The sequence below is a fragment of the Sus scrofa genome, chromosome 13 (assembly GCF_000003025.6).
Source record: "Sus scrofa isolate TJ Tabasco breed Duroc chromosome 13, Sscrofa11.1, whole genome shotgun sequence".
Lineage (NCBI taxonomy): Eukaryota > Metazoa > Chordata > Mammalia > Artiodactyla > Suidae > Sus > Sus scrofa.
Window position 1 is genome coordinate 131,160,237 of NC_010455.5, and position 144,179 is coordinate 131,304,415.

General features: G+C 47.5%; 1 long non-coding RNA gene across 3 annotated transcripts; it reads right to left on the reverse strand.

Moving 5' to 3' along the window:
* On the reverse strand, positions 11,598-105,508 carry LOC110256390. 3 transcript variants are annotated; one of them, XR_002337829.1, is made up of 4 exons: positions 44,982-45,100; positions 40,684-40,723; positions 36,734-36,943; positions 11,598-12,950 (listed from the first exon to the last, which is right to left on the reverse strand). It is a non-coding gene; the product is annotated as an uncharacterized LOC110256390 (long non-coding RNA). The 3 variants fall into 3 exon arrangements; XR_002337828.1 differs by lacking the exons at positions 11,598-12,950; positions 44,982-45,100 and adding exons at positions 15,644-18,480; positions 104,957-105,508; XR_002337827.1 differs by lacking the exon at positions 11,598-12,950 and adding an exon at positions 15,644-18,480.

Consider the following 144,179-nt stretch of genomic DNA (forward strand, 5'->3'; position numbering starts at 1 on the left):
CCCTCCCCGTAACTCTGAGACTCCCCCCACTCCCACGTCTGTCTCTACACCAGGGCCCCTATGTTGGAAAGCGTTACTTGGGAGGATCATTTAATCTATCATCCAAACTGCTTCAGTTTGGGGAGTGAAAGGGGTCACTATGAATAACTGGACCAGGGCAAGGAGCAAGAACTTGGACTATTCTGGGCAAACCAGGCTGTCGGGTCGCTCTAGCTAAGGTCTTAGGCTGCCAGTGGAGGGTTGTATAGAGGTAAACGGTGCAATCAGATTTGTGTTATTAGAATTGAGTTACTCTCTCCCTTTCATTTCTTTACAGAACAAAGGGAGAAAGAAGATAAGGATGGTTCACATGGTCTTGGAGGCCCTTTCCAGCGTGGCATTCTTCATAGATTTATATCTGGTAGGCAATTGAATGGTGAGAAGGGGTAGATAAAACCTAACCTCAAGGAAGTTTGGGAGGCGGACTGCAAGTCAACCTAAACCATGAAGATCCATACCAATATCCTGTGTTTTTAGTTGAAACCCAATGAAAGCGCCCAAGAAAAACACTCCCAAGGAAACTCCACTCATCCACCCCTCCAGGAAGGGAAAGGCGATGCCCATGAAAACATTCCATTGAAATTAAAGCCCTGCTGCCAATCACCCTCTCCCCCAAGTCCTAGCCCTCCCTTCTCTTCCTGACTCCGGTAGCAAGCAGGTGAGATGTGGGTGGATCTGTGAAAGCTGTGAGAATTAAGTGCTCACATTAGTGCTCTTGGTTCATCTGCCAAAATAATCCTTTTTTTTTTTTTTTCCTTTTTTGGCTGCCCTGCGGCACACGGAGTTCTCTCAGCCCAAGTCTGAGCTGCAGTCAAGGCCTCAGCTGCAGCTGCAGCAACTCCAGATCCTTAACCCACTGTACCAGGCTGGGGGTTGAACCTTTGTCCCAGCACTTCCAAGAAGCCTCCAATCCCATTGCACCACAGCAGAACTCTGGTCCTCTCCCTCTTTGTGTGTGTGTATGTTTATTGTGGGTCTTTTTAGGGCTGCCCCCCCCCCCCCCCGGCATATGGAAGTTCCCAAGCTAGGGATCAAATCGGAGCTGCCGGACTACACCATAGCCACAGCAATGCAGGATCCGAGCCGCATCTGCGATCTACAGCACAGCTCACGGCAATGCCAGATCCTTAACCCACTGAGTGAGGCCAGGGATCAAACCTGCAACCTCATGGTTCCTAGTCGGATTCATTAACCACTGAGCCACAATGGGAACTCCTGATCTTCTCCCTCTTAAAACCCTCTCAGAAAAAAATCGTCATGGTTCCTCCTTGCCTAGAGAATTAAGCACAACCTCTTCAACTTCCAAGGCCCTCTGCAACATCAACACAAGCTATTTTCTTTTTTGTCTTTTTAGGGCCACACCTGCCGCATATGGAGGTCGCCAGGCTAGGGGTCTAATTGGAGCTGTTGCTGCCAGCCTACACCACAGCCACAGCAATGCCAGATCCCAGCTGCGTCTGTGGCCTACACCACAGCTCACAGGTGGCGTAGGATCCTTAACCCACTGAGTGAGGCCAGGGATTGAACCCGCAACCTCATGGTTCCTAGTTGGATTCGTTTCCACTGCGCCACGACGGAAACTCCCAAGCCATTCTCTTCATGCACCTTTTCTTACAAGCTAATTGGAATTTGTGCTGAACAGACTTCCTCTTCTCTAGGTGCTGAAAACTTCTGCTTTATCTACACCCTACTTAGAACTTTACCGATAAATGTCATCTCTTCCAGGAAGCTTGTCTTTCCTACTCCCTTGTCTTAGTCTTCTCTCTGCTGACTGAGAAACTATATAAGCATGATGGGCTTATATTTCTCTTCCTTTCTCTCAAGTTACTTAAACACTTATCTTTCAAGATACTTATATACTATACTTCTAAAAAAAAGGTATAATTACTGACTGTGGTATCTATCTCTGAATCCTCTTTCCTAAGGAACTGATAACGAGTGTGGCTTGGGTTTTTGTTTTTGTTTGTTTTTTTCTTTTTGGGGCCACATCTGTGGCATATGGAAGTTCCCAGGCCAGGAGTTGAACTGGAGTTCCAGCCTCGGCCTACACCACAGCCACAGCAACACTGGATCCAAGCCACATCTGTGACTTACGCTGTGGCTTGCAGCAATGCTGGGTCCTTAACCTGCTTAGTGAGGCCAGGGATCAAACCGGTACCCTCACAGAGACTACATCTAGTCCTTAACCTGCTGAATCACAACAGGAACTCCTATAGTCAATTGATTTTTGACAAACATGCAAAAACAATTTAATGCGGAAAGGTTGATCTATTCAACAAATCGTCCTGTACCAACTGGACAAGCAATGCCAGAAAAAAAAATGATCTATACCTCACATCATATTGAAGAAATAACACCAAATAGATCTTAGTCTAAATATAAAATATAAAACTTCTAGAAGAACTATAGGAGAAAATACTGTGACCCAGCGTTAGGCAAAGATTTCTAAGAAAGATTTCCAAGATACAACACCACAAGCGTAGCACATTACAAAAAATTCATAAATTAAACTTCACCATAATTAAGAATTTCCCTTCAAACGACACTGTTTTGAGAAATTTTTTTTAAAAAAAGACCACTTTGAAGAAAAGGAGAAAAAAGAATTAGAAGAAAATATTTGCAGATCACAGATCTGATAAGAGAACTGTATCCAGATCATACGACGAACTTTCAGAACTCAATGAGAGGGAAACAAACCAAATACAAAATGGGCAAAAGAGTTAGACAATTCATCCAAGAAGAATATGGATGGCAAACAAGCATGTGAAAGATGTATGTTCTTAGTCATTAGGGGAGTAAAAATTAAGATCACAATGAGCGATACCCCCACCACACACCCATTAAAACAAGGCAACAACTAAAAAGACTAACTATAGCAAGTGTTGGAAAAGATGCGGCGTAGCCAAGACTCTCGCACACCACTAGGGAGAACATAAAATGTTACAACCACTTTGAAAAATGGGTTTTTAAAAATTTAAACATGTGCCTAGGGAGTTCCCTTCGTGGCTCATCAGTTACCAAACCCTACTAGGATCCATGTGGATGCCGGTTCGATCCCCGGCTTCACTCAGTGGGTTAAGGATCCGGCGTTGCCGTGAGCTGTGGTGTGGGTCACAGACGTGGCTTGGATCTGGCGTTACTGTGGCTGCGGCGCAGGCCAGTGGCTGCAGCTCTGATTCGACCCCTTGCCTGGGAACTTCCACATGCCGCAGGTGCTGCCCTAAAAAGAGAAAAAAAAATTTAAACATGTGCCTAACATATGATCCAGCCATTCCACTTCTAAGTATTTACCGAGATATAGGAAAGCATATGTCCTTACAGAGACTTAACCATGAATATTCAAGGCAGCTTCATTTGTAATAAGCAAAAACTGGAAACAACACAAATGTCTATCAATAAGTAAATGGATAAACAGACTGTAGTATATCCATACATTAGTTGACTACTCAGCAACGAAATGGAATCAATTGTTGATCTATGCAACATGGATGAATCTCAAAATAATTATGCTGAGTGAAAGAAGTGAGAAGGAGAAGAGTGTCTTTTATGATAGCATTTATACAAAATTCTACGAAATGCAAACTAATCTATAGTGACAGAGGCAAATCATTGGCTACCTTGAGACGGGGGCTGGGGGGGTGGGGGGAAGGGGGCAGAGAGGATGCTGGAGAGGACCAAGAGAGATCCAAAAAGGGAGAAGGGGAAACTTTTAAGGCTGATGGATATATTCACCATCTTGATTGTGGCGATGGTTTTCTGGGTGTACACCTGTGTCAGAGCTTGCCGAATCACACATCATTTCGTACATTTTTAATATATTTTTATTTAAAAATTGTATTGGAGTATAGTTGACTTACAATGTTGTAATCACACATTTTTTAATTGAAGTAGAGTTACATGTCGAGTTAGTTTTCAGTATACAGCGAAATGATGTCATTACACACACACACACACACACACACACACACACACTTATATTTTTTCATAGTATTTTCCATTACAGGTTATTACAAGATATGGAGTATAGGTCCCTGTGCTGTATAGCAGGTCCTTATTGTCTATCTATTTTATATACCGTAGTGTGTCTCTATTAATCCCGAATCCCTAATTTATCCCTCTGTCCCACCTCATTTCCCCTTTGGTAACTGTAAGTTTTATTTCAAAACTGTGCCTCTGTTTCTGGTTTGTAAATAAGTTCGTTTGTAGCATTTTAAAAATGAGATTCCATCTAATATACAGCACAAGAAAATCATAGACTTGGAGAATAGACTTGTGGCTGCTCAGGGGTGGGGGGTGGGGTGGGGGGAGTGGGAGGGATCAGAAGCTTGGGGTTAACGGATGCAGACTATTGCTCTTGGAATAGATTTACATGAGATCCTGCTGTGTAGCATTGAGAACTATGTCTAGATACTTACATTGCAACACAGCAATGGGAGGAAAAAGTATGTATACATGTATGTGTAACTTGGTCCCCATGCTGTACAGTGAAAAAAATAAATTAAAAAAATAAATAAAAATGAGATTCCACACAGAATTGATGTCATATGGTATTTTTCTTTGTCTGCCTGATATACTTCACTTAGTATGATACTCTCTAGGTCCATCCATGTTGCTGCAAATAGCATTACTCTGTTCTTTTTTTTTTTTTTTTTGGTCTTTTTGCCATTTCTAGGGCTGCTCCTGCGGCATATGGAGGTTCACAGACTAGGGGTCTAATCAGAGCTGTAGCTGCCAGCCTACACCAGAGCCACAGCAATGCGGGACCCGAGCTGCGTCTCCAACCTACCCCACAGCTCACGACAATGCTGGATCCTTAACCCACTGAGCAAGGCCAGGGATCGAACCCACAACCTCATGGTTCCTAGTCGGATTCGTTAACCACTGAGCCACAATGGGAACTGCTGAGCCACGATGGGAACTCCAACTCTGTTCTTTTTAAGGTGAGTAATAATCCACTGTATACATGCACCACATCTTTATTCATTCCTCTGCTGATGGACATTTAGATTCCTTCCATGTCTTGGCTATTGTAAACAGTGCTGCTATGAACCAAACTGTACACTTTCAGTATGATGAGTATTAAGTATCAATGAATATTATTTCAAGAACCCCTCAATTAAGTTTAGTTTTCAAAAACAGACTTTTTTTTTTTTTATCTTTTATCTTTTTTAGGGCCACACCCATGGCATATGGAGGTTATCAGGCTATGGGTCAAATCAGAACTACACCACAGCCACAGCCACACCAGATCTGAGCCACATCTGTGACCTACACCACTGCTCATGGCAACGCTGGATCCTTAACCCACTGAGTGAGGCCAGGGATTGAACCTACACCCTCATAGATACTAGTCAGGTTCGTTACCACTGAGTCACAATGGGAACTCCCCAAAACAGACATATTTTTAAAATTTAGGAGTCATGGTCTCACTGAAGAGACAGCACTCGAAGAGAAAGATCTTCATTTGTCCATTTGTTTCAACTTCGCTAAGTCTAGCATTTGCCACGATCTGGCCCAACAAACTCACAATGGTACTGCTGTTACCACTCAGCATCCACACCAGCTGCTGGACGAGGGGTAAAGAGCTAAGTCTGATTTCCTAGGACTTGCACCAATTGCTTCTGAGCCACAAGTGGTGCCTTGAGATAGGACCAAGGAACTGGTCCCTGAGGCCTTAGAACCAAAAGGGGCCTGTGAGGGCTTCTGGTCCCACCTCCGTCCTGCGTGGGAATCCTCTCCACTTTGGAATAACTGTCATCTCCCCTCTGACAATATCTCCCCAGATGGAAATGCCCACTGTTGATGAATATAATGCAACTAGCTGCATTCCAACAGGAAGAAACCAGAGGGGGACAAGAGGCGGTGGCGAGGTCCCTCAAATCCACTAGGATCCCACACTTTCTTTGCAATGTGGTTCCTTAGGGCTCTTAAATTTGGGAGGAAACCAATATTCTTTCAATAGACAAACACATTTCCATTGGCCTGTGATGGGGGAAGAGATGGCAAGAAGAGGAGATAGATGGATTTGAAAAATGAGACTTGGAGTTCCCGCTGGCTCAGTGGAAATGAGCCCGACTAGTATCCGTGAGGATGCAGGTTCAATCCCTGGCCTTGATCAGTGGATTAAGGAGCTGTGGTACAGGTAGCAGCTGCAGCTTGGGTTCCAAACTGCTGTGACTGTGGCGGCAGCTGCAGGTCTGATTCGACCCCTATCCTGGGAACTTCCTATGCCACGGGTGCGGCCCTAAAAATAAAAATTAAAATTAAATCACTAAAAATAAATAAATAAATGAAAAATGAGAATTAAGTTGCCAATAAATTGTTCTTCTTCGTCTTTTTCTTCGACCACACCTGAGACATGGGGAAGTTCCCAGGCCAGGGATCCAACCTGCACCACAGCTGTAACCAGAGCCATAGGAGGGACAATGCCAGATCCTTAACCTGCTGAGCTACCAGGGAACTCCAACACATTCTTCATAGAAAAAAACCACTTTGCATTTCTGCTCCAATGGGCTATTTCTGTTTATTTGGAGCAGCTTCTATGTTAACTCCGAAGAACTTTGAGAATGTCTCGGAATGTTTCACTGTCTTGGCTTTTCCAATTCTGTGCATTTAGAATCAAGAGCCTGGGCCGGGCTTTCTCCTCCTCAGAAAGGCTCCAAGAACGCTGGGTCTGGGAAGAGAAAAAAAGCTCTGTACAGAAAGACCAGTGCTGTGTCATTTCTATTTCTCCTTGACACCTTTCCAAGCTTGGTGATTTCGGCTACTTCTCTGAAGGGAATAATCCTTTAAGCTCTCCATCCAATCTGTTCTCAGACAGGAGCTTAAACTCTCTCCCTTTCGAAGTTTATCAGACAGATCTACAGAGACTTTCCGGGAGGATGTTTACAAAGGACTTTTCGTGTTGCCAAGAGAAGAGAGAACGGAGGATTTCTGAAGGGCAGTTTGGGAGGCGGTGAGGGTAAAACATAAAAGGACCTTTCTTTCTCGTACTAACAGGTTGTCCTCAGGCCAGTGGGGGGCAAAACCGTTTGTGACAGGGGCAGAGGGTCTCCTCGTTGGAAAAGTTCCTCATAATCACTTGAGCCAGAAGAGTTGGCCTCTTAGGAGAGCCTTGTTCTCTCTTGCTGCAGAGCCGGAATCATTCCAGAGATTAAAGCTCATAGTTCTCGCCTCCCCACCCCACTCCTCTGCTTCTTCTGGAATCACTTTATTTCTCTAGGGGAATCTTCTTAAAAGGCCATCTCATGCTTGGTAACAGTAGCATACCTACATGATTGTGCAGCAGTAACCATGTAAGAATAAATGTATCCCCAACAGTAACCATGTAAGAATAAATGTATCCCCTTTGGGGAAGGGGAATTCTAGAACATTCTAACCACCATGTCGAATAACGCATGTGGTTCAGGCACAGCGCGGTTGGAGTATGGCTCAGTACTATCAGAATTATTTAGAATTGTGTATCTATGCAGGTATTCACAGCCCTGAAGGACTCCAACTGTAGAAATCTAAATGCATTAAGTTTGGTTTATTAAGTTTGGATTCAGGGAGCTCCCGTCATGGCTCACTGGTTAACGAACCCAACTAGTATCCGTGAGGACATGGGTTCAATCCCTGGCCTTGCTCAGCAGGTTAAGGATCCAGAACTGCCATGAGCTGTGGTGTAGTCGCATTCTCGGCTTGGATCCTGTGTTGCTATGGCTGTGGTGTAGGCTGGCAGCTGCAGCTTCGATTCAACCCCTAGGCTGGGAACCTCCATATGCTGTGGGTGCAGCCCTAAAAAGACAAAAAGTTTGGATTCATTATGTGGGAAATTTCCCCCCATATTCAAACATTTAATAATACAAAGTTAAGTTTGGAGAATACCTTCATTTAATATATTACTTTAGGTGCTTAAAAAAAAAAAATTTTGTAAAAACAAATACTTCTGTTAGCCAGTCTTTAAAAAGCAGTTTTTCTCTCTGATCAGGATGACTTCATTTTATCCCAGTAGAAGAGAAGTTTTCATCATCATAATCAAGCAGGAGAGAAATGATCCCCAGCGAGCTACACGGCAAGTTGTGTAATTGTCGTTCATTTTAATTAACAAGCTCTGTCCTTAGATGGGTAATCTCCATTTCTCTCATTTGAGTCCAGACTAAAACGAAATAGGTTCCTCCCTCCCCATTCAATGAACTATTCAAGTGTCTCCTGAAAAGAAAATGAATTTATCCCATTTGTCATAAAGCTGAGGTCTTTGATTATACGAAGAAAGATCTTGTTATGCACAGCACATCCTTGTGAGATGAAAGAGAAAGCCTAAAAGGCCTTCTATTTTTAAAAATTTTTTGTCTTTCTGTCTTTCTAGGGCTGCTCCCGCAGCATATGGAGGTCCCCAGGCTAGGGGTCGAATCAGAGCTGTAGCCGCCAGCCTGCACCAGAGCCACAGCAAAGTGGGATCTGAGCCGCGTCTGCAACCTACACCACAGCTCACGGCAACGCCGGATCCTTAACCCACTGAACAAGGCCAGGGATCGAACCTGCATCCTCATGGTTTCTAGTCAGATTCGTTTCCGCTGCGTCACGACAGGAACTCCCTAAAAGATCTTCTGAAGAGCATCCCCTGCAAAGCGAGTGGGTGGGAGGGCTGTGTGTTGGGAGAGAGGGGAGGAGGGTTGGCATTCAACAGGAAGTTTCCACATGGGCTCAATGGGCAAAGAAATCATAATACTAGGTACAGAGCTCTAGCCCTCAAATCATGTCACAGTAACTTGAAGAAAAGTTGGGAACCAAGTTTTATGTTTCATGGCACTGTTTTCTACAACAGCCTATGTGCGTGCGCGCGTGCACACACACACAAACACACACACACACTTTTTATTAGTCTTTATTTCTTGGGGCAGTTTTAAGTTCAGAGTACTTTTTTAAAAGAAGAAAAACCACGGGTCTCCACATTTTGCCAAGAAAGACCTCTAAGCACAAACACTGAGAATTAAGCCCCAAATCCAAGAACAAGCTTCATTTATCTAAGTTACTTCTACCCACCACTGGGTGGTAGTATGATTGAAACCTTCATTCCCAGGTAAACTGTCCTCAAATTTGCCCCACTCTCCTCAGGTCACTGATGTCACCCACTGGGAAGAATGCGTATGTGTGTATGTGTGTGTGTGTGTGTGTGTTTCTTTTGAATCAACAGAATGCTGTCCTGTCTGAATGGGATCTGCAGCCTTCATGACAGAGGGTTTTGTTCTGCCCTTTTCAATCAACCGTTTTCCATCCAGAGGACACAGAGGTGGCTTAGAAAGAGGTCATCACGGGGCATGTGGCCTACACTATGGTCCTGACACCAGAAGATATGCACAGTCAGCCCAAGGGAGCGCAACGAAAGTCTCTCCATTCAGTTTCAATCATGCACATGTGTCCATTCCACCGCACTGTTGAAAAATGAAAAAACCTTCCAGTCGCCTGGTGTCAAGGATCTTGAGCTTTCGTCAACGAGAACCCTTCTGAGCTACAGGTTTTGAAAGATGTTTGCCTATCCATGTGCTACTTTCATTAAAAATACAACTCAATTTCGTCCATTAAAGCGACTACCAACCATAGCTGCCTTTAATCCAGCACTTACTGGGGCCCAACCCCAGCAGCTCTCCGAGGGGGGTATGATTATGTCCTTGTTTTATAGGCGGGGACACTGAGGTTCGGAGAGATGGAGGTGCCCCATCACCATCATCTGGTTAGGAGGCGGATGAGCACAGCTTGACCCCAGCCCTGTTTGCTGTCCAAGCCTCAGTGATTCATCACAACTCTGTTTGGCCCAGAAGAGCCTCAGATTTGCATGAGGTCGTCTCCAGTGTAACCACACAGCCCAGAGCAAGGGAAGGGGGCATCTTTTTGAGGCCACCATCTGTATCCAGGCTAATGAGGAATTCCCGTCAAGCTCTTTGAGATATTTGAAAATGAGAGTTCCTGTCATGGCTTAGCAGTTAACAAACCTGACTGGCATCCATGAGGGTGCAGGTTCGATCCCTGGCCTCGTTCAGTGGGTTAATGATCCGGCGTTGCGGTGAGCTGTGGTGTAGGTCGAAGACTCCGCTTGGATCCCGCATTGCTGTGGCTGTGGCATAATCTAGTGGCTGCAGCTCCGATTTGATCCCTAGCCTGGAAATCTTCATATGCCACGGGTGCAGCCCTAAAAAGAGAGAAAGACAAAAATAAATTAAAAAGAAATATTTAAAAATTGCTCACAGGCCTCCTCCCATCTTCCCCGCCATGACCACCCTTCACTATGCTCGAAGTCTATGGGCTCAGAGGTAAGAGCATCACTTGCTAAGTCCCATCCCCTCACCCAAGAGACAGTTGGACTGTGGAGTGGAAATCGGTGCCCAGACATGGAAAGTGTGCCTCCTCACCCCCCTCCACTGTTGGAGACCCCTGAGAAAGGAGAAAGGGTATGTGGGCTTAGGCAAGACCTTACTCTTGATTTTCCTTATCTTTTTTCCTCTGTAAAATTACTTCCCCCGAGAAGCTATTCCTCACTGCCCAAGAAGCAAAGTCTTCAGCCTTGACTAACAAGTATCAGCGAATGCCATTGTTTTGTTTTGTTTAGAATTCCATCAGTGGTAGGATGTTACAAGCGTGTGATCTGGTGTCTCTAAGTTTTCGGAGATCCCACATGCTGACTGTGGCTGGCCATTTTGAAACAATCTGGGCCCTAAACCGACAGGCCAAGACATACAAAGAGAGAGCCGGGCCATCAATCATTCGCAGACATCCCAAAGCTGCTTTCTCACACAGCAGCGGTGGGGTGGGGGTGGGGCAGAAGAATGGGAGCATTTAAATAGACCTTACTGGGACTTAAAAAAATGAATTAGTATCATTAGATCTTTGAGCCAAGCCAAGTCGACATTGAAAGTGATATTTGTGGAAGACCGCGAACCCAGCTTCTCTGACGTGAAACGCCCCTGGGGCTCCCATTTCTGTTGACTGTTGGCCTGGCGGGGGCAGGGGGGTAGGGGGTGGGGGGCCTGGCCTGAGCCTATTCATCTTCTTGTTCCCACAGGGCCTCATCTACAACTGGACACACTGGAGCACTAGGAAATGTGGGCTGTATGACTAAAAAGAGAGCCCGGAACCTCCTGAGTTGGCACTGGAAGGAGACTGGCTAGGGGGCAGAGTGGGGGTCTGGGGAAGGCAGTGCCAAGGAACTTCATTCCATATCCAGGGCTCGCCCTCTCCTTGGAGTGGCCTTAAGCCTACCAATCCCACCTCCATGATGGTCTCAGGGAAGGGCTGAACTTCCTTTAACCTGTAGCCCCAATCGTCTTTCCAGGTGAGGTCTGGAGCCTGCTGAGGGGTCGTGGGAGCATTAAAAAAAACCAAAAAAAAAAAAAAAAAAAAACCCAAAAAACACCTCACCAAGCAAATAGAAAACCACAAGAGGAGTTCCTGCTGTGGCTCAGAAGGTTAGGAAGCAGACTAGTATCCATGAGGATACAGGTTCAATCCAGGGCCTTGCTCAATGGGTTAAGCATCTGGTGTTGCCCTGAGCTGTGCTGTGGGTCACAGACGCAGCTCCGATTTGAGCCCTAACCTGGGAACTTCCATGTGCAGCAGGTGTGGCCCTAAGAAAGAAAGAATCAGAAAACCACAGGAGGGAGGTGACTGAGAATCTGGCTTTAAAACATGGCTTTACATATCAACACCTTGTGGGGCCCTGTGAGCCCTCTCCCCTGCCTCTGTGTGGCAGGGAACGTATTTCAGACATATATCCCATCAGGGCTACCCTAAGCCTCCAAAATTCTCCATGTCTGCTGCCCAAAGACATTCCATGTAAGTGATTCAGAAATTCCAGAAGCGTTACCGTCAAATCCGTATTTTTATAATATACCTAGAAATATTTTTTTAAATGCAAACAAGAAATCACATGCACTTTCCATGGAATTATACTATGTTAACGCATCAGAGACCACTAACAGAAATCTGTAACTCTTTTAGGACCCACCTTAGAATAAAAGTTTCTACCTCTACGTACTTGAGAAATGTCACTTGACGGCAACGCCACTCTCCGAGAAAAGTTCCTTTTTGCAACCCAGAAATGATATAACAAAATAAATTACAGAGATTTATCTGATGCAGAGGCTGATGAGACAGCCACTAGCACCCTTATTCTCCGGTTTCAAAATTATATGTTTGTCAAGACGGACAGCCTCTTGTCGAGTTGATAACTAACGTCATACACTGGAACATGGAAAATAAGTTTATGCCTGCTAAACACCACTTTTATTAGTTTTATAAACTAGGTTCCACTTTAGATTTTTTTTTTTAATTTATTTCTGTGTTTCAACAAGTTTGAGAGCCTCTTTCGAGAGCATTAAAGGAGGTTAAGCCTTCTCACCTGTTCTCGGGGATCCTGAGAGCCACCTACCCCCAGACTTGTCCCAATGCTTGGAGGAACAAACAGCCAATCTCAGATCTCAAGCAAACTGCCAGATCTCAAGGCAAGTTAACCAGGAGCACTTGGGAGGGGGAGAGGGCTGTGGCTCATAAACAAAGCCCTTTGTGATTCCCTGCTTCTCTCCCTTATGGGGTTTTTCTTGGGTCTGAGGAACCACTTTCCTCTGACCCCTAGGGACTGGCTCACCATAGCAAACTGAGGGAACAGCATCAGAAAGGCTTTAAGGGATGATTTTCTTACATACAACAGCCCAGCGAATGCTAAGATTATGACAAGCTCCGTGTACCTCCCTGCCAGAGGGTCCCTGGGAGTGACCGGGACCAACCTGTCATTTGTCCTTTAGGGATGAGGAAACAGAGGGCCAGGGAGGGACGCGACTTACCCAGGGTCACACCACGCAGGCTCCCTCTTCCCACGATGCCGTGTGTCCTTCCTTGCTGTGATGATCAGCTCCGAGGGGAAAGGGTTAACCTTCATTCTGAAAGATGTTAGTCGTGATTTATACTTTTAAATGTGGCTAATGGTGGAAATAAAATGATAATGAGAAAGCAACACGGGCTTTCAAAGTAACTGTTCACCAAAGCGAACATTAAGCCTGATTTGATGACCCCCATTAGAGATTTCAGCTGAACATTACAGGGATGTTTCTTGGGAATTTGTCTGATGGAGATGGCAGGGTCAGCTGCTAGGGATAAAGAACGGTCACTGAACTATCCAACTAGACACATTTTTATCAATTACAGATACCGGAGAATTGGAAATGCTACACGTAAATCAAACGATTTCTACAATGAAGCAGCCATTTTTTAAAATTCTTTTTTATAACGCAAGCCTTTGTACCTTTATTGGCCTGTTGCATAAGGAAAAAGATGTTTGGGGAAGGTAGGTTTTACTTATTAGCTGTGTCAGATGTTGGGTTTTATAAAATGAGAGACGCCAATATGAAGTGCTTGAGGTCTGGAAGGTGACTTCGAGATCATCTGGTCCAGCTCCTTCATTTTCCGAAGGAGGTGGCTAGGGTCCAGAGAGGGGAAGGCACTCTCCCAAGGTCACACAGTGATCAACATCAGAGCCAGAGCTACCAAAAAACGCCTCCAGATCCAGGCCAAGGTGTTATTTGATGAACAGCCAGCAGAGCTCCCAGTACTGTGAATTGGAGAAACAAGATAACAGTACTGCATCTACAAAGGAACAGAGGCTACTTTCTTTATAAATCACTTTTTCCCTTTTAAAAATTAAATACTTTTGCTTACACAATGTTTAAAAAATTAAAAATAGTATAGAGTAAGACACTTGTAATCAAACAAGGAAGGAAGGGGGTGGGGAGGGGAGGAAAGGAGAGAAGGAGGGAGGAAAGAAAAAGGAAGAAAAGAAAGAACGCAGAAATAAGTATGTGCATATGCACTTGGAATACATATTTTGCGGGAAATCAGACCTCAAATAAGATGGTCACTAAAACTGATTTAGATCTGAGTTTCCTGGTAATAAAGTTTTCACTTGCTTCCTTATTTCCCAAAAGAAGCTTCGGTAGAGGTGGAACTAGAAATGCTCCCTTTCTCTCCTCTAGTCCCATCACATCCCCCTGCACACCAGCCTGAGAGCCACGGAGCAGAACTGCAGCACCTTGGAGCTGCAGGTTCCTTAGACACCACCAAGGCCATCCCTCCAGCTGCCAGAGGGACAAGTGGAAGCCCAGGGAGACAGGGAGTTTGCCACAGTGACACTGGAGTCCAAGAAAAATCATGTCTGAGTTTTAGGGTCAATGATTTTTTTTTTTTTTTTGGACATTTTAAACTTGTTTTTACAAATATCCCCAGGCGCATCCCAGATCCCCTTTAGCCATCTCCCCAAGAACTTAAGTTTGACGGTCACGGAAATTTTTACTATGGTGTTTTAGTTATAATATCCTTTCATGCGGTTCCATGGAACCACAGCTGATTTCTGTAAGACAAGAGGACAGAGAGGAAACTGGGCCATGAAGAGTCAGACTCTGGCCAAGTCACACAGTCAGGCAGTGCTGGTGGCGGATCAGCTCCTGGCTGCAACCCAGGTTCCTGAAGACAAGTCCACACTTCCCTCTTCACACTGTGGCCTCTGTGAAAAACCAGCAGACGGTGACAGAGGAACCAATGCATTCCATGGCTCTTAGACAGAGCCTCAGTTCGGACACTGTGACAGCTAACTGGGGTACCATCCCTACGGTCCAAGTACCATCTCTTATAGGAACATTAAACATCTAATACAAGAGGATTTAAGTGAAATGGTTGTTTTAAAGGGGGGAGTTCCCGTCGTGGCTCAGTGGTTAACGAATCTGACCAGGAACCATGAGGTTGCAGGTTCGATCCCTGGCCTCGCTCGGTGGGTTAAGGATCCGGCATTGCCGTGAGCTGTGGTGTAGGTCGCAGACGCGGCTCGGATCTGGCGTGGCTGTGGCTGTGATGTAGGCCGGCGGCTACTGCTCCGATTAGACCCCTAGCCTGGGAACCTCCATATGCCGCAGGAGCAGCCCTAGAAAAGGCAAAAAGACAAAAAAATTAAAAAAATTTTTTAAAAGGGATATGGTATTTTTTCAAGGTAAAGCATTCAAGGGCTTTGTTTCAATTTTGAAGTTTTGCAGTACTCTCTGTGTACCTCAACAGATGATTGCAAACCTCATGGTCACCCAGGGGCTTCTGGGCATTGGGTTAATACTGTTGTGGGTTTTTTGTTCATTTGCTTGTTTGCTTTTTTAGGGCCGCACCCACAGCATATGGAAGTTCCCAGACTAGGGGTCGAACTGGAGCTGCAGCTGCCAGTCTATACCACAGTCACAGTAACGTGGGATCCGAGCTTCATCTGCGAGCTATACCACAGCTCACAGCAATGCTGGATCACCCAACCCACTGAGTGAGCGAGGTTAGGGATCGAACCCACATCCTTATGGATACTAGTCGGGTTTCCACTGCACCACAACAGGAACTCCAGGTTAACACTGTTCCTGATTCAAGGGAATTGAGAGCAACTTCAAAATAAGATTCACAGGGTCTTAATGAGGCAAGAACAAAGGAAGGCAAAGCAATTGTCAAGCATGGGGAAAAAAAAAAAACCCAAAGATGGAGTTCCCACTGTGGTGCGATGGGTTAAGGATCTGGCGTTGCTGCAGCTGCGGCTTGGATTCAATCCTGGCCTAAGAACTTTCATAACTTTCATATGCCATGGATGTGGCAGGAAAAAAAACAACAACAAAGATTACCTCTATCATCAGGATCTGACCTCTGGACCTGAGCCTTAAGGTTTAAATAATAGTAATAATAGTAGTAGGAATAAGATCTTGACATCTTGATTCAATTGAAGTTTGAAAAGCCAGTGTTCAGACTCACTGTCACAGACCCAAGGACAGTGGAGGCAGAGAAGGCCCAGCTGGGGCGTCGCCCCCTCCCCCGAAACCCCTGTTTGAATTTGCAATGCCGGCGGTTAGAAGAAGTGTCTCCATCTTGTAAACACAGCAAATTTGATCTGGAAGTCATTGAGAAAACATAAACACGGAGCCTCATGCGGTCATGTTTACACTGTTCCAGCCCTGGTGAAAGATGAGCCCTGTTATGGAAGCATTGGTTTTTTTCAAAAGCTCGTTTCTTTTTAAAAGGAAAATCCTGAGTACACATCACCATGAAGCCCAAAGACCTGACAGGGCGACCACAAGGGCGCGAACAATGTGGCTTAAGCAGATAACAGACGTGATGTCACATGTATGTGTGTCTCTCAAAATGGTAGAAATGGCAGACTCTGGTTTTCTGAAAAGTTATTTATTTTTGAAGTGGAAATTGACAGTCCCGGAGCAGCTTCTAAACGACATCTTGAGTTAAGAAGATAGTTTCATGACTATTTCATCTTTCCCCAGTCCATTCTAAATTTGCAGCAATGTGGACCAGGACTTTAGCCCAGTTCCCTTCAATTTAACCAATAAATAAAACAGAAGCACAGATGGAGAAAGTGACTTAAGGTTACAGAGCTTGTTGGTGCCAGAAGCAAAAATAGGACAGCGATTTCCTGATGTCTACAGGTTCTTTCAGGATATGTCTCTTTCAAGTGTTGCTATTTACGTAACATTTCGGTCCAAGGGCATTTATTAGATATTGTGTTCTCCATGGAGCTGGTAATGGGTTTTATTCCACAAACATGGGCATGAGAGAAATGTCACATGATCTTTCCAAAAACAAATGAATTTGGATTAGGAGTATCTAGGCTACTAGGTTGGTGGAGAAATTTACCCCATCAGTCATGAGCCAATAGGGCCCATCCTGGAAATGGCTATGGGACACCCACCTGGGGGCCATGGAAGGGCCCAAGGTTTGGAAGTGGAGCCGCTGTAAGGGTCTCTGGCTATGGATGTCTTCACAGTGCAAGGTCCCAATAGGCCAGCTGCTCACCTGCTCCTGGGCTGTGGCCTATGCAGAAGATGTGGGTCCCTGGGCCCATCAAGGCTTTGCCTCTACCCTGGAACCGTGGGACAGAAGGGAACAAGAGCCTGGAAGCCCAAACTGCTTCTCTTTTAGGTCTGGGAGAACCTCTTCAGTCCGCTCTCCCCTTCCCTCCCCTTCTGCTCCCCAGCCTCCCCCATTGCCTCCCTCTCCTATTAGCACAAGCTTCTCTAAAGCCAGGCCAGAAGGGGAGAGAGAAGGAGCTTGAAGAACTCCTGCTTTGAATCCCACAGTCCAAAGACCCCTGAAAAAAGGACACCCAAAGGCCTAATTATCTTACCTGTAATGAGAGAGGGAAAAATACAGTAAGAACAAATTCCAAAGAGATATCTCAGGAAATTATCCTGCCATTAGTATATGTTATCTTCACCGCACAGAATTCCAACCCTTTTGTGATGAAAGCAGTAATGCATTTGTAAGACACCTGATGGTCTACAAGGCACTTCCCACTCACCAGTTTGTTACATCCTCAAACACTGCAAGGTGGGTCTTTGTCACCCCATTTTCCAGATGAGGAGACCAAGGTTCAATGAAATGATGAGATATTTGTGGTTCTTTTATCCTGGTCCTAGAAGAGGGTGGCAAGCCATGTATGTCAAATGTCCTTTGAACCTGGCCAAATTCTCAGTAAACCCACACTGGTCAATACCACTCCATGATATATTTCCTCCTTCATTCCCCAATAGCCGATACACTTGGGTGAAACACCAAATGTGACTCTCCACATTCTTCTGGGGTGAGCTCCATTGTTTTTGTTCACTCAGCTTCAAGGTTAAAAAAAAAAAGGACCAAAGATCATAAACAATCTCTCTATTTTTTTTTCCTCCTTGGCATGTGAAGGTTTTGAAAAGAAATCCAGTGACTGATGAAAATAATTGTTTAAATTCCCTAGGGCTATTTGGTTGAGGTCTCTGTGCCCTGGTACCAAGACTCCTGAGACTGTGTCCTAATCCTTGTTTCCACAAGCCCAGCGTGATTTGCACCTTTCAATGGGGCAGTGACACTGGCAGGTTTTCTTCCTGGAGAGATAGCCTGCAAATCTATTAGAGCTTCTTCAGTCACTGATATGTTCTGAATGTTTGTGTTTCCCAAAGTTCAAGTTGAATCCTTAACCCTCAAGGTGAAGGTATGAGGAGGTGGGGTCTGTGGGAGGTGATTAGGTCATGAGGGTGCAGCCCCTGTGAGTGGGATTAGTGCCCTGACAAACTGGACCTGGGCGAGGTTCCTCACCCCTTCCTCCACGTGAGGACACAGACAGAAGACAGCCATCTGTGATCCAGGTAGCAAGCCCTTACCAGACACCAAATCTGCTGTTGCCTTGACCCAGAACTTCCAGCCTCCAGAACTTTGAGAAATAAACTGCTGTTGTTTATAAGCTTTCCAGTCTGTAGTATTCTGTTATAGCAGCCAGACCAAACTGAGGCAGTCATTCATAGCATCCAGTCCTCCAGCAAACATTTACCTGCCAGTCTTGATGTGCCAGGCATTGTAAGCATGCAGTCAGAGCCACAAACGAAACCAAGTTCCTACCCGCATGGAGCTCCTGTTCTGGAGGAAGGAGGGCATGGCAGACAGTCAATAGAAATAAATACATAAACTACCATATGATCCAGGAATCCCACTCCTGGGCATCTATCCAGAGAAAACCATAATTCAAAAAGATACATGCACCCCAATGTTCACTGCAGCACTATTTACAATTGCCCAGACGTGGAAGCAACCTAAATGCCCACTGACAGAGGAATGGACAAAGAAGTTGTGGTACATGTATACAAAGGAATACTACTCGGCCATGAAACGAATGAAACAATGCCATGGGCAGCAACATGGATGGACCTAGAAATGATCATACTAAATGAAGTTAGACAGTAAAAGACCAAATCATACGGTATCACTCATACGTGGAATCTGAAAAAAAAGGACACAGACGAAGTTAGCTGCAGAACTGAAACAGACTCCCAGACTTCAAAACAAAATTCTGGTTGCCAAAGGGGACAGGTGGTGGGAGAAGGGATGGACTGGGTCTTGGGATCGGCACATGTACACCATAGTATATAGAATGATTGGCCAGTGGGGACCACTGTACAGCACAGAACTCTACCCAGTATTCTGTGATCATCTATGTGTGAAAAGAATGTGTATATATGCATAACTGAATCACTTTTTTGCATAGCAGAATTATCACGACCTTGTAAATCAACTGTATTTCAGTAAAAAAGGAAAATAAATAAATAAATAAATACCCAGGTGACAACAGAGGCATGAAGATAATTCTGCAGTAAGGTTAGGGGGATCTTTTTCTGGAGAATAATGTCTCTGGAGGGGCCTGGGGACACTTCCTGCAGGGTGTCAGACCTTATCTCCAATTGCTGGGCCTATGAGCAGGCAAGGAGTGTGAAATATTGGCACAGACATGTCCTGGGAGCCGTAGAGGGCCGTTCCCACCCACAAAACTGCCTGGATATGGAGGCCATCCATTCCGGGTGTGGGGGTGCAGCTTCAGGTTGAAGGTCACAGCCGTTTCCCCATCCGCCATATGCCCTCAGCGGGGCCTTCACCACCTTGCTTTACTTCTCCAGACCCAAGGGTCCTCATTTTTAAAATGGGACAAGGAGTTCCTGTCGTGGCTGAGTGGTTAACGAATCCAACTAGCATCCATGAGGACGTGGGTTCGATCCCTGGCCTCTCTCGGTGGGTTAAGGATCCAGCGTTGCTGTGAGCTATGGTGTAGTCGCAGACGCAGCTTGGATCTGGTGTTGCTGTGGCTCTTGCATAGGCCAGCAGTTGTAGCTCTAATTGGACCCCTAGCCTGGGAGCCTCCATATGCCGCGGGTGTGGCCCTAAAAAGACAAAAGACAAAAAAATAAATAAATAAAAATAAAATAAATTGGGATTAGCAGGTTGAAAGGCCTCTCTTCCATTCATCATTTTTCACTAACACTGCATTCTCTGAGATTTTTATTCCACTTTCTGCCATTTTATTTCTGTCATTCATTTAGTTCTAACTAGTTAATTCCAAAAATGACCCAATGAATGGCCAGTAGGCCCGGTCCAAGATCTGCCTCAGGAAAGGATGGGATATTACTTCTCCAGCAGAGGACGAAACTGGCCATCTAGAAATCAGAGCCTTTTGCACAGACTTTATCTGGGAGGGACAGTGTAAGAAAACAGCCAAGAGGAAGTTCCCGTCGTGGCAAAGTGGTAACGAATCCAACTAGGAATCATGAGGTCCGGGGGCTCGATCCCTGCCCTCACTCAGTGGGTTAGGGATCCGGCGTTGCCATGAGCTGTGGTGTAGGTCAACGATGTGGCTCAGATCTGGTTTGGCTGTGGCTCTGGCGTAGGACAGCAGCTATAGCTCCAATTAGACCCCTAGCCTGGGAACCTCTATATGCCACAGGTGCGGCCCTAAAAAAAAAAAAAAAAAAAAAAAAAAAAAAATAGCCAAGAGAATTTTGAAAAAGAGCAATAGAGAGAAGTTTATCTCACCAAACATCACAGCATCCTTAGGACATTTTCAACCATCTTCCCGTATTGGTCCAGGAATGGGTAGAGACCCATGTGGTCAAGTATGGCCATGACAGTGGGCACACGGCTAATGACCGAGTCCCTCAGTGTGCCCTGCCCACCCAGCTACCCTGTCCCCTCACTTGGGACCCCCAGGACTCTATGTCAGTACTGCAGGCTGATGGTTAGCATCTGCATTGATTGGCAGATAGTATTTAATATCTCTCCCCACCCCAGCACGCCCAAACTCTACTGGTGATGGTTTGTCCTTTGGAAAGTATAATTTGGCATTTTCTGTCAAAACAAACATATGAGGACCCTTCAGCCCAGCAATTCCACTTTCAGTTACTATTTCTACAGTATAGCTCACATTATGAAACACTACAGAGATGTTTATTGCAGCCCTACTTAGAATAACAAACAGCAAATAAAACCACTACAGAAATCATCCCAAAGCCCAACATGAGAAGCCTGGTTAAGTAGTAGTCCATCCAGGGAATAGTGGGCAGCTGTTTCAGTGAGGACCCCCACAAATAGCCCTAAACTGTGCAGCAGTCTGTTGGCTTATTTAGTGGAAAAGTCCACACATGGGGAGGGTTTCAGATTGTTTTTCTGTTATTCTCTTAGCTCCCTCTCCTCCGTGTGTCACCTTCATCATCAGCTGGCTTCTCTCAGAGCCAAAGAAACCTGATAACCTTCTTGGACTTGACATCTGCACACAGCACAGCTCGGCGAGCAGGACAGAGGGGTCGGCTCTTCCTGTAGCCATCCAGAAACATGGGAGTGAGCCTGAGCTCTCTGCTAAGATGAACACCCACTAGGGCTCCCCCCTAGAACTAGGGATGAGGCCAACCCCACCCAAATGCCAAAGTTGCTCCCCAACAGGGAAGAGGCAGAGTGGATGGGAGAGGGACAACCACAGTACCTAACATGGCAGCCACGACAAAGATACACCTCTGTTTGTACTGACACTGGAAGCTCTTAATAATACACCACTAGGTGAGAAGATCAAGGTGAAAGCTTGCAGGGTATGATCTCACTTAAGTAAAAATATTACTAATCCATAATATTAACAAATGTACTGATATATGCATGTAAAGTCTGGAAGGATATTACCAAACCATTGACAGAGTTGTCATCCGGGAGTGGAGTGAGGAAGGTAAGACTGTGGTTAGTGTAGAGGAGAGGGAAGGGTGGGGCTTTGGGGTTTAACTTTATATTTTGATCAAACTTCCAAAATTTTAAAAATAATCATATATTGTATAGCTTTGAAATTAAACGAAAAGCAGTATTACTTGGGGAGGCCATGGCTGTCTTTTCCTTCAAGTTTCAACTCTAGCGTCCCTCTAGGATGTGACCTAGCCCGACTCTCTAACGTTTGCTCCAGGACTGCCATGTGCGGGCATGCAGGTTGTGCACTGCACAACTCCAGGGGGAAGCATCCACACAGTGAAGGGGGTGCTCACCCTCTCCAGAAACTCTTCTCCACCACCGACTTCATGCCCTCACATGCTCGATGTTCACCGTTTCTGAGCTATGTAATGTCCTCTGGTCCCCTTTACATATACTGGTCCTTCTCTTAGGAAAGTATCTCCTCAGCTTCTCCATCCACAAACTCTTACTCTTTCAAGACCCAATTCAAATATCTCTCTTCTTCAAAGGTCTGCCTGACATCCCAGCAGAATTTATTTTGTCCCCACCACTATGACTTTTCCTACTGTAATGGATTGTAAATGTTCCCACTGAACTTGGGAAACAAAAACTTAATGTTATATTCATTTGGTTTCCTCAGAATTTGTTGCATGTTACATGAACAATGGGCTGAGGGAAGAAACACCAGCGGCAACCCTAGAACCTTGGTTTTGGGGTTGATTGTCCAACGGGCTTTCACGATTAAATTGATGTTTCTCAAACTGCTCGGCACAACTATCTTAAAGGTTAATCTGAGAATCTTGCATTACAATTAAGAGTTTCTTTCCCTAGTCTCCTTGGAGGTTTTAAGATGCTAATAATCATTTTGAATTACCCAGAAGGGGAAACAGGAAACCAGTGCCAAACTAACCTGATCACTGACCTACTTCTTCACAAAGACCTATTCTCTCACCATCTATTGTTATACTTTCTCTCTACCTGGGTTCCCGCTCCCTAAACAAACAAGAGGGAAGCAATGGTTTCATACATTAGGAAAATTAAAGAAGGAAGGAAGGTGGAGACAAAACATCAGAGGACTTGCGATGTCCAGCAAAGGATGGGTTCTGTTGGGTTGGCAGTAGGGATGTCAGGGAACTTTGACCGAAACCACCCACGGTGGCAAGGCACCCAAGCCCTGCGTGAGCAGTCTCACAATAGGAGGCCCGGATCAGGAACATCGTGCTGCCCAGAAAACTAACCCGGAGAGGGTGGGAGGGACCCAAAAAAGAGGAGGAGACGACCAACCTCCCAGAATCCTTGGTGCCGGAATTCGTCTTGGCTGAGAGATGTGAGCGCCACCAGGAAGTGAGGCAGAATATTAACTCAGGTAGTCAGTATAGGAGCATGGGCTTCGTTAGATGCATTACTTGATAGGGCCCTTGATTGACATTTGTGGCTAAAGGGCTCCAGGAAGTAACATCTCTGGAGGACTTGTTTACTATAGAGAGTGTACCTACGCCCAGATGGACAGGAATCACTAACCCCCTGTGACTCAGTTGACGGGAAAGAAATGGACAAAGAAACTATGAGACTTAAGGGACATTCCAACCCCTAAAACCCTATTGGACAAGGACTGATATGGACAATTGAACAAGGCCAATGGGAGAAAACCACATTTTTCTGGACCCCACGTTGCTACTCCCACCCCAAATTTAAGGAATAAAAACCCCTATAGGACAATAGAGAAGGGGGCTCTTCTTCCCCCCTACCAGCAACCCTGGGAGCAATTTGCTTGCCTTTAATAAAAACTTTGCTTGCTTGCTGCCTGTGTGTTCACGGAGTTCATTCTTCGACTGCTGTGAACAAGAACCCAGATTCCGGTGTCATCTTTGTGGCATCATCTTGACCCTGGGTAAAGCCAAATATGGGCCAAACCAGATGACAGGCCAGGCACAACCCAGAAACAAACTCCATTATCATAAAACCTGAGGCTATGAGCCATGTGGTAGATGGGTTCTCTTGGTTCCCTTACCCTACTGCTCACTGCCCTGGGCACCTCTGCCCAGTAAAGTCTTCTGCTCAAACAATTCGTTTCCAAGTGTTAGACGAGCCCACTCTCAGGTCCCCTTCCTGCAACAGAGAGACACTGGAAGATGTCAAGTTGAGGCTTTGTGTTTTAGAATGTCACCCTGACATCACTGGAGAAAAAAAAAGATTGCTAAGGAGCAAGGGTGGATGAAGCAGGAAGACAACTTAGGAGGCACTGCTGTGTCCTAGCAAGAAACAATGGTGGCCCCCTATGGGGTGGTGACAACAGAATTGAGAGAGAGACAGAGAGACAGAGACAGACAGACCTTCAGAGAAAGCTGTAAGGAGGAATTAGCTGGATTTAGGACTTGGTCACCAACTGAACTGCACTGGAGAGTTGAGAGGAGTTTGGGTGAAACTGAGATCAATGTGCAAAATTGAAGGAGTCAAAAAAAAAAAAAACCCCTCAGTAATCAAGATAAATCCTAATTGCATGTCATATTTTTAAAATAAAAATTAATACAAAACATTCATGATGTATAAAATGTGAACATTTTCATTAAAAACAGGGTATATTACTGAGTTTTGCCTTTTTTCTTAGTGTGCACCGCACTGAAGGTGAGAGGACTCCCAGGTTACAAAATTGCGCTGCTTAAGGAAAAAAAAAAAAAGGAGAGAAGGAACTGGTTTGGGTTAGAAATTGGTGGATGTTATTTTGGCTGTTACAGGAGGTATATTCAGGCTTCTCAAGCTGCAGCTCAGATCCCTCCTGTGTAGGAACAAAAAGCAGTCTCTGAGATTGTGCAGCAGGAGAAGGAGAAGAGAACTGGGGCTCAGTATGGAGACCATCAAAATCACTCTCTTCTCAAAATGAACTGTAACCTTTACTTTGCTTCCCACATCACACAGCATGTGGCTGCACAGGATGGCGTTGCCTGGCAGAGACCATGCTCAGCAGTTCAAACTGGGCAACACTCCATCCCAGACCTCTACGCAGGTGCCCCAACCAGGGCTGTGAGCATCACAATGACACCCTTGTATTTGTTCATTCACCAATTTCTGCTTTTCCTTTTCTTCCCCCTCCTTCCCTCCCCTGCCCCTCCTCCTTCCGTGAGCCAGCTCTAGAGTAGGAGGTGAGGGAGTTCTCTTGTGGCACAGCGGGTTAAGGATCTGGCGTCGTCACTGCAGCTGCTTGGGTTGCCGCTCTGGCACAAGTTCCATTCCTGGCCCAGGAACGTACACATGCAGCAGGCATGGCCAAAAAAAGAAAAAAATTAAGGTAGGAGGTGAAGAAGAGGAGGAGGAATGCAGAAAGGAAGATGACAACAGTGGAGAATGAAGGGAAGAAACAGACTGGCTGAGAGGAAGAAAGGAGAGAAAAGGAAAAGAAGGAGGAAACCAAGAGAAAGCGAGGAAGTAAAGGAAAGATGCTAAGTAAGCTCACTGGTTTGCTAAATTATAAATAAACTATTTCCAGGAGTTCCCACTGTGGCTCAGTGGAAACGAATCCGATTAGTATCCATGAAGACATGAGTTCAATCCCTGGCCTCACTCAGTGGGTTAAAGATCCAGCGTTACCATGCGTTGTGGTGCAGGTGGCAGACGCAGCTCAAGACCTGGCGTTGCTGTGGCTGTGGCGTAGGCTGGCAGCTGCAGCTCTGATTAGACCCCTAGCCTGGGAACCTCCATATGCCGCAGGTGCAGCCCTAAAAAGCAAAATAAATAAATAAATAAATAATTTCCTGTGCATGTTACAGTTGAAAACTGCACCCCCACCCCTACAGACAGCAGAGACAAACTGAAGAGTGATGACAGATTAATTAAAACTTTTTTTTTCTTTTTTAGTAACAAAAGAAGGCACAAATCCAGGGCACATACCTGCCCTCAAGTGGTGCTTCCAACAAGCATCCTAACTAGAGGGGACAGGGAGGAGGCGGCTCCTGGGCACAGAATTAGTGCCTGTGTGTACTCAGCCTCCCAACTCCACAGCTCAGCTATGTAGATGCTCACAAAGTTCCAGTGAATACAACTCTTCTGAGAGAAATACCTGCTTTCTCTTCAGTGAAAGAGAGAGGGAGAGGAGTTCCCTGGTAACCTAGTGGTAAAGGATTTGGCGGTGTCACCACTGGGGCTCGGGTTGATCCCTGACCAGGGAACTTTTTGGCATGGCCAAAAAAAAAAGAGAGAGAGAGAGGGAGAGAGGAAGAAAGGAAGAGAGGGAGGGAGGGAGGAAGAAGGAAAGAAAGAGTTCACCAGTAATGATATCATTGCTACTGTGAATCACAAAGATAGCTCTAATGACCAGTCTTGGACAAACATTCCAGACAAGAGAAGTGACTAGAGGATGCTGAGCCAGATGGAGTGAGTTGGGCAAGGAGCTCAGTGCTTCCACGTGAGGTTTTGGTGACATGAATGTGGTTGCCAGAAGAGGCCACTTCCCTGTAAACCAAGCATGCGGGCACTCCCTGTCCCCTGGGGCCACTCCTCAGCCCTGGAGTCAGAATCGCACACACATACAACTGCTGGCGAAATGTCCCAGTCTTTGTGGACCAACAAAGAGAACGTTTCAGGGGATTCTCTGACCTTGGAAATGGTCTTGGACTCAGTCAGGAGACCCCTGCCATGAACTTATCAGATGACCTTGGACAGATCACGACCTCTTTCTGGAATTCAGTTTTCACATCTATACATTGAGGATGACGGGGTGGGAGCAGGTTTATACCTCCTGTGGGTCCCAGATGTATAGCCTCCAAGAAGCTGTATCAGATTCTCCAAGGGTAGGACGAGGGGCAGGGGCATTTCAACACAGCTTCCGGGTCAACCCCCCCAAGTCTGGTTCCATGGGGCCCAGAAGCCTCCAAGCTGGTGCTGACAACCAGCCATGGTGGGGAATGGCTGGACTTAAACGACCTCTGAGTCCTTGTTGGTCCAGAGGCAACCACTCAAAAAGGTTACTATAAATTACATCAAAGTCAACTGGGGATGGAACTTCCTCTTCAAGGACATGGACAAAGAGCACAGGACAGCTCACAGATTTAGGAAGATTTCAAACAATAACACTCATGATGGGAAATCCGATCCTCATAAATAAACCGAATGGAAAAGGCAACTTTGAAAAAAAACATTTCCCCTCAACTTCAATTTCTTAAATCTAATCTACAGGCGGTGTAGGAGGGCCGAAGAGGGAGGCACATCTCTCTCCGGAAAGTGATTTATGGTGGAGGTCACGGCAGCCCCTGTTTGGGCCTGTTACAGTTCGCTAAGCTCCACTAAGCTTAGGTATTAAGGGAGCCTTCATTGGAACATTTGTGCAGAAGGAGGGAGGAGGGAGGGAGGGGACTCTTTTTTTTTTGAAAGCTCTGGAGCTGCCTGAGGCCTCAGCTCAATCTTGGGACCCAACTCTGTTTGTCTTCCTTTTCTAGCCACGTTGTTGCCTATGGCTCAGGCCTTCTCTGCCCCATTGCTCCGTGTTTGTTTATGGCAGCGAAGTAGAAAATTGTCATGTCTGTCATTGTTATTGGTTTACTGATTGTGTGACCACCTGGTTTGCTGGATCCAGGACAAAGGCAGTGAGTCCCCCCACCCCCCTTCAAGCCAGAGCGGTGCGCTTCAGGAGGAAGAAGAGGGGAAGGGGATGTTTGGATGTCTTTTGTTTGTGTCTGTGTGTTGTTTTGCAAAGGATCGTTCAAAGCTGAAATTATTTTAATTGAAACAATAAACCTCCCTTAGCGCACGCTTCGCGGCACAAGTTTGTACTAGAAGGCCTTCTTTTTTTGAAGGAAAGGCCCTGAAACTGAGGAATTCCTCCATAAACAACTTGATCCTTGATTGGCCACGTTGGAGTTAGATGTGCCGTTTCCAGATGTTTTCCAAAGGGCCCGGTGCCCTCGGGTCCCCTCACTGCTTTGAGACATCCCTCTGGTCGGCAGAGACCCCACAGCTGTTTGAGCAGAAAATTATTTTCTTTTCATTTCATCGAATGCCACATTCAACATGCACCTTTCATCCAGAGAGGCCGCTGGGATGTTCAAAGGATTCAGAATTACCCACCCACCCCCTAGCCTCTGGAGTCATACACACCAAATATTTAACATCTGTCCTGCTGTACCACCCGAAAGTTTTAAATTGAAGGAAGATGTGTTTCTTGCACTAAATTACTGAAGGAATTTTCAGAGCAGAGCTCCGTTACCTAGGCTGGCCAGGAGATCGCTACAGGAAAACGCTTCTACGTTGCCAACCGCTGGAAGATGGTGAATGGTCAGCCAGACAGCCCATCCCTCTGCATCTTGCCTAAAGACGGCACCGCAGGCGATACCTCGTTGCTGGCATTGAACCGGCTCCTCTGGTAATAATAATGATAATTGGTTTCCCTGGGCGCTTCCTACACACCAGGCCTTGAGTCCAACGCTTAATGTACATGATTTCATTCAACCCTCAGAGCAACAGTATTAGGAGGTATAGTAACCGTACTTATTTTATAGAAGACAAAAATATGTGAGGCTTTGAGGGTTTGGGTGTCTAGTCAAAGATCACAAAGCTGGTGAGGCAGAGTTTGAATCCGGCTTTGTCTGACTTGATGCTCATGGTCTCAACCGCCATGCTCTGCTTGTCCTGGTGCTACAGGGCACAGAGGTGTATAGAAGAGCACCAGCTGCCTTGCCGCTCAGATGCGGTACATCTTACCAAGAACACACTGCGTGCGGAGCAGTAGGGCGGGTTTGGAAGTGAGGAAGAGAGACGAAGAGCCCAAGCCCAGCCCTTGCTAAACTGACCAAGAGTGGCCAGCAGTCTCCCTGTTTGCCTGGGACTGTCCTAGTTTCAGCACTAAGATCTTTCATTCCCGATGTGATAGGCAGAATTCTAGGAGGACTCCCCCAATTCTACACCCTGCTAATGCACACGGCCTCACCTAGTTATTCAAACATTAAATTTAGGAGTTCCCTGGTGGCCTAGTTGTTAAGGATCTGGTGTTGTGATTGCTGTGGCACGGGTCACTGCTGTGGCTTAGATTCAATCCCTGGCCCTTCTACATGCTAAGAGCATGGCAAAAAAAAAAAAAAAAAGTTATTGCTGTGAAGTGATTTTGCCAGTGTAAATAAGTTGATTGTAAAGTAAGGAGATTAGTTGGGTGGGCCTGACCTTATCAAAGGAAGGTCTGGAATCCGAGATGGAAAAGTTGATTTAAAGTATAAGAGGAACCAAGAAGGACTTAGTGTATAGTGCAGGGAACTAGACTCAATATTTTGTAATAGCCAATAAAGGAAGGGAGTCTGAAGGATGCACACACACACACACACACACACACACGAAACGTAGTGGCTGTACTGTATACCTGAAACTAAACAGTAAAGCAACTATACATCAATTTTTTTAAAAAGGAAAATTAAAAAAAAAAAACCACCAAAAAATGAGGATCCAATGAGGCTTTGAAGATGGAGGGGGTTCCCATGGCAACAAATGTGGGTGGCCCCTAGGACCGGAGTGGCCTCCAGCTGACAACTGGCAAGGAAAAGGGGGATCTCAGTCCTGCCTTGCAGGAAACTGACTCCTGCCAACAGTCTGAATGAGCTTGAAAATGCGTGTTTACCCAGAGCTTCCAGATGAGAACTCAGCCTGGTCGGCACTTGGACTCAGACTTTGAGAGTCTGAGCAGAGGCCCCAGCCATGTCACGCCTGGACGTCTACCTGCGGAGCTGCAAGCTAATATGGGTGTTGTACTAAGCTGCTAAACGTGCGAGGATTTGTTATGCAGCAAGAGAAATGCAATCCACCAGGAAGTGCTTCAGTCCCCAGGGAAACTGGGATAACTGGTCACCCGAGATGAGTGTAGGCCCACGTGATGTGAGTTGCTGGGGGATCTGTTCGGTTTTTATGGAGGAAGTGACCTGTCCTTGGGTAGGATTTAGGCAAGGGGGAAGGGACTGAAGGGGACTTCAGAAGGAGGATACAGCCCGAGCATAGAGAGAGAGGTGGAAATATGCAGAGGGTCTCAACTGAAATGCCACCAAAGTACCAACTAAATCCTTGAGGGAGTTAAGTGGGGACAGAGACTTTGTAACTTCAGCATTTGAAAGGTTCTGCTCCAGGAGCATGAAAATGGCAGGGAGATGAGCAGCCTGTAGTTGTGTGTTTCTGTTTCCGGTGCTGCTACAGGTCCACTCCACTTCCTTGAAGGCAGGGCTGTGGCTCATTCTGCGTGTTACCCCAGCGCCTAGTGCAAGGTCTAGCACATCATTGTGTGCCCAGTAAATACTAAATAAAGACATAATAGATGGTTTAACGGGGACAAAGCAACACCACTTTCAGCCAAATATGTAGCCATGTCATCCCTGGAAATACTAAGAGGTTGGCCAGGCTGACCCATCACACTGTCTCCCATCCTCCCCCAGGACCTGACTCTTTTGCTACATATGGGAGCCTCCCATGTCCTCCTCTGGATCTGGGGCTCTGGTGTCTGACAGCCCATTTCAGTGCTGCTCCACCCCAGCTGTTTGACACTGGGCAGGGAACTTAACTTTTCCGTGCCTCAGCTTCCTCCTGTGTAAGAAGGGCACACTAGGACCTGCCTCACCAGGTGATCTTAAGGATTAGATGAGTCAATACAACATGCAAAGCCCTTAGCGCAGAGCTCAGCAAAGGCTAAGCTTCAGTAAGTTTAGTTGCTACTATGATTAATTTTATTTTCAATAGTATGACCAAATTCAGGTGGAGACCCTTTCTGCACCCCGGCCCAGCCCCAGGGCATTTTCATTTTACTAGAAGATTTCTTGAAATCAAAAATACCTTTGAACCCCAATGGAAGGACTGCCCAACGGAGGTGAGTCAGATGGGGCCCTCCTACAGGGAGGAAGCCATGCCCACTACAAGGCAGCTTCTTAAAGCCTAGTCCGTGGACCAGCGGGGTCCCAGCCCTCCTCTAGTTGACCTGAGTTGGACTCCGCATTTTCACAAGATCCCTGAGAGAGGCACTGGTTCAGATGAGCTCCTATCAGCCCTACTGGCAACACTGCATCTCTCCGCCCTTTCCTTATGATTTGCTTTTAAACGTTAAGGTCTGTCCTAAGTTAAGCACAGAGGCGGTCCAGACCACAAGACTCTCAGCTGGCAAGAGAGAACCTCATTTCTAGGGACAGTTGGCTCTCTACATGTTTCAACAAACTGGCATTATTCACGAGCTCTAATGGTCTGAAGTCAGTCTTAAATCTCAGCAAAAATAAACTTTCCAGGAAATTTCTGGCACTCCTACTTTTTTTTTCAAGCCCATCATCTCAGGAATGTTATCCAAGCAATGGCCTCTTTCCCCACACGTAACTCCATTTCCCAGTTTAAGACCATTCTTGTTCTGGCCTTGAACTGACAAAATACACACACACACAAAGAAGAGACAACAGGGAGGCCACCCTTAATGTGGGGCTTTAGATAAGTCTTTGGGAAAGTCCATGATCTCATTTTGGCACAATTAGTGCTCTACCTCTTAGTGTAAATATTATTTTTAAGGAATATCTTAAATCTGAGGGACATCTGCTCCTGGTCACTGGGGTTCAAAGAGGCTTTTTTTTTTTTTTTTTTTTTTTTGTAAGTAAAAGAAGCAGAACCCACAGTCTGCCTTTAAGAGGTCAACAATGCAATGGTCTCCATTTCTTATTTCCCAAGTGAGCAGAACACGCAAATCTGCCTTTGAGGACCAAAACGCAAATCAGCCACATCCTTTGGAGCCATTCACAAATATTTATGAATGGACTGTTGTGTGATAGCTGCTCTAGGGAAGATGATAAGCCATGGATCCCTTCACCCTCAGGAAACTCGCAGCTCAAAAGGGAGAGCTGTTTATGTGACATATCCTTCGGGGTCTGCCCTAGTCATCGATTGCTGCTTAACAATTCACTCCCATTTTAGCAGCTTGAAACAGCAATCACTTTAGCATCTTTCACAGTATCTATGAGACAGAAATTCAGGAAGGGCTTAGCTGTGCAATTCTGGCACAGGGCTCTCTTGCAGTCATACCCAGATAGGGGCTGCTGAAGCAGCTTTGGGCTGGCCAGGCATCTTGCCTCACATTCTCTTGGTGGGTGGGCCGGCTTGGGCTTCCTCACAGCATGGCAGCCTGAGGCTAAACTGTTTACATGACGACTCAGGGCTCCAAAGGTAAGTGTCCCAGGAGACTGGGGCAGAAGCTGTATCATCTTTTATGATCAGTTCAGAAGTTACAGTGTCACTTCCTCTCAAAGGAGATTTCTCAAAGTCACATTATAAGATAAGAAGAGCAGGTGAGACAGGAAATGTCATTTTAACCATCTTTGGAAAATATAATCAGCAAGAGTGTTCCAGCAGAAAACAGAGTCACAACCAAATTAGGATAATTCAAAGAGGCTTAACTAAGGCACTAGTGGAGTTCCCGTCGTGGCTCAGTGGTTAACGAATCCGACTAGGAACCACGAGGTTGCAGCTTCAATCCCTGGCCTTGCTCAGTGGGTTAAGGATCCGGTGTTGCCGTGAGCTGTGGGGTAGGTTGCAAACGTGGCTCCGATCCCGTGTTGCTGTGGCTGTGGCATAGGCCGGTGGCTATAGCTCCAATTGGACCCCTAGCTTAGGAACCTCCATATGCTGTGGGAGCAGCCCAAGAAATGGCAAAAAAGACAAAAAAAAAAAAAAAAAAGAAGAAGCTTAACCAAGGTACTAGTTATGAAGATATAGGCAGGGCATAGGGAAACAGAGACTAATGTGTGACAAAGAAACTACTACACCCCTATAAGGAAGGAACAAGAAGAATAAGAGGTTACAGGACCTCAGGAGAGAAGAGTTCAGGAAGTGTTCCCTTGAGAGCACAAATCCCACCCTCCCAGCCAGGGCTTTCCATTGGCTGAACCCAACAGGACGTCCAAAGGCCCAGAGCCTACACTGAGCTGCCTCTGGGGAAGAGAGCAGAGTGAGGAAGAGCAGAGAGTACATCTGGAGAGGCAAGCAGAAGATACCCAGGTAAGGAAGATTCATAAACGCAAGAGAGATTATCATGTGATGTCAATATGTTACAGCAGTATATCTCTTTCTGCAAGAGAGAACTCCGAGCTGCTTCCATGTAATGCCACAGAAGTATCGATACGGTGAAGGGAAGTTCACCAGCCATCCTCTGGAGGTCCAGGATGCCACCCTTTATCCTGGGGCTTCAGAGAGTCCCAGGCAGTGGGAAAGAGAGTGGTCCACAGGTGCAAGCCAGACAGGGACTATACACAGCCCCTGGGCACGGACAGGAATGGCTCCTGATGGATGGTCCACAGGAAGTGGTGGTCCAACCGGAAGGACAGCTGATGAGGCTCCTCAGCACCACGATGCCCTACTATGCAACCGGCTGGGATGGAGACTGAGTGGTCTGCACCTGTGCCCACCAGAGCAGGGCCTGCCTGACCCCTGGAGACTGGGTCCTCTTCTGTTTGAGTGCTCTCTCCAAGCCTGGTCTCATCCCAAACCCCATAAACCTCTCTCCCTCATCAACTTCCCTCTAACTTTCCCTCCCCTCAATCTGGGGAATCTTCATCTAATCTGGGGGTAAGGAAGCCTGGCGCTTAACCTAATCTTCCAACTCTAGTACATATCCTATAAAAGGCAAACTCAAAAGTCCAGGTTTATGGAGTCCCACTGTGGCACAGTAGGTTAAGAATGCAACTGCATCGGCTCAGGTCGCTGCAGAGACACAGGTTCAATCCCTGGCCTGGCGCAGTGGATTAGGATGCAGCATTTCCATAGCTGTGGCGAAGGTAGTAGCTGTGGCTCAGATTCCATCCCTGGCCTGGGAACTTCTATATGCTGTGGGTGCGGCCATAAAAAACAAAACAAAATAAATAAGTTCGGGTTCTTACAACTCCACATCCTCAACTTTTGAAATTCAAATACAAAATCTGACCTACTTTCTCTCGGCATTCCTTGAGCCACACAGTGTGGGAGTTCCGGGGGCGGGGTGGGTCACAAGGTATGTGACGGAGTATCACAGAGCAGAAGTATTAGTACCATTGAAACTAAGAGGTCTAGGAACCCAACAGATCATGCATCAGGGGGATCAGGAAATATTTCATTTGATCCTCGGAAGAATAGATATCATTTCAGCAGGAAGAGTTGGAAGAGCATTCTAAGTAGACAGAGGAGAATGAGCATGAGAATTAAAACAGTTGAGAAAGGATGGTTGAATACGTAAGAAACATAGGGATATGTGCATGTAGAGGAAATAATTCTAGAAGAGCAAGGTGAGGCCAGGTCCTAAAGGACCTGGAAAGAAATCTTTGCGTCTGCGTTAAAAAAAGCCACCGCAGCTTGTGTACATCAGTGGGGTAACTGGGTCCAAGATGTGCTTTAAAAAGATTAAGACAGTGACAGTGCCTGGGGTGCAGATCCAGCAGTTAGGGCATTAGACATTCCTTTAGGCATAGACTCACTGGCGCCTCACGCCCCTGGCTTCCATCACCATCTGGTTTGCAAGGTGGCATGTTTCGAGGTAGGTTTTCCTGATCTCAGACCTGCGTTCAGAACTCCCCTTAGGGCTTGTCCACCTGCATGTCCCGCAAGCTCCTTAAACGCACCAGAGCTGAACCTGTCATTCCCTCTGCGCCTCCTTCCCTCCCATCACCACATCCCTTCCCTTCTCTCTGCCCCACACCCTCCCCTAGAAACACTGTATCCCCCAGACCAGAATTCTCATTTCCCCTCCCTCACTTCCAACTCCTAACCTCCACTCTCAATACTTAGCATAGCCAGAGCCTTCCAATCCTCCCGTCTGTGTTTTCCCCTGTTGAACCCGGCTCCTTCTTATCCTTATTGGAACTGCCCAAGATCAAGCCATCAGCACCTCTCCTTCTGACAATCACAACAGGTTGATGATTGGCCTCTCTGCGGCTCAACTCCGTCTGTTACTCCTCTCCCGCACGGTCTGTCCTAAACACTAAATCTGATCATGGTGTTTCCCCTTTAAAGACGTCCTCTGGCCACCCCTAGGCCTGTGGGATGGAGAAAACACTCATTTAGCATGTAAAGCCTTCATACCCTGACCCTGGTTACTCTTCTAGCTCTGTTCACGGCCATTCCCCGGTGACAGGTAGGAATTGATGCTTGGCTCTTTGCATTTGTCGGTGACACCCTTCCTGGAAGCAGCAAGTGATGGGATTAGATCCCAGCTGTTTGGACCAGAGAGGAAGGGCCTGGGGCAGAAGGAAATCGCAGCTGTGTATGCGTCTGCTGGAAAGGGAGGGGGAGGGGAATGAGACTATAGTAATCAATGCTTCAAAAATACTATCTGCCACGTAGTCCAGGAAAGAGGCATAGACTACCTAAGAAATGTTTGCATTACCTTATGTTTAAAGACTGGGAGGGAAAAGGGCTTTGAAAGAAAAGCAGATTTGGGTAAGATCCTAGTCTCCGAAGGGCTACTCTGGTGAGACCTCAGATAGGTATTTTTACAGGTTCCCCTCATGCAACAAAGCAGATTAGTTTCTTCCTCTTGCAAGACGCAAAGCTTCAGAGAGAATTGGAGGCCAGTTGAACCCTCATAAGCACTCTTCAGAGAAAAAAAAAGGGGAGGGGTGGGGAAGAAGGAATCGGAGGCCTGCAGAAATGGTGAATCATAGCTAATTAAATTGCTTTGTCTTCCTTGATGCTCTGGCTTTATTAAATAAACACAAGTAATCTTAATAAAATAAGTTTTGGATGACTTTAGGGTGTCCTGTTACCAGCACTGGAGCCAGGAGACCTGGGTTCCAATTTCAGACACATCCCTAACTAGCTGTGTGATCTTGGGCAGCCCTGGCCCTTCTCTGAGCCCCGGCTTCCCTGTTTATATAACCAGAGGACTGAACTACTTGGCACGAGTCCCTATATACTCAAGCCTATATTGCTTCAGTTTTAAACCAGTAAAATAGTTCCCCTCTTTCTATTTATCTGCCCCTGGATTTGACTTTTTGAATTACTCCCATCCTCAGCTTCTCTTTATTTATTTTTTCTTCTCATTCTATCTGCCCAGCCAAGCAAGGCATAGTCCTTGTCCGGCTGTTTTCCAGGCTCTTGACTTGGGTTTACAGAGTACGTTCTGCCCACTGAATCTGTTCAGGATTGGAACTTCCTTGGCGAAGACCCCAGAGCCAACAGATCTTGGACCCGTGCCACTTAGGATCCTTCCCAGGCCTGAAGGAGATGAGGCAGAAGGACCTTGATGCATGAGATACTGTGCTAATGTATCTCAATAACCCAACTGTAGCATCCTCCTGCAATGTTTCCCATTTGAACGATCCTATTTACTAAATTAATTTTTCCCAAGGGAAAATAAATCCAAGAGTAATGTAAGCTGCCTACAAAAAAAAAAAAAAAAAAAAAATACAGTGACCAAGTTAAGACCATGGTAGTTGTTCTGATGGGAAGGAAATCCTTCAGCCGGTCCCGCAGCTTAGCAGCATTTGCACAGTCTCAACATTTTGTCTATTCTTGGACCCTTTCAAGATAACGAACGCCATGATAAAGACCTTGATATATAAATGTTACCAAAGGATATCTGCTCCGTGAAGATAAAACATCTGGATGAATGACTGAGTTTTCCACTTAAGAAATGCTATCTTGGAGTTCCCTAGCAGCCTAATGGTTAAGGACCCAGCAGGGTCCCTTCGAATGTGGCACAAGTTCAATCCCTGACCCCCTGGCCCAGGGACTTCCACGTGCCAGGTTGCGGACAAAAAAAAGAAGGAAAAAATGACGTCTTGACATCACTTTAGCTCAGATGGAATGATGAATCATCCAACCACAACACCCCAGGCACTCCTAAAACAATGGCGAGAAGTACATGGCAGGCTCTTCTCCAGCAACCTACGAAGATGCTTGTGATGTTAAAATGCTGTCAGAGATCATCAATGGCCAGACAGACACCAGCTAAATTTAGAAGGAGTCAGAAAACAAAACACAAACTGAAAATACCATGTCCAATGGAGACGTGATACCATTTTAGCTTTACCTTATCACCAGCCTCAGATGACACCTGAAAGGACCCCCACCCCCACCCCCGCAGAAGGTTTTCAGACAAGCTGTTTGAAATCTTTTCCTCCCAGTAAAAGTCCTCCTCACGTATATGAGTGTTCGGTTCCATTTGTCAGCCCAGCTGTCCACATACCTGAAGACAGAGCTGTTGTCAGCACCTGGGACCTCTTCACTGGACAATATTCACTGAGCCTCTGTTATGTGCCAGGCGCTGAGTCAGGATGGCACCAACCTGGACAAGACACTGTCCTGACCCGGGAGGGTTTCTTGGTCTCGTGAGGGAAAACCATGCTTAACCAAAGATTGGCAAATAATGAGAGACACATGGAAAGTGAACTCAGCCCTGCAAGAAAGCAAAGACAATGGCTCAGTTTTCTCGAATAAACCAGAGACTATCAGTGCCAGGAGGGACTTTACAGAGCATCTGTTCCATGATCCTTAACAATGAAGAGACAGAGAGGGAAGTGGTCACAGTTTTAAAGCCAGGGCCGATAAATAAATTCTTTCTCCTTTTCTGGCTGATAACTTATTGTATGTTTCTCAAATAGTCTTTGGAAGGAGATGGAATGAAATCACGCCTATACTACTGAAAGAAATCATTTCTGTTTCCAACTAAAAATATGCAAGATATATCTCATCAGTATTTGTTAAGCAAGAAGAGAATTACTCTCCCAAGATTACTGAACTCATTTACCTTGGCTGTGTATTTTAAAATAATTCCTGGAGTTCCCATTGTGGCACAGTGGTTAATGAATCTGACTAGGAACCATGAGGTTATGGGTTCGATCCCTGGCCTTGTTCAGTGGGTTAAGGATCCAGCGTTGCAGTGAGCTGTGGTGTAGGTTGCAGTCATGACTCGGATCCTGTGTTGCTGTGGCTCTGGCGTAGGCCGGCGGCTCCAGCTCCAGTTCGACCCCTAGCCTGGGAACCTCCACATGCCGCAGGAAGTGGCCCAAGAAATAGCAAAAAGAGACAGAATAAAGTAAAGTAAAGTAAAATAAAATAAAATAAAATAAAATAAAATAAAATAAAATAAAATAAAATAAAATAAAATAAATACATAAAGTCATTCCTTACCTCCACCTTCCTACCATTATGGTCTTCTGTAGAAAACTCATTATTATCTTATTTGTGTTCTCTACATTTGCACAGCATTTTGGAGTTTAAAACATATTTTAAAGCCCACTGTCTCCATTTGGAAATCAAGCTGTAGGCTTGATAGCTTTAGAGGGACAAAGTAAGGGGAGATGGTTCAGAATGGAGCTAAGCTTGTGATGCGGGTCAGGGAACAAGACCTACAAACCCAGGTGGCAGGAGCCAGGATGCTGAGACCACTCCTGTGAGCCAGACAAGCAGAGGAGGGCTGAGGAATGGATTCAGGGTCATGAAGTCTGGTGAACTGGAAAGAAGCAAGTCAATAACCACTTAGTGAATAACTCCTGTGTGCCGGGCGCCATGTTAAGTGGCTCCAAAGATGAATGAGCAAGGCACCCCCTTTGAAGAGTGTTTGCATTGTCGCACAATCTCTTTAAGCCACAGGGTGTAGGAGGCATGAGTGAGCAGAAGCCATAGGGCCAAGAGGAGAAGTAGAGGAACTGAATTCCTGGGGGGTGGCCTCACCTTCTCTGTGGGTTTGGATCCATCCCAGCTAGTGGCACTGGGAAGGAAGAAAGGTGCCATGGATGTGACCACTGGACACATTTGGGCAGAGATGGAGGTTAATCTGCCACAGGAATGATAAACTTGGGACCTTCCCATGAACACCTTATACAAGGACCTCTCGAACAGTACTTCATTTTAAAGCCAGGAAGTGGATTCTACTCATTTTGTACGCAACGGGATTTTAATAATGTTTACATAGGCTGAGAGAGGCCAAAAGGGCCATCTGTATGATAGTTAAAACGTGGCGTGTGGGGGCGTGGGAGGGCTCCATGGCTGAGGGCTACTGGGGGTGCAGAGGAGCAGCTAGAGAGATTGAGAGGATGATCAGAGATAGAACAGGGAGGCTCCCAGGCAGTTGCTAGGGAGCGAATCTGTAAAGGGTGCTAGGACACGCCCATGGAAGGCAAATCCGAATGAGAAGGTAACGGGGTAGGGGGTGAGTAGGAACTGGAGCAGAGACTTGTTAGAAACCAGCAGTGAAGACAGAAACATCAGAAAGGAGGGATATGTTTGGAACTTGTTTAACAGAGACAGAAAGCTATTAGTTGGAGCTTCAGCCCTCCCAAGCTTGCCTTCATCCATCCAGACTGCAGGTTCTCCTGGCTCATTTAAGCTAGCCCCTGGCGGGAGTTCCTGTGTGGCTCAGTGACTTGAGGATCCAGTGTTGTCTTACAGTGGCTCAAGTCACTGCTGTGGCATGGGTTCACTCTCTGGACGGGGATATTCTGGAGAGTTTCCACATGCCGAGAGTATGCCCAGAAATAAATGAATAAATAACAAACAAAGAAACTAGCCCCTGGCAATGCTTCCCAAATTGCCTGCATCCTCTTGGCAGATAGCTGGACCCTCCATGTGCTGGTCCCGTCTCATGTGCAGCCTCCCTTTCCTTGGTGGGTACCTGCCCCCACCCTCTGCCCTGCTTCTTTCCTCCACAGCTTCTATGTGGATCCCTCCCCCAGAGATTCCCCCATCCTTCAAGACATAGCTCCTACGGGATGCATTTCTGGATCCATCCCCCTTAGCACATCACCCTTCTTGATGTCACTTCCATTTCATCCTGCATTATAGCAACCTGTGTGCTAGTCTGAGGGCCCACCTCCACCCTTTCTTAGAGAACTTCAAGGGCAGATACCCGAGGGCTTTCCTCTGTATACTCAAGCACCAGGAGGAGGAACTAGTACGCCATAGACCCTGAATTACAGCCAATGTACACCTAGGACAATGCTCCTGTGGTCCTTTAGTGGTTGTGAGGTGGGTTCTGGAGCCAGACAGCTCAGGCTCACTTGTTCCATCACCAGGTAGGTGACCTGGGGCAACCTACTTCATCTTGTCTGTGCCTCAGTTTTCTCTTCTGTAAAATGAGCATAATAGAACTTTAAAGGGAGTCTGTAATAGCTCTGTAAAGCCCCTGGCATGCTGTCTAGACACCGAGTGCTCAGTAAATGTAGGGAATGATTAGGAACACAGAATAATAGGGGTGCAATCTCCTTTTGATCTCCAAGAAGGCTCTGACTCATTTGTGCTGTATTTCCTGTCTTTGTCCTATTCAAAGTTTATGTCTGCACATGGCAGCTCTCTGTCAAGTCTATGCTGGCTCATATGCACAGGAATATTAGCAGGCAATTTGTTAACAAAGATTCAAAACAACCAGGTCAAAGAAATTTTGCTTAAAGCAATCTACCAATTCATCCAGCCATCAAACATATGCCACTGTGAGCTGGAAAGTCCTACAAAAAGGAAAATGAAATGAACTAGACGAAATCCCCACTCTCATGCTGTGATGAGACTCTGGGGCAAATGTTGTCCAAGTCCAGACAGGGCTACAAAGAAGAGCAGTGAGGTGTTCCTGCTGAGACACAATGGGATCTTGGAAGCACTGGGACACAGGTTCGAACCCTGGCCCAGCACAGTGAGTTAAGGATCTGGCATTGCCATGACCTGTGGTGTAGGTCGCAGACACAGCTCAGATCTCGCATGGCTGTGCCTGCAGTGTAGACTGGCAGCTGTAGCTCTGAGTCGACCCCTAGCCTGGGAACGTCCCTATGCCATGGGTATAGCCCTAAAAAGCAACACAACAACAACAGCAATAACCACAACAGAAAGATTTCTACCAAATTAGTTAGGCATCCTGGAGAGACCATCTGATTGCTGAAATAAATGATCATTCTTTATTTCTTGAATGGTTTGATGATTTGATGGTTATTTTTCTGAAGTCTATTTCTGATTTCTGTTAGAAAAGCAAGAGCCTTCAGAAAGTCCATCTGACTGACCTTATTCACAAAACAGACATGGACTCATAGACACAGAAAACAAACGTATGGCTACCAATGGAGGAGTGGAGGGGAGGATACACTGGGAGTTTGGGATTGACAGATCCACACTACTGGTGTGTAAGATAGATAAACAAAAAGATATACTTACTTCATGGCACAGAACTGCACAGTCAATATCTTGTAATAACCTATAACGGAAAAAAATACGAATAAGAATAGATACAGATGTATAACTGAATCACTTTGCTATATACCTGAATCAAGTACACTTCTACTTAAAAATAAATAATTTTTGGAGTTCCCATCATGGTTCAGCGATAACAAACCAGACTAGTATCCATGGGGATGCACGTTCACTCCCTGGCCTCGATCAGTGGGCGTTGCCATGAGCTGTGGTGTAGGTTGCAGATGCGGCTCGGATCCTGCGTAGCTGTGGCTGTGGTGTAGGCCGGTGGCTGCACCTCCAATTCGACCCCTAGCCTGGAAACTCTCACATGCCACAGGTTCGGCCCTAAAAAAGCAAAAATAAGAATAAATAATTTAATTTAAAAATTTTTGGTCACTTTGCTGTACAGCAGAAATTGAAGGAACATTGTAAATCAACTATACTTTAAAAATTTTTTTTAAGTTTTTTTTTTTTTAAAAAAAAACAAAGTCCACTGGGACCCAGGAGAGAAAACTCAAAAGCAGCCCAGGGTCAGAACTACTTAGTGAGCTGATCCGAGAAGCAACCTCTTCACATTCTCTGAATGACTCCACCAAATGGAGTGACCATAGCTCTTTACAGCCAGCAAGGAAATAACTTAGGGCTTCTAACCTCAAGATGGGCAAACTCAGAACTCATTGTACCCTGTTTCACTTGTGCCCCCAGGTATCCTCTGAGGACTGTGGAGAGAGGATGCAGCCAGAGGCTGCTTTGCTAAGAGCCCACGTGGAGGAGGAGATTTTGCTCATGGCTTCCTGGGAGGCTGTGGACCAAAGGCAGTGACCCTGATCAGAAAACACTACTTTTTCTCTCCAGTGCAGAAAGGAGAGAAGACAAAAATTTGGACCCAGAAAGAAGAATCTCCCTCTCTCTCTCTCTCTCCATGTCAAATTAAAAGTAACTTCCACTTCTTGTGGTGGGAACTGTAATCCTACTGAAATTACAGCAGCAAAGCTGGGGGGCCTATTACACTGTGCTCTGTCAGGGACGTGTGGTCCCTAGGAAACTAGCTATTTAAGCAGCCTTCGCTTGTCCAGAGTTGATGATCTGAGCAGTTTTTTGTTTTGTTTTGTTTTTTTCTTCGAGAGCACCCTGTTGGGATGAGAACTGTTATTTATTTGATGGTTTTCCTTTTGGTCTCAGGGACCAGATGGGGCTAGAGACCTGGAGCTCTGGCTGAGGTGGGGAGAGGGGACAGGGGTAACCCTGAGGGCTCTGAGCCCTGGTTCCAGTCGTCCTGCTGGTCAGCCACTCCTATGGTTACTTGTTCAAGCCAATCCCTTCTCTCGGAGACTTTTTTTTGTTCTTTTTAGGGTCATACCTGCAACATGTGGAAGTTCCCAGGCAAGGGGTCGAATCAGAGCTGCAGCTGGGGCCTACGCCATGGCCACACAACACCGGATCCAAGCCACATCTGTGAACTACACCTCAGCTTGTGGCAATGCCGGGCCCTTAACCCTCTGAGGCACAATGGGAACTGAGATGTTAGATGTGTCCAGCCTATAGACTACTCTAGTCACTAGACTAACTCACTAAGATTGTGACCAGGGCACACCGTCATCTTAGGGTCTCGGTTTATTTGTGGGTGAAATGAATGTGGTGGACAGACTGGAAGGAGGCCCCCGTGGTTCACGCCTTCTGTATCCACACCTTTGCGTAATCCCCTCCCATCGAGTGTGGGCGGGGCCTCCTGACCCACAGACTATGGCAAAGATGACAGGGGGTCACTCCTATGATGACACTACATAAGACTGTGATGCTCATCTTACTAGCAGACTCTGTACTGACTGTCTCCCTTGCTGGCTCTGAGGGAGTAAGCTGCCATAGAGAGAAGGACACTGGAGGGTGGCCTCTGTCCAAAGGCCCTCAAGGAGCCAAGGACCTCAGTCCAACAACCCTCAAGGAATTGAATCCTGTGCACAACCAAGTGACTTTGGAGGGGGATCCTTCCCCAGTCAAGCTGCAGATGAGAACCCAACCCTGGTCGACTCCTGGATTCAAGATTCGTGAGCGACTCTGAGACAGGGAGCCCAGCCAAGCTGCTCTTAGACTCCTGACCCACAGAAACTGTGGAATAACAAACGGACGTTGCTTTATGCCACAAAGTGTGTGGTAATTTGCTATGCGGCAATTGATAACAAATGCAATGAAGCAGCTGGAACCGTCCTTACTGCCACCCTGTGAGAATGATAATTATATTCTTTTGCTATCAGCATCACTCCTCCATCATGACATAGACAAACACACTGTAAGATGCTGTCCCTGTGCTGGGGTGAGAATAATTTATCTTCCTAGAACTCCTAGGGTACTTATTCTATATTTAGATTCTCATGTAATCAGGCCTCATTTCCAGGCTTCACGCTGCTGATTGCAAACACCACACTCACATGCACGGGCCCACATTCTCACACACACAGACACACACAGACACACAGACACACAGACACACAGACACACACACGGGTCCTGCATTCCACACGGGCCCACATTCACACACACACACACCCACACACACACACGGGTCCCGCATTCCACTGAACCCAGTTAGGGGTTAACCTGGAAGAAACTGGCTCCAGCAGGAGACAGGACTCCTCTGAGATAGAGCGGAAGGGCTTGCAACAGGAAGGTCTGCTAGTCTTATTTGGTGGTGTTGGTTCCAAGAGAAAGAGTCAAGGAGACAAGTCTGCCGAAAGGAATTAAGCCTCAGGAAGAAATTATCTAGCAGGGGCCCCCATTTCAGCAATTTTTAAAAATGACCCCTGGTATTTTAATAGCAGTTAAAGACATCAGGCTTCTTTTTAGGTACAGATTTGCTCAGAAAGAGTGTGAAAAGAAGAGCCTCGGTAAGCCTATGTTATTTAACCCATTTTGTTCCTGTCTGAGCCTGCTCTTCTGGAATCTGACATCCTCCACAAATAAAGTCAACTTTACGGACAGCCTCATTTTGGAGGTAAATGAAAGGAGACCAACGTTTGGCTAGTGTCTGAGGTCGTGGAAGCTGGAATGGTCCAGAGTGGTGCTGAGAAAATCCGGCTCCCACACATCTTTGAGGCAAAGAGAATCTGTGCTTTTACCAGCAGGGCTTTTGGGGCTGTGGGGGAGCCAGACACTCTGTTTCAGGAGAGTTTGGGGGTTACTGCCACTGGAGCTGACTTAGGAGTAGGATGTGACAGGAGCCAGGTGGGGTGAAAAGGTTCTGAGATCAGAGCCAGGTAGAGCCAGTGAGAAGTGCTGGGGAAATGTTTCTGAATAAATGAATAAATAAAGCATTAATTCCTGCCCCTAGATGCCCTGCAGCTACGTTTGTGCAGGGTTTCCCCTAACAAGGAAGGATAAGATCCACCACTGCCTTTCAAGAAACTTACAGACTGGACAGGCTTACAGTCAAGATTCAGGAAACGGCCAATTAGAACCCAATAAATAGAAACAAGGGAGGGCCCAGTCCACTGAGCCAGGAGGAATCTGGAGAAATTTCAGGAAATTTCTAGTGATCCCTCCCAGGCTGTAGCAGAAGGCTGAATTTGGCAACAGGTGTGTGGACATTTCTTGATGAACTGATAGAAGCTTTAAAAGCACCGCCCCCGCTCCCGATGCTTCTGGCCCCAGCAGAAAGCCCTTGGAGTTCCAGGGTGAAAACTGCTGGTGTGTGGGGACTCAGCCCCGCGTAACCAGGCCAACGGCGGGGCAGCATCGGGTGGTCCAGGGGCTCCGCGGAGGCCTGTCTGCGCCCCGTGCTGCTCCCAGCCGATGGGCCCCCGTCACAGGCAGCAGCGCAGAACCCCGAAGCCGGCCTTTGTGCCGCCGGCGGCCGCCTTTGTGCGGCTTGGGCCCGGGCACCCCGCCGGGCCGCCTCGGCACGGATCACCCCCGCCGCGCGCTGTACCTGGCCTTTTGTCACCAGCTGCTAAAGAATTCAGAAAATCAAATTTATTTCCCCATTACCGCCGGGACGCCCCTTTGTGTTGCGAGGTCTCTTTAACCATTGCGATCCCAGCCGACTTTGTGAGGGCCTTTAAGAAAAGCCGCCGCCTTCCAGCCCCCTGACTCTCGGCCCCCGTGGGAAATCGCGGGCACCGTCGTCTTCTCGCACTAAAGACGCTAAGGAGCCCCGAGGCATGGGGTTCTCAAGTGTCCTGCCTGTTAACGGGGATGAATCAATAGGCATCTCGAGTTCAGATGATGTGCGACCTTTAACCCCCTCCTCAGGACTGAGCGGATGGGTATTAAACTCCACGTCTTACCAGCCCAGCACTGTCCTCAGCCCGCTGGCACGTCCAGTTTCACCCTCCGAGGGTTCAATGCTACCGGCTCCTCCCCATTGCCATCTGCCGGAAGCCACAGGCTAACCCGAAAGGGCTTCTCTCAGGCGGGTTTCTCAAGTGTCTTGGGCACTTTAAGATAAAAGGGGGTACCATTATTTCCTTGATTAGGTCGATATTTCCTGAAATGAATACAAAATATTGCCTTGACTTGCCAGGTTTTTTGGGGAGTGGGGGAGGCACAGGGGGGCTGTTTATTTTTTGTTTTTTGGTGATTGTGTGACGAAATAATTTTTTTTTCCCTAAAGAAAACCAGTTTGGGAGTTCCCATCATGGGTCAGCGGTAACAAACCCAGCTAGTATCCATGAGGACTCAGGGTCCATCTGTGGCCTCACTCAGTGGGTTAAGGATCGGTCATTGCCCTGAACTGTGGTGTCCACCCACAGCTACAGCTCCAGTTACAACCCTAGCTTGGGAATTTCCATATGTTCCTGTGCAGCCCTAAAAAGACAACAAACAAACAACAACAACAAAAACTGTTTTAAAAGGGTAAGGAAGAGCAGGTGCAGGTGCATGCTTATAGCACAGGTCACCCACACTATTTTGTCCGCTCATAAATTAACAGAAGAGATGGATACGAACAAATCCACCAACACAACGACACCAACCCAAGAAAACCTTTGAGTGAAAAGTTACAAAATTACAGTACCATAATTCATATTTTCATTACAAAATAATATATAGTGCTGTAATTTGAATTATATAGTCATGAAGCAGAGAAAAATCATAATAAGAGAGTCTGGCCCATTGATTGTAAATTATGCATGTTTTAAAGCTTTTGCAAACAGTAAAAAAAAAAATAGTCATGATATATAGCACTTAGCAGGAGTCTTTTTTTTCCTCTCTTTTTTTTATTGTGAGAATTTGGAGATGCCACTCAGTTCCACTATGATTAAAGGACATGAATATAAATCAATGCCACATTTGCTAACAAACAGCATTCCTCTCTTTATACACATCTGTGTGTCTACATACACACACACACACACACACACACCCACAAACGACTGGCCCACTCAGCTGCCCCATGATTTCACAAAAGAGTGCCTCTAATGTTTTCTGCTTCATAGGGAGCCAGTGGGCACGGGGCTGAACTGGATACCTACACCAGAGAAGGCCTGAGAGGCGTAATCAAATAAGGGAGCCACTTGAACTGAACTCCCAGCAGGAGCAGGAGGGAGGCCTGGAAAGGTTACAGGTACTTTTCAGCCAGCCTCGCAGGAGAGCACCAACTTCCTGCTGCTAGAAATTTGTCTGCAAATTTCTTCCTCATTCAGACAGAGAGCTGGGGTCCAGGAGACACGGGGTTGATATGATAACTTGATTAAGGCTGGGACGGATGACATGGGAGCACCAAGTCGGCTCAAAGGAATCTGTGCTCTCCTCTTTAACCTCTCCTTGGGAGCCTACAAATTATATCTATTAATGTATCAGCCCCCTGGCACCACACAAATTCATTACCCGCTCACATGTATGTCAATCATTCAAGGCGCTGTTATGGAATCCCCAGCACATTTTCATTTCTCTTCTTCTTTAAAAAAAAAAAAAAAAATGTGTAACCTGTTGGGTAGTGCAGACAAAGACACACAGCCTGCATCCTCCTGCTGCAGTCACTTGGGAGGTAGAAGGAGCGCTGTCAGTCCAGGCTTTCAGAGAATCATTTAAATGGGCCCTGGGCAGCTGGACCAGATCCAGGGGAGGGACAGACCGAGGAGGAAGGATTTGGAAACCATGTTCAGTGAAGCATGAATGGGAAACGTGAGGATTAGCCTGGAGAAGAGGAAACGCAGAAAGAACTTGAGATCTGAAGACGTGCTAAACGGAAGGAGGACGAGCATCTTCAACTGGGGGGGGGGAAAGAGCCCCATTCGGGGGAGGAGTCACTCAGGGAGGCAGCGGGTGGTGGAGACAGGCCTTCCAAAGAGCCAGCAAAGTGCCTGGATGAGAAATGGGCTACGTGCTGTGGCCACCCCAGATGGATGTGAAGAAAGCTGCAGTGTGGCCACAGCTACAGGAATCACAGCTTCCCCTCCCAGGGTCTGAGCCAGGAGCCAGGCAGCCACTGAAAGGCTGAAAAACCACATCTCCAAATACTGGAAGGAGAGGAAGCTAACTGAGGGTAAGCCTAGCAAACAAGGCAGGTTCTTCAGTGTACAGTTCAATGAGTTTTGACAAACAGAACCTACATAACCACCAGCCCAGTCATGATAGAGACCATAAACCACCACCCCAGGAACAAGGTTCCCTTTGCCTCCTTTCCAGCAAACTGCCCCAGCCCCACCCCCAGGCAATCGCTTTTCTGATGTCTCTCCCTCAAGTCAGTTTTAGAACTGCATTTAAATGGAGTTAAATTTAGTATGGACCCTTTTGGGTCTGGCTTCTTTCACTTTACGTGCTTTTAAGATCCATCCATGTGGTTTGCTCCTTTTTAATGCTGAGTAGCATTTCCTAGTCAGGATACAACACATTTTGTTTGCTCATTCTCTTGCTGATGGACATCAGGGCGGTTCTGGTTTGAGATTTTATAAATGCAGTTGCTACTAACGGCCTCAGACGATTTTTCATTGCTGAGTCAGAGGGTATATTCCAAATGCCATTTCAAGCAGGAGGGCAAAGCAAGGAAAAGCCTGAAGCCATAAGGTGTGGACTTAAGACCAGGAAGAGTTTCTGGGACTTGACAGTTGCTGGTTTGCACAACTTTCCCAGAAAGCACAAGCTGTACCCCTCTTCCTCCCACTGGTGGGCGGGAGGCATCCACCAGGACTGATCTGGGCAGCCCAGGGTCCTCCCTGAGTAGGAATATCTGTCTCAGCAAAGTGGGTGTTGGCCATCATTTGAAGGCTACTTGAAATGTCGGAATTCACATCTACTGAGCTCCTTTTGGGTGCACTAGGGGCTGTGGGAAGAGAGAGGAATTTGATGACCCTGTCTTTAAAGAGCTTAAAAGGAGAATAAAATGATGTATGAACTAGGAAACCATGACTCTGAGTTCAACAAACACTCACGGGTCAGTTGCTGTGCTGGTGTGGACTGAGAACAGGTATTGAGAGTCCGGATCTGCTGTGTCACTTTGGGACATGGAACCTGTCCATGCCAGGTGTCCCCATGGCTATGCACCTCCTCTTTCAGATGGCCCTGAAGGGAATGTTGGCAATGAGGCTTTGAAGTTCACATTAAAGCCATCAAAACACAGAATGGTTTTGGTGATGGATAGCACTTTAGAGTTCATGGTCCACTCTATCCCAAGGACAGATGGGAAAGCGATGTCAATGCTAAGAGAAGGTCTTTCCCCAAGGTCACAGGCAGAAATGTTTTCCTGCCCAGTACAACCATTATCCCATTGTATCAGTTGGCCATTTATGATAAAGTCCTCTTTATATGGCAGAGAACTATTTATCATGCTGGTATTGATGGATATGATTAGCACATCTGTTGTGGTCTCAGTGGACTGATCAATCAGACTTGGCCTCTGAGCAGCTGTTACATTTGAAAAAAAACATATTTGAATCCAGAAGTTATCCAAACTGTGTGAGAAAAACCGTAGGCCATGTTATGCTAGGACCCTTTGTGATTAGGGCTCATTCATCCTCTGTACCAAGTTGTTTATTTATCTAGTTGTTGGGCTTTTGGTTTATTTCCTTGTCATTTTTCTATGCACAGGTTTGACAGCTGTGTAATCACAGAATACTGTATAAGCTACTTTATATTTCGCTTTTTTGCTTTATTTTCTATAGAGTAAAACTTTCTTACTTTGGCTAAACCACACAAGCCTTTAAAAACATTCATGTATATTACATTACGACAAAGGAAGAAAAAAGCTGTGAATATATTGAAGTTCCATATTCTTTTCCAAACATTTATTAACAGATGTGTGTAAAAGAAATGAATTTGGATTTATGCAAACTTGGCAGGAACTCATTAAAAATTAATTTGCAAATCAGAGGGAACAAAGACTGCAGTGTTCATGATTCCTGCTTTGTGGTTTTTAAGTAATACTAAAAATTATAAAGTACTTTATACAGGCACAATCCTTTACATTTTTCAAACTACCTTTATATCCATTCTCGATCTCATTTTTTTTTTTTTTTTTTACTTTTTAGGGCCACACCTGTGGCATATGGAAGTTCCCGGGCCAGGGATCAAATTAGAGCTGCAGCTGCAGGCCACAGCCACAGTCACAGCAACTCGGGATCCCAGACACATCTATGACCTATACCACAGCTTGAGGCAACACCAGCGCCTTAACCCGCTGGGCAAGGCCAGGGATCTAACCTGCAACTTCATGGACTAGTGGGGTTCTTAACCCACTGAGCCACAACGGGAACTCCCATATCCATTCTTTCACTGGAACCCCTAACCAATGGGCAAGGCATGTGTTATTGCCATTTTGCAGATTAAGAAAACAGCCTCAATATCTCATGATAACCTAAAATGGAAAAGGATTTGAAAAAGAGTGTATATATATATATATATATATATAAAACTGAATCACTTTGCTATACACTTGAAGCTAATGAAACATTATAAATTAACTGTGCCTCCATAAAAATGGTTAGTTAAAAAAGAAAACAATGGCCTGGGATAAGACACTTAGCCAAGTTCACGTACAGAGCACATCCATGTGGCCTCTACCACACCACCCTCTGCCCACAGAGCACTGCAGCGCAGGCCCAGCCCCCCACGGCACCCCAAAAACCCCATGAGCCTCCGCCCCATTAACAGAGCAGTTCTTTTGAGCGATCACAAGATCTGTGATCCCAGAACTTTTTTTTTAAACACTGAATATTCACTTCTTCTCTATCTTCTGTCAGAAACAGAACTGGCTACATAATCTGCAGGACCCAGTGCAAACTGAAAGTCTCGAGCCCCTTGTTAAAAAAACAGGAAGAAAGATGCCAGTAAAGATCCTAAAATATAAGCTTTTTCCTTTCTTCTGTGGTCTCACTCTCAATTTGTCACGGTGGTTTTGATTTGCTATTTACTGCCGTTCTAAGTAAAGTGAAATTCAATTTTCAGGTACCCAGCATGAGTTTTACTGTTCATCTTTCGATTTTACAATGCCAGTTTTAAAAGCAAATAGAAGAGCCTTTAACTCTTACGCAGAATCACCGAAATTACAGAATTTCGATTTCATATCCCATACATACATGTACTTTTTTGCTTTTACCACGGTGGAAGTGCTGATCAAAACTAACTCAGCTGTGTTTATTTCACTTCATCATACACATAATCCCCTGGGGTGCTCTGCCATCGGCTTCCTGAGGGGGCTGCTGCGTAGACAGGTGACTGCATCCTCCTCTTCCTCTCCTTCTGTCATCATGTTCAGTGACTGGCCAATGGGGGAAGTCTCATGAGTAAAAAAGGCTATGGTGGGGGCCTCTGGTAAATCGTGTTTCTTGGAATGCCACTGTCACCTTTCTGCATTCTTCCATTCCACTTTGAACACAGATGATGACTCTTGGGGCCACCAGCACCCCGCGTACTCAGTTGCAGACACAGCACGTTTGCCTTGTTCTGAGAGTCACTGAACCCCCTTGACTGTGGTTCTGAGGGGATTCTGTCCTCCTGAGCCATAGAGGGTGTTCTGTGTGAATGGCAGGCAAGGGATCGCAGTGGACAAGCGTGTTGTCTGCCTCTCCCTTGCTCCACCGTCTCATGGACTTCACTTTGCAAAACGGAAGTTCAAAGACGAAATTGTCAAGCACATCAACACAACGCCAGCCAAGCATGAAACCAAGCCCAGGGTACTTTTGAGCATGGAGTCCTGCTCCGCTGCATGGGTCACATGCCTGTGAAGCTGATCCTGGTCAGAAGTCAAAGTCAACTTTGATCATTACTAGTGTAGAGGCTTTGAGGGTGTAGATAAGTCTCCAGGGCTTGAACTATAGCTGAACTTCTGGATGAGTTCCAGGGTGGACTCCCTTCCTTACAACACCCCCCACTGATGGGGCTCGAAGAAGTGCCATCCCCTGGGGAAGAGGGGACACCCAGTACTGTTCCACTGGACAGCCCTGTGCCTGTAACTGGGTGAGGAAGGAAAGAGGACTACAGATCAGCTGGGCCCAACTAAGGTACAGTGAAAGGAGAAGTCCTGTCCAGGAAATGCTATTGTAACCAGAAATTAAGGGGGAAATCCAAAATGTCACCATAATCTACTGGCACCCTTCTTTCTCCAAAAAAAGGAAAAAAAAAAGTTTTTAAGCGACTCATCGCTGAAGATGCATCTCTGGCGCATCTACATGATCCCCAGTTCCAGGAACATCTGCGGGGGGATGGAAAAAGCCAGGGAGATCCAAGGTCTGGTCATAGCTCTGGGGTTCTTTCTTGATGCATGGCTGTGCTCGGGCCACCTAACTTCTCTGCACTTCAGATCTCTTAGCTGTCAAACGAGAGCAATGACTCCTCATCCAGCCGTAGGTAGGTTGCTTGGGAGAATTAAACTAGAGGATGGCCGTAGAGTGGGCCATAAGCTGGACATCACCGCGTGCACGCGAAGGCACGTTGGCATCCTGTGCATAAATGGTGTATATGGCACACAGACCCCATCAGGAAATTTCACTCTGGGGCAGAGTGATTTACAAAGCCTGCTCAGAAGTGGAGTCAATTAAGGTCAGCTTTCTATGTTGCTAAACAACAGGGGATTCTGGGTTCAGTAACGTTGAAAGGCAGGCCCAACACACCCCTTGAAACTGGGCTTTTGAGAGGGTTCAAAGGAACGCGAAACAAAAGCCTCTCTTTGTGATGTTTTCACTCTTCCTTCATTGTCCCCTTTTACCCTCCAAGGGCCTTCATGTAAAGAAAGGGGCTGCTAATGTGGCGAGTGGGAGTTTAAAATCGTCCTGGGCCAACAATGTTGGCACATTCTGCCCAGCCTCATTACAGAATCATCTGAAATGCTTGAGAAGTGTTTCCCACTCATTAGCATAAATAGCAGAAAAACTCTTTCACAAACAAAGCAGGTTCCATCTGCCCCCAGTATGTCCTCACCTTGACTTCAAATGGCCAGTCCCTCCCCCAGCACAATACCGGGGGCGCCGGCCTCCGAGGCCCCAAGCACCCCACTTCAGAACGGCATTCAGTGAAATATCAACACGGTAACCTGCATGTTTATTCATTGGCCGGCCCCCTCCTTTTAATGGAGTCCCTTCCCCATTGTGGCCACTTGATGCTTTCACAGACCCAAAGGGAGAGGCTTCCTTTCCAGGCTGTTGGGATCCTTAGCAACCCACACCTTGGGAGTGGGTCGACCAGGCTAATTAGGTTTGTTCTGCCTTTTTGGCCCGAGCGTATTTTGTCAGGTATTCTGGCTGTGGGATTAAAGAGTCATTAATCACCTCCGCCTGACTCTGACAAGGTGGCTTTTACAACGAAGTCCACTTCCCTGGTGCTGGCTGGAGCCAAGGCCAGATCTGTTTTGCATTTCCCTGGAGAAGAATGTACCGGTGTCTCCCCAGTCAACCTTCTTGCCGAAAATTCGGCCTCTGCCTACCAGTGCCGAATTGAAACGCAGAGACAGGGTTTGGAGAAAGGAGAAAAAGACAGCTTTTATTGCTTTGCCAGGCAAAGGAGGCCACACATGCTAATGCCTTAAAGACTGTGCCCTCCCTTGGAAAGGACTGTGAGAAGTTTTTTTGCTTTTTTTTTTTTTTGTCTTTTTGCTGTTTCTTGGGCTGCTCCTGCGGCATATGGAGGTTCCCAGGCTAGGGGTCGAATCAGAGCTGTAGTTGCCAGCCTACACCAGAGCCACAGCAACGCGGGATCTGAGCCGCATCTGCAACCTACACCACAGCTCACAGCAACGCCGGATCATTAACCCACTGAGCGAGGCCAGGGACCGAACCCGAAACCTCATGGTTCCTAGTCGGATTCGTTAACCACTGCGCCATGTCAGGAACTCCAGGACTGTGAGAAGTTTTATAGTAAAAAGGAGAACAACAGGTTTTCAGATAGAAATCAGGATTGGGACAAACAAGCACTCTTCTTTCTTTGGGGGAATCTCAGTCAACAAAGCGCGAGTCAGAGATCATGATCCTGATGGTGGTTTGTCCGGGTCATTGCCCAGAATAACAGTATTTATGAAAAGGGCATATTGATCAGTGATTAGAACAAACTAGGAACGTTCCTGAAAAGCATCGTGTGCTAATCATCGTTAACCCACAGGTAATTGTGCTCAGGGTGCCTCATCTTTAGCTTATGGGTGATTGTGTTCAGGGCACGATTAAGCCAGAGAGAAGGACAAGGAAGGACTCTAAGCGGTTCACTTTGAAAGCATTCATTTCTAAAAGAAGCATAAGCAATATAACTTTTCTCTTAGGTGTATAAGGTGCCTACATCATTATGTATATCTCGTGAGAGGGGACTAGGATCCTGCCCCAAGGCTGTACCATTGTTCCTTGACTGGTCCTCCCATGCCTCTGCATCCCCTTCCTTCCCTGATCAGCCGCTGTCTGAACCTGCCCCTTGGAACTCAGGGAAGGTCATGGAGGCTGAGTGAGGCCCATTTCCTAAGAACAAGAAATGGGGGACACAGAAAGGCTTTTGTGTCCAGGAGCCCCACAGGGCCCTGCTTGGTTACAACCTCAAGACACTTACACAGCCCCAGTCCTATAAGCGGCTGGTGCCAGAGTCCAGAGATAGCATCTATCCGGAGGCCAACTGTGCTCACGGCAGCTGGGCGGAGTCGGTTCTGGGAAGGACACTGCGCAGGGCAAGGCTACAGCATGATGGATGCGGGGCGGGGGTGGGGAACCTGAGTCACCATCCATGCAGCCCCACTTTCCTGAAGAAAGCACTGGGCTCAGAGAAGAGGAGGGACTTGCCTAAGGGCACAGGGCAAGTCACACTGAGAGCCAAGATTAGAAGGGCATCCCACCATCCACTTCCAAATACAGATCTGAGCTTTTTATAACCCTTTTCAACCCAACTGACACTGCTGGGTTGGGCAATTGCGAGGGCCCTGAGCTCTTAGGAGGAAAAAGAAGGGAAGCCCTTTTCATTCACCAAGTGCTACAAAAAGCTAGGTGCTGAGCTAGGTATTCTGCATACAAAGAGTTCAATTTAATTTAATGTAAATGCCATTTTAATGGAATGACTGGTGAAAGTGCTCAGCAACAGTTAGTTGTCACTCAACACAACAGTCTTCCTAGCAAAGTATTATCATCTCTATTTTTTATGAATGAAAACACAGAGACCCAAAAAGCTGGGTAATTCATCTGCAGCCTATATTCTTTCTCCTGTGCCAGATGCCTTTTGAAAAGATGAGAAGAGTTCCCTAAATCCAGGTGTTCTTGTGAATTTTCATATTACCTATGAAAACCATAAATTAAAAGTTCAGGTCAGTCATTTAAACATCAGATGATCAGGATTTGTTGTTTCCCTTTTATCTCTTAGATGTGTGGTAACTTTTTCTCTGCTGATGTCTTCCTGTCTTCCTTTCTTCTTCTATCTTTTCATCAATTTAACAAACATTTATTGAGCATCTATGATGCCAAGTGCTGGGGGTGCTAAGGTTAAAAATGCATGGCTACAGGCCCCCTTTCTCATAAAGTTATTAGAAAATTAGCTCCTCACAAATTCAAGAGTAAACAAAGAAAGAAGATGTGAAAGAGGGAAGCAGATTTGGGGGGGACCACCAGGTGTGGAGGCCCCGCCCCCACCACAGCAGGTCAGAACTCTGGGGAGGCTTTGCACTAAGATGAGTTGATAGAAGACCTGATCATTCAAATTACTGTGGAGGGGATTTAGATCCTTGGTGAAGAGTTTGAACTTTATTGCTTAATACAAAGGAAATAAAGCAAACGAAAAAAGAAGACAGTTACAAACTCTAGGGAAGGAAAAGCAACCACCGTATCAAAGTGCTGCATTAGAAATATAATTTATATTTGTTTTGTTTTGTTTTGTTTTTGTTGTCTTTTTGCTATTTCTTGGGCCGCCCTCGCGGCATATGGAGGTTCCCATGCTAGGGGTTGAATCGGAGCTGTAGCCACCGGCCTACGCCAGAGCCACAGCAACGCTGGATCCGAGCCGCGTCTGCAACCTACACCCCAGCTCACGGCAACGCCGGATTGTTAACCCACTGAGCAAGGCCAGGGATTGAACCCGCAACCTCATGGTTCCTAGTCGGATTCATTAACCACTGCGCCACGACGGGAACTCCTTATATTTGTTAAAAACAAGACAACAGGCCCAAAATGGAGTCGCTTATGCTAAATCCCATGTCACCAGAGACTTTTTTTTTTAATGGCTGCATATTTCATTATTTCGTATCTTCTTTTATCCTTTTTTTTTTTTTTTTTTTTTTGGCATTTTTAGGGACACACCCAAGGTATATGGAGGTTCCCAGGCTAGGGGTCCCATCAGAGCTATAGCTGCTAGTCTATGCCACAGCTACAGCAATGCTGGATCTGGGCCAAGTCTGTGACCTATACCACAGTTCAAGGCAACACCAGATCCCCAACCCGCTGAGTGAGGCAAGGGATAGAACCCACATCCTCATGTATTCAAGTGGGATTCGTTTCTGCTGGGCCACAAAGGGAACTCCCTGAGTCTTAATTACAGTTTCAGTTCTCCCAGAAATGGAATCGTAAACCAGTCCATCAAGAACTGTCTGAGTGGACTAATAGGCAATCTGCCTGGTAGACCCCTGCCAGCCCTGAAAGTAGCCTTCCTGGTATAACTTCCTGTTTCCTCTCCTTTCTGCCTCTAAAAGTCTTCTCTTTTTTTAGCGCTGCACCCATGGCATAGGGAAGTTCCCAGGCTAGAGGTCAAATCGGAGCTACAGCTGCTGGCCTATACCACAGCCACAGCAATGCCAGACCCAAGCTTTGTCTGTGACCTACACCACAGCTCATGGCAACGCCAGATCCTCAACCCACTGAGCAGGCCAGGGATCAAACCCGCAACCTCATGGTTCCTAGTCACATTCGTTTCCGCTGAGCCACAAGAGGAACTCCTATATTTTATACAACCTCTCAGAGTTTCTTTCTAGCTGCTAGACTGGATGCTGATTCATGAATCCTTGAATAAAACCAGCAAGAGCTTTAACGTTTACTGCATCGAATTTTTTTTTTTTTTTTTAATAATGTAAACATAGGAGTTCTCATCGTGGTGCAGTGGAAACAAATCCGACTAGGAACCACGAGGTTGTGGGTTCGATCCCTGGCCTCGCTCAGTGGGTTAAGGATCCGTCGTTACTGTGAGCTGTGCTGTAGGCCACAAACTCGGCTCAGATCCCGCGTTGCTGTGGCTCTGGCGTAGGCTGGCAGCTACAGCTCCAACTGGACCCCTAGCCTGGGAACCTCCATATGCCATGGGTGTGGCCCTAAAAAAGACAAAAGACAAAAAAAAAATGTAAACACAGAATTTTGACTAAAGTACATTAGCATTTAAGCCTCTTGAATGTGGAATGGAAAAGGAGTGTGCATGGCAGAGGAGAGGGTTCCTGGCTAGGTCAGAGGATTAGAGAGCAAAACTCATCCTTCTTCGTGGGAATTCTAGAGTCACTGCTTAAAACTCAAAAATCAGAAAAGAAACAGGCATGTTAAAGGCCATCCTCAGAGAACTATTTGACTCTCTAAATTATGTGCCTGTGAAACCTTGATTGACATGAAAACTAAAGTCATTGACTAATTTAGTTTGAAAAATAGACGTTGTGTTGTTGTCAAGGGGTTAACAATGTCATTCGGAGGCTGTCAGGTGAAGAAATATTCGTTGTACACCTGGGATGGGCTGGCCCCCCTGGGCTGCTGAGAGGGGGAGGGGGAGGGGAAGGGAGTTCTCAGCAGAAGGGAGGCCCAAAGCCTCGAGGGGCTGCAGCTGGAAAAAGGGAGGAGTCCTGAGGGATGGGTTCCATGTGAGAGTTTGGAAGTGTGAGAAGGAGGCTGAGGTGGTTTAGACTGTACAGTTAGCTTAAGCCAGGCCCAGTTTGAATTTCATCTTCAGCTTCTGTACTTACTGGTCACATGATTTTTGACAAACTGCTTAACCTCTCTGAGACTCAGTTTCTACAGCTATAGCAAAGAAAAATTGCACCCCCCACCAAAAACACCTTGCTGTTGGTCTAAGACCCTCCAGTGGGTTTTATGATTTCAGTTAAACAACAGGCCAGAACAGAAGTGTCACATTCATGTTCATTCCAAAAACATTTTTAAAAATACCGCCTTGGGGTTCCCATCATAGCTCAGTGGTAACGAACCTAACTAGTACCCATGAGGATGTGGGTTCGATCCCTGGCCTCGCTCAGTGGGTTAAGGAGCCAGAGTTGCCATGAGCTGCAGTATAGGTGGGGGCCGAGTTGCTATGGTTGTGGTTGTGGCTGTGGCCATGGCCGGCCGCTGCAGCTCTGATTCGACCCCTAGCCTGGGAACTTCCATATGCCACAGGTGCAGCCCTAAAAACAAAAAATAAAAATAAAAATACTGCCTATGTTCTAGCTAATACACTATATTGCTAGAGTTGATTTTGTTTTCCTTAGCTGTAGTTTTTTTTTTTTTTTAATTATTCCTATTAAATGTCCCTTGACCATATACTGCAGGTGCGGCCCTAGAAAGCAAAATAAAAGAGAGAGAAACCAGCCTTATTATGTGTCTAATTCCTGAGTGAAATTTCCTAGGTCTGGCTTTCAATTGGGAAAGATGTGATCAGCTCATCCATTAAGGCCATTTCCCTTACACAGCATTCTTCTCACGTTAAATGTGTTCTTAGCGTGAATAGCTGGAAAATGGCAGAGGCAATCTGGCTTTGTTTTATTTTTCCCAGGTCTTCATCCTCCGGACCTCTGTCTCTCTCTGTCCCTATCTCCCCTCAGACCTCCTCTTCTTCCCTCCTTTCCTTCCCTCTGAGGCTTGCCCCCTCTGCCCACGCTCATGAACAGAAGCCTTGCTTTCTTCCCGGCTCCTTCCTTCTGTCATCAGTGTGTGCACACAGCCTGTGTCAGTGTTTGTCCCAGAGACTTGAGGCTGCTTTTCAAAAAGATGTAAATATTTCCTCAACAAACAAAAATTTGACTTAGCCTTAGGAAAAATTATAATTGGAGGCTGGCTTCCACAACTTTCGGGGGGGTGGAAATGGGCTCCCCAGAGGGTAGGTTGAAAAAAAAAATCAATATAAATGATATTTACCTGCAGTGTTTTGGACGGGGAGAGTGAGTAGAGAGAAAAAAATATCTGTCTGAACAAGAAAGATATAATTCAGATGCTGCCACACAGTAAGCAGGAACCTCCGAGGACAGATCATCATTTTTTATGATTTGACAAGAAGGTTGATGGGAAAAGTCATGACCAGACTTGCACCTCCTCTTTGAGGAGCATGAAAAACACAGCCAGCCTCACCGAGCCCTGTTCATGTCCAGGGAAGGTGGGAAGGGCTTAGCAGCACCGGAAAGAGCACCTTCCACAAAACCTCTATATATGTAATCACCAAGCTAGGGGATCATAATTAACAGTATTATTTTATAACCATAACTAACATCATATATCATTAAGACCAGGAGTTCCCTTTGTGGCACAGCAGAAATGAACCTGAGACTAGGAACCATGAGGTTGCAGGTTTGATCCCGGCCTTGCCCAGTGGGTTAAGGATCTGGCATTGCCGTGAGCTGTGGTGTAGATTGCAGACTCGGCTCAGATCTTGCGTTGCTGTGGCTGTGGTGTAGGCTGGCAGCTGTAGCTCCGATTAGACCCCTAGCCTGGGAATCTCTCTATGCCTAGGGTGCGACCCTAAAAAGACAAAATATATATGTATATATATATATATGTGTGTGTGTGTATATATACACACATATATATATATTATTACAACCATAGCTAATATTTACTGAGCACTTGCCATGTGCCAGACACTGCACTAGGTATTGTACATGCAGCGCATTCATTTAGTTCTCATAACAATTCCATGGGGGGGGTTCTAGTATGATTTTCCCTAATATACAGATCACGAATGAGGCTTAAAGAAGTGGTGATTTGTCCAGGTGAAGTCAGGGCTCTGGTGGATGCAGATTTTCCCTGATGGCAGAGCTCCAGTTTCACAGCAAGACAATTTTTAAAGTACTCATTTGTATGCATTTTCCCTGAATGTCCACAAGCTCTCCAAGCAGGACAGTCCTGATTCAGGGTTTCTGCAGGACAGTAAGCAACAAAGCCTGAAAACTGAGTCTCTTGCTGTCCTCTGTATATGTCAGAGCACAGAGAGATGCCAGCCTGGAAAGGGACCTTTGAATGCTGCAGCCTAAGAAAGAAGACAGGCAAAAACTTTCTCCAGCCTTGGAGTCCTGTGCAGTCCCAGCCCTTTAGGGAGGTGGCCGAGCCTCCTGCAGGATGGCTGGATAGTGCCCCTGGAAGGCCAAGCCTGGGAGGGCTCGGGGATCTCAGCCTCCCCTGGGGCCACTTGGAAAGAGAGGAGGATGTTGTGGTCTCCGCACTCGGGCGAAAAAAGAATTTTCCGGATTTAAACCAAAGTGCAGAAAAGACAAGTCTACTGAGGCAAGCGACACTGTTAACACAGTGGGCCAACTTCCTGAAAATCAGGGCGAGCCGACTCTGGGCGCATGGCTGTGTCTGTTTTTATATAGCTCACAGACAAAAGAGTGTGAGGAGTGGTCTTGCCATACATCTGTTGACCTGCTGATTGGTTGGGGAAGAATGGGGTCCTCTGATACACTTGCTGGTTTGCTGGGGAAGGATGGGGTCTTTGGATACACTTGCTGGTTGGTTGGGGGCATATGTTGCCCCTTATAAGGGTGGGGTAAGGACTGGGCTACATACTTTTTCTAGTGGGGGCCTGGAAGGAGTAGGCCAAGTTTCTGGGATGGGGAGGTCCTTAGGAACATTGTAACAATTGCAGTGAGACAGGTGGGATGATAAGGGTCTGGCAATTCTTATCTCGGTCAGAGGCTTTTTGAGTTTTATGTTCTTAGAGAAGCCTTGAAGACCCACAGAGGAGAGAGTACAGCAATGACAGGGATTGAGTTCCCCTACCTGAAAGGATGGGAGCCTATAGAAGGATTTAAGATCATTTTATAAACAAATAAAAGGGTATTTCTTGCACAAATAAACTGCCACACTAAGATTCATACCCATTGCAAAAGCACACACTGAGTAGAGGAGGAATGGACAGTCCCCCACCTCCAACTTCTCTTTGCTGCCCATGGGGATTTGGCCAGGGGGGTGTCAGGGGACGGTGAAATGCTTTGTCTCACCCTCATCTGCTGCATGGAGGAAAACCAGTCTTAACACTGCAGAGAACCTGTCCCGCCCCCCACCCGCCCCGCCACCATCCACCTTCAGCCCAGGGAGGACCCACGAGGTGAAGCCTCCTGGTTCCAGAAGGATCCTGCCTGCCCCATACCAGGAACCGGGGGACCCATGACAGCAATGGAGAAGGCATCTGCCCAAGCGCACAGCCCACTGTCAAGGTCGGCCAGAAAATTTCCCCAGAGCCACTCAGCCCTTCTCCCAAATCTTGAATATTTTTAAAATTACGAAAATACCACTTTTGGAGTTCTCATCATGGCTCAGCAGAAACGAATCTCACTAGTATCCATCAGGATGCAAATTCCATTCCTGGCCTCGCTCAGTGGGTTAAGGATCTGGCGTTGCTGTGAGCTGTGGTGCTGGTCGCAGATGAGGTTCAGTTCCTGCGTTGCTATGGCTATGGCAAAGGCCGGCAGCTGCACCTCCAACTTGACCCCTAGCCTGGGAACCTCCATATGTTGTGGGTGCGGCCCTAAAAAACAAAAACAAAAGAAAAGAGAAATACCACTCTGGGGGAGGTAGGTCTACCTGACCTTACAATCCTCACAAGGTGCTCATTTATAAAGTCTCAATGTACCTTTTACTTCTCCTTCCCCAAACAATTGGTATGACATGTTTGTGGAACTATTTGATCAATCTCTCTTCTATGTTAGAAGTTCCACGAGGACAGGAAGTATGCCTTGTCCTTGGCTGTATTCCTAGCATGTCACACAGGTTTTAGAACATGATAGGTGCTCAGCTATTACTTCTGAATGAACAGGGAGCAATCACAGTTGGCCAAAACCGTAGTTATCATCCAGCCCAATGCTCTGGGAGGCTAAGTCTCAGACAGGCTGAACCGCTTGCCTGAGATTTCAAACTTAGATGCAAAAAATCCAAGGACTCCAAGGAGACCTTTGAGTGACTCTTCCTTTTTGATTCTAGCATCTTCAGTCTCTAAATTTATTATGGAAGGAGTTCCCATTGTGGCTCAGCGGGGTTATGTTGTGAGCCACACGGGAAGTCCAAGCTCAGCAGGCTATGAACCAGACTAGTATCCAAACTAGTATCCATGAGGACGTGGGTTCCATCCCTGCGCCTCGCCCAGTGGATTAAGGATCCAGTGTTGCTGCAAGATGTGCTCGGATTTGGCATTGCTGTGGCTGTGGCGTTGTCCTGCAGCTGCAGCTCTGATTGCACCCCTAATCCGGGGAACTTCCATATGCTGCAGGTGTGGCCCTAAAAAGAAAAAAAAAATTTAAAGAAATTAAAAAAAATAAACTCATTATGGAACAACCAAGACCAGATCCTGGACCCCTGTCCATGCATCCATCCTTGTCTTTCTTTCATGCTCTTACACTCACTCATTACAATATTGTCTTAGGCCTCTCCTATCTATATTTTTTGTGCCCTCTGTCCCCTACAGTGTCCCAGTCTTCCCCAGACCTAAAATAAGGTTCACCTTTCTTCTTGCAAAGAGTTTTGGCTTTTATTATGAGACTGAAACATTATTCAACAGATATTCACCAAGTACCAATAAATACAGATACTTTTCTAGAATAAGGGGTACAGCAATAAGCAATATAAGCCTTCATGGAGCATATATTCCACTGTGACGATGTATAATATAGGTCAACCAATGAATAAAATAATTTTAAATAGTGACAAGTACTATGAAGCAATTAAACATGGTAAGGAGTTAGAGACTGGAGGTGCGGGCTATTTTTGCTCAGGAGGTAGAGAAGACTTCTGTCAAAAGGACATACATGGGAGTTCCTGTCGTGGCTCCGTGGAAATGAATCTGACTAGCATCCATGAGGATGCGGGTTTGATCCCTGGCCTTGCTCAGTGGGTTGGGGATCCAGCGTTGCCGTGAGCTGTGGTGTAGGTTGCAGATGCGGCTCGAATCTGGTGTTGCTGTGGCTGTGGTGTAGGCCGGCGGCTACAGCTCCAATTCGACCCCTAGCCTGGGAACCTCCATATGCTGCAGGTACGGCCCTAGAAAAGGCAAAAAAAAAAAAATTTTGGAGAAGTAAATACATTTAAGTTAAGGCTGAATAATAAGAAAACACCAGATGCAGAATCCCTGGGGAAAGCATTTCAGAAGTGGCTATTGTGATGACCCTGAGGACCCGGCCAGGAGCTGAGCATCATGAACAAACCCTGCAAGAGAACAGTGAGGTGGGCAAAGGGCTGATCATATAGAGTCTTGTAGGCCATGGAGGAAGACTGAACTGGATTCTTTGGCACCAGGAAGCCAAAGGCTAGAGGTTTTTAACTTGGGGAGTGATATGATCCTTTCACATTTCAAATAATCAAAAAAATTTGGCTGTCAAGTAGAACGGCAGCAGGGAGACACTCTTATAGGCTACTCAGCCGTCAAGCCAAGAGAGGAGTGTTCAAGGACTAGGCCAGTCGCAGTGGCAACTGTAAGACGTGACTGGACTTGGGGGAAATATTGGAGGCAGGACTGACATGAGTTACTGCTAAGCTGGATGTGGGCTGTGAAGGACAGAGATGAAACAAAGAGGACTCCTAGAATTTGAGTTGAGTAGAGGTGAATGGTGGTCCATTTCCTAATATGGAGAAGACTGGGTAAGAAGCAAATCCTTAGGGGTGGGCTAACCAAGAAGTAGTTTTGGTGGCATTAAGTTCAAGAGGTCTATTAGCCTGTGGTGATGCCAAGTGAGCAACCAGAGGTACAACCCAAGGAACACACTGAAATCTAGGAATCTCTGAAATCTAAGAGCAAGACAGACCAAGGCTGCGTGTGGGTAGGGACCGGAAAGGACTGGCTCCCAGTTCTTCTGAGTCCCACCACCCAATCATTCACAGGGGACACTCCCTAGTGGTTTCCATACAGGAACCTCTTTAACTTAGTCTTTCAAGAAAAGGGCCCAGGTCCAGTCTCTCAGCCGCAGGGAGGTGGGGCTCACTTCACAGCAGAGGTTTAACGGAGGGCCTGGCACTTCTGAACTATGACGTTTTATATGACATCAGTGAATCAAGGAACAACTGCAATTCAAACCTTTTCTTTAATTAGTGAAAAGGTTTGTTCTTCCTTTTTTTTTTTTTTTTTTTTTTTTTTGCTTTTTAGGGCCATACCTGCGGCATATGGAGGTTCCCAAGCTAGGGATCTAATTGGAGCTACAGCTGCTGGCCTACGCCAGAGCCACAGCAACACGGGATCCAAGCCAAGTCTGCAAACTACACCACAGCTCACGGCAACGCCGGATCCTGAACCCACTGAGCAAGGCCAGGGATCGAACCCACAACCTCATTGTTCCTAGTCGGATTCGTTAACCACTGTGCCATGATGGAAACTCTGTTTGTTCTTTCTTAATTGTACTGTCTCCAAGGCCAGCCTCCAACTTGGAGTGAATTCTGGAAGCTCCTGCTGCAAGGCTCCTCATCAGGTGCTGTAGTAAATGTCCTTCTCCTTAAAACTGCTTAGAATTGGGAGCTTCTGTTCCTTCCATACACTTAGCTTTGCCATGGAGCTCACCCCCTTCATGCATAAAATCTCCTTTATTCTAACCACTCCTCTTAGCCATTCGTCCTGCCGTGCGCTAGGCACTCCATAAAATGTGGTAAATAATGGAACAGACAGTCTTGGTGGTGCCCATCTTCATGGGTCTAAGAGTCTGGTGTGGAGACAGGTTACACGGGTAAATGACCAAACAAATCATTACAAATGTGACTGGGGCATCTCTGCTGGGACAAACCGTGTGCTGGGAGAGGACAGCCTTCGGATAAGGCATCTCTGGGGAGGTGACATTTAAACTAAGACCTGAAAGATGCGAAGGATCCAGGTGGGGAAGAGAGGGCAGTGGAGATTTTCCACAAGAGAGAAGAAGCGAAGCTGTGGCGTGTGCTTCCATCTTTATCCATCTCCCTCTAGACAGAAGCTTCTGAACAGCACACATCCTCTTCCACACAACTTAGTGTTGTTGCCCTGAATTGGAATGATCTTAGGACCCAGGGGATGCAAGGGATGTTTGAGCTCCTCCTCAGGCATCCTGAGGTCTCCACATCCTGATTGCCTGAGACAGTACCAACCGCCCAGATGCCATCACCTGCGTACCTGTTTACAAAGCTTGAAAGCCATCCTGGCCCTGCCCTAAAGCAAATTGAACTAAGAACAATAAAGTTCCTTCCCTCAGAGTTTGTGCAGGAAGGCTTTTTTTTTTTTTTTTCCTTTTACTTTTTTTGGAGGCACCTTAGATGCCCCTTTTTGGGCAAGATGAGAATTAATACTGGAAAACAGTGCTCAGCGTTTCCCTCATGCTGTTTCTCCTTCCCTCTCTGGTGGCTGATTCTGGTTGGAGGAGCTGGCCTTCAGAGAAGAGTGTCAATTCCTGGGACACAGAGTCAGGCAGGCCATGATTGCCTTATTTTAAAAATCAATCAGGGGGAGTTCCTGTCGTCATGGCTCAGTGGGTTAGGAACCCTCACTCGTATCTGTGAGGACGTGGTCTTGCTCAGTGGGTTAAAGATCTGGGGTTGCCCTGAGCTGTGGTGTAGGTCGCAGATGCGGCTAAGATCCCGAGTCGTCGAGGCTGTGGTGTAGGCTGGCAACTACAGCTCCAATTTGACCCCTAGCCTGGGAACTTCCCTCTGCCTTGGGTTGGGCCCTAAAAAGACAAAAAAAAAAAAAAAAAATATATATATATATATATATATGAGAAGGATTTTTATTTGTTTTCCTAAGAGGTCAACATGGTATGACGGAGATCTAGACAGAGAGACAGAGAGACCTGGGTTTGGATTTCAATTCAGTTCTGTGACTTGGGGTATGTTGCTTTATCTCTCTAAGCCTCCGTTTCCTCACCTATAAAGATCATCATTTTCATTTCTATCTTTTAAGAATTAGCCTCCATCACCTGTGAAAGGCACCCAGCCTGACACGTAGTCAATCTTCAGGAAATGCTGAGTCCCTTCCTTTCAAGACCTGGCGCTTCGACTGACGAATTACATCTTTTGAGGCATTCAAATGTCGTTCTAGCCAGTGCGCCTCTGAGAATGTTTCAATTACAGGTGCCTCACGTGGTGCCCTCTCAGCGGGAAACCTGTGATTAAATCAACAGTAGCTGCAGGCTGCTCAGGTGTGTCAGAAGGGCTCCCACTCAGCGCACCTTTCCTCCAGCCAGCCCCATCAAGTCAAGTCCAAAGTCAAGGAGAGCTATAGGAATAAAAATCCCTTAAGGCTTATTGAATATTGAGCAGTTTGCAAGGTGTTCTCACCCTCCAGGCAACACGGGCGCTGGCATGATTACTGTCCCATTATAACAAGAAGGAGGAAATTGAGGTCTAGAGAGGAGAAGCCATTGCTCAGAGCCTCAGAAGACTGAAAAGCCAGTGCTCCTGCCACATCCTCACATCCCGAGAAGGGTAATTTTGTCCTTAGGTGAGAAAGTTGCCCACCAGCAACTGTCCTGACTCTTGATCAGCAGCAGAGAATCCCCCCTACACACACCCTGAATTGCCTTCCTTCCTCATGCCCTCCCATGCTCCAGTTCTGCCACCTTTTGTAGACCAATGTTAATTGCTTCCTCTCTGGTCTGGGAGAGCCTGGCTTTCTTCTAGGGCTCTGACTTGTATCTCTCACCTCCAGCCATGTGCATTCACAGGTGATAACAGACCACTTTGGAACCCTCTCACCAGAACTTGTGACATTTCCTCTAAGGCAAGGGCTTGGAAGAATCAACTTGACTTTGATTTGGACTTGGTTCTTGGGGTGACTTGAGGGTAACGGGCCTCTGTGTGATATGGCCCATCCACTTATTCAAGGTGACAAAGGTAAATTAAGGGCCATTCTACTCTATCTTCAGAAAAGGATCCAGCCAGAAGAAAATAGAAGCTAAAACTCCATCCTCTAAAAAGTCAGGATAGAACTCAAGCAAAGCTCTAATATTTGCCTTAATTTATCCGAAACAGAATCTAAGTGTCAGAGCTAGCAGAACTCTTCTGATTCAGTGACCTCATCTCACACAGTGGGAGACTGGGGAACTGAGAGGAAAGTGGCCCGCGTGAGGCCACACAGCTCTCAGAGGCAGGGCTGGGACCCAGGTCCCAGGGCCCCCATTTCTTTTTTCTTACTGAACCATATAGTTCACTCAAGAGCCATACGCATAGTTGATTTGGGTAATCCTGGTGATTGCTATCCCACGGCTTCCCCCACCCTACTCCCGACTCCTAGAAAGGTTACACTGTCGTGGATGTGTATGTCATGAACTTGGATGACGTGGCCTACGTGTCTGACATACTGATCCAGGGAGGGGTGTTTGCAACAAGAGTTACCCAAGCAGACCTCAGCTGGGAGTTATCACCACACAAAACCTGCCTGGGAACCCCAGAAGGAAAATATCTGCACACCCCTGGGTGAAACCAAGGATTCCTGGGATAAACTTTTGTGTCTTTACAGATTGTGGGATCTGCTGGGACAGGGTCATGGAAGCACAACTGGTGCTTTTCAGTTGTGCTGAATTTCCATTTCAATTTCAGTCACTCTGCTCACCCTTCATCTCTCCCTCAACCAGCATCACCTCCCACCCCCTTTACTTCTTCTCCCACTTCTTCAAGCACCTCCTCCACCATCACCTCCACCACCATCACTACCTCCACCACCATCACCACCACCTCTGCCTCTACCACCTCTACCACCACCACCACCACCCCTACCATCATTACCTCTACCATCACCTCTACCACCTCCTCCTCCTCCACCATCACCTCCACCACCTCCTCTTCCAACACTACCACCTCCTCCACTATCACCTCCCCTACCATCACTAGCTCCACCACCTCTACCACCACCAGCATTACATCGCTACCTCCACCATCACCTCCACCATCACTAGCTCCACCACCATCACCACTTCCGCCATCACCTCCACCACCTCCTCCTCCACCCCTACCACCTCCACCGCCATCACTAGCTCTACCACCACTACCACCATCACCACCACCTTCATCACCACTATCCACCTCCACTACCGTCATTAGCTTCACTGCCATCACCACCACCACCTCCACTACCACCATCACCACCATTGTGCCTGTACCCCCTCCTCTACTTCCTTTACCACCTCCTCACTCCCTCTATGACCTCTACTACCTCCACCACCAAACTACCTCCTATACTGCTCTTCTACGTCCTCCTCCGCTAGCTCTATAATCACTCCATCCTCCGTTTCTTCGACACCATCACTACTAGCACCACCCACCTCCTGCACCTTCTACCTGCTTTACCTCCATCTCCTCCACACCAGCATCAATACCAATCCCACCACCTCCGACTCCCCTCCCTCCTCACCACCACCTCCTCTATTGCCTATATCCCTACCCCCTCACCACCAGCTTCGCCATCACCTTATTTACAGCATTAAATCAGGTCTGCCTACCAAATACACTTCCAAACCTGAAATGCTTTCAAAGTTGAACAGTTCATCAGTATTTGAATCGATAGCCAGAGGCATTGAGATTTATCACACATTTGAAATAAACCAGGGTTACTAACTCCCTCTCTCCCTGCTTATTTTGAAACTGCTTATCTGAACACACTCAGACACACACACACCAGCGCTCTCTCACCAGGGGACCATAGGTACTCTGAGATGAAGCAGACAATGGTGGCCTTGTTGCAGGAGCCTGATATTAATAGACCATTCCTTTTGATTTCAGCCTGGAAACATGCGCAGCAAACCAGCATGAGAAAAGAAGGACTGTGTATCAAGAGGTTAAAAGAGAGATGAAGAAAAAAACCCAACCCAGCTTTGATCAGAAAGGTCTGAAGATGAATTGTGGTCATTTCACAGGTCTCTGGGTGGAGGTTAATGTCATTTTGAAACAAGGAAACTGGGGTAAGAAAAAAAAAAAGGAAACAGAAAGGATGCATTTTCTGATGGCGCGGGAGACCCGCGCCAGAGGATCAAAGCTGCTCGCTATGCAGAGAATGAAGGATTATTCGCTTTCTATTTTTTCACGCCTGCAGCACACATGGGGATCTAATTGGTCAGGATGCGAACTACAGACAGGCAGGCCCAGCAGCAGGGCAGAGCCCGAAGGGGGAGGCAAGTGCTTTCTGCAGCTGCAAACCATTAAAGGCAAGCTTCCCCCCATGCGCCGCTTTAATTGCTCGTGTGTGTGTGTTTCCTCAGCTCACGGCCACTAATGTCTACTTCCCAGTCTTTCTGATCTCAGAGGTGATGAGCTTGACGGCTGTCAGGCCTGCCGGGGGTCAGGGAAGGCGGGGGACGCATCTCCGGGGAGTGAGGGTGGGACGGCTGGGCTGGAAGAGGCTTGAGTGGCGGGCAGGAATGCTGCAGGCTCTGCCCAGCCTCATGCTCGTTCTTGCTTCTTGGGGTCTTGGGGTATAAAGCCCAGGATCTTTCTCTGTGGCGTTATCTCCGTTCCAACCCATTACCACAGTCAAGACACAGGACAAAATGAAAACCCGCACAGTTGTGCAGTATCTGACCTTAGGCGCATCGCTCAACCTCTCTGACCCCCCGTTTCCTTGCTTTTGAAATGAGGTGTGTACTTACCCACAAGAGCGCCTGGAGGATTACAGAACATGATGAAATGCAAACCAGGAAAGGGGAGTCCCTGAAGGTTGTTCTCACCTCTCCTTGAACCTTCTGGGCCAGCTTCTTGATCTACTTTAAGTCTGAGACCCCCTTTCGGGCCCTCTCAATGCCCCCTCCTTGTGAAAGCCACCCTGACTACCCAGGCCTATAGGATGGCAGAGCCCTTGACACATTGAACTCCCCCTATCACTCACTTCAGTTCTTCTCCCTCTTCTTTTTTTTTTTTTTTTTTTTTTTTTTGGCAGCTCCTGTAGCATATAGATGTTCCCAGGCTAGGGACCAAACCCAAGCCACAGCAGGGACAATGCTAGATCCTTAACCTGCTGAGCCACCAGGGAACTCCCATTCTTCTTCTCTGATTTGTCATCCTTAGCTACCTCCTTCTGCTTGGCACTGCTCCCTCCTATACTCCCCCGCCCCAGCCTCCAGACTCCCATTTCAGCCACCACTGATCTACATACATGATACTAAAAAATGCAAGCCTAGCCATTTACACTTCTCTGCTGAAAACTCTCCAGCGTTGTGCCGTCCTTCAGCCAGGAATGCATTCTGCCTTTTTTGATCTGACTCATCTCTCAAGACTCACCCAAGACACTATTGCCAGTGCTCATGCAGGACAGTGGTCTCTGCTAAGTATATTTGTATGCTCCCAACCCCCTGCCGTTGACCATGCTGAATTAGAATCATTTGGTCATTTCTCCACTTCCACTCCAAGGTAAAGCCTTTGGGGAACAGGCCTGCATCTTCATTCATCTTTGTACTCCCGGCATGTGACATGGTTAGCAGAGTGCCTGGAATATAGCAGGTACTCAATAAATGCATTTATGCCTTTCAGTTGTTATTTGCTTCTCTGCTTAAGCTATCCAATTAAGTTGGAAGCATTTGAGGAAATGGAGATGTGTATGATTTCACTTTATACTCTGTGCAATGCTGGGCATGTAGCAGAGCCTCAAGAAAGAGTAGCTCATTCACCTGTGTCTGGCTCGCTTGGTGTTCTTTCCTTAGCATGTAGAACAGAGCTTTGCCCATGGGGGCTCAATACATATATATTTTGAATGGAAGTGCTGGCCAAGAATTGTGGCTCCCCATCTGGTTCTGTAAGAAGGAAGTCACTAGTCACTGCAGTCACTGACCTTCAACACAACCTCAAAGGCATTCCAGAGTGAGGTTCTCTGTGCTCTGGGAAAAGTGGCAGAACAGGCCTTCAGACAGTTAGATGCTTTCAGAAGAAGATTTTATAAGCCCGATTTTTTTGCATCTTCTCATACCTAGAAAAGCACTAGAATCACTACAGAGACAGCTGCTTCTCGTGACTAGCAGCAAAGCCTCGGCCAAAGTGTGTGCTTGACTATGCAGCCCCCTCTTCACTAAAATCCCATATATGCTGCCCTTCCCCACCCCCACCTCTTTGGAGCAGTACCTCTGAGCTCTCTGAGAAGCTCTGGTCTCAGGCTATCATCCTCATTTTATCACAAAAGTTAACCCACAATTCTCACATTGTGCTTTTTTTTTTTTTTTTTTTTTTTTTTTTTTTCAGCCAACAGATGAATAGTGTGGCATTTTAGGAAAAACACTTCTTCTCCTTAGAAGGCCTGAGGTAACAAACTTCATGAGGCCAAAAGAGAAATTATGATTTTTCTCTAAAACTCCACTTCTCACCCCAAGCCCCAGCAAGCATTCCCCCCTCCCCTTTATTTTTTTTTGGTCTTTTTAGGGCCGCACCCTTGGCCTATGGAGGTTCTCAGGCTAGGGGTCTAATTGGAGCTACAGCTGCTGGCTGACACCACAGCAACAGCAACATCAGATCCCAGCCGTGTCTGCAAACTACACCATAGCTCACGGCACTGTGGGATCCTTAACCCGCTGAGTGAGGCCAGGGTTCGAACCCGCAACTTCATGGTTCCTAGTCGGATTCATTTCCCATTCCCCTATCTTGGCAAATGGTACCATCATCTATCCAGTTGCTCAGGCCAAAATCTAGAAGTAATATTTGATTCATCTGTTGTCTTCATATCTCACATTCAGTTCGCTAACAAGTCTTTCAAGTTCTGCTTCCAGCCTTTGACCATCACCTTTATAGACACCACCCCCATTCAAGCTGCCATCATCCTGACCTTGCAATTGGTCTTGCACCACCCTACCCTTTTCATTTCAGCACCTTGATCTCTTTGATATCACTCCAATGCCTTCCGACTTTACTCAGAATAAAGTCCAAACTTCTTTTTTTTTTTTTTTTTTTTTTTTTTTTGTCTTTTTGCCTTTTCTAGGGCTGCTCCCACAGCATATGGAGGTTCCCAGGCTAGGGGTCTAATCGGAGCTGTAGCTGCTGGCCTTCGCCAGAGCCACAGACAGCAATGCCAGATCCAAGCCACATCTGCAATCTACAGCACAGCTTACGGCAATGCTGGATCCTTAACCCACTGAGCAAGGCTAGGGATCGAACTCGAAACCTCATGGTTCCTAGTCAGATTCGTTAACCACTGCGCCACGAAGGGAACTCCAAAATCCAAACTTCCAATCACAGTCTACAAACCACACACGATGTGGCCCTGTCTCCGTCTCCAGTCCTCCCCTCCTTGCTCATCTTCTCCCAACCACACTGGTCCTTCTGCTAGTCCTAGAATCATAGGGATTATTCCTACTTCAGAAATCATTATTCCCACTGTCTCAAGAGCTCTTCCCTGAATAGTCCCACTCTTAGCTCAGATGTCACCACGAGGCCTTCACTATCTGTAGGGGTGATGGGTCATTTTACTTGTCAATCTAAGGCAACAGGGCACCCAGATATTAGGTGGAACATTATTCTGGGCGTGTCTGTGAGTGTGTCTGGTTGGGATTCACATGTGAATTGGTGACCTGAGTAAAGCAGAGTGCCCTCCCTAAGGTGGGTGCCCTCTTCCAATCAGCCAAAGACCTGGCTAGAACACAAAGGCTGGCTCCCTTGGGTATGAGAAATTTCCTCCTACTGACTTCTTATGTTTTTCCTTTTTTTTTTTTTTTAAATCAGTCTTTTTAGCCTGTGACTCAAACTAAAACACTGGCTCTTCTTGGATTTGGAGGCTGCCAGCTTTCAGGCAGGAACTCACACCACCAGCTCTTCTGGTTCTGAGGCCTTCAGACTCAGACTGGAACTATCCATCAGCTCCACTGTGGTCTCCACTTGCCAACTGTGGGTCTTGGAATATTCCAGCCTCCATAATCTCATGAGCCAATTCCCTAGAGCAAATATATATAGTCTAGATATCTCCATTCTGTTTCTCAGGTCAGTTGCCTGACTCATACACTAAGCCAAGCTGTATCCCTCACCCCACCCTGTGAAGTTCTTTTGTATTTATTTATTTATTTATTTATTTATTTATTTATTTTTGTCTTTTTGTTGTTGTTGTTGTTGTTGCTATTTCTTGGGCCGCTCCTGTGGCATATGGAGGTTCCCAGGCTAGGGGTCGAATTGGAGCTGTAGCCACCGGCCTACTCCAGAGCCACAGAAATGCAGGATCCGAGCCGCGTCTGCAACCTACACCACAGCTCACAGCAACGCCAGATCGTTAACCCACTGAGCAAGGGCAGGGACCGAACCCGAAACCTCATGGTTCCTAGTCGGATTCGTTAACCACTGCGCCACGACGGAAACTCCTTCTTTTGTATTTATATTTTGTGTCTGGCTCTGTCTCCCCTCACCCAGAAGGCAAGCACCTCATTCATCCCTGATGCGGACCTCAGGCTCTGTGCCTGACACATGGTGAGCGAGGAAAGGACTATCAGCTGACTTACCTTTTGCCTCACTCGCCTCATGACCTCGGGCAAGTCATTTTATCTCAGAGCTGAATCCTTTACCACTGAAGTCAGGAGGATATCTTCTCTACCTGCCACCAGAGCTGTTTGGAAGAAGCCCCAGGTAAAAGGCCATGCCAGTGCTCCTCACAAATGTAAGTTTTCCTTGTACTGAGTACGAGTCCTGGGCACCATGGGATTGTGTGCTCTTCATCCTTGAATCCTCTCCCCCGCCCTTTTCTTAAGGCCCACACCTGCTGGATATGGAAGTTCCTCGGCTAGGGGTCGAATTGGAGCTGCAGCTGCCAGCCTACGCCACAGCCAACGCTGGATCCTGAATCCACTGAATGATGCCAGGATCGAACCCACATCCTCATGGATACTAGTCAGGTTCATTACCACTGAGCCACGATGAGAACTCCCCTCTTCCCCTCCTTTTACTCCCCTGCCCTCTACAGTGCTTTACATAGAGAAGATTCCCTGTGGGTGTTTATTTTCAACAATGAGATAACTCATTTTGTGACCATCTCATTTTTTAGTCAATTACATTAGTTATAGCAACACACACACACACAACTTTACTCATTACCACATATCTTTTTTTTTTTTTTTTTTTTTTTGCCATTTCTTGTGCCGCTCCCTCGGCATATGGGGGTTCCCAGGCTAGGGGTCTAATCGGAGCTGCAGCTGCCGGCCTACACCACAGCTACAGCAACACCAGATTCAAGCCAAGTCTGTGACCTACACCACAGCTCACGGCAACGCTGGATCCTTAACCCACTGAGCAAGGCCAGGGATCGAACCCGCAACCCCATAGTTCCTAGTCAGATTCGTTAACCACTGAGCCACGACGGGAACTCCCCACATATCTTAATACCTGAAAAACACTGGTCAGGAAAGGGTGCATGGCACAGTTGGGGAATACACATCTGGAATTTGCTTATATCTAGCCTAACAAGATCAACAGGAACCTTTTAAAAAGGTTTGCAGTGTGCAGTGAAATAAGATCTCGTACTTATTAATAGGCAGATAAATTCGTACAACAGTTTGGTAATATATATCCAGAGACACCAAAATTGTCATTCCACTTAACTCAGCAAATTATCTTCTAGAAAACAATCCTAGGTATTTCCATGGGACACAGATTCTGAGACCTAAATATAAGAATTAAAATTATAAAACTTTAAAAAGAAAACATAGCTATAGATCTTTGCAGCCCTGGCCTAAGCACTGGAATCTTGGATATGATACTAACAGAATAAGTAACCAAAGGCAAAAATAGATAAACTGGATGTAACTTTGTGCATCAAAGGATACTCTCACCAAAATGAAAAGACAACCCATAGGAGAAAATATATGAATTTTCTGCATATATCTGATAAGAAATTTCATCTAGAATATTTTTTTAAAATATGGTTAACAATAAAAAGAAAAATAACACCGTTTTAAATAGGCAAAGAATTTGAAAAGACATTTCTTCAAAGTATATAAATGTACAGATGACCAATAGGCACCTGAAAAGATGCTTCATACTTGCCAGGATGGCTAGCGAAAAAACAAGCAAACAATCACACAGGAAAGAATAAGAGTTGACAAGGATGTAAAGAAACTGGAAACCTCCTACACTGATGGTAAGAGTGTAAAAGGGTACAGCCACTTTAGAAAACAGCCTGGCAGTTCCTCAAAAAGTTAAACACAGAGTTACCATATAACCTAGAAATTCCACTCCTAGGTATATCTCCAAGATTACTGAAAATATATGTTCACATAAACACTTATACATGAAGAGTTCCCATTTTGACGCAGCAAAAATGAATCCGACTAGGAACCATGAGGTTGCGAGTTGGATCCCTGGCCTCGCTCAGTGAGTTAAGGATGAGTGTTGCCATGAGCTGTGGTGTAGGTTGCAGATGCGGCTCGGATCCTGCATTGCTGTGGCTGTGGCATAGGCCATTGGCTACAGCTCCCATTAGACCCCTAGCCTGGGAACCTCCATATGCTGAGAGTATGGCCCTAAAAAGCAACCCCCCCAAAACAACAACAACAACAACAACAACAACAACAAAAAACAGCTTATACATGAATGCTCACAGCAACATTATTTATAATAGCAAAAAAAAAGCGAAAATAGCCCAAATGTCTATAAACTGACGAATGGATAAACAAAACGGTATATATTTCTATAATGGAATATGATTTGGCCATAAAAAGGAAGAACATATGCTACAGTGTGGATGAACCTTGAAAATATTATGCTTAGTGAAGTCAGACACAAAAGACCACATATTGTATGATTCCATTTACATGAAGTATTCAGAATAGGTAAATCCACAGAAATAGAAAGTAGATTAGTCATTGCTGGGAGCTACAGGGAAGGAGGGTTGAGTACAAGATTTGGGGGGTGGGTAATGCAAATGTTCTAGAATTAGTGGTGATGGTTATACAACTCTGAACATGCCAAAAACTCCCGAATTGTATACTTTAAAAAGTGAATTTTATAATATACAAATTGTGCCTTAATAAAAGTTATTTTAAAAGTGTTCATTATAGCATTATTTATACTACTGAAAGAGTAAATATTCAAAATGTCTTTTTATAAAAGAATGCTACCTTATAATGAACCTATCTGATAGAATATTCTACACCCATTCAATATCTATACAGTTTTATAATACTATATAGAACAATTATGAAATAATACTAAGTAAGATATAATCACAACTACTTTTTTTTTTTCTTTTTAGGCCTGCACCCACAGCATATGGAAGTTCCCAGGCTAGGGGTCAAACTAGAGCTGAAGCTGCTGGTCTACACTACAGCTCACAGCAACACCAGATCCTTAACCCACTGAGAGAGGCCGGGGATTGAACCTGTATCCTCATGGATAATAGTTGGGTTCATAACCTGTTGATACACAATGGGAACTCCCACAACTACATTTTTTTAAAAAAAATCACATCACACTGGCATTTTTTTTTTTTTTTTTGAGTCTGGAAGAAAACCCCCAACTTTTAACAAATATTGGTTCTAGGTAGTGAGTTTTTTTGTTTGTTTGTTTTTTGCTTTTTGTTTTTGTCTTTTCTAGGGCTGCATCCACAGCATATGGTTCTTAGTCAGATTCGTTAACCACTAAGTCATGACAGGAACTCCCTAGGTAGTGAGATTTGAAAAATGTATTCTTCTTATTTCTTTCTATATTTCCTAAGCTTTCTTCCAATAACACAAATTTTTATAATAAAATTAATCTTTTAAAATTCCATCACTGTAGTAGGTAGTCACAGGGTCAGAATTTCAGCTCCCATGAAGAGAGCACAGCACACAACCCATCTCAGGGAGACCAGCCCAGACGCCCTGCAGGCCACACACAGCGCCGACATGGATGAGTCCTGACCTGGCTAACAGGGGCTGGGTGTCATCTTAACAGTCCAGGAGTCTCTTCTTTTCCTGTTTGATGTTGTGTTCTGGTTTTTTGGGGGTGGGGAAGGAGGGGTGTAGTAGGGTATAGCATGTGGATCCTGGGACAGGGACTGAATCCGCGGCACAGCATCGACCCAAGCTGCAGCCATGACAACGCCAGGTTCTGAAACCTCCAGAAGAGAACTTCAGTTGTGGTCCATTTTTAAAACCCATTGTCATTTCAAAAGTGGCATGAAGTGCTCCGGTCCCAGGCCTGCGTCTTTCCTTTGTCTGCTCCCCCCCAACCCCCCATATTTATTTCCTTTTCCTTCTAGCGGTGGCTGCCCTTCAGGCAGTGACAACAACGATGTTGTTACAGGTGTTAGCTCACTCTGGTCTCATTTGCTCTGGCAAGAAGTCTGGTCGGATCAAATGCCCCTGTGGAAACTCAAGCTGAATTGTCTTCATTTTCTATCATTTTATTTTAACATGCCAGCAATCCCCGGCTGTCAGGGTCTCTGCTGGCAATTCAGCCATTCATCAATTTAAAGTATGGCCATGCGGTTCTGGACAGCGTCCAAGTCTACAGAAGAAATCGCTTCTTTCCTTTGCATTTTTCTTTCAGAGCAAGAAAGAATCCGCTCGTCTGGAGACTGACGTTTTGAGTCAGTTCAGGAAGTTGCTTTTAGGGAGTCATGCTCCATATTTCAGCCACAGGCCAAAAGGTTACCCCATGTAAGGTACTGGTGCCATTGAGAGACCAGTGAGGTCACCTTTTTATTTAATAATAATTGTACATGTTTATTTAATTAATCATATTTCTCCCTGAATAATGATAGTAACATTGATTCCACGACAGAAGGACTTTTCCTGTATTGACTCATATAACTCTGCCTATAACCCATAATATTATCCCCATTTTGCAGATGAGGACATTGAGGCTCAGAGAGGTTCGGTGAGTTGCTGAAGTTCACACAGCTAGTATTGGTAGAGGTAGGGTTTGACTCCCAGCAGTCTGGCTCTCCATCACTGCCATCTTCAACATTTCACTGACAGTCATAGTAAAAAAAAGCTCGCCAGACTTGCAGATTAAGTGAGCGATAGAACTAAATTAAATACATTTTCAAGAAGAACAAGTTTTGCTCTCTGGAGTCAGAGTGATTTTGAGCCAAGCTGGTTTCATCCCCTAGGGAATTCAGTGATGTGCTGCAGGGGGGAGCAGAAAAGAGAAAAAGACACAGGACGTCCCTTGTCAGCTAGGTCTAGCCATGGTGGAGAAGACAAGACGATGTCCCACGAAAGACCACACTGACCACTGGGGGAAAGCCACTGTTTGCTAGAATGCCTAAACCTCAGAGGACAGAGACGTTGAGCATGCCAGACAACCGGGTACCAGTGCCCTTTTCAAGGAATGGGGAAAATACCCTGAAGAACAGTCCCCCGGTAGACTAGAGGGTAAAGGGTGCCTCCTGGGTTGTGCAACCTGGAGTCTTAGCCCTAGGTTTTCTGAAGGAAGTGTCTCTGGCACCCTGTACAGGCAGCTGGGGGGAACACTGCTTGGCGCACAAACTCTAGGCATTCCTGCCCCCTAACCTCTGGGTATGGCCCCAGCCATAGAGTAGCCAACGTCTCCTCTTCAAGGGAAGTGGAAGGCTGGTGCCCCAGAGCCTCCCATTCTGTTGTGGGTTCTCCTCAAAGAAATCTCTTTGAAAGCTGTCATTTTGCATTTCTAGATTTCTCTCATAGTCATAAATACAGACCAAATGTTTCTCCTTGCATTAATGTTTTTCAAAAAGGATCAAAGGCACTCTTTCCCAACCATCTCTGGCCCAATGCTGTGCCATGCTTCACCTCACCTTCTCTACATCTTGAATAGACCAAGAAGCTACTCTGGGGCTTCACTTTCTATGATTTGTATGTGTGACTAAATCAATAAACGTGCTTTTTCACACGCTACTTGCCCCTCCACACACACACACTCTGAGACAGCAATCACTGCTAGGCCATTTGCACCTGGTGTGGTCTTCAGACACCAATAATTTCCCCCTTTCCCCCTGGATACTCCCTGTTTATTCTCACTATGCCTCTGTCTAGAATATTCCACAGTTCAGAGTTAGTCGAAGCACAAGTAAAAATAGTAGTAGCACATGTAAGCCAGCCTGGCTTGTCTCATTTTACAAACATCTTGCCATTTATAAAAGTGTTTGGATAGGCCCCAAAGTACCAGCGAGAGTCACCTTGGAGGGCACTGTGTTTGGTTTAAGGCTCTGTTGTCATGACCTTGAAATTCTTGATAATTTTTGAACAAGCGATCCCACCATTTTGGATGTGGCAACAAACCCTGCAAATTATAAAGCTGGTTCTGCCACTGCCTGTTGTCACTCATACTCCACTCCCTGCTCACTCCCCAACCCCAGCCCCACAATCCACATTTCTGGAACAGAGAGGGTTAGCTCCCAGCAAAATTTTAAGGTTGGGTTCTTGAAGCTTTCACATGATATATTATTAGTGCCTTTTCTGATGAGGAGTTTTAGACAAGCGGCCTCTCTGAAAAATACAAAGCTCATCATCCCACTCCTGCAGGTGAAACAGAGAGATTCTGGTTTAGCCACAGTCCTGGAGCTAGCTGGGAGGAGCTCCGATTTTAGGACCCGCAGAAAAGTGAATTGGTTTTATCAGGTGGTGTGAGGAGGTGGATATTTTGTAAAGTGGCCAAGGAAGAACAGTGCCTAAGAAACTGGCTTTTTAGGAAGGCATCACCGTGGTCCTCTAGCAACAAGAGAAAGCCAAGGGTGCCAGGCCGATGGGCCATTTCCCTGAGTCTAGCTTGCAAAGTACTGCCTGACAAGAGAGCGTAATTCTTATGTCTACGAGGGGACCTTGAGATGAGGGATCTGGATGTGAGTGGCTGACCCAGAGGCAAACTCCCGAAAAAGATAAAAGAGGAATTTGTAGTTGACACACTATTTTGAGATCATGGAGGGTCCATCAGCGTGAGAATGCAACGTTTCACAGTGTGTTGATGATACAGACCTGGAAAGGCCCCAAGTCAAGGACTCCTGGAGATATGACTGTTCTCTCTGGCAAACGCTGGTGAGATTTGGAGCAGGTGATTCCATCTCCCTGAGCCTGGTTCCTCTTTTTTACATGATAACACTGACGGCACAAGGTTGGCGAAGGATAAAGTCGCTTTTATATTAACAGCAATCAAAACAGTGCCTGGCGTATTATAAAACACAAGAAGTGACAGCTACTATTCCTACGGCGGGGAGCCTTCCTAACCTTACAGTAGATACAAGTAAAGACCTTGAGTTTTCCAGATGTTGTCTTGAGCCATTTCCTTCTCAGTGTTGCCCCCATTAGATCCCAGTGTGCATTCCTTCTGGATGGCATCCTGGATACGGGGAAGATGGGAGACCAATAGGAAGGGGGCTGGAGGGAGGAAAAGGATACTACCTATAAAGTGTTCTTGCTAAAAAAACAACAAAAAACTGAATCTGGGCAGCCCACTAGATAAAACTACCAATTTACAGGAAATCGAGGGGACAGAGGGACCATAACCATAAATAAACCATAGGGGAGGAGTTCCCATTGTGGCTCAGTGGTAACGAACCCAACTGGTATCCATGAGAACGTGGATTTGATCCTTGGTCTCGCTCAGTGGGTTAAGGATCTGGCGTTGTTGTGAGCTGTGGTGTAAGCCGCAGACATGGCTCAGATCTTGGTGTTGCTGTGGCTGTGGCATAGGCCAGCAGCTATAGCTCTGATTCAACCCCTAGCCTGGGAACTTCCATATGCTGTGGGTGTGGCCCTAAAAGGACAAAAAAAAAAAAAAGAAAAAAAAAAAACACAAAAAATCCATAGGGGAGCATTCAGCAAAATCCATCCTATGGTGAACTCTATAGGGCAAATGACCTAGTCAATAATAATGAAGAAAAGAAACAAAATGTAAGAGAAAAAAAATAGAGGAAGAGGAGTTCCCACTGTGGCACTGTGGGTTAAGAATCTGACTGCAGTGGCTCAGGTTGCTGTGGAGGTGCGGATTTAATCCCCAGCCCAGTGCAGTGAGTTAAAGAATCTCATGTTATTGCAGCTGTAGCTCAGATTCAATCCCTGGCCTGGAAACTTCCATATGCCATAGCTGTGGACCTTAAAAAAAAAAAAAAAAAAAAAAAAAAAAAAGGAGGAAGAAACATAGATTTAGAAAATCTTAAGGGACTTATCAAACAATTAAAACATATGCACCTTAATTGTATCCCAATTTAAATAAGTTTTTTAAATAGTTGATGATGTGGCTATTAAAAATTTTAGGTGACAATGGTTTCGGGGTTCACATTTTTAAACAAATCTCTATTTTGTAGAAACACACAACGAATATATAAACACCTGCTATCTGGGATTTGCTTCAGAATAAATAAGGGAGAGGAGGAGACAAAGATGAGGCAAACTGGTCATGAACTGATCACTAACAAAGCTGAGTAATGAGAATTCATGTGACTTTATTCTAATATTCTTTTTACTTTATGTCTGTTGAATTATTCTACAATAAAAGGAAAAGAAAACCCAGTTGAGCATGTGGGTTTGGTGAAGAGATGCTGCCCTGCGTAAGGAACCTATCCAGGTGGGCCTGTTGCCATGGGGAGGTTTGAGGAACTACTTACCTCTCTGCCTCTGTTTTCCCATCTGTCAAATGGGGATTGATATTAACACACTCCTCATGGGGCTGCTGCACTCACAACAGAGCCTAGCATGGAATAAGTGCCATATGACATTTGCTGTCATTATAGCATATTAAGCTTCCTGAAATACCTCATTGCATCAACCGAAACTAAATCTCTACAGAACTTCACAGCTCACAAAGCACCTTCACAGATACCACCTCCTCTGAGCTTCACAACAGCGCTTAGAGATAAATATTAGTCTTATTCCCATTGGGCAGATAGGAAAACTAAGGCTCAGTCTATGGTGAGGAAGGCAATTGATGGCCAAACCATCACCAGGTTCGGCTGTTCAGACCCCATCCCGAGTCCTCGTCAGTGTCCTTTAGGGATGAGTCTGAGGTGCAAATCCTCAAAAAGTGGATTTTGTCTTTTTGCCCGCAGTGGCCACACCCCACTTCTTCTGGCTGGGGCAGGCTAACTGCACTCCCCTGGAGCGAAGGGGTGGCTTGGACCCCAGCCTAGGCTGGAGGAGGGCACCAAGCACAGGCAGCCCTTCTGACTGGAGTTTGGCCCAGGCAGGCCTCCCTCCTGTGGCCCAAGAGCTTATCACAGCTAAACACGGGGTGGGCCTGAGCGTGGGGGTTGCCAGCAGGGCTGAGGAAGGAGCAGGCAGGAGCCACCCCCAGGCCGTAGCTCAAGAAGGAGGCCTCCTTCCACACTCAGTGGGTCCCAAACACAAGTCCAGGATTTCAAAACTAGCTTCTCTCAGAGGGAGCGATCCTTGGGCAGCAGTTTGGTTAGTGCTCTTAGGGATTTCTTCCTGAGAACAGGCCTGGGAGTTCTGGGTTCTTCCATTGTATGTAAATCATAATCACAAAATCTACCATTGATCGAGTGCTCGGCATTGCGCCAAGCACGACAGACGTATTTCTCATTCAGACAGACACTCCTTGTTCACAGTATACTGGGAAGCAGGTACTGGTTTTCATTCCAACAACACAGAACTTTAGGAAGCGAGCCGTGGAAGCCTCCATCTGTATCCAGGTCCCAGATCCTGCCCTCCAGAGCCAGGCACCGTTTGCAGTCTGTATTCTCTGCATTTAATCAACTTTATATATATACACCCACTTGTGTGCATGCACACATACACAGCTTGTTTGTTTTTATGAAAATAGGATCATGTCAGTAACTTGCTTTTTTCACATATTCATCTATCTTTTTCTAATCCCATACATATAAATACGTGGGAGACTGTTGCCGAGGCAGTTGCCTCAGAATTATACCCCTGGCCCTCCCTTGAATAGAAACCAATGACTCTAAGTTTTAGGAGGAAGCTGCGAAAAGAGAAAAAAAAAAAAAAAAAAAGAACACATTAGGACCTACGAGGCCCCAAACGGCAGAGGATCTGACTTCCAGTGGACTTTGAGCCTCATTATACGCTCACTGCAAAGCCTGAGCAGGCTAGCTGACACGCCCACCAGCGCCATGACAGTTGACGTTGCCATGACAACAACCAGAAAAGGCCATAGGAGGTCCAAGAGCACCAAAGCACACCCCTGTTCTCAGATAATTCGTGACTCTTCCTCTCACTCTCTCCAATTCCCTCCCTTTTAGCTTGACCCTCCTATATATTTGGGTTCTCCATCTGAAGAGGGTTAACTTGATTTGCAAACTAGGTTCCCAATTCTTTGGCTACGGAATAGTCCAGTCTTATCATGTTTTCATCATTGGCTATGCAAATTCAATCAGAAAAAGCACCTCCCTGACCAGGACCCCGACGTAGGTCTAGTTGACCAATTCAATGATAAGACCATAAGGAAATCTGGAATAAGCAAAAAACCATTACTGGGTGTCTGAAGAGAAGAGTATGTCTTGTTTAGAGCACACTCTTCTGGATTATCTGATTGCTTGTGCAGCTCTATAAGTTGTAGGGAACAGAGGTCACCCAGGGATTCTTAACTGTGGACACGCAAATGAGCTGGGCAGTCCCCTGCGCAAAAGCCAGTTCACTTTGTTCATTTTGAAAATGTGTTTCGAGATTTCTGATCTACACATGTGTCTGTTTTTAGGATTCTCCCTTGAACCAATTGTAACACCTCTGTAGTTCACTCATTAGCAATACATTAAATAAAATCATTCACACATGTTCATTTGTTGTCTATTTGAGGTTGTAATTTTAATTTTCTTTGAAGATCCTCTGGTAACAACGGGCACAACTTTCTCCACTGTAGAGATGGGTAGATTGAGACCTGGAAAGATTAAGCAAACTGCTCCCGGTGAAGAGCAGTTTGGATTCAAACACAGGTCTGCTCGCCTCCCCGGTGCCCTCCCCCATCCCCACCCAGTTTCCAAACCATCCTGCCTGGCCTAAAGGAATGGGCATAAGCTTTCTGTCAGGTACTAATCTAGATATTTTAGGAATGGGCATAAGCTTTCTGTCAGGTACTAATCTAGATATTTTAGGTATGCTAATTCATTTAACCCTCCCCTCAGCCTCTGAAGTGAGTGTGAGCCTTGCTATCCCCACCTTACAAAAGAGCAAACTGCACAGAGATGTCAGGCAACCCGAGTGGGATGCAGAGCCCTGCACTGAAGCTGCAGCTCTTAGCAGCTACTTGTTCCTTCGGGCTCTCTTTTCCTCCACCTGTGTTTTGGTAAACTGAAGCCACCTCAGCTAGTCATGTGGAGGATGATCTGTGAGGTAACATTGCCAAGAAACTTTGGTCTTGAAAGGAGACGTGTGTTCATTTCCCAGAACTAAGTGCCTTCAAACAATGGAAATTGGGAGTTGCGGCCATGGCGCAGTGGGTTAAGAATCCGACTGCAGCAGCTCGGGGTCGTGGGGGGGGGGTGGTGTCTCTCCAGAGGTGTGGGTTCAATCCCCAGCCCCTGCAGTGGGTTAAAGGATCAAGCATTGCCACAGCTGCGGCGTGGGTCACAGTTATGGCTCAGATTCAATCCCTGGCCCAGAGAAAGAAACTTTTTCTTTCTCAGTTTTGGAGGCTAGAAGTCTGAGCTCAAGGTTTGGCTGGCCCCGCTCCCTCTGACAGCTCTAGGGGAGAACACCTCCTGCCTCCGTTGGCTTCTGCCACCCGTGGCCTCCTTGGCTTAGAGATGCATCTTTTGCACCCTCTGTCCTTACACGGAGTTCTCCTTGCAAGTGTCTCTGTGTCCTCACATCGTTTTCCCTCTGTGCCTATCTGTTTCTGTGACCAAATTTCCCTTTTTTACAACGATACCAGGTCTGTTGAATTTGGGCCCACCCAAGCCTCATCCTAACTGGTTAAATCTGCAAAGACCCTATTTCCAAATAAGGTCACATCCCAAGGGACTGAAGGTTTAGGCTTCAATGTCTCTTTCTGATGGGTTTGGGGGAGAGACGCAATTCAATCCGAAACAGGCAGCATGCTGGAGTTCAACCTCCAGCCATGTGTGCTCCAGGCGTGCTGTTCTCTAAGAAGCTCTGTAGAGAAAAAATCCTGTGGTCTCAAATATTGGGAAACCCCTGCTGCCTGCAAGCTAGATGCGCCCTGATGCTGAATCTCAGAGGTCATTTGTATGCAAACATCCTTGAAAAGAGCTGCAGAAGAATCATGTTGACTTTAAATTAGGTTTTCCCAAACTTATATGGAAGTTTGAGGTACCAGTGTTTTTGTGTTAATAGTGGCCTATGGAAAAAACCTGGGGAAACTTACACAATTGGAGCTTGATTTTGAAACCAGAGGGGCCTAGGCTTTGCATCGTGACCCTACTAGTACTGAATATGTAACTTTGGGCAATTTATTTTCCTCTGAGTCTCAGTTTCCTCACCTGTAAAATGGGAGCAAAAATTCCTAATTAAGTACTTACGGTAGGTTCACTGCTATGACAAACAGGCCCCTAGTAGTGCAATGGTTTGAAAACAGTAAGATACACATTTACTTTTGCTCAGGACTGGGCAGGGAACAGACTGGCTACTCAGTCTCTCTTCACACAGGCATTCAGACCCCCAGGCTGATAGATGTTTTGTCATTTTACGCTCTGTGGTCATCTTGAAGGTTGTCCCCCAGTCCATCTGGGCAGAAGCGGATCGAGTTTGGAGAGAGCTTCCTGGGAGTTTTTTATGGGCCAGGCTCTGTAGCGGAGCAACTCATTTCTGTTCACAACCCGTTGGTCAGAACCCAGTCCTCCAGCTACAACTCGCTATAAAGGGGGTTGGGAAATGTGGTCCCTGGATGAGCAGCTACTTCCTAGCAATGACTTAACCCTAAAGACAGGGAAGTAGGGACTTCCAGTTGAAGGCGAGCCATCTCTGCCGCACTCACCTTGCAGGTACATTCTGAGGCTGAAAGGAGGCTTTGGGCATACGCGAGGTCCCTAGCATCACACACAGACAACTAAGTAAATGGTAACCGTTTGAAAAGGAAAAGGATATGAAAGGGAACTGCAGCGCAGGATGAAACCAGAGACAGGCCCTGGGGCAGATGTGCAGCCCCCTCCTCCTCTTTCTTCCCAAGGCAGCCTGGTGGCCGCTGTCTGGTGTGTGGTGGAGAGGAGGGAGCACAAGTCCTCAGGGTGTCGTTCAACCCAGAGCAGCTTCTCCCCCTCCCACTTCCTTTCCAACCAGATGGAGCAGCGTGTGCTCTGGAGCCTTGACAGCCTCACGGCTTCCCCGCGGTGGCCCCCAGGACTGCAAACCCCACCTTCCCTCGGTTGCAGAGCCAGCTGAGGGATGGGCAGCACGCCAGGCCCCCTCAGCAGCCCCTGGAGCACACGCCAGTTGCAGACTCTCAGGGAGGGGGCGGGGCTCGCACCAGATCACCGTGACCATGGCCTCCCTTGCAAAGGCCTCCAGATACTGATAACTCATGGCTTCCTCCTGCTCCTGGCTCCCCGGGCTACCTGGCCACAGAGCACAGGTGAGAACTATCTCTAGACTCCTCAATCTCTGGATTCCAAGTGGACCAAAAGGGATCAGTAGAGCAAAACTTCTGCCTTCCGAGAATTCATATTTTAAGACCCCATTAATTAGTAAAACAACGGCGCCTCAAGGCACATCCCCAGCCCCTCAACACAAACACAGTTCCAACAGATGTCTTCCAGGGGCCCCCTCCCCACCTTTCTCGCATGTAAATAAGCTTTCAGAGCTGCCATCAATGTGTGCATACAACTCTGCTTTTGACTCTTCTCGTTCTGCTTTGTATACACTTTCCCATGGATCTGAGTCACCCTGGTGTTGAATATTTCACAGGGCTGCGAAATATATGGAAGACATATTTTGTTTTAGAATCTTAATACCCTGAACATCTGGGTGATACTCCAACAACTGGAGAGATTCTTGCTGATGCTGCAAATCTCCAAATCCACATCCCCTTACAGACAGAAGATGCTGTGTTTTGCATCTGTGCGTACGCACATGAGTTTTCTCCAGCACGGTGGACTGCGGGGTGGGACAGTTAGCGATTTCTTCCCTGGAAGTGGCATGACCTTCAAGAGTTACCGTTGGCTGGGGTTGCGAGTACAGCTCAAATTTATTGGTTTTGATCCCCACACCGTTCCCCACGTAAATTAAAATGTGACATTATTACACCCTCCAACAGCCCACTGGCGACCTTTAGCACTCTCCCCCTCCACAGCCATTATTCAGCATAATTTGACTGGTTTGAGGCAAGGTGGGAGAGTGGGGAGGGTTGGGTGGGGGCAGGGGAAGGCAGAGTCCAAATTAGAAACAGATTTAAGGAGCATTTGCAAGGAATTAGGCAGTGCGCCAGGAGCGCTTGCTGGCAGCATGTGGAACCCCTCTTTAGGGACTGTCAGCTCCTCCTAGGTTTCCACAGCGGATGTTTCCTGGCCAGAGCGCAGCTGGGTTTCAGTTGTCAAACCCACAGCCAAGACATCTGAGAAGGGGGCGAGTGCCTGTGTGCAGCGGGTGTACGAGGCCAGCCCACATGCACGCCTGCGACCCCAAGGATGCGCCCCCACGCGGTTCCACCCATCAGCACCTGCAAAGGCACGCCCTGAATCATCCACGGGCCCCCCAGACATGCGAAGGCATGGATAGACACGGGGGAAAATCAGATCAGGCCCACTGACACGTGTGCACAGCCAGACTTGGGCTGTGTGCCTGCCCACGCCATTTAAGAGGATTTTCAGAGCGGGTTTTTCAGTCCATAGCATCACCACAACCACCACCCCCGAAAGGCTGACTGTGTGACCTTGGGTTAGCCCTTCAACCTCTCTGAACTTCAGTGTCTTCAACTACGAAGTGTAAATAACGGCAGCTGTGGTGATCAGATGAGATAACAAAGGTGAACACCGGGTAAACAGATGTGAGAAGCAGTAAGCGGGGGGCGGTGGCGATTGCGGTGAAGATCGCTAACCTTTGCTTCACAGCCTTTCCGCAGGAGACATACAACACTTCGCTGACTTGATTCTTCGATGAGGAGGGTGTGAGGCCCTTTACATCACGCTGGGCGAGTGAGGTCCCTGGGGTCGACGAGAGGCACGTGCTCACAACTCCCACAGGCACAGCTCCGTGGGCACCTGCCTGGCTGGCTGGCTGGGGACCTTGGGCATGACTAACCGGGCACTGAGGCCGGGGACTCTGCTCTCTCGTCTCCTGCCCTGCACCTCGCGCTCCGCTGCTCTTCCTGCCCCGCTGTCTCCTCCTTCACCCACACTCCTGGTGAGAAATAGCTCCCTGCCATACCTTCTGGGCTTCCCTCCAGTCGCCCCAATTCCCAGAGCAAACCCTGAACCTCTCCAGCTTCTTGTCCACCCAAGGGAGCCGTCTGCCTTTACCTGGGAACCCACTGTGTACAAATAAGCCCTTATTCCGGGGGGCTGTGGAGATGGGGGAGGGTAGCCAGACATGAATTAGATGCCGCCCCTGCCTGGGGGACTCACAGTCCAGTGAGGGGATCAACCCAGCACCAACACTATAGGAGACCCAGTCAGAAAATGCCAGATGGGGACATCAGAGAGACTCTGGGAGGTCAGAACCAGCGAAGCACATCCTGCTTACTGTGCAGGTCAGGTCACTGAACAAAGCACCCCAATATCAGACAAGAACCGGGAGGGGCGATGCTAGCACCCAGATACACGCTTCCAGGGGAGGACTTCCCTGCACGTCAGAGTGACCAGTGCCAAACCCCAGATGGATGGGGTTGGGGGCTGGGGGAGATGTGAGGGTGCAAGGGGTTAGGTGGAGAAGCAGTAATTTCTAGATCTTCATTTAGTCCACAGCAATGCAGGATTTGAGCCACGTGTACGACCTACACCACAGCTCATGGCAACGCAGGATCCTTAACTCACTGAGCAAGGCCAGGGATTAAACCCACAACCTCATGGTTCCTAGTTGGATTCGTTTCTGCTGCGCCATGACGGGAACTCACTAATCCACAAATACTTAAGGAGCACCTCCTGTATGCAGAGTGCTAGGAAGACAGTGACTAATAAAGCAGCGATGCTGCTTCATGGGACTTAGTGTCAAGTGTGAACAACTGATGCACAGTGTAACAGGCAATTCTAGGGCAGCGAGATACATGATCACAGGAATGGGCTGGGTGTGTGGTGTGGGCTCTGAGGCACAGAGCAGCCATCTCATTCAGATGGGAAGACAAGAGAAGGCTTCTGGAAGAGATAGATAGACAGGGAACCAGAAGGAGCTCAGGACAGGCGCCAAGAGTGAGAAGAGAGATGAGATCAGACAGATCACCATGGAAGGTCTACACCAGCTTACTCACTTTCACTCATTGAGTCAATAAATATTATGAGCAAGCACTTGAAAAGTCCTATACTAGGTGCTGAGTCTGCAATGGGGAGCAAGACAGATACGGGTGGTTGAACCAAGGTTGTAAGGTGGGAATGGAGAGAGATCAATAGCTTTGAGAGAGAGAGAGAGAATCCATTTTAACTGGATGGTGGGGCGGGGAGGGAATGATTCAGCTATCAGGTTTATAGCAGGTGCTGAGTGGAGGAGGTGCCCTGGCCGGCAGGAGAGGGCCACACAAAGACAAGTAGGTTGAGGGGGCTGGGGAATGATGAGTCTGCACTGGTCTTGCCTGTCTTGCAGGGCCCGTGGGACAGTGGCAATACCCAGCATCTGAGCTGGGCTGCACAAGGAAAGCTGGTGACCATCCAGACTGGAATGGAACCCCAGCTGAAGACACAGGAGTATTTGAGGAGGTGGCAAGAGATTAGCCAGCTGTCTAGGCCTGGAAGAGTGGGGTTTCAGAGAGAGTTCTAGTCCTAGAGGAGGACTGGGGGACTAAAGGCAAAACGTCAGCTCAATCCAGGCACTTCGGATCCTGGGATTGTGGTAGCAACACAAAGGCCAGTCCCCTTCTGCTGGTAGGCTGGTCAGCCTGGCTGCCCCAACCCCCTGGAGGGAGCTGGGAAGGAGGCACCGGCTCTCATGTGGTAGGTCTGCCCCCCACAGCACACAGCACAGAGCTGGTCAGATAGTAAGGATTCAAGAAATACCCTCCCAGGAGCATGTGGACCCTCTGAGGAAAGCAGGAGACTTGCCATGATGAATGCAGTTCTGGGCCCCCAGTGGGCCCCTCCTGAGTTCTTGAACTGAATTGGAGCTGCTGGCCCCTTCTGGCTGCATTAGGAGAATAATCCCATTTGCTAAATATCCCCTATAAAGATGGCAGCTTTTAGTGCCAACTCCTTCCCTTCTAGAACATAGGCCAGAGGCTTAAAGCTGACACTCTTTGAAATCCCAGACATTAGTCCTACAACTTAGTTCCCTAAAGTACTGCCATTTTGATGAAGTCCAGGCTGACCACTTAAAACAAATACCCTGACATCACAAATCAGGCTGAAGTTTAAGGCCTGGAATAAAGGAGAACAAAAAGTCAACCAAAGATGCAAAGAGGATTTTCAGTTGCTAAAGCCCTTCAGATGGGCCTCCTCTGAAGAGGTTAAGTTCCCAGTTTGTGCCCAAGAAAGACTGTTTCATCAGCAAATACGGCAGGGTGCATGGCCAGCCTGCAGTGATTGGATTCAGTTTTTATTTTCTGTTTTCTTGGTTTTTTTGATAAAAAGTATTAGAAGCTCACAACTTGGGAGCAATCTCACCCAGCTGTACCACAGGACAGAGGTTATGGATGGTCAGCAGAAGGAGGACCCTGTTTAAACACACATTCCCTCAACAAAAACCCGCTGTGTAGCACAAGGACCACTACTCAATATTCTGTGATAACCTATATGGTAAAAGAATTTTAAAAAGAATGGATATAGGCATATATATAACAGACTCACTTTGCTGTATACCTGAAAATAACATAATCTTGTAAAATCAACTATTCTCCAATAAAAGAAATAAAAATTTTTTAAAAAGCATGCTCCCCTACACATTATAGATGTGACCTGGATTGACCTGAGCCCCTCTGGCAATTCGCCATGGCATGGGGCACTAGGGCCAGGGCCTTGCCTGTAATCCCAGGGCCACCTTTAGTGACATGGCTCAGTTTAGCTGATCCCTAATGCTGAGAAGGGACAGCTGAGAGGGAGGTGGCTTGCCCAAGATCTCCAACTCAATGGCAACAAAGCTGAGGACGGAGCCGAGGTCTCTGGCTCCAGCTCTGAAGCTGCTCCTCACCTGTGCTGTGAACATGAACTCTGAGCAAACTCAACCTTATCTGCCTGCATTTCCTTTCTTACAAAAAATATCTTCTTGCTCATGTCTATTCTTCACCAAGAAGTAGATTAAATCAGAAGCAATGACAATAATGCATTTTGCATCTACAAAAAGGATGTACAGAGGCATGTATTCCATCAAGTACATCATACCTCTGCTTCACAGCTAGCGAAACTTGGGCTCAATTAAATTTCCGTTAAGAGAAAAATTGATTTTGTAACGTAAACTCTATTGACTGCAACACAGATGATTTGTCTTTAAAGAGATTTTAAGAAAAATAAGCTCTTTTACCATCACATACTTGGAGTCTGAAAAAGATCTGCATTAAAATAGTAAATTTAATATGCTGTACTTAGTGAACAATAAAGCAAATAGAGAAAGCATGAAAGAGAACAAATTGCAAAAATATCTCTCTTTCCAGATGTTGCATCAGGAAGATCTCCATTAGAACCTGAGGTTGTCATGGAGATACAAAATGCGAGGAAACCATAAACAACTAAGAAAAAGACTGACTGCAGCAGATCCTAGAACTAAAGTGCACAGCCCTGGCTCCCATCACCCGCCTGAAGGGTGTGTGGTCCCTGCCGGCCTGAGAATAGATCCAGCTGCCACCGGGATGGGAGTGGGCTGGCGGACTTCCTGCCTTTTGGTCAGACTGACTGCCTTCCTGAATTACTAGGTCTAGGAAGCAGTGGTGACAGGGGTGGGGGCAGGGGTGGAGAAGTTACACGTGTCACGTACCAGCCCCACGTGGCTCTCTCTCTAGCTGCCGCCTCACTTCCCCTCTGACAGACCAGTCACCTGATCTGCAACACACGCCTGGCTGAGATGGTTTCTGGGAGCTTTAATGGCTCTGAAATGCCACCATTCGAGAATTCAGACACCAGACCAGTTGGCAAGAGACAGGCAAGAGCCCAGCCCTAGCGCTCTATGTCTTAGGTGACCCACTGAGGATGGGGGTCCAGGACTCACCAACAGCTGCTGTGCGTGGAGCCCTTAGCCTGCAATCCACGCACACCCAGGCTTGCGCTCACGTGGGCATTACTAGCACCGGCTGGAAGCCACAGATTACACAGGCTGGCCCATCACATGTCTAACCCCAAACCCCAGTCTGTCTCCCTCTCCCCATGCTGGACACTGGCTTACACTGGAGCTGTAAGCCTGGGCAAACCTAAGCTTTATCCCCACACATCTGCATACACTGGCAGCACTGGGAGAACACACTCCCACCTCCCTTTTCCCCAGGGAGGAGGAACTGTCCGATGGAAAGTTTGGGAGAAGAACCTTCTCCCCCAGGGAGCAGCCTTCTGGACTGGGTCAATATGGTCAAAAAACCGTCTCTTTTCTTTTCTTTTTTTAATGTTACGGCCATACCCAAGGCATATATATGGAGTCCCTGGTCCAGGGATTGAATCCAAGCCACAGCTGTGACCTGAGATCCTTTAACCCGCTGCACTGAGCTGGGGATCAAACCTGCACCTTCAAAGCAACCCAAGCTGCTGCAGTCGGATTCTTAACCTATTGTGCCAGGGCGGGAACTCCTCAAAGACCATTTCTGTATGTGCTCAAAATCCACATGTGCCTAGTGGCTGAACAGTGCAATCTTAAAGGCTGAATGACTGACCTAGGTCCCAGCTTGGAGACTCCCAAGGGAGGAGAGGTCCCCCCGCTTTGGAATCACTCTAGTTACTTGGTGGGCACCTCTGACTGCTAGAAACACCTTCATCAAGCTGAAGTCTGCCTCCTTACTATCTGCCCCTACTCAAGTCTAGACAGAATATAGTCCCCCAGTTCTCCAGGCTCTTCTCAAGGTCAAACAGCCCCTGTTACTTCTCTGCTGCTCACCTGACCTAGTGTCTTGGTCCCTCAGGGGCTCATCCTTCACTGGACCCTGGTCCTCCACTCAGCTTGCCTCCATCTCTCTGAGAGACGGTCAGAACGGAGCACGTGCCCCCAGAAAGGTTCCCCGTCTTTTTCTAAACACTGACATGTTGCCCCTGAGTCAGCACCCAGCACTGGTATTTTTGGTGGAACAAGGCTTCCCATTTTTGTCCTCACTTGTGAACACGAGATTTATGACAGTTGTGGACACCCGTTGTGTTTTGACCACCCAGTACCAGACAGTCTTCCTAATTTAGAAGAATACCCAGGAGTTCCCATTGTGGCTCAGCAGTAACAAAACTAACTAGTATCCATGAGGATGTGGATTTGATCCCTGGCCTCGCTCAGTGGGTTAGGGATCGGGCATTGCCACAAGGTGAGCTGTGGTGTAGGTCAAAGACGCGGTTGGGATCCTGTGTTGCTGTGGCTGTGGTGTAGGCCAGCAGCTATAGCTCCGATTCGGACCCCTAGCCTGGGAACCTCCATATGCCGTAGGTGAAGCCCTAAAAAGACAAAAAAAAGAAGAAGAAGAAGAATATCCAAATAGGTGAGAGCTAGGGCCCTGTCTCCCATGATGGAGGTGGAAAGGGAACAGCGCTCACTCTCCATACCACAGGTTCATGCCAGAGCCGATGGCATGAGGTCCTTCCCAACCACAATTTTTGAGTTTTTCCTACATTCTTTCTGATGATTAAGAGATGTGGCTTAAAGTCCAGTGCAGAGAGGACCAGAATATCAGACAAACTTCTGACTATCAGTTCTTCTAAACAGTCCTCCAAGTTCTATCCCCATACCTACCTTGAGGCTCTAAACTCAGAATGATTCTCCAAAACTGAGACCAAGACAGAGGTAAAAGACTGGTGCCCCTCTCTGCTGTCACCAGGGACTACCATTTCTAAGGTCACCTTGGAGAGGTGCCCTGATGTTCTGGATGTGGGTGGTGGCGGGGAACAGCATGGGACCTGGAATCAGGACAACCTGGCTTCATCCCAGCTCAAACCCTGATGCTGAGGGATACAGGCAAATAAATGACTTTCCTACTCCGGGTCTCGGCTTTCGATGTGGAAAAGAAGGCACTGAGTGATTTTTAAGGTTCTTTTTCATTCCGATTCTCTGAGTCTCTGAACGCTGTAGGGAGCTGTTATTTCCTTGATTTCCTACTTATTGTTTTTCCCTTTCTTTCTGGCTTTTGTAAGAACACTGCAAATTTACAAACAGATAAACAAAATGTGATATACCCATACCATGGAATATTATTCAGCCATAAAAAAGGAACAAAATACTGATAAAGGCTGTAAAAGAGATGAACCTTGAAAACCATAGAAGCAAAAGAAGCCAGTCCCTAAAGACCATAGATGGCATGCGTCCTTTATATGAAATGCTAAGACAAGGCAGATTTATCGGGACATAAAGCAAACTAGTAGTTGACTGGGACTAGCAGGAAATGGTGAGCGACTGCCAAAAGGTACAGGGTTTCTTTAAGGGTGATGAAAACATTCTGAAATTGACTTTAGGTGATGGTTGCACAACTCTTTAAATATACAAAAAACCTTGAATTGTGCAACTGAAATCAGTGAATTGTATGTCATATGGCTTGGATCTCCATAAAACTGTGAAAAAATCAGGCAACAAGTTTATGAGAAATCTGATGTATTTACAAGCTGTGCTCATGGCATGGGCGGATAGCCTTGAAAATTAAATCCATTCATAACCTAAAAATTCTGTCTGGGGAGGGTTTTTTTGGGGGGAGGGGGTTGGCTGCACCTACAGCGTGTAGAAGTTTCCAGGTCAGTGACTGAACCCATGACACAGCAGCAACTCGCGCTGCTGTGGTGACAATGCCAGATCCTTAACCTGCTGCACCACAAAAGGAACTCCTACTATCCAACAATTCTATGTTGTTTGGTTTTGAAGATCTCTCCCTTGATCAACTAACCAAAATTAATTTTGTTGAAATGTAGCTTCTATAAAAATTGCCCTTTCTTAGAAGGTCTAATTAACAGTCTAATGAGCTCAGGAAAAGGAAAGATGGGGTCTGACATGTTTCCACACTTGATTCCAGATTGTTCACTGGGTAGCATCTCTTTTCTCTAGATTTTTACTGGGTTCTAATGGAAGTCATCATCAGAAGAAGCGTTATGGAACAGTGCATGCCATTCTTTGATGGGCACACAAATCACCTGGGGATCTGAGATTCTAATTTAGTAGGTCTGAGGTGGGGCCTGCATTTCTTTTTGTCTTTTTTTTTTTTTTTTTTTTTTTTTGTCTTTTTGCCTTTTCTAGGGCCGCACCTGTGGCATATGGAGGTTCCCAGGCTAGGGGTCAAATTGGAGCTGTAGCTGCCAGCCCACATCACAGCCACAGCAATGCAGGATCCGAGCCACGTCTGCAACCTACACCACAGCTCATGGCAATGCCGGATCCTTAACCCACTGAGCAAGGCCAGGGATCGAACCCGCAACCTCATGGTTCCTAGTCAGATTTGTTAACCACTGAGCCTGACCTGCATATCTAACAAGCTCCCCAGCGTTGCTGATGCTGGCCCATGGACCACACTTTAAGTTGCCAGGCTCCAGGCCTGTACCACACAATGTGGCCATTGAGCATCTGCAATGTACTGATCTGAATTGAGATGTGAGGTGAGTGAACAAGAGACCGTAAGTGATGTAAGTGTAAAACAGACATTGGACTTCAAAGGCTTAGTAACAAAACAAAAGAATGTGAAATAACAATTGCTACTTTTGTTGCACACTGGAAAAAGAATATTTTGAATATATCTAATTAAATAAAATGTATTTACTTCTTTTAATTTGCTTCTTTATTTTTTGTTTGTTTTGGACCACAACTATGTCAGGGCAAGGCAGGTTGAAGCTCCTGAGTCAGGGATCAAACCCATGCTAACAGCTGTAACCAGAGCCACAGTAGCGACAAGGCTGGATCCTTAACCCACTGGGCCACCAGGGAATTCCATAAAATGTACTTTTTAAATTTTATTTTCATTTTATTTTTTTGTCTTTTTGCTTTTTCTATGGCTGCTCCTGCGGCACATGGAGGTTTCCAGGCTAGGGGTCCAATTGGAGCTGTAGCCACCAGCCTATGCCAGAGCCACAGCAACACGGGATCCGAGCCGCATCTGTGACCTATACCACAGCTCACAGCAACGCTGGATCCTTAACCCACTAAGCAAGGGCAGGGATCGAACTCACAACCTCGTGGTTCCTAGTCGGATTCGTTAACCACTGTGCCACAACGGGAAGTATAAAATGTACTTTTTTTATTACAAGTTTTATTTGTGGGAGATACCTATAGTAGCCTGTCCCAACCACTGCCATTCCTTACCTCCTTCTTCCTTAATAATAGACTTTCAGGGAGTTCCCATCATGGTTCAGTGATTAAGGAATCTGACTAGGAACCATGGGGTTGCGGGTTTGATCCTGGGCTTCATTCAGTGGGTTAGGGATCCAGCGTTGCCGTGAGCCATAGCTTGTGATGTGGGTTGCAAACGAGGCTCCCTGCGTTGCTGTGGCTCTGGCATAGGCTGGCAGCTGTGGCTCTGATTGGACCCCTGGCCTGGGAATCTCCATGTGCCGAGGGAGTGGCCCTAGAAAAGGCAAAAAGACAAAATAAATAAATAAATAAATAAATAATAGCCTTTCAGCTGGGCACATGGTAATCATCAGGAATAAAGACTACATTTCCCAGCTTCCCTTGCAGCTAAGCAGGACCACCTGATTAATCATTGCGTAGAATGTAGGGGAAAAAGTCATGTGACTTCCAAGAACCTTTCTTTAGAGATTACATAGCTGCACTCTTTGCCTACTTCTTCTTCATTCCTTCCTCCATCCTGCTGCCTAGAATGCAGAGATCTTGCCATCTCAGACCATGAGGCTAAGGCATGACCAGTAGGGTCACAAAATGTAAAGTCTATGATGGCAAAGATTTTTATCTGTCTTTTTCTTTTGCTTCCCCTACTTCTGTAATGCCAGAGCCTAAATGGTGCTTAAATATTCGCTGATTAAATGAATGAATAAATTAAGTGATATCCACCTCAGACCACCCACCTAAACTTTTACGTGAGAGAGAAACAAGCTTCTACTTGCCTAAACCCAACCTAATCCTAATCAATACAATATTGAAAAGTCCTTATACTGCTTTATGCCATAGAAGGTTTACTTAAAATATTAAGCCAAACCTCAGTAAATCTAATCACACTTTAAATGCATTGTGATACTCATCTTTGCAATGCTGTGGATTATTTTTACCATGCCAAAATCCATTCATTTGTTTGTTCAATAAGTTGAGGTTTCAGTATTTCAAGTTCCTAAAACCAAGATATGCCTCTCACAGTACTTTCTTACTAACAATTCAAAGCACTGTAGAAATTCAAGCCAGCAAGGTTTTCCCTAAAAGCCCAAGGGTATAGGTGAGTTAGCATCAAAAAGGAATATTTTTATAAGATAGAAATGAGGGAAATTTTTAAAGAAAAAATTTTCCCTGATTAAGGGAAATTTTTCCATATCATACTCTGTCCATTACATTTCACTACTTCTAAAGCGAACAGAAATTTTATATCAGTGAAGTTAGTAATAGCAGATATTAAGCAAAAGCAAATGTCATTTTCTTATTTTTAAGAAAACATTTCACCCAAGTTTTCAGCCTCATGTTTGCTGTTAAGAGAGTTGATCCATAAGCCCAATGCCTGGATGTGTCTTCTCTGGATATACCAGGGAAGCTTCTTCTCTTTTTTTCTTTTAATTTTTATTTTATTTTATTATTATGATTATTATTATCTATTTATTTATTTATTTATTTTGGTCTTTTTGCCTTTTCTACGGCCACTCCCGCGGCATATGAAGGTTCCCAGGCTAGGGGTCTAATTGGAGCTATAGCCACCGGCCTATGCCAGAGCCACAGCCACGCGGGTTCCGAGCCGTGTCTGCAACTTATACCACAGCTCACGGCAACGCTGGATCCTTAACCCGCTGAGCAAGGCTAGGGATCGAACCCGCAACCTCATGATTCCTAGTTGGATCCGTTAACCACTGAGCCACGATGGGAACTCCGGAGCTGGCTTTTTTAAGTTGGACTAGAATTCCTTAAAACACAGCACCTACATGACAGATGGAGAAAACATCATGACAAGCTTCATCTGAGTTATAAACCTACTATTAATGATAATACATAATTTATGGTTTTTTTGTTTTGTTTCGCTTTGCTTTTTAGGCTGCACCTTTGGCATATGGAGGTTCCCAGGCTAGGGGTCGAATCGGAGCTGTTAGCCACATGCCTATGCCAGAGCCACAGCAATGGGGGATCCGAGCCACGTCTGCAGCCCACACCACAGCTCATGTCAATGCCTGATCCTTAACCCACTGAGCAAGGCCAGGGATCGAACCCGCAACCTCATGGTTCCTAGTCGGATTCCTTGACCACTGCGCCACCATGGGAACTCCCACCAGGGAAGCTTCTAGACAGAAAGCATCTGATATATAATTTCCCTTTTAGTTGAAAAAAAAACATATATATATATATATATATATATATTTCTTAAATATACCATTGATCAGATTTTCCCAGAGGTAAGTTACAAACTAGAACTGAGAGAAATACCTTTAAAAAAACAAAAACAAAAACTGTTTAAAAACTCCAAAGCCTCAGGATAGTATTGAATGACTTACTTGTGACATCTTGGTGAGGATGGAAATTCTGGGGATGAGGACGCGGGAGCTAGGTAACCACATTTAAAAATGTAAGAGAGGAGAACAGCGAGTGAAGGAGGAGCACAGAATGAAGTTCATCTGTGAGGCTGGACCATGTGACAAGCAAAGGATGCTAAGAGATGAGCCTGGGGAGTCCGGTGGAGAATAGTCCTGGAACTGGACTTTGGCCTGCTATGAATGGAAAGGCACTGGAGATTTCAGAAGCTGAGCAGAACAAGGCCGGACTTGTCATTTGAAGCATAAGCCTAGTAGCACAGTGGTTAAATTGATGGACCTGGAAGCCACTGGAAGCAGCTACCGAAATGACATAGGTGAGGACAATGACCACGCAGGGGCATGCAGAGGAGGGAATGGTAGCAGCTCTGGTAGCTGCTGGTGTCAGGAGGGAGAAAGCCTCATTCACAGATGACCTTTGATTTCTGACTTGGGATCTGGAGAGCTGGAGAAGGAAAAGCGGCTTGGGAGGTAGAGGACAGAAATGAGGAGGTCTGTTTTGGACAGTGAGTTTGGGGTGGTTATAGGAGAGCCGCATGGGGAGACTCCTGCCAAGCTGCCTGGGTCTCCATAACCCCATTTTTTCCGGGCTAAGGGCTATCTTTCCATTTATCCTCATAATATCCCCTCTGTATGTCAGGGAAGATGCTGAGGCTGAATCTGCAAGCTGACTCTGAGCATAAAGAGACTTCCAGCAGTAACACTATTTTCTTCCAAGAGCAACTGCCACCATTTCTTCAGCACTTACTGTGTGTCCAGCACTGGGCCCCCAGCTTTTCATGCGTAGTCTATTTATCTCACAGAACGATGTGAGGTAGTCTGCACCCTATCTCTCATACAGGCAAGCTGAGAATTAAGACTGAGAAAAAAAGTAAGGGACATGCCCAAGTTTTCACAGCTAGAAAATAGCAGAACTGGTGTTTAAATCAGGCCTGCAAATTAGCTCCCAATGAGCTTATACGCAGCTATATGATACTGCTTCCAGATGAGAACCTGAATTTAAATCTAACTAGTTCTATAATGGTTTCATTTGCAAATTCACTCATTCATGTATTCACTTGTGGAATTAACACTGGACTCCTATTAAGCACAAAGTATGAACAACATCAAGGCAGAGTCCCCATCGTGGTGCAGAGGAAAAGAATCCGACTAGGAACCATGAGGTTGCAGGTTCGATCCCTGGCCTTGCTCAGTGGGTTAAGGATCTGGCATTGCTCTGAGCTGTGGTGTAGGTGGCAGACTCAGCTCAGATCCTGCATTGCTGTGGCTGTGGCGTAGGGCGGCAGCTGATGCCAAGGAGAGTGACTAAAGCAACGGGCAGGCTTTACCCAGGAGGAGGTTTTCAAAACAGGCTTTGACAAAATGATGAGATGTTAGCAGCCCACGCCAGCCAGAGTGCTCACACACCCCTTCCCAGCCCCCTTCCCCCAACTTCCACCCTCCCTCCCACCCCCATGCGCCTGTGCTTGAATGCATACAGTCCAGAATAAGGTAGGAGACAGAGAAACAGTTGTGCACGTGGAGAGTCATCATCCAAGTTCTCTTTCTGGAGCATCACAAGTCATGGCAGTGTTTCTGGCTCTGCCGTTGCTGAGCTGCAGGACCTTGAACAAATTTACTCGCCTCCTGGTCCTCACCAGCCTATCAGCTTGTGCAAGGCAGATGTGTGTGTGTGGGGGGGTGGAAATCTCTGAGTGACTGGTCAAAAATTTAAGCACTCTGTCCTGCTGTATAGCACTGGAACTGTATCTACTCACTTATGATGGAGCATGATGGAGGATAACATAAGAAAAAGAATGTATATATGCATGTGTGACTGGATCACTTTGCCGTACAGTGGAAAATCAACAGAACACTATAAACCACTATAAACCACTATAATGGAAAAAATAAATATCATTTTAAAGAAAATTTAGGCGCTCTGCAAATCCTGGGGGTCTTTCAGATGGTTGTATGCACACAGACTGCCTTGAAGATAATCACACGTAGCGCTTGGAAACAAAACTCTTAGCCCTGAACGCAAAGTTGCCTTTGTCCCCAGCGGACCACATTCTATTTTCTATCAATTCCCTCACAATGCAGCTTGGTAGGTTATAAAAGAGCCTCTCCTTGAGAGGAGTCATTTTCATGCTGGGAACATGCAGACACCCCGCCCCGGGAGATGACAGTGTGTTTTCCCGGAGGTGGAGGCAGCCTGCAGATTGGATCTGATCTGAGTTTATGCCGGAGGTCTGAACCCAAGGGAACACATTTGTGTCTGGAAGCGGGTCTTTGCAGAGCCTCAGCCAGCTGGCTCAGCTCTGCTAGACGCTGTGTTCCCTGCTCCCTCACCCTTCCTCCAGGAAGCACCTCTTCTGGCCCAGCCTCGATGATGCTTTTCCGTTCACGCCCTTCAACCCACATCCCCGGCTGGCCGAGGGGGAGCCCGCCCGTGCTGTCAGTGCCGCCCGCGGCACCTGGCTCGCCTCCCTCCACGCTTGGCCAAAGCCTCAGACGCAGAAGAAACCAGAGCTGGCTCAGCTGGCCAGCGCCCGGGCTTCCTGTCCAAGTGTTTGCGGCCGGGCTTCCTGCTGACGGAAGGGCAGCGCTCCTCTGACATCCCAAGCGGTGGCTCCCAGGGCCCCGGCCGCCGAGCACATCCAGCTGGCACCCGGCGCAGGAGCCATGGCTGCGCTCCGTGCAGCTGTCAGATGACATTCACAGGGACGCTGGGGTCAGGCCTGGAGAGCTATAAAGGGGATTCCTTTGGGGAGGGAGGAAGCTGTGAATCAGACCAGAAACCCGGGAGCTCAGGCTTGTCCTGGGCAGGCGGCCAGACCACGCCTCGCAGGCCCCCCCCTCTGACAGACCCCCTTGCTTCATGTGGGCCCACCTCCCTGCCACCTGCGCTCTTTCCCAGTGAGAGCCTCCAGCACATGGCTTCCCTCCGCCCCAGGTGGACTGGGAACGGGGCCACGCACCCAGATGATAGCCCACCCGGGCTCTGACCCCATGCCCTTGAGGAATTTAGCTTCACGGAGAATCAGCTTCCCCTTCACAAGTGGAAACTGGAGAGTGAGAATATTTTCAGAGTGTTCCATGTTTATTTTCCCACGTTTCAAGGGCGGCGACATAGGAAACGGGGTCAGACTTGTTCTCTCTAGCTCCAGAGGTCAGGACAAGCATTCTACGGAGGCAGAATTCAGTTTAAATAGGGGAAAATGAAACCCCCGAACAGGCCATCCCCTAAGTAGTGAGCACCCTGTTGCTAGACTTTAAGCTCTGCGAGGGTCGCTGTCTGTCTTCATTCCTGCCAGAGGACCAAACCAGCACGGTGCCTGCCTAAGAGTAAAGGCTCCAAATCTTTGTGGAAGAGAGGAGTGAAGGCGGATAGAAAAAACAGGGAGGGGTCTTCCCACTGCCTCTCAATAGTAACGAACCTGACTAGGAACCATGAGGCTGCGGGTTCGATCCCTAGCCTTGCTCAGCGGGTTAAGGATCCGGCATTGCCGTGAGCTGTGGTATAGGTCACAGATGCAGCTTGGATCCCACGTTGCTATGGCTCTGGTGTAGGCCGGCAGCTGCAGCTTCGATTTGACCCTTAACCTGGGAACGTCCCTGTGCCATGGTGCAGCCCTAAAAAGAAAAAAAAAAAAAAAAAAAAAAAAACCCAGGAGGGAAAGAGAGGTGGAAAGAAGGAAGAAGAGAGAAAAAGACGAAAGGAGAAAAAGGGGAAAGGATCATCTTCGAGAAGATTCCTCCTTTAGGAGAGAGTTTGGACAAGCTGACTGCAATTGTCTTTTGGACTCAATGATTACAAGACAAGGATTTTAAGCACCCACTCCAAGGGGACACATCAACTCCAAAACCAGGCCGAGCAATTCTCTTGTGACACTGTGTTCATAGGCACAGGCCTTGCCACCCGAGCACTCTGTGGTCTACAACGCCCCCAAGACAGACACAAACACACACACACACACACACACACACACACACACACACACACACACACACACAAGTTGTCCCTCACTTCTACAGAATCCTGAAAAACACAGAGTCTGCATTTGAAAGACGTAGAGCCAGAGGTTCAAAGACGGCATGTGACTTGTCTGAGCTGAGACTTAGCCTCAGGTCTCCTGACCCTGAGTCCAGTAATAAGCAGGCTAGTCTGCCTTCCTGCCTGCCAAAGAGCTGTCTGCCCCTGAAGACAGCTATCATGGTCTCACACGAAACTGAAGCACCAGAGGTTGCCCTATCCTTTGAAAAAATGTAGAGGAAACAGATCTTCCTAAAAACAACAACAACAACAAAAAAAAAAACACTTCCCTTTCCCGGCCTGGCTCCCAGCAGGATAAGGCTTGGGCACGACCACTAATTGCAGTAACCGGCAGAGGATCTGGGACTCTTTCCAGAGGCAAGTTTACTTTCTAGGGCCAGCTCTCCAGAGCACTGGTTGGAAAGATGTGTTCTTTTCCAAAGGTCTGACTAGCTGGAGATTAGGCGGGTCATTTGCCTGTCTTCTGTCCCTCTGTGTTCCTCTCTCACAGGGGGCTGACCCCTGTCGGCCACATTCCCCACCAAGACTGGTTTCTACCCTCGGCTCCCCACCGCCCCCGCCCCCGGGGGGAAGGACAGAGGGTAGAAACCAGCCTTTCTCTCTGTCTCTCCCTTTATCTGGAGCATCACCTCTGGGGTCCCAATTCCTGCCAGGGGACTTCTGCCAGGGTTCCAGCTCTCTCTGAGTTCTGGAAACACAACCTCTTCTCTGCCCTTCCAGCAGGAATGGGGCCATTTTCTTGTGGCTGCTACTCTCAAGGCTGCCTTTCACCCAAGTCTGCCCTTTCCTCTCTTCCAAGGTCTTCACAGCTAGCTTCCCTCTGCTGAGGTTTCCGGAATGGGCTATGTCTCCCCCCTGGACTCTGACTGACTCCATGTCAGTGTGGGTGGGTTGAGACCCAGCGCAGAGAGGGTTAAATGGATGGCAATATGGGACTCTCTCTAAGGACCACCTTAAAGAGAGTCAGGTAGTACCTGAGGAAGTACCAAGAGAGTCAGGTAGGCAGGCCAGGAGGCTCCTGAGGAAGCTACCTGTGTATGAGGAGGCAGGCCAGGGCCACCCTGGCTCTGCATGGGAACCAGAGGACCTGGAGTCAGCCCACTGTCCCATCGCAGGCCCCTTCCCCTCTCACAAGGCCCCACCTGCCCAGCATCCCTCAGTGCTAGGACACAATCAGTGCTTCTCACACATGTGGGCCAGACGGCAGGACTCAGCCTCTCAGAGCTCTGAGCAAGCCAAGATTCTAGGTCCAGAAGCTTCTAGGTCACCTCCATCGAAGCGGAAAGAAGGGCTCCCTCAGCACCATCAGCAAAGAAAGCAGGTGTCTTTCCTCCCCACTCCCAAACTCATGGCATCTGGGACTCAAAAAGAAGAGTCACAGTCTCTTCCTGCCCCCACCTCACCCCCAAGGCCCCTCACTCTCCTAGGCTGAGGTCTAATCGGGACTTTTAAGAGTCCCGCCTAGGCAGAGACCCAAGGGGAGGCTGTGTTCTCTGAAACTATTATTCATGAGCACAGATATATCATGTAGAAAGGGAGAAAGCTGAGACTCACCTTTAGATTTAGGTGGACCTACTACATGCTTGCCACGGAGATAAGTACTTACACGTAGTCTGTGTCATTTCATCAATCGATAAAAGGGGAGAATAAGACCCCCCCCCAAAATGCATCAGCCTCTGTTCAATGTATCTTTACTGGGTACCTGCCAGGTACTAGGCATTCTGCAAGGATGATTTGACTACAGTTCCTTCCTTCTAGTCAAGAACCTGAGGTCTGGAATCAGCTAGACCCACCTGGGTTTGAATCCAGACTCCAGCAGTTAGTATTTATGTGACCTTGAGCAAGTGACGTGTGCCCCGAGCCTCAGATTCTGCATCTATGAAAAGGATATAATGATAAGAGTCTAGTCTCATTAAGGTGTTGAAGGATTCAGGTAGGTTAACAAGCTTAGCGAGTGCCCAGCACCTGGTAAACACTCTTCAACGAGTGGTAACTTTTTTTTTTAATTAGTAAGTCTAGGATGCATGGCAGCATCCAGGGGTGAAAAGCATTTTCGAAGGCTGCCCAGAGCCTTCTGACTCCAGAATTGGAAGAAAAATGGCTGTTGCTTTCTCCGTCTCACCTCAGACGCATCCCACACACCCTCAGCTCCCCCTGGCAGCCTCGCCGCCACCCTTCTGAGCTGCCGGATGTCCGCTGAGGTCCAAGGTTTGGAGAGTTTCCGGGACTGGCGGGGTCACACTGCAGCTGGGCGGTGCCTGGCAGCCCCACCCTTCCTGGCAGCCAGGCCTCCTCCTGGGTCCCTGAAAGCCTGCCAATGGGGGGTGGGGAGCAGAGGGAGAGGAAGGTCCAGCTCAGACATTTGCCCTGAGGGAAGCCTGCAGGGAGGCTGGGGTTACGGGGGAAGGAGGAGAGGGGGCAGAGCAGACTCACACCCTTGTCCAGCCACACAGAGAATCCAGACTCTGGAAGTGCCAAGTGCTCCTCCTAGTGGAGAAGGGATGAGGCAAGATCCCATTCAGCTGCCTCTCCCCCCCCTCCCCCATTACCTAACCCAAAAAACGGGGTGCCTTCACCAGGCCCATCAGACGGCACTTTCAGTCCCATTCTACAGCTCCTCACAGCTGAAAAAGCCCCTTTGCATCCAATTCCCGTAACATGGTGATTTTTTTTCAGGGGGCACATTTGTAACACCCCATTTCACAGATGAGAACACTGAGTCCATTCCTGCAGTCTTTGGCAGAACTGGGACTAGAACCCAGGTCTTTTCATTCTCCCTTCCACAGGCTTTTGTCAGTGCACTGGCCTCCAAGAGGGAGATACCCTCCTTGTCCATAGCCCACCCCTTCCACCCCCACTCCTCATACAAGCATCGTGCCATCTTGAAAACAGCACTGGTTCTTTTCTTGGCTCTCAGTCACAAGAACCTCAGCGCCCAGTGGTAGCCTGATTAAAGCCACTCCTTTGCTGCAAGCTCGTCCTACGTTTTCATACCTGCGCATCTCAGTGTCAGCCTTCCCTTCCACCAGCAGGCCTATCCGACGGCTCTCCCAGAGAAAAAGGCTTTCTGCTCACTGTGGTCAGATCCAGGGCACAGCAGGTCTCCTGGGGATCCACCACACACAAGCTGTGCTGAGCACTCCCAGCACAAAGACAGAGCAGTGGGGGCAGTGGAGAGGGACCCCGGCCTGGTCCACCCTGTGCCCCCTGCCCTGGAAGAGACAGGCTGGAGAGAAGGCCCACTCTGGAGGAGGAGACGACCTCTGCCCTGCCTTCTTCCCTGAAAACAAAGTCCCTCCTCAGAAGGAGCTCTCCAGAGGCACCCCTGCCCCGACTGGGAACGCAACCACATGGGTCCTTGGGACCCACAGTTCCCAGGGACAGCCCCAGAGGTCTGGCTTGGAGACCCAGCCACTAGCGAGTCTCCTACAGAACAGAGCTGGAGAGGTGGCCCGGGTCCCCATCCTGGAGGGAAGGTCTCCTGGGACTGGAAGCTGGTTCTCCCCCAGCTCCGGGAGTGGGGTGGCTTACTCGCTGCGGATCCTGTCATGGGACAGAGCTGGGCCTGGGCTCAAGGACAGGCCAGGCAGACAGAGAACTGTGTTTTCCGGGAAGGCAGCCAGCCCTCGTGCCCTCAGGCTTCCGGGCATTGAGGAGAGCAGCAGAGCAGGCTCCTGCCACCACCCCAGTCGCCCCACACAGCCCGGCCCGTCTCTGAGCCAGAGCACTGCAGCAGGAGGTCCTCTGCCACCCAGCCCTTCCCCCGGCCACTGCTTTGTGAACTAAAGGGCGCTGCACTGAGGGGAGGACAAGCATGACCTGAGGCCTCAGCCCCACCCCATGCCCAAGTCCTTGGGTGTCTCCTCGTGAGCAAACCGGAGCTCCCCTGCTTCTCTCATTCCCAGGACGATGGCCATACCATTTCACCCCCTGAGCTGTACTGGGGCAGTAATGCCTGCTGTGCCTGGCTCCCGGATTGCCGGAGCCTTGGAATGTAAGCTGCCTGTGAAACGCCTAAGGCACGTCCTCCATGTGGGCTTCTTGTATTAACATCTTATTGACTTGGTTTAGATCATGCATTTTCCACTGAAGGGGAAATGAACAACAGGTTAGGGTGAGCGCTGGCCAGCAGACCCGGGCCTTCCTCAGCCATCTCCTCTGAGGCCCACGGAGCATCCACTCCAGGGCCCTGCCTGGCTAGCACAGTGGGCGCCTGCCAGCCTGAGGGCAGGAAGCAAAAGGGACCCCCAGTGGAGCCCCAGTGTGTGATCGTAGGGGTCCTGGAGCCCACCCCCATTCCTCACTTGGTAGAAGGGCCCCCCTGCCGCTCAGAGGAGGTGAGGGGCTCTCCTGCCCCCTTCCTGGGCTGCTTGGTGAGCACCTGGGGGCCACACTTCTAGGGAAGTAACTGGGGCCTGGACAGATAGTGAGGGGGTGGAAGGGGTCAAAACCAGGTTGGAGGAGAAAGAACTGAAGGGATTCAAGCAGTTCAACCCAGATCAGAACAAGTATCTCCCACCAGCACAGTCACAGAGCGAGAGCTGCACTTCTGACCCCAAAGGGCCCTAGAGTGGACTTATTTAGAAGGCTGACTTTGACTACTCTACAAAAGCACTTTTGAAGTTCCCGTCATGGCTCAGTGGAAACGAATCTGACTAGCATCCATGAGGACACAAGTTTGATCCCTGGCCTCCCTCAGGGGGTTAAGGACCCGGCGTTGCTGTGAGCTGTGGTGTAGGTCGCAGACGGCTTGGATCTGGCGGTGCTGTGGCTGTGGTATAGGCCAGCGGCTGCAGCTCTGATTCGACACCTAGCCTGGGAACCTCTGTATGCCTCAGGTGCGACCCTGAAAAGACACACGCACACACACACACACAAAATTTAAAAAGCACTTTCTGGAGTTCCCGTCGTGGCACAGTGGTTAACGAATCCGACTAGGAACCATGAGGTTGCAGGTTCGGTCCCTGCCCTTGCTCAGTGGGTTAACCATCTGGCGTTGCCGTGAGCTGTGGTGTAGGTTGCAGACGTGGCTCGGATCCCACATTGCTGTGGCTCTGGCGTAGGCCGGTGGCTACGGCTCCGATTCGACCCCTAGCCTGGGAACCTCCATATGCTGCGAGAGTGGCCCAAAGAAATAGCAAAAAGACAAAAAAAAAAAAAAAAAAAAAAAAAAAGCACTTTCTACAAGCTGAACCATCGCAAGAAAAATAGATGAGTTCACGGGCAGTGAATTCTTAGTCCCTGAAGGTGTTCTGTCCTCAGCTTGGGCAGTTGATGGGAGGCAACTCTATAAAGGGGACATTTGGGATCCCCCCACTTTCCAGGCACCCCAGGATTCTCTAGTCACCGAGGGCTGCAACCTTCTGCCTGGCCTGAATTAGCTGGCGCTGTGAAGCCTGTTACTCAGAACTGAAGTGCTTGGCCATTGCAGACTGCTGGTACCCCCCAAGTGCTCCAGGTACTGGACACAGCATCCACATGCAGGAGGGCCCCGCATCTACAGGGACAGGCAATTTAACAGGTTATAAATGGTCCAGTTCCCCTCTACCCTCCTGTTGATACCAAAAAAGTGTCTCTCTCTCCCTTCACTCTGTCAATAGAGCCCATGGAGTTTCAACTTACTGCCACAAAGCACGTGGCCTTCCCAGCACCAGGAAAAACAAGTCGGTGCATGAAAATAACCCATCCTGACACATGGCAAGCTGACTGTTCAGGGCTGGGTGGTCCCCTGATTGCTACACACAAGTTTGGTACGTGGCCTTCACCCCCACCCCCCAAAATCCACATTGCAGACCCTCTGAGTCAGGAGGGAGGTGCTGGGCGGTGACCCGTTTCTCAGGAGGCTGGAACCCTGGGGGCTGCCAGGAGCTTCCTGTCAATCCAGCCACCCCATTAGTCCCAAACCCAGGCCAGCAGTTCACCAGAGGCAGACCAGCTGTTGGCAGGAGGAAAGCCAGCAGCCAAGAGTCACCATGGTGGAGGAGCAATCTTCACCTTACGAGGGGACCCCCGGCCAGACCCCCAGGAAAGTGACTCTTCATGGAAGGGTGCTGCGTTCCTTCGGCAAATTAACATCAACAGAGAGATGACATTTCTCTTGTTTCCATCTGTAGCACAGCAGACACGCCTGGGAATGGCTGGCCTTTTCAGGGCAGGGATGGTCTGATGTCCCACAGGGTGAAGCCAAGAACCAAAGAGAGACTAAGAGTGCCTGCCCCTGGTCTGTCCCCTGGGAAGTCGGTGGCAGAGCCAGATCTAGATCCCACTCCTGAGTTCATTCTTTTTCCACCAAGCCCCACTTTGTATGAATTGTAGAACGAAGCAGGAAGTATCACCTGACACCTGCCACAGCTGTCACCCACCTCAGGGAGTCCCTTCCTTCCCTCCCTCTCTCTTCAGACCTTGAACCCATCATGACTGCTCCAACCACACATCTACCATGCCCTCAGCCTGGAGTGTCCTTCTCCAGCATCTGGCTGGACTCAGCTCAAAAGTTGCCTCCTCCAGGAAGCCTTCCCTGACCTGCCCAGTGTTAATTCTCTGCAAGGAACACTGATGTTTTCTTGGTTATTTACACACCTCGGGTGTACATGGGTATTTATGTGTTTAATCTTTCTCCTTCCAATAAAATTGAAATATCAGGAGAGTAGGAACCAGGCAGAGTTTAACAAATGTGGTTCAGTGATGGACAGAGAGAATTTCATTTTTAATTGCCGAAAACCCAGAGCTGGTGGAAGTACTGAACACTTGTGGACATATTGTTGACCATATGTTCTGACTAATGCAGGAGTTTCCCTCCGATGACTCACAAGGTCCCTGTACCCTGAGCCAGCACCTGCAATGTAACTGAGGTGCTTCATGCTCACAGACTCTGATGCCTCACAGTGAAGGAAGAACACACCACTTTTCTGGGTCCCTTAAGGAGAAAATGGGATTTTCTGACAATACCCTTCCTCTGTTTTCCTTCTCACTTGCAGAAGAAAAGCTCAGGAGATGGGGTTGACAGCCCCATCCCTCCCACGCCCCCTCCCATAATTGTTTCCCTCCCTTCCTCTTCTCCCATCCTGAGTATTTGTCACTCTGCTTGTGGCAAATTGCTTGTCACCTTTAAAAGCCAAGAATGGTTGCTAACCAAGACAGGCCTGGAAGTTTTTACAAGAAGTGGATGCTTAGAAATAGAAATGCTATTGATTTCTTCCCCCAGCAACAGCATCACCAAATTCATTTCACTACGCATTTGTAGGCAGCCTCAGAGGCCAGCACAGCCCAGATCGTCCTGGAGATGCAGAGACAGGCTCTGCCTTGGAAGACCTCTCAGGCCAGTAAGAATGACAATTTTGACTCAATAAATATTTTCTTTCTCTCTCTTTTTTTTTTTTTTAATGTCTTTTTAGGGTTCCACCCACAGCATATGGAAGTTCCCAGGCAAGGGGTTGAATCAGAGCTGCAGCTGCCAAACTATGTCACAGCCACAGCAATGCAGGATTCCAGCTACGTCTGTGACCTACACCACAGCTCACGGCAATGCCAGATCCTTAACCCACTGAGCAAGGCAAGGGATCAACCCCACTTCCTCATGGATACTAGCTGGGGTTTGTCACCACTGAGCAACGATGGAAACTCCAACATATGTTTTCTTAAGCACTTACTAAATGCAAGGCGCTGGGTGGCCTACTGTAAATGAGGAATAGGCCTGCCCTTGAGCAGTTCATCATCTCATGGAGGAGAGAGGCCCGACAATCTCTACACCCTGTTTGAGGTTCTGTGGAAGAGAAGTGCAGGTGAAGACAAGGGTAGCAGGTACCGAAGGCGCAGACCTGGAAGTCAGGCATCCAGGGGAAGTGAGAGTGCACCAGGACGAGGTGGGGGCTGAAAGTCAGCCAGAAAGGGCTTCAGGCAAAGGGACAGCAGGTGCAGAGGCCGGCCTGTGACTGCTGGGTCCCGGGACTGAAAGGAGGTCATGGGGCCGGACAGGGGGGAGGTGGGCTTGCAGAGGCAGCCGGGAAAGCCAGCAGAGGCAGAAGGCAGGGGGAGGTTTGCAGAAGGGTGAGTGGTCTATTGCAACAAAAAGATAGGGAAAGTGTATGGGGGCAGTGAAAGAGTTTAGATTTTATCACATAAGTAGTGGGGAGCCCAGGCGGAAGTGGGGAGATCGGTGTAGAGGCTGTTGCCAGGGTGAGAGACAGATAACAAGGGCCACAGTGTGTGGGGGGGAATTGACAGCTACCATGATAGTAACGTGGTCTTTCCACTCCCCCCTCACCACACAAAGCCCCCACTTAAGTGTCCTCTCAGACCCCATCCCCAGACGTTCTCCTCCACTCCATCCCCTTGCTGTGCTGCTCCCCACTGGAGATGGCATCCAAAGACAGAGCTTCTAGGAAATATGTGCATTCAGATATTGTGTGAGGAGCTGGAACCGTTCATCCTGAAAACAGACGCCCAGGAGACACCTCCCTGACCCCAAAGATTCCCACCTGCACCTGTGTTCACATAGGTGATCGTATCACCTGAATTTCCGGCAACGGGAGAACAAAATCCTCTCCAAGAAACTCTCTCCTGATTTACACCTGGGAAAGGGGAGACCTTGGCACCGGAAGACGCAGTGGATCATGAAGCACTTTTTCTCTGTGAGAAGGTGCACCTCCTGCTCCAATCAGGGGGATCACAACCCTTCAGGTCATCAGTGCATTGGGACACCCTGCTTTGCTTGGTTTGGTGCAAGGCAGCAGGGGCGGGTGGGTACAGAGAGCTGAGCAGCCGCGAAGCAGAACCAGGCTCTGCTACTTTATGGGTTCCTTCCCTCTCTGGGCCTCGGTTTCCCAATCTGGAAAAGTGGAGTTTGGAGCAGCTGACGGTGAGGTGCCTGTGACCTCTGATCTCTCTTCCCTAGGTGTGAGTGTTCCCGGCACCTGGCTACCCTACCAGGACCAGGGAATGTGTTCCACTTCTGCCCTGGAGCCAGGCTTCCCGTCAATTGCATCTGTCTCTTAACACCATGATCCAAAGGAACAAAAGCCAGGCATAGTGGCTCCCAGCAGGTAACTCACTCGCAGGGTGGCGGGCGCATCTGATGGGCGGGTGAGAGCCCCTTCCCAACCGGCCTCCCATCCAACAGCGCCCCCAGCGGGGGTCCAGGTAAGGTTTCCGTGGCTGCTGGGGGCAGCTGCTCACCCCAAAGCACTCTGGCCTATTCTACCCCCTCATCCTTTTCTGACTGGGCCTTGGACAGCTTTCAGGTTTCCCAACTCTCAGCCTGCTCACTGCCAAGGCCTCCACCCAGCCTGCAACCTGTGCCAGGGAGGTCAGCACCACCAGCCACAGGCAGGCAGGGGAGCACAGCCTGGGCCGGGACCAGCCACTGGGGAGGGTTAAGAGCGCTGAGAAGGTTGCCTTGGGGGCACTGCCCGGGTGGAAGTGGGCCGGAAGGGAGCTGAGCAAGGCAGGAAACAGTGGTGGGGAAGCAAGTCACCTGGCCAGAGAAATAAGAAACGTTAAGCCGAAGGAGTTGCAGCCAGCTCTGTGGCAGGATGACCTCCTGCCCCGCCCCCCTCCACCTCGGAGGGAGAAGTAGGGCCTGGGAGGGCGGGCAGGGCACTGACCCCTGGAAGAAGCACTGGCCCCAGGCCAGGCTGGGTTGGCTGCAGCCCTTCTTGGCTCTGAAGGACTCCCCTGGAGACAAACCCAGGGGCCTCACGTCTTCTATTTGGCTAACAATGGAGTTGGAGCTGTTGGCTGGAATCCTTTTTTTTTTTTTTTTTAAACCTTGCTCCCTCCTTTTTTCTGCAGCATTAAAAAAAAAAGTTTTGAACCATGACATAGTGCAAAGGCTTTTACACTCCTTAAAGTTGCTTTAAGAAAACAGTGGTGCTCACAGGAAAACGGCGGTGACCCCAGTGTTTGCACAGCACTTGAGCGTGTGTAAAATCCTCACGTGGATATTTGCTACAGTCCAGAGCAGCTGTTATGCTCCCCAGGCCCAGGGGTAGAAGGGGCTGCCCCAGGTCACAGGCTGGTCAGGTAAGGACCAGGGATCCAGAGTCTGCCAGAAAAGACCCTGGGACAAGTTTCTTTGTGGCCCCTCTCGAGGGAAAAGGAGGCCCAGCTGCCTACAAGTCAAACTTCCCTTCGATTTTTTTTTGCCCAGGGTGACCTCACTTAACAGCAACTGGGTGGCACATGGATGTATTTAGAGCTGCAGGAATGCGGCGCGGGGTCCCCACAGGGACAATCTTATCTCCCTCCCTGACCAAGAAGGCAGGGAAGTGACTGTCTATACCTTTCTTGAGCACCTACTGTGTGCTCAAGCATCTGCCAACATGACCTCGTTTTCAACACAACAGCAACCTTGCAGAGTGGACATCGACCCCTCTTTTACAAATAAGAAAAGTGAAGACCAAAAAGATAAAGTCACTGCCAAGTCAGTACAGAGGATGCAAGCTCTGCTATTTCCCGACTCTGAAGCCCACGTACTCCCCCTGTGCCACTACCTCCTGAACACACCTGGCCTCTGTGTGTGCAGAGTGTCTCCTGCAAAGGGAGAAGCCACAGGGCACAGACTGAGCGTGGGGAGAAGGTTCCAGGTGGCTCTGAACAAATCCCTCCGGGATGCTTAGAGGTCAGGCCCCATCTGGGGCTGGACTCGCTGTGTGAGCTCGAGGGCCTTCTCGAAGTCAGTCCTTGGACAAATAAGAAAAACAGATTCTGTTCGACTCTAAAAATCCTTTTTGAGTCCCTTCAACAGAGCTAGATACCAGGGTGGGCTTAAGCCATACTTGTCCTCATTGGGCTTCCAACAGGAAGTGAAGGGACGATGAGGATGACATTTTGGCTTCTCTGACCTCCTGCCGGTGAAAACAGGACATAGGAAGATGGAAAGACGTGGCCCTCGCTGTTCTCTCTCATTCAGAGCAGCTTCTTGTGTCCACTCTGTCCTGGGGTCTATTGCTGCCATGTGTCCAAGCCAGGATTTATGGGGTCAATCCCCCACTCTGGGAGTCAGTATCAATTTCATGGAATAGTTCCTAGTCCAGGCCAAAAGCCTCCAAGTCTGAGGAACCTTCTTTCTGTCTCACTCATGCAGCCCATCTGTCTTCAATGGGGGCTTCCTTCCCTGAGGCTGGTGTGGAGGACTGGATGGGACAGGGCTTGCCAGGGGCAGCCAAGGAGCCTGGGCAACTGGCGAGGGGGAAACACGCATGCAACAGAGGACACCAGGGATGAATCCTGGGTGAAGAGTACCTGCTCTCTTGACAGACATCTTACAAGACCCCAAATGTCAGTGATGGAAGCCATCATGCCCATGGTTGCAGGGAAGACAGGGGTGGGCAGGAAGGTGGAAGGTGACAAAGATGGCACCCAGGGTAGCATTTCCAGGCTGTAGCTGAGTCTCTCTGTCATTCAGGGGAGAACAGCTGTTAGGGCTTGGGCTTCCAGCCTGTACCCCATCAAACTTCCCGTTCCCTCTGCAGCCTTTGTTCAGAGTCTGATCACATCTCCCACTGTGCATCTGCTGGTGCTCAGGGCTGGTGGGGCCCCTCCTCAGGGGCTGGTCGTTAGGAGAAATGCCTGAGGAGAATTCAGACCTCCCAGGCCTCAAAGCAGAGATACAAAGCCAGGAGCTGGCCACGACTCTGTGGCCCCAGCCTCACCAGGAGGGCAATTGTGGTACAAAAGTAGACAGACATCTGCAGACATGCTTGCAGCCCACGGCACTTTCTAAGGCCCTTCCAGCTTGCACCTCCTCTCTGACTGACACTTCCGCTTGGTTGGGTTTGATGGGACTGGAGTGGGGTGGGAGCTGGACCCTTGCTTTGTTCTCTGCTTACTGGAGAATGAACCTAGCCTGCAAGGCTGTGGATCCAGGCCCCACTGGGAGGGAAGGAGATCGCATCTGAAACACGATCTAGGCAGTATGGAGATACCCCCTACCTGCAGCAGATATTTCAGAATCTCAGATTTCCGCAGAAACCCCCACCCCACACCATGTCACAACCGAGGCCACTGAGGCCCAGAGCAGGGACCTGTCAGGGAGAAGCGAGGGACAACGTGTGGCCCCCAAGCAGGTGGGGGATGGTTTCCTCTACTTGGATGAAGCAGCAGACTGATGTGCTGGGGCACTGATCGCACAGATAGGATGGGAAGATGCTACGAGAGGACACTATTGGAGGCTCAGCCCGCCAGCATCGTCCTCAGAGTCGACCCCATGGTCCCTACTGCAGACCTCCCACTGTGTCACCTGTCCCCAGTATACAGTGCACATAAAACCAACTCGCAGAGGCCAATAGTGAACTTTCAGCCTTTACTCTGGCCAGGAATTGCCAGTGCCTCCCTCAGAAGCCATTCTCTAAGGCTCCAAATAGACCAACATTGGACAATGACATCCCCACTGCTTCTGACCTCCTGCTGCTCTAGGTGAAAACGGGTCACAGGAAGGAATAAAGGTGGACTGCAAGGAGAAACCTGGGGGCTCAGGCTCAGGGAATCGAGGGCTGTTTGACTGTGCAGAGTTTGCTAAAAATCAGGCCAACCAAGCAGTTATGAAGAGCTCCATGTTGTAAACAACAGGTGGGAGCAGAGCCCTAGTTCGCAAATTGTACTGAGGGCCAGCATGGCCTCGGGAGCTTGTAAAAACGAAGATCCCTCAGCCCTCCTCCGAGTTCAGAAGGACTAGAGGCCGTGCAGCTCTGGGGAGCACGGACCAGCCCACGTCGGAGGTGGAGAAAGAACCCAGACACCATGTGTTTCAATGCGTGAGCCAGGCTGCCAGGGCTTAGGTGGGAGAGGGGCTGGAGGCGGAGGCCGGGGTCAGAAGCGGGGCTACCCAGCAAGGAGCGGAAGGCAAGGGGGTGAGCTGGGCAAGCGAGAAGGTGGTCTGGGAAGGGCACCAGGCACAGTGGGCTCTGAGCTCGCAGTTGCACAGGGCCTGGGGCAAAACGGACACTCGCTGAGTGAGGAAGGCAAAACTCCAAACAGTCTGCAGAGGCCATTACAGCTGTGCAAAGAACACCAACAAAGGGAATTTGGAGAGATGTAAAATAGCTGCATTGCATGATCATCAGGTTCCCTTTTTTCCATAAACTTTGCTTAAGTTCATAATAAAAAAATAAACACAGGCAAATTACACTTGCTTCGCAGTCATTTCTGGGTGGTAAGTTCTGTATTAAATTCAAAACTCATATGCGTGGGTTGAACTTGCCACATCGGCCAAACATGAGCCCTGGAAAAAGGGGGACCATTGTAGGGGCTGTGACCCTGTCACACAGCCCTGGAAGTGATCCCCTGTCCCCTCCAAACCCTAGGCCACCATCACAGCCCCTGCTGTGTCCACACCGCTCAGAACACCACCACCAACAAAATCTGAGCTCAAAGGCGTTTGCCAGATTAAATTCTTCTCATCCATCAGCGGAAAATGGGAGCAAGGGCAGCGGAAAGAGTACTAAACAAGAAGTCAAAATATTTAACTTCGTTTTAAGAACGGACCCTGTCGTTTGTGAAAACAGGTAAGTGCCGTCCCCTGGCAGCAGGGCCTCTGTTCTCCAGCTGCACAGTGAGAGGGGCAGCGGGCACAGTGCCCCTGGGCCACCAGCTTCACGCACCAGACACTGTCTCCTAGTTTCTCCACAATGTCACTGTGGGTAGAATCCGGTCTCTCCTGAGGCTGCAGTCAAGACTCCCCCCCCCGCCCCCCGCAGGGCTGCCATCAGGGGGCAGACGCTCTGCTAAGGGAGGGGCTGCTCCCTGGATGGTCCCCGCAGCCACTGGCAGCCTCAGAAGATGGTTTCCAAGCTCGCTCATGCGGCGGCTGGCAGCTCAGTCCCTCATTCCTGGGCCCCTCCCTAGGCTGCCTCGCACCACGCACCACAGCAGCTGGCTTTCCCCAGCGCAAGTGACTCTGGAGAGAGAGGGACAGAGGCAGAGCGAGAGGGACCCGAGACAGAAGCAACTGTGTTTTATAAGCTAATCTTGGGAGTGACATCCCATCAGTCCTGCCACATTCTACTCTCTAGGGGGCTGGTCGCGAAGTCCAGTCTGCACTCAGGAAGAGGGTAAGCAAGGTTCGCCTCTCGAGGGGAGACATCAGAGAACTTGTGGCTGCCTTTTTAGAACCACCGTAGGGAGTTAGATCCAATGATCCCTGAAGCTCCAGGGCCGTGACTGGCTCCCCTTCCCACAGAGCATCAGGCGGAGTTGACACAAAAGGATCAGAAGTGTCTGCTGACCTTTCTCTCGGAGGTGGGCTGTGTTCCCAGGAGAGGACCTGGAGAACGAGAAGCCATGCTTCTTAGGGGGGTGCGCAGATCAGGAGGGCTGTGACCCTCGCCAATGAACCCAGCACCTTAGAGCGGCTGCTGAAAGAGTTCTGTGGGGCGGGGAATAGGGTACCCGAGGTAGGAACCCCCCACCCCATCCCTGGCTGCAGGCGATGCAAGGTGTCTGACCACCTTGAAGGCCTGGAACCTGGCAGTGGAGTATGAAACCCTCATCAGTCCATAGCAGGGAAAGGCTGGCAGGGGACCCCCGAGGTTTCCCTCATTCCTGCAAAGGGCTGGGGAGGAGAGATGCTCGGGCATCAGGGGAGGAACCAGGGGGAAGAGTCAATGCCCTGCTACTGACCAAGAAAAGATAGGAACAGGAGTTCCCTTCATAGCTTAGCGGTTAACGAATCTGACTAGCATCCACGAGGTTGCAGGTTCAATCCCTGGCCTCGATCAGTGGGTTAAGGATCCGGCGTTGCCATGAGCTGTGGTGTAGGTCACAGATGCGGCTCGGATCCCGAGTTGCTGCAGCTCTGGCGTAGGCCAGCGGCTGCAGCTCCTATTCAACCCCTAGCCTGGGAACCTCCATATGCTGCAGGTATGGTCCTAAAAAGCAAAAAAAGAAAAGAAAGAAACAGAAACTCATTAGGAGTCAAGTTCTTTTACGGAGCCTTGCTGTAGTATGAGGTCAACAGCCTAAGCCTAGTATTAGACAGATCTGGGTTTGAACACTGGTTCTATCCTTACTAACATCTCCAGACTTGTTTCCTTATCTATCAAACAGGCATGCCAAGACAATCTATACCACAGTGCTGTGAAAATTAAATCAGATAATCCATTAAGGCCCTTAGAACAGTGACTAGCACATAATTAGTACTCATAAATGAAATATTATTATTAAGATGAAGATTGCATAAGACATCAGAGTTCATCCAGTTCAAGTGCACACCCAGTATGGAAATCTCCCCCAGTTTATGATGACAGCTAAGGGTTCTCAGGGCACTACTTGAATGCACTGAGAGCGTGGGGGCTGACGATCTGCTCTGGACATCAGCTGACCCCAGATGAGGCGCTCAGAGCAGACCTAGAGCTAGCCACAGACCACAGGGCCAACCCACAGGTGGACAACTTGAACCAGACCTGGAGCCATAATCAGCCTCTCTGTGGGTGCCCCCTTCACCTCCATCTCCTTTGCAGCCCAACAGCAAACAAGAGTTTTGAATTTCCAATAGCCCCCTAACAAATCCAAGAAGAAATCAAAGCACCCGTTCCTATTTGAACTTAGGGACGCCTCACTGGCAATCCCTCCACATTTTACTTATCCTCACTTGCATCTCATTTCATTTTAGAGCTAAGTCATAATTGACACACTTAGTCTAAAAACCTGCGCACTAAGGTGATGGGTAAGAAAGGTGTTTGTCCGTAAGGCTAACTAACAGTTCTGAGTGGGAGTGTGTGGGTGGGTGTGGGTACTGGGAGGGGGGTGTTGTGTGTGTGTTTATAACTGGAAGGGTGTGTGTGTGTGTGTGTGTACATGGGAGTGAGTGGCATGGGTTGTTATGTGATACGTATGTTTGTATGTGTGGGGGGAAGGGACGCATACCTGTGGGAGTAGGTGTGGGTGCGGCTGTGGTGTGGTGAGAAGCATCCTGGTGCTCTCTGGCTACGATACAACAGTGCCCAACTGCAAAGCAGTCACAAATTTGGGAGCAATTTCTCTCTCCAATGACCCTCCCCGCCGCCACTCTCCTCAGGAAGCTGCACTGCTGGCCAGGATTTGAGATTTCACTCACTGAAGCCCCTGGAGAGACATCCCAGTGGCGAATACAGAACACAAAGCCAAGAAATAAAATCACACCTCATACCCCTAAGGCACAAGGCAGGAGAGTGTGGAAAACTGCGGGGGAAGACACAAGGCTCAAAGTTCCGCAACCCACACCACCATTTGGAAAGAGGAGGCTCGGCTCCTCCCCCCACTCCCCGAATTCCCAGTTTGAATTTTTTAAAGCGGCCTTATAAGCAAACATCTGCCACTCTCCATCTTCTGGGGGAAGGGTGAAGATGGGGATAAGGCATCTTTGTGTTTTCATTAGGTATTTTAGCAAATGCAATGAGGACATTGAGATTCGATTTCCCTGTTTTGTACACACACAGAAGTCTGGGCTAAGAGGATTACCTTCCTGGAGCCACATCCTTCCTAAAGGCCCAGGTCAAAGGAGCCCCTTGTTAAACAGCATTTTCTCTAATTCCTCCGGCTTTCTTCCCTGCCTCAATGTGCAGACATCGCCCCTGCTCCTAAGTCCACCCAACCTCACAGGCTCTGGGATAAAGATGGTCGGGCCGCCCCATTCTCCTCCCGCCCCTGGTTCCTTAATAAAGCTGAGGATGAACATTAGCGCTTGGTTCAACTGCATCCGAAAGGGAAAGGGCGGCCTCGCCCAACCCTCGCCGCCCCCATAGAAAAATGTAGCCTTTTCGCCTCTGCGCCAGTGAATGGCGCGCCCAGGGTTTTCATTAGGGCTGGGTCTGCTGGTGCAGAAAGCCTCACAGATGTTGACATTTTTTTCATCCCTGGGTTAAGATGTCTTCCATAAGCTTTTATTCCCCATTTGTTACTTCTTTATTATCCGGGAGGTTTTGCCGCCTCCCTCTTCTCATTTCTCTGAAGAGAGCAGCGGTAGCTGAGCCTGTCATTATCTCGGCCCTTTTCTTGGGCCTCCAGAGGCGGCCAGGGCCTCGGGCCCCATTGTGGGGGTCAGCGGGGAGCTGAGGCAGGCCGGTCACTCCCCAGACCCTTTTGTGCAGCGGCCCCTCCTCCCCGCAGCCCGGCTCAGGGACAGGAAAGGTCAGAGGCACGCCAAGCTCCCATACCTGAGCTTTTTTGTTGGGGGCGGGAGGCAAGTGATTCCAGAAGCGATTTCTTGGAAGGCAAGAAACTAGAGACTTGCTTCTCCCTGTTACTGTGCACAGCTGTACCGCACCCCCTGGCACTGGGGGAGGGGAGACAGGGGCTTCATTGAGATTGTCCGTTCCCAAATGCCCTGAGGAAAAAAACTTTCTACCCACTGAATGGCTCAGACCTGAATTTGAATGGAAGCCTGAGGTCTCTGGATGCTAAGAAAAATGTTCTGTGATAGAGAGTGTTGTGTTGGTTTTGACTATCCTTTGTCCCTGGTCCTGGCAGCCTGGAACCTACCTGCAACTCGGTTTCCTCATCTGTCAAATGGGAATGATACATCTGCCTCTGCTCATTTCATACAGTTAGGCTGGTTACTCCATGGATCTAATGGGGTCATAAGAAATTATTTCCCCCAACTACAGGACTGTACACAGTGCCTGGTTCTGCAGTGGCTGTGTGGATCCTAACTTGAATACAAGCCACCAAGTGATGCAGACTAATTTTTCTGAAAATTATAGAAGAGAAAGGCAGACAGATTTAAGGTCCCTGAGGCATCCAATTCTAAGCACTGTTCAGGCCTAATGCCCTCAGGGTGAGGGGAGGTCTCAGGGCAAGGCAGGTTCTGATGCGGGCAAATCCCCAGAGGCTTGATGCTGTCCTCCTTAGACGGAAGCTTTGGGAGGCCAGCCGGAGAAATCCTGGAGAAATCCGGTGTGTGCTTCTATGTAGGGAAGGGTGAAAAGGGGCTCGGGGTGCTGATTGAGCGCCAGCCTAATAGGAACCAGTCACAACGTGACTGCAATACACCAAGAGGAACCTGAGCTGCTGTGTGGGGAGAAGGGGGCCTCTGGGCCGCCCAGGCCTTGCTCCAAGTATGGGGTCCTTTCTTGGCACCACATTTTAAGGAAGCTACATAGGGCCAGGTCCCTGCTCAAGAGAAGGAGATCAGAATCATGAGAGGACTGGAAATCCCACAGTTCAAAGACTGGCTGGAGGAGCCAAGACTATATCCCCCGAGAGTTCAAGGACATTTGTGGGAAAGGGGAACTGGGCTCAGTCTGTGTGGCCATAGGACTGGAACCAAAACTGAGGGGTGAAAGCTGAAAGGAAGACTTTGGAGCCCATGAAAGGAAAATCATTGAAATGGCCACCAGAACTGTCTAAAGTGGAGTGGGCTACTTTATGAGGAAGTGAGCATCCTGTCACTGCGGGTAATCCCGCAGAGTGGGATCTGGGGAGAAGATTCATCCCCAGAGCATTCATTTAGGGCTCACTCTGTGTCAGGCCTGGCAGGTTCTTTCCAAGCCGGAAATTCCTGAATGGTTCCATTCTTTGCATTTATGGAGAAATGCATCATCCATTTTCTAGTGATTAAGTTGAATGCAGTCAACTTCCACTTCCCATAATAGTTGGGTAATATCATACTCAGTAAACAAAAGGGGAAAAAAAGCGGGTAGAACATGATGTAGAGCCCATAGTCTGAAAAGCAAATTCCCATATTTGTTTTATTTTATTTTGTCTTTTTTTTTTTTTTGTCTTTGTAGGACCACACCTGCGGCACATGGAGTTTCCCAGGCTAGGGGTCTAATCGGAGCTACAGCTGCCGGCCTACACCACAGCTCACGGCAACACCAGATCCTTAACCCACTGAGCAAGGCCAGGGATCAAACCCGAAACCTCATGGTTCCTAGTTGGATTCGTTTCCACTGCACCACGGCAGGAACTCCAAATTCCCCTGTTTGTAGCTTTTGATTGAGGCCAAATGCAGTTGGCACAGTATGCAGGTGTTGTAGGGAAAGAAGATCCCAAAAGTCTGTCTGTCCACGTCTGTCTGAACACCGAGCCACACATACACAGAGAAGATGCAAAGCAGTTAAAGCTAAGCTAAGATCTGAACTAATATATTGTCATTGTCGCCTAAGAAGCAAGAGTTTACAGTTTGAAATCAACCAACATAACTGCCTGATAGGAGTTCCTGCTGTGGTGCCATGAGTTAAGAATCCAATAGCTGCAGCTCAGATTCAATCCCTGGCCTGGGAACTTCCATATACAGTAGGTATAGCAAAAAAAAAAAAAAAAAAAAAAAAAGGAAAGAAAGAAAGAAAAAAGAAAGAAAGGGGGGTGGGGTTCCCATTGTGGCACAGTGGAAATGAATCCAACTAGCATCCATGAAGATGTGGGTTCTATCCCTGGCCTCACTCAGTGGGTTAAGGAGCTGGCGTTGCCGTGAGCTGTGGTGTAGGTCACAGACATGGCTCAGATCCCAAGCTTCTGTGGCTGTGGTGTAGGCCAGCAGCTGCAGCTCTGATTCGACCTCTAGCCTGAGAACTTCCATGTGCAGAGGATGTGGTCCTAAAAAGCAAAAAAAAGAAAAGAAAGAAAGAAAGGGAAGACATAAGTGATCAACACCAGAAGTAAAAGAGATAACATTAGTACAGAACCTATAGACATCAAAAGGCTAACAAGGTTTATTAATAATAACTTCATGCCAATGTATTTAATAAGTAATGTAAACTGGATAAATTCATTGCAAGACACATATATCAAAACTGACCCAAAAGGAAATAAAACATTTGAATAGCCTGATATCAACTAAAGAAACTGAACTGAAATAAGAACTTTTCCTTAGAAAATTTCAGGCCCAGGCAGTTTTACTGGTATATTTTCCAAGTATTTAAAGAAGAAAAAAATGCCAATCCTACATAAACTTCAAAAACTGGAAGAAGAGAGAACAAATTTCAGCCTGTTGTAGGAGACCAGTATCTCCCTGACACTAAAACCCAACAGAGATCACAAGAAAGAAAACTACAGACCAATATTTCTTGTGAACGTAGGCACAAAAATAAAAAATTTAGATAAAATCTAACAGCATATTTTAAGGATAATACATCATGACTATGTAGATTTAACACAGGAATGCAATAGTGGTTTAAATTAAAAACTTAATCAATGTAATTCACCATATTAATAGAATAAATGAGAAAAATATTTGATCATGTCAATACATACAGAAAAAGTATGTGACAAAATTCATGACTTAAAAAACTTTCCAGGAGTTCCCGTCGTGCCTCAGCGGTTAAAGAATCTGACTAGAAAGCATGAGGTTGCGGGTTCAATCCCTGGCCTCTCCCAATGGGTTAAGGATTCAGCGTTGCCATGAGCAGACGCGGCTCGGGTGGCTCGGATTCTGCGTTGCTGTGGCTGTGGTGTAGGCCGGTGGCTACAGCTCCAATTGGACCCTTAGCCAGGGAACCTCCACATGCCACTGTTGCGGCCCTGGAAAAGGCAGAAAGACAAAAGAAAAAAAAATTCCAAAAAAATAAGACTAGAGTGAACCTCTTCAACTTAATAAAGAGTTGTTTGTTTGTTTTTAACCTACAGCTAAGGTGATTCTTAATAGGGAGAGACTGAATACTTTCCTCCTAAGATTGAGAAAAATGCAGGAATGGTCACTTTCACCATTCCATGCAACATAGTACTGGAAGGTCTAGTCCGGGTAATAAGGCAAGAAACGGAAATAAAAGGCATGCAGGTTGAAATGGAAAGAACAAAAGTCTCCCTGTGAAATCACAGTATATTAGGAAGTCTGAGAAACCTACAAAAGAGAAAAATTCTTAGAAGTAATAAGGGAGTTTAGAAAGATTATAGGATATAAGATAAACATTCAAAAATCAGTTATATTTCTATATTCTAGCAATGAATACATGGACACCAAAATATAAAATATAAAACCACTTATAATCATTCAGAAAGATAAATACTTAGGGGTAAATCTAATAAAACATGTACAAAACTTACATGCTAAAAACTGCAAAATGCTGATGAAAGAAGTCAAGAAGATCTAAGAAAATGAAAGACATACTACACTCATGGATAGGAAGACTCAACATAAAATAAGTTAATTCTTCCCAATTATAATAAAATAAATAAAATAATAAAATTGATGTAAAAATTCCAGGAAAATTTTTTGAAGAGCTAGACAAGCTTATTCTAAAATTTGCGTGGAAAGACAGAGTTCCTTTCCATGTCACTCATCAGATTAAGGACTCAGCACTGTCACTGCAGCAGCTTGGATCACTGCTGTGGCTCTAGTTCACTTCCTGGCCCAGGAACTTCCACATGCTGTGGGTGCAGACCCCCCCCCAAAAAAAAAATTAAAAAAAGAAATAAAATAAAATTTACATGGAAAGGCAAAAGAAGTGGAATAACGAAAACAATAACGAAAAAGAAAAAAGTGGGAGAAATCATTCTGCCTGATGTTGAAGTCAGAAGGATAGATAAATAGATTAGCAGAACAAAATACAGAACCCAGAAGTAGGCCCACACAAGTACAGCCAGCTGATTTTTAACAAAGTTGCAAAAGCAAATCAATGGAAGAATAGTCTTTTTTTACATTTGCTATGGCAAATGGATATTCAAGGGCAAAAAAAAAAAAAAAAGAACGCAAACTTTACAACTTTTACAAAAATTAACTTAAAACGGATCATAGATTTAAATGCAAAACATAAACCATAAAACTTTTGTACAATAACAGAAGAAAATTTTCAAGATCTAGGGCTTGGTGAAGAGTTCTTAGACTAAAAGCATCACCCATAAAATAAAAAATTGATAAATTGGACTTAATCAAAATTAAAAATTTTTGCTCTGCAAAAGCTCCTCTTAAGAGAATGAAAAGACAATCAGAGATTGGGAGAAAACATTTGCAAACCACATACCTGAAAAAAGCTCATATCTAGAATATGTTTTTAAACCCTCAAAACTCCACAGTAAATACCCAAACAATCCAATTAGGAAATGGGCAAAAGACATGAAGAGACATTTCACTGAAGAGGACATACAGATACAAATTAGCAAATGAAAAGATGTTAAATATCACTAGCCATTAGAGAGAGGCACACAATAAGACCATGATGAGCTATCACTATACATCTATTAGATAGATATACAATTTTAAAAGTAGTCACAATACCAAATGCTGGCAAGGATGCAGAGAAACTGAATCTTCCCACATTACTGCCGGGAATGTAAAATGATACAGCCACTCTAAAAACAGCTTGGCAGTCTCCATAAAAACTAAACACACATCTACCAAACCTCATAGCAATTGCACTTGCAGGCATACATCCCAAGGAAACGCAAACCTATGTCAGCACAAAAACCTATACACGATTTTCTCAGCCACTTTATTTGTAACATCTCACAATTAAAAACAACCAAAATGTCTCTCAGTAGGTAAATGTTTAAACAAACAGTGGTGTATTTATACTACAGAATGCTGCTCAGCAATAAAAGGAATGATCTATTGATACATGCAACCCTTTGGATTGATCTCATGGGCACACGCTGAATGAAAAAAGCTAAGTTCAAACGATCACATACGGTATGATTCCATGTTTATAACATTCTTGACATAACATTATAGCGATAGAAAACAGATTAGCAGTTGCCAGAGCTTAGGGATAGTTGGGAGAAGGGGATGGGTGTGTTTATAAAAGGGTGGCACATGGGAGATCTTTGTGGTGATGGACTCATTCTGTGTCTCAATTGTAGTGGCAGCTGCATGAAATATACACATATGATAATGATACACACACATCGTGCCAGTGTCAAATTCCTGGCTTTAATATTGTACTCTGGCCAGTGGGGGAAACTGGGGGAAAGGTATGTGGGTCCTCTGTACTGCCTTGATAACTTCCTGTGAATCTGTATTATTTCAAAAGAGAAGGCTTAACAAAATAGTTACTGTCTCTACATATAAGCAATGAACAATTAGGAAATAATTTTTTCTTAAAACTCCACTTACAAACAATATAAAAATACTTAGGAATAAATGTAAAGAAAAACCTGTACTCTGAAAACTCCCTAGTGCCCACAATACCACCCGCTGAGGAGATGAGATGGAGCAGAGCACCCTGTTACTGTTCATTCCCAGGGAGCAGCCGGGTGTTGGCTCAGAATGAAGAATCCACTTTTGAGCCAGATCATGTATGCCATGGCATCCAGGTACTCAGGTCCACAAGGCCATGGAATTTCCCAAAGGTATTCATTCAGGCTCCAGGTAAATACACAGTAATAGTCCTTTCTGGTTGTGTGTGTGTGTGTTCGCATGCCCGTATCCATGCACCTGACTCTTTATTTATGAAGCACTTTTTCACCTGTGAACTGGTGGTTTCTACCAACACTCCCGTGAGTTAGAGGCAGAGAAAATGTAGCCCATTTTACAGGTGAGGAAACAGGCTGGAGCTGCCATGGGTTAAGGTGGATGTCCCCTGTCACAAAGTGGCCACAGAACATGAAAACCATCTGAAGGCCAGGGGAAGAGGAAGAAGCGATTTATTAGTCAGGTCTCCGTCCACTGTTTTAGTGTCAAGAAGTCCAATTTCCTGTAGAATTCAGAAAAGTTGATTTCGAGCAGTTCAACATGCCCTACAGAGTGTTAAAACTCACGGCTGGCTTTTTCTGCTAAAGACTGTGATGGTCACATTCAACAATCAACTTACACTCAGGATGGAATGTTCTTATTCCATGCTGATAGATTAATATGCTCATTAATAACTCTCCCTTCTTTGTGACATTGAGTCGCAGAGCACTGGTGTTGGAAGGGCCGTAGAAGCACTAAGTAATATGCTTTTGGAGTTTTTTCCTTTACTGATGGGCATCTATCAGCGCACTGACTATCAAGCAGCTAACAGTCCAGGTCACTATCCCCATCTTATAGGTGAAATAACTACGACAAAGAGACGCTGAGTCACTTCCCCAAGTCACAGAGCCAGGTCTTAAACACAAGTTTTAGGACCCCCACCCCCCACCAATGTTCAGTCCACTACACCAAAACCCCTCTCCCTTCCACCCTGCAGATTAGACGAAAATCACCACATCCCTGAACTTCCCAAACGGAGAAACTGCAGCTCTGAGAGCAGTAGAGGCCTGGCTGGCCTTGATGGCATTCTGGAGCACGTCCTGCCTCTTACCCTCCCTAGAGAGAAGGGGAAACACAAGTATTCCCTTTATGCCATTATCAGGGCTGTTGCCTGTCTGCCCCACCCCACCCCCATCTTAACCTAAAAATGACCCCAGGCTAATACCAAAAGGAAGGGGAGAGTGTCCACCTACACATTCATGGTAGCTGGCCACACTGTGCAGTCCTGGCCGCTGCCCGCCCACTCCAGGGCATTCTCTTGAAACACATAATAGCATCCGCCCCCCGCCCCTCCACCCGGAGTCCTAGCTCCTGCTGACAGGCAGGCTCTGAAGTCAGCAGGCTGCAGGCCGAAGCAACTCCCAGCGGGAGCTGGAGGAGGCCGACAAGGTTACAGGTGCTTTTCATCCAGCCTCGCAGGAGAGCACCAACTTCCTGCTGCTAGAAATTTGTCTGCAAATTTTTGTCTTCATTCAAATCGATGGATGGAGGCCTAGAGACACCGGGGTGATATGATAACTTGATTAAGCCCCAGGACAGATGACACGCTAGCTCAAAGGCCATGTGCTCTCCTCCTTAACCTCTCCAAGGGAGACCGCAGGCTTTGCTGGTAATTGGCCCATTGTCCCTTCTACCAGGCTTTGTACAGAAGCTCACTAATCGCCATGGCCCTGGGCTCCTTTCTGGGGCATCCTTGAATACTCTCAGACCCATCAGACTCAGTGAGCTGTGAAAAATACCTGTGCAATGTGACATACCAGAGTCATGATTTGAGAGACCAAAAATAACATCTACTGGAAACAATTACTTAGGAAGATATCCTTCCGTCCTCTAGCCTGGCTATAAACTGCAACACATTTAGGAAAGAAAGCCTGAGACTTTTTGTTTAAAAGTGGGTTCAAATACTTAAAGTATTTTGTTCTCTTGGGGAAATAATCCCCTTTCACTTTTATCCAGTTTAGTGTCTCATTGGACTACACTTTTTTTTTCTTTTGTATTTATAGGGCCACACCCTCAGCATATGGAAGTTCCCAGGCTAAGGGGTCTAACCGGAGCTGTCGCTGCCTGCCTACACTACAGCCACGGAAAGCCAGATCCGAGCCACGTCTGCAGCCTACACCACAGCTCATGGTAACGCCGGATCCTTAACCCACTGACCAAGGCCAGGGATCGAACCTGCAACCTCATGGTTCCTAGTCGAATTCATTTCAGCTGCGCCACGACGGGAACTCCGGACTGCACATTATTGATAGTGGTTTTGATCAACCATTTCCAGATACTCTGGCATACATACACCCATGTGAGTCTGCCTTGGGTGAGCAAATGCATATATGTCATCGCTTCTAGAACAGATGTAAGGTTCAGATCTGCCAAAGGAGGGAAAGAGAGCATTGAACAGAACTGGATGGATGGATGGGTGGATGGATGGATGGGTGGATGGATGAGATAAACAGATGGATCAGTCACCATGGTGAACGTTCCATTCTGTTTTAAAATGTTTTCTCAGCCTTTGTTCACAGATAGACTTAAGGACATTTTTTTTTTTTTTTTCTCCTCCTTCTTTTTTTTTTTTTTTTTTAGGGCTGCACCCATGGCACATAGAAGTTCCCAGGCCAGGGGGTCAAACTGGGACTGTAGCTGCCAGCCTACACCACAGCTCATGGCAATGGCGGATCCTTAACCTACTGACCAAGGCCAGGGATCAAACCCCACGTTCTCAGGGATACTAGTTGGGTTCCTTACCACTGAGCCACTATAGGAACTCCCAAATTAAGGAATTTTAGAGCCGAGAGGGAGTTCAAAACGAATCTCCCCAATCCATTTTCTTTAGGAATATTTTAAAGGAATAAAATTAACTATTGTTAGCTCAGCATCTCAAATGGGTTCTTTTTGAGAAATGTCAAGAAACAGATCTGGTAGCAGCACTTAAAAATAAACAAAGTACACCATTAAAAGATAAAGAAATGCTATTTTAAATTTTCATTCATTATGATTTATTGCCTGAATCTCCCCATAAAAAAGAGGGCCATGGTATGCCAACATCACGTTTCTGCTTTTGTCATGGGAATGGAATGTCTTTTGAACTGCTAAAGTAGATAATTTCAAGCCTGGAAGAAAAACAAGGGAGGGGGAAGGGGGAATGTAAGGGGGGAAAAAAAAGATCCTCCCATTTCCCAATAATTGCAAAGGCCAGGAATGTGCCATAGTGGCACTGAGGACCACGCGGCGAGGCGCCGGCTTTCAGTGGCGCAAGCGCCTCAGTCCCCTGGTGCCAGACCTGGGACTGGGAAGCCTATTCGGCCAGCTGCCCAGGACCCAGAGGCATTTGCGCCTTCCTGCGTCGGAGAGCAGTTTTCGTCTTTGTCGTTTTAAAGTTGGCCCCCGGGCCCCTCTGGGCAGCGCGCGCCTTGCGTGCGGAGCCGCGGCCCTCGCTGCGTGCGGAGGCTCCAGCCCGGCAAGGCGGCTGGAAAGGCCTCTCGAAAAGGGGCGTTCCGCTCGGCCCTCGGCGCCGCCGGCCTTCGTCGCCACCGGCCCGCACGGGGACTGAGGAAGGGGCTTTTTAAAGGGTTTCCCGGGAACAAAGGGGGCCCTGGCTCCCGGCTTCATTACCGGCTCCTCGGCCACACCAGCCGGCCCGCCCCGAGTCCGCCCCGCCGCGGCCACCCGCGGCCCCGCCCCACTCCCCAGCCCTCCCGCTCGCTCCTCTCCTCCCCGGCCCCCACACCCAGCCGGAGCTCCGGGCTCGCAGGAGCCTCCTGCCCCAGGAAATGCGCCCACCCCAGCGTCCTTTTCCCAGTGGGGAAGCTCTCCCGGCTTGAAGGAGAGGGAAGGAATTGGCCTAAACCGCCTTGAAGGGGCCACGTTTAAAAGATCCGGGCCCTAACTCTTGCCTGACCGCTCTCCTCTGCCATCGGCCAGGCTAAACAGCCTGGGCAGACCACAACCGGGAGTGGGCCATCCCAGGGCCAAGATTTTGACGCAAAGTAGACATTAGTGTGACCTCAGACATACTCTCTGGGCCTCTTGTTACGCAAAAATGGAGAGAGGCCGTTTTGAGGGTGAGTAGTAATGTCTGCAATTCTCTCTGTAGTAGGTGGTGATGAAATCCTGATTATAGTGTCATTAGAGCGTGGAACCAACAGCACCTAAGGGCAGCTGCTTTGGAAAGTGCCTCTGAAGTGACGGGGCGGGAGGGGTGGGGGGTGCGGTAACAAACTGCAGGCTCCTTCCCCTGAAAGAATGCTTGCTGCAGCCTCCCTATCCTGCTGCTCCCCCTCTCCCCCACCAAGCCCTTCTTCAGAGGGACCTCCGGAGCCTGTGACAAGCCCTTTAGGCAGGCGCTCCCTCAGAGTCAAATCCAGAGTCTTTGGAGAATGGCCCAGAGGCATTCCAAGACGCTGTGATGCCTACGGCCGGCAGACAAGCCAAATGGACCATTTTGTGGGAAGCCAGAGGTAATGAGAATAGACAGATCTTCATGGGTGGCAGGAAGGGCAATTCCAGAATGAATCATTGCCACTCTCCTTTCTTGCAGGGGATCTGGCTAGCACCCCACAGGACATGGGTGAAAGAACATTCACCATTAGAATAACAGCACAGCCACACAGGGGAAATTCCCAAAGGACCAAAGAACCACTCCAGTTTTTCAGTGCTGCCCTGGTAGAAGGCTGCTTCTATTGGTGCCTACCCAGAGGGCTGGTGACAACATCGGACCACCAGCCCGGGCAGAACAGGTGGGAAGCACTAACCCACAGGCAGCTGGGGAGAGCTATGCATCCTGTCCACCATCCCAACAGAAGGCCATTCCTTCTCACCTGGGTGATGAGCAGAGGAGCAAACAGCACCTGGAGCTGGGGATCAGAAAACCTCACCCAGATCCCAGCCCACAGCCTGATCAGCACCACCCCAGGAAGCAATGAGGGAAAATGTAGAAGAGGGGTCACCTTGTCCCTTCAGACAGGTTAGTACACTCCTGCTCCTCCTCGCTGTGCATACTGGGCACCAGTGATGCCCATCATTCAAGGAACACCAGCTGTTGCCTTAAAGTCCCCAAAGGACACAGGAAAAGCATTAGATGGGCGTTTCTGGAACACACCATCTTTTCCTTGCTGGACTGATTTCTAGCAGACCTGCCTAATAATTGGTCTAGATGTACTGCCTGCTCTGATGCATAAATATATATATATATATATACACACACACACACATATATATATGTCTTTTGTTATTTTTATATTTTCCTTTTATTTACATTTCCTCCCTATTTTTCCTACAGTGATCATGAGCTAATGGTGAACATTTTTTCAATTATTAAAAAGAAACAGGAACCCACGGAACAGTCTGGGAATTTAGATACCCAGTTAATGAAACGCCTAGTTGAGACTAAAACAGACCTTTTTTTTTTTTGCTTTTTAGGGCTGCACTCGCAGCATATAGAGGTTCCCAGGCTAGGGGTCGAATGGGAGCTACAATAGCCGGCCTACACCACAGCCACAGCAACGTGGGATCCAAGCCGTGTCTACGACCCATACCACAGCTCATGGAAACACCCGATCCTTAACCCACTGAGCAAGGTCAGGGATCTTACCCGCATCCTCATGGACCGCAGTCTTTTTTTGGGTTTGTTAACCACTGAGCCATGAAAGGAACTCCTAAAACAGACTTTAAAACTGCCCAAAGATGTTGAGGTGTTTAGGCACTTGTGTAGGAGCACATGTGGGCCGTGGGTGAGAAAGGGTTGTGTACCCAGTCCTAGACCCCAGGTTCATGCAGCATCTCTACTTGCGTCCTCTCAGACAAGATCACTTCACTTCAGAGAGAGAACCTTGTCCCCAAGACTCCCAGACCAGATGACTGGCAGCCAGTCTGTCCTACACAAAGGGACACTGCCCTGGATGCATCAGGAAGCTTGTGGCAGCATCCTGAGGAAGGCTCAGCACACAAGCTCTTCCCATCTGGGATAGTGGATGGCTGGCACTGGACTGTTGGACCGCTCTTAAAACACTCTTGGTGAGCTGGCCTCAAGCGGGGCGCTGAAGGCCCAGGGTGGATGACGCATTCCTGCCCCGACTCGGGCTGGCCTGGGAAGGAGGTGGAAGGCTTCCCTAATGAGATTCCCAGCCCTGCTCAGTCAACCAGAGGTGGTGAAATTAGCAAGGGCCAGAGACCTTGCTCTGGCTAGAGCAGAATCCTAAGAGTCCTCTTGCAAGAAGACCTGTTTGATCTGGAACAACAAGACCTCAGGATGAGTGGTATTTGTGGGTAGCTGGGGAATTGCTTTGAGGAGGGGGGGAATATGTACATATTCATGCGTGGTCGTTTTAAAAAGTCTGGGGAGGAATCTGCTAAATGCAAATTTTAATTTGATGGAAGTTTCCAAATTATTTCGTGCAACCTCCTATCTTAACTTGATACTTAAATATTAACTGAACTGTTTTTTTGTTCTGTTTTGTTTTGTTTTTGCTTTTTTAGGGCCATGTGGATATTCCCAGGCTAGGGGTCAAATCAGAGCTGTAGCTGCCGGCCCACACCACAGCTACAGCAATGCCAGATCTGAACCACATCTGGGACCTACACTACAGCTCACAGCAATTCCGGATCCTTAACCCACTGAATGAGGCCAGGGATCTAACCTAAGTCATCAGGGATAACAGATGGGTTTGTTACTGTTGAGCCACAATAGGAACTCCTGAAGTGGACTGTTTTTGACCTCTGATTCTGAACTAGTTAAAATCTTATTTCATCAGACTGATTTTTGAAGCCTAGAAGATTTCTCTCCAGTGGGGTGGAGCCCATCTACCAATTCTGGATGCATCAATGTGCTGGCCTATGGGCTGGCAGGTCTCCACATCTCAGATTCATACATCTAGAAAACCAGTGTTCTAGGTTAATATCTTTTCTTTTTTCCTTTCAAATTGATCTTTGGTCTAATTCACCCTTTTTGGAAGCTATAACTTTTTTGGGGGGGGGTCTTTTTTGTCTTTTTTTTTTTAGGGCTGCACCCTTGGCATATGGAGGTTCCCAGGTTAGGGGTTGAATCAGAACTGTAGCCACCGGCCTATACCAGAGCCATAGCAACGCCAGATCTGAGCTGCGTCTGCGACCTACACCACAGCTCATGGCAACGCTGGATCCTTAAGCCACTGAGGGAGGCCAGGGATCAAACCCGCAACCTCATGGTTCCTGGTGGGACTTGTTTCCACTGCTCCACGATGGGAACTCCGGAAGCTATATAACATATTTAACAGTGCATTGATAATGTTTGAATAATTATAGATGATATTGAGCTTCTGGAACGTAAAAGAACAGAACTATGTGACACATCACCTTTACAGGAAAAAAAAAGGTATAATATATATATAATCACCATGGACTAGTCACTCTCCTTATTATGATTCATTCAAAAGCATCATCATAATAACCATTATATTCAGTTGATGTTGGTATAGTACTTTAAACAACAGCTGCTTTATTATTTATGCATTCAGCAAACATTGATTTCCTCCAGTGTGCCAGGTTCTGTGCGAGGGACCAGGAATTGAAATGAGTCAGAATTATTTCTGTTGAGGCAATAACCTTCTGTAGAAGATCAAGGTGTGGAAGCACATAAAGACGGTAACATGTTAGAAGTGTTCAAATAAAGAAATGAACACGGAGTCAAAAGAAAGATGGTCCTAGCTCTGCCCAGAGCGGGAAGAGAAGGCAGGGACTACTTCCCAGAGGGGCTGGTGCTGGGAACGGCTCCCTGCTGTCATCGGTCACTCTCTGAGACGGTCACCACAGCCTCGTGAGGGGTGTCCCAACTCCAACACGTACCCAAGGGATAAGAGAAAGTTCTAACGGAGTGTGCGAGAGGGGGCCCACCACCCAGGCCTGGAGTTCTTCAGCAAGAGTGGGGAATAGCTATTCTGATGGAAAGAGACAGCCTGCCCTCTGCAAGATGTCAGCAGGGACCCTCAACCAATTAGCATTAAACACATTCATTGACCAAACACCAGCATTATAAAGGAAGGACTGCTGCTGAATGACACTCCTGAATTCTGACCCCTACCCTTGGCCAGTGACCCTGAGAATGAAGATGCTCCTAGCTTTTGCGTCTTCTGTTCCTTCTGCCTCGACCACCTAGACAAAGACTCCTCCAGGAAACCCTCCTGATAACCCACCAGTTGTGGACACTCATAGCACTGTCTGCTTCATTCATCCATTCCACTGAAGCTCACTGGGCACTTACCACCCAGCAAACATGAGGGACACAGCAGTGAACAGACATGACATCCTGCTCCCAAGGGGCTTACATTCTAAAGGAGGGAAAGAACAATAAGCACATAAATAAGGGAAATACAGAATGTGTTAAATTGTGGAGAGTTAGCGGAAGCTGTCCATCCCAGTGGGGAAGGGTATCGTATAACACTGTTTAGAATTGTCAATGCACAGGGCTAATAAAAAACAGACAGACTTAGTACACGTCATGGTTATTTTTAAATTTTCTACAGATGATGCGCTTCCTTATTACCTGGACCCAGCGCAGGTTCCCCACCCCCACCACTGAATTGGTATGTCACTGAATTAAAGAGTGGGAAGTGCAATGGAGAAAACAAGGGAGGCGTGATAGGGAGTGGAAGTGGGATTGGATTTTACAAAGGGTGATCAGGGAAGGCCTTACTAAAGTGACATTTGAGTAAAGATCTTGGAGGGAAAGAGGTTCCAGAAGAAAAAAAAAAACAAACAAACAAACAGTAAGTGCAAAGGTCCTGAGGCAGGAGAGAGTGAGTGAGGGGGAGAGAGTAGTAGGTAATGGAAGGAGAGACCACGCAGGATTCTTTGGGATGAATGTGGCTGATGCGGTGAGACGGGAAGGAAGAGACAGGATCTAACTTATTGTCAAAGGATTCTTCTGGAAGCTCTGTGCACGACTGAAGGCAGAGAAGGGCATTGTTGGGAAGGGTGGAAACAGGAAGAACCAGCTAGGAGCCTTTTGTAACCCTCTAGCCAAGAGATAATGGTAGGTTGGACCAATGTGATAGTAATAAAGGTGATGAGAAGGGTCAAAATTTTGAAGGTAGAGCTCACAGGATTTGATGACACAATCAAAATGTGAGGTGTGAGACTAAAAGAGAACCTGCCATTAGCTGAAGGGTTGTGGGGTGGAGAAGGACTGCAGGTAAGAGGGGATGTGCATGGGGGTGGGGCGGGGGAGAGCTCAGTTCTGGAAGAGATGCGTATTAGCTGTGTGTTAGCAGGGATGCTCACAGACTGTGAGTTCAGAAGAGACATAACCTCGGGAGGCAGTGCACAAGCCTTTCTTAAGGCTGGATGAGTGATGATGGATAGAGGAAGGTTGCTGGGACCATGCCCTGACGTTCTTCCTGAAGGTCCTTTATCAGGCAGGCGAAGAGAAGCCAGAAAAGGTGACTTTGAGGTGGAGCAGGCAGAAGAAGAAAAGCCCCAAGAGGGTGATGTCCCATAGCTGTGAAAAGACAGCGTGCAACAGAGACGGACCAATGTGTCCAATGCTGCTGACACAAGCAAGATGAGGACCAGGAAACACCCCTTGAACCTGACACCGAGCAGGACCCTGTGGGGCTCCTGGGTACAAATCCTGAGTTCCTCATTTTTTTGTTTGTAAGAACTAGGCTTCGTCCAGCCTCCAGGACCTTCCCGGAGTTCCAAAGGGCAGATTCAAACAGCTGCTAACCAGGGAAGGGAGGGGACACAGAGACTAGGGAGGAACAATCAAGGAACAATAGTGCAGTCCCGGGTTGGGTCCTGGTTCCTCCTCAGGGAATACACATAACAATATCTTCGAGTTCCTCTGCTGGAACTAAGGCCCGTTCCCGTTCCTATGGAGGATGGTTACTTCTGGCTGAGCACCAGATTCCGGGAACACTCCCCCACCCCCACCCCTGCAACGCAGCAGAAGAAAATCACACACCCTTAGAGTTCCCGGTCGTGGCGCAGTGGATATAAATCCGACTAGGAACCATGAGGTTGCAGTTTCGATCCCTGGCCTCTCTCAGTGGGTTAAGGATGGGGCGTTGCTGTGGCTGTGGTGTAGGCCAGAAGCTATAGCTCTGACTGGACCCCTAGCCTGGGAACCTCCATATGCCGTGGGTGTGGCCAAAAAAAAAAAGACCAAAAAAAAAAAATAATAATAATAATAAAGTAAATCACACATGCTGCAGCCCTCAGCCCAAAGATGACTGATTGAATAACTGACTGAATGTTCAGAACAGACACATTATCAAAGGACCTGAAGCTCATTAACATTTTCCTAAAGCCTCCAGCCAGATGCCCGATGCCCTTCTAACACACTTGGATCCACAGCTGTCAAATCCCAGGGCTGCCTCCGCCACCTGATGTGATTTCAGGCAAATCTTTTCCCTCTTCTTTCCTGTCTTGCAGCCACGCTCAGAAGGGGCTGGGCTTAGGTCTTCTTATAAAATGACCATTTTACCTTTACTTTAGTGAAGCACAGCACATTTTTATCCACTCCTTGCTCTTTTTCTCTCTCCAATCACCCTCCAATTGTCATACGCGTTGCCAAGCCCACCAAGGAGACAACTCCAAGACTGGGGACACCACCTGTAGTCAGAAGGGAGAGCTGGAAAACCACAGCAATGACCTACCGCCTTTTATAGGCATCATTAAAATTCAATTGCTTAGTCAAAGGAGTATTTTTCTATTAATATTACTAATATTCTATTAATACTACTAATACTTTAAACAGTTTGGAATCGTCTGGTCCAATGCAGAGCTGTGGGACTTTGCCTGGGTGGGGCAGAATGGGCATCCTGCAGGGTCCTTCAAGTCAGAGGGTCTGGGTCCTCGTCCAAGGACTACACAGCCTGGAGCCCGTGGGCAGGGAGTTCCCTGCCACGCTGTACTCAGCCAGAACCACAAAGCCACGGCAGCACCAGGGCGCCACGCAATCCAGGCCAGCACGCTTCAGCACACAACCTGTTATGCATCCCTGTCGGGCAGGCTCCAGCTTCTGGGTGACCTAGGGTTTAGAAACAAACTGCCAGAGAAGCCTTTGCCCCAAATGTCTGTAAAGGCCTGTGTGTCTCCATCACCTTGTCCATGTTAGCAGCCCAGATGTTAGGGAGGGGTCAAGGGGGAAGGATTTGGCCCCATCAACTGTTACAAACATGTGACACACTGGCCTGGTGTCCGGTTCTGGGAACTCACTTCCTCTCCCTCATTCAGAGCTACCCTTGGAAACACCTGCAGAAGGGCAGCGGTCTTCCCGAAAGAGTCCTTCTTTGTCCCCAGGGCACCAGAAAAGCAGCTGACAGCCTAGGGACAAGACTTTTAATACCTTCCCTGTCAGCTCTGAGAGTAGGCTTGAGGGAGGAGGGGGAGAAATTCGAGTCCTTAGTCAACATATATTTATTGAGAACCTACTATGTGCCAGGCATGGTTCCAGATGCTTAGGGTATGGTGAGGAGCAAGACCAACCGAATCCCATGCCTGTGGACCTTGCATCCTAATGATGGGCGGTGGGGGGGGTGTGTGTCAGGGCTCAGGCAGGGCCAGCATATTACAAAACCGGCCTCCCTTCCAGCTAGGGGGTTGGGTTCCTCCTCCTCCTGCTGAGAGCACGAGTGGCAGTTTTACGTCCTTTTAGACCTCTGTTCCCCGACGGAAGCCCAGATGCCTCCACCCCGGGGGCCTGCACCACAGGATCTGTTGTCAGCTGAGCCCATCTCCTCAGAGAGATCCAAAACCACTCAGCGATGATCAGAGATCAGCCCCGGCCTCGGTTGGTGGCAAACCTCCCCCCCCACTTCACCCTCGCTGGAGGACGCTGCGGGGTCAGCTCCCTGCCACCTGCTTCCTGCCTCAGTAGCCACAAGGGAAATACTACCTTCTGGGGAGGTGGAGCCTGTCACCCAGATAAGCAGGCCTTGTCGGGCTGCCCACTTCAACAGGAAAACCCACTTTCTAAGAAGCAATCTCCCTCTTCTCGCTATTTTCCTGGCAAGTCAAAGAGCTTGAACACCTGCAGATCACAGTGAGATGGGGGGATTAAAGCAAATGCTCCTTACTTTTAAATACCCACCATGACTTTAAATCCAGAGAGGCTTCCCAAATAAAACATTTTTAGAGGGGGAAAAAAAAAAAAAAAAACAACAACCAAAAAAACCCCTTGGGTCTACCACTGTTTGCCAACACCAGACAATTTAAGGTTTATCTTCTCCCTGTCGTGGGCAATAAAAAGAGGCTCCTGACATCCGCTTCCTTTAAGGAGCTCGTAAAAAAACATAATGCAGCCGAGCATGTATGTCTGAGGATAAGTAAAACAACATCCCATTCCTGGGGCCACACTCTCCTTGCTGGTGAAGGAGGTACAGGGTTCAAGGGAGGGTCTCCACCTCTCAGGAAGGGCTGTCCCCTTGGCCAACAGTCAGAACAGATTTTCCAAAATCACTATGAAGAGACGCTTCTCCTTTTTTTGTTTGTTTGTTTTTGTTTTGTTTTGTTTTGTTTTTGTCTTTTTGCCATTTCTCCCACGGCATATGGATGTTCCCAGGCTAGGGGTCGAATTGGAGCTGTAGCCACCAGCCTACGCCAGAGCCACAGCAACACGGGATCCAAGTCGAGTCTGTGACCTACACCACAGCTCACAGCAACGCTGGATCGTTAACCCACTGAGCAAGGGCAGGGATCGAACCCACAACCTCATGGTTTCTAGTCAGATTCGTTAACCACTGCGCCACGACGGGAACTCCCTCTTCTCCTTTTTTTTAAGCCTCAGAGTGTGTAAATCAAGTCTTTGTATACAACCATGGAGAGAGATTTCCAGGCCAAACGCAAGATGCTCCGTGGTGTAATACAGTTTCTAAAGCTTAAAAGAAAAATCATCAAACTACAGAGACATTTGCATGAGATGATTCTTCCAATGCAAAATCAGTTTCTAGATCAATGATTTTCAAGTAGGGGAGGGGGGCGGGGAGAGCTCATCTGTCTTTTTAGGGACCTTTTCAAACTACATCTGCCACCCCCACCCCCAGTTCCAGGGAGTCTGGCACTCGCCCCTGGGGAGCCTTCCTGACCAAGAATCACTGTCACAGTGACTGACTCTTACTCAGTGGCCCTCAAACATGAGTGGCATGGGAATCACCCGGATGGCTTGCTAACCCCAAACCACATGGCCCGCCCCCAGAGTTTCTGATTCACTAACTGAGGGGGAGTCAAGAGTGTGCATTTCTGAAGAGTTCACAGGTGATGCAGCTGCTTGCTGGCCGGCACCTCGATAAATATTCTCCATGTGTTTTGAGGTAGAAAACGGTTAAGAACAACTGGTTTTGGGAGTTCTCATTGTGGCTCAGCGGTAACAAACCAGACTAGTATCCTTGAGGACACAGGTTCGATGCCTGGCCTCGCTCAGTGGGTTAAGGATCCAGCCTCTGAACTGTGGTGTATGTAGGGTGCAGACTCGGCTCAGATCCCACATTGCTGTGGCTGTGGTGTAGGCTGGCAGCTCAGAATCAATCCCTAGCCTGGAAACTTCCATAGGCCACGGGTGCAGTCGTAAAACAAACAAACAAAAAACACAAGTAGTTCTGTAAAGAGGCCATGTGCTGGTTCTTGCAAAGGAACAAGCTCAAACTTCCCTGTTGTGTCCCTTGATGCTGGCAGTGTGACCACACACTAAAATACTGGCGGTGGAGCGGGCAGCGGCTCTGAGATGAGCACGTGACCAAGACTATCTCCATGGGGGCCGGCCCCCCATTTCAATCCGGCCAGGACCAACCAGGGGCTCTTTTAGCTGGAGCACGGACGTGAGGAGAACAGGGCATGGCTCCTGCCCTACTCTTATTTAGAGGCCTCTTGGCCTCAGGGACACCTGGAGAGAGGAGAGTGGCGCGGGGCGGGGGGAGGTCCCCAGCTGTGGTAGCAGCAATGATGGCCCTGTTCTCAGAATTAGAAGGGGCTTTGCGGAAACCAAACTTGCAGCTTTTAAGCCCAAGTCCTGCCACGACCCTATGTGTCAGTAATGGTCATGATCATGACAGAGAAAGGAAACTGGCCTGTGGTTCCAGAGAAGGGAAGCCAGTCTGAGTAAATAAAGATGCATTTTAGAGTTTACCTTTATTTCCTATTACGCTCTCATCACACATGAGATTACACTGTCTCATAATTATATGGAGGGGGCGGGATTTCTCCCCTTTCCCTAGGGCAGGGGCTCTGTTGTCACCGCTTCTAGGGCCTAGCACAGTGCCACAGAGCCAGGATTCTAATTCACTAACTGAGGGGGAGTCCCAAGGATAATTAGCACTTAGGGACTCCTAAGGATAAATGAATAAATCCGAGGAGTCCCACAGCCAGGGGGCAGATTCCTTCCCCTGATTCTGCCGCCTTGCAAAATCAACTGCCAACAGAGGAGCGGACTGTAGGCTCCTGACTCTTGGGGTGTGGGAGTGGACGTTGGGAAGTGGGGTGTACGTTGTGGGGGAGGGAACGGAAGGGGGACGGGTATTCACACCCACTCATGCACCTCTGTGCACATGGACACCAACACCAAACTTAGGCATTAGCTGCTTTAACTGGATGATTCCTTTTCTCCTCACTGGTGGTGGACGTGGGGGAGGGGAGTTGGCCACATGGAGAATTAGCAATTGCCCTGAGATATATCCTGACCTATACCTTCGGTAGCTGGCCTTTTTTTTCTTTTTTTTGGTCCCAGATCCAACCTCAAGTGTCCTTAAGTAGGAAATGCATGACGTACAAGCCAGGTGATTTTTATCAGCTCTCTTACAATTTCCCACACTCTGTCGTGCCCCCAAGATCGCCTTCGATATCTCAGACGTCACTGCGAGGCCGTAAGTGCTGGCTAAGGCCATGATAGAAGATATCCCTGTGAAAACTACTTCTCCATTTAGCATAACACTGCTGTCAACACACTGGCCCACAGCATCACTCCACAGGAGCCCCTCAGAATTTTATTTTAGAACGCAAAAACAAGAGAAATTTTGTCTCCCCTAAGGAAGCAATATGCCTACTTCTCCCTTTTTCTTGGCTAATAGGAGCCTCAGAGTTAAATTTAACAATAGTGAGGTTTTGTATGTTTACTTCTGTTCTCCTTCCTGCGATCCTGAAAGCAGGATGGTTTTAATCATCTTATCGAATGCATGTTCCTTGTTGTAAGCACTCCATTTTTTATTCTTTAATTTTTGGCAACACACAAGGTATCAATGATCTTAGTGTCAAACAGGGATAAATGTAGACTCCTACACTGAGAGAAGAAACCAGCCGCATAAACAACAATGATGTCCTATAAACAAAAATTCTTGAAAACGATTACAGGGTCATAGTGGGGCCCAAGCTGATGATGCAACAGCAGCCCTGTGCAAGGGGGCAGCTGGGCCTAAGTGACTCAGTACTTGGGTGTATGTCTGAGCTGTGAGGTCTCTGTCTTCTCCAGGATGCTATTATATTTCTTTCTTTCTTTTCTTTTTATGGTCTCACCTGCAGCTTATAGAAGCTCCAAGGCTAGAGGTCGAATCTGCACTGCAGCTGCCAACCTACACCACAGCCACAGCAATACGGGATGCAAACCACATCTGTGACCTACACCACAGCTTACATCAATGCTGGATCCTTAACCCACTGAGTAAGGCCAGGGATTGAACCTGCATCCTCAGGGACACAATGTCGGGTACTTAACACACTGAACCCAAGAGGAATGCCCCCGGATGCTACTGTATTTCAATCCTCCATGACGCTTGGTGCTTCTGTCTCACAGTGGCCCCTGGAGAAGATAAAGGTCTTATTAAGGCTTGTAGGAAAGAGCTGTGCCATACTTAACTGCAATCGGTTTGCGTGGGAGAGCTTGTCTAATAAACATCCACATTTACTGTTTTCAGAATCCTGCCCCAGCTCCTGGGAAAGGGAGAATCGGGGAAGAAAAGAACACGGCACAGGCCACGCCCCTCAGGGGTTTTCTCCCACTCATGGTCACCAGTGTCCACAGCAGCATCTGGAAGCAGGTTCCCCAGCAGCACAATGCATCTGGATTGGAAAGAGAGAGCATTTCCAGCTGACCAGGCTGGTCAGCCTGGCTGTCCAGGCAGGCTTCAGACTCTCCTGGTCTCTGAGAAAATTCTGCCCCAACGGAATGATTGTGAGTGGGGTCCGGTCTGCACTCTCAGGACGCCTGCTCTGCAAAGCCCACGTCACACCAAGGCCCGGCCCCCAAGGCAGTCTGCGAGCTCCCAGACACTGGCTCGAGTATCGTTGCACTGTATGGTCCTAATTCCCCCTGCTAATCCTCCACAGCCTTCGTTCCTGGAGCTGCCGTGTTGGGGGTTCTGGCATCAGTGGCCGCGTGAGCCGTGCTGGCCCCTTTCCTGACTTTTTTTTAAATATAAATTTTAAAATGTGACTTTGAGATGAAAGCAAGAATGCCAAAAGGAGGCCGATGCTTTCTTGTGTTCAATTACAGCCCTGGGGAGTACCCCACACAAGGAACTGCTCAGAGCTCCAGCCAAGATGAAATCTGCTTTTCCAATAAGCACTTCAAACAGAGAGGATGTTTTTGGCTCGATTCGGCAACTGGGGAGCCAACAGTTAATAGGGCTGGGCACTGAGGCAGGGCTCCCCGCCATCAGGGGAAATCTGAGGCTGCCTTTCACAGCGGCTGCCGCTGCAACTGAAGTTACAAGGCACTTGTCTGGCTCCCCCAGACGAGCAGCACAGACTCCACCCCTGGACCTCATTGAACAGGTCTTCTCAGAGGAAAGATTTCACTACCCCAGTTAATTACTCTCCATAGAAATTTTCTTCATTTTTTTTTCAGACTTAACTCCTTTGTAATTAGTTCTAGGCATAGAATTTTGTTGATCTGAACATGGGCCACACTAGAAATATTGATGATGATGAAATGAGGATACTGATGGTTATGGTATAATGGGCAGATAGGTGAATGGGTGGATGGATAAGATGGGTGGGCAGATGGATGGATGAATGTACAGGATGGATGGATGGAAGGGATGGATGTTTTAGACGGATGGATGGAATGGGACGGGATGGGATGGTTAGGTGGATGGATGGAAACACAGGTTGGCTGGTGGTAGAGGTGGAGACAGCTTAGAGGAAGCTTTAGCAGCTCCATTTCATAAACCTGGAAGCCAAAGCTCCTAAGCAAATGAGGTGGCCAAGTTCACCACCGTTGAACATGATCTAAAATCCAAGTCTTCTGAGCTATGCTCATCTCATGACAATCAGCCTATTGCTCCAATAACCTGGGTCATACCTTGACTAGATGACATCAGCCCTGTGCCGACAGATCCTTCCAGACCTACTCATGGTCCTGAGTGCATTTTGCCTATTTTAATTACTAAGTATTAGCCAGTTTGCAAGTCACAAAGAGAACCGTCATTAGGACTCTTTTAATTCCAACTTCATTCTTGAACTCCTCGAGTCATGCCTAGATTTGGGCAAATATTTCCCATCCTGTCAGGTAAAAGTCTTTGGCATGGAGAAGAAGTGCCAGGGTGCAGAACAAGGATTTCCAAATTTAGGTGCGTATAAAAGACAAGTTTAAATACCTATGTATTCCCAGACCCTATTCCCAGTGGGTCCGAATGAGCAGGTCTGAAATAGGTACGGGTAGTGCAAGAACAATAGCAAAACCATTATCTCTTTGAAATCTTGGTTCAAATGTCACTTTCGTGGTAAGGCTTGTCTTGACCATTACATTAAAAATCACAACCTACCTACCACCTCCCTACTCCTCACCCCCGATCCTGCTCTCCTCGTTCTCACAGCATTTTCACCTTCTGTTACACATACCACTGCTAAGGACTGGATGTTTGTGTCTCCCCCAAATTCATATGCTGGGGCCCTAACCCCTTGTGTGATGGTATCTAGAGGCAAGGCCTTTGGGAGGTAATTAAGGTAAATGAGGTCATGAGGTGGAGCCCCCATGATGGGATTAGTGCCCTTAAGGAGAAAGAGGCCAGTGCTCTCTTGTCACCATGTGAGGACATGGCAAGAAGGTGGCCATCTGCAAACCATGAAGAGGGCCCTCAACAGATACCAACTGGCACACCTTGACCTTGGACTTCTCAGCCTCTAGAACAGTGAGAAATAAATGATTTAGGGCCGCACTTGCAGCATATGGAGGTCCCAAGGCTAGGGGTCGAATCAGAGCTGTAGCTGCCAGCCTACGCCACAGCCACAGCAACAAGATCCAAGCTACGGCTCACGGCAACGCTGGATCCTTAACCCACTGAGCGAGGATAGGGATCGAACCTGTGTCCTCGTGGATGCTAGTCAGTTTCATTTCCGCTGAACCATGACCAGAACTCCAATAAATGTTTTTTATTTTTTAATTAAGCCACCCAATAAATGGCATTTTGTTAGAGCAGTCCAAGCTGACTAAGACACCTATTATGACTGACTTGTTTCTTATGCTTGTCTTGTTCTCCCCAATCAGGGAAGCTCGATGAAGGCAGGACCTGCCTTGTTCACTGCTGACTCCCACGGGCTTGAAACAGCTTGGGTTGGTAATATCTGCTTAAAAGGACAGACTGAATGAGGATGTGGTTCTAATGCAGTGACCCATGTGAGAGGAAACACAAGTGTTGGTATTAGCCAGATAAGAGATTGGACCCCAACCTAAATGTCCATTGACATTTCAATGGATTAAGAAGATGTGGTATATATACACAATGGAATATTACTCAGCCATAAAAAAGAACAAAATAATGCCATTTGCAGCAACATGGATGGAACTAGAGACTCTCATGAGTGAGGTAAGTCAGAAAGAGAAAGACAAATACATTATGATATCAATTATATATGGAATCTAATATACCGCACAAATGAACCTTTCCACAGAAAAGAAACTCATGGACTTGAAGAACAGACTTGTGGTTGCCAAGGGGGAGGGGGAGGGAGTGGAATGGACTGGGAATTTGGGGTTAATAGATGCAAACTATTGCCTTTGTAATGGATAAGCAATGAGATCCTGCTGTATAGCACTGGGAACTATATCTAGTCACTTATGATGGAGCATGATAATGTGAGAAAAAAAGAGTGTATATATCTATGTGTGACTGGGTCACCTTGCTGTACAGTAAAAAACTGACAGAATACTATAAACCAGCTATAATGAAAAAAATGGAAATCATT